The sequence below is a fragment of the Mustela nivalis genome (genome assembly GCF_964662115.1).
Source record: "Mustela nivalis genome assembly, chromosome: 8".
Classification (NCBI taxonomy): Eukaryota; Metazoa; Chordata; class Mammalia; order Carnivora; family Mustelidae; genus Mustela; species Mustela nivalis.
Window position 1 is genome coordinate 65108502 of NC_139027.1, and position 116152 is coordinate 65224653.

A 116152-nucleotide genomic window follows, 5' to 3' on the forward strand; every position below is an offset into this window, starting at 1 on the left:
GGTTAAAGGTACACAGATTGCTATTGGGACAACTGTATGGATGACCTTCAGCTTTTACTGTTCAATCTTCTTTTCTTTCATCAGAGCGAATAAGTATGATAGGACAGTGGAGATGACACCCCCATGCCTGAAATTCAGAATAGAGAGCCAAAGGCCTTTTCATGTTGCAAGCTAATGTCTGTTAGCATAATATACTCTTGGAATCAATTTGGAAAACCCAGTGCATAAAAGGTTTCCTAGCCCTTAAATCAAAAAAGCAAAACAACAACAACAAAACTTAGGACAGTAAATTGCAGCTGTTCACTGTTTTTTTTTTTTAATTTGATATTCATAATTTCCCAGGCTTTAGTCATTTTCCTAAGCATGGGCTCTATAAAGCTGAGAAGAAAATAGAAGCTTTCCTGGCTTCAGGAAGCAACTGGGGCTCTATTTTTCCCCCCTTCAAACACCAACTGTGGTCCTGTCCCTCTGAACTAAGAGTAAATCAGATTCAAATGAGCTTCCATTCTTCGTTTCTCTAGTCTCAAAGAAAGACAGCCTCTAAAGTAATTTGGGGGAGGGAGTCTTTTGAAACTGAATATTCAGAATGCTTTGCCCACTTCTTTGCAGAGCTACTTTGAGATTTCAGTTCCTTGCTTCCATCTGAAACTTTAAAGGAATGATTGTTATGGGCTCCTCCAAAAATAGAACCAGCTACCAGCCCGATGGCTGCATTTGTCATTGTTTCGCCATCAGACAGGGACTTTCAGCTCCCGGAACACCATGGCTTGGCTGATGGTTCATCTCAATAGAGATGCACAGAAGGGCGTCTGAGCCCCTTTGGAGGGGAGGAGCTAAGAGCATCTATCTGAAAGAGCCTCTCATCCAGTTCTGCAGCCTTAGCCAGGGATAACTGTCAGCTGGTTGACAACAGTGTCCCCCACCGGTCAAAGAAGTTGTCCTTTCCTCAATTATAGACCAAAGCCAGAAGAACCAACTGCATTCTCTGGTCAGGGCTCCCTCGCCAAGGGCACTCCATGAAAGCCGGTCTTCCAACTCCTAACACTGACTCTAGGCTGGTTAGGTGGGGCTTGAAGAAGTGTCAGGGAGAGTGAAAGGTTCTCACCAGGCAAACCTTAGGAAAGGTTTTCTTTTCCTTTCTCCATAATTTCTTTCCTTCATTATTCCCTCTCCATCACATGCCCAGATATCTCAGCTCCTCAGAGTCCTATCTCAAATGGGCTTTCATGTCAATAGGGCCTATTTCCCCCAGATCTGTGAGAAGGATTCCTGGATTTGGAATACATAAGCACCGAATCTGGAATGACAGCATTTCAGGCAATTTGGGTATTCATGAAGGAGGTGTTTAGAAGTAAGTGTCACTCTCCTAGACCCTGCCAGATCACGCTTTGAGTGCTCTCTGGGCCAGTGAAAAACTGAAAGGAAAGTGCCCAGGATGTGTTCGGTCAAAGCTTCCTGCAGCACAACAGGTCACATGCTTTCATTCATCCCAAAGTGGACACAAACATTGGTCCTCACTAGGCAAGTGATTCAAGCACTTGCCCTTAACTATTTCTTAAAGCTCGTGGATTTGCTCTTGAAATCCACGGCCCCTGGGTTTTGTGTTCTACAGGAGACTTCTCTGTTTCCCATTTTGAAGAGAAAATGTTACCCAAAGGTTTAACATAGAAGAATTTTCACATTCACAATCGATTCTTCCTCGTGTGCCAGAGAAAGACGTGACTTGGCATCTCTTGGAATTGGTGTCTTCAGAGATGGGATGTAAGGCTATCCCCTACAGAACCCGCAACGGAAACTTCTCTAGTGGTTGTTGAGTTTTTATGGAGACTGAGAGGAAGTGTCGTGGTCCAGAGCATCAGGCCTGGGTGACAAATGAGTGATGAGTGCTCAGGGTTCCAGCGCTGACAGTTGGGTGCTGTAGTGTCCTAAAGCTTGGAGCCCTTTCAAGAGTAACACAGAATATTAGCCATTCCAACGCTAACCCAAAATGGGACCTGGGAAGAAGACAGCAGCACGGTGCTCCTCACGTTTTCACGTGCATAAGAAAGAGATCTCTCTTCTCTGCATTTCACACTTCTACTTCTAAAATGTACTGCCACCTTTCCATTGGTCAAAGGCTTTTTCACCTGTTCAGAAATGCTAATGCTAGTGGTCTCAGACACCACTCTGTTACTTTCCCGCTCCAGTTTTCACTTCATTTTGCCATAGCCCTATCGTTCATATGGATTATATGGCTCCTTAAGAATAGTGCTGTTTTTTCCTGTTTCTATTCAACTTCAAGGCAACTCCAGTTTTCTGCTATTAAGGCAGAAAAAATACTCTTGCCTTCCACCAATCCTCTGTATCCACAGAACCCCCTTTAAGAAATTCCAAATGCTCACATCTCCACCAAGCCTTAGGTGATCCTTTCTCTTCTCCACCTTAATTGAGCTAAGAGATTGCCAAGACACACAAGGTGACATAATCCCTTTCTCAGGAAGCTTCTACTGGGGGATGGCAGCTTAGTACTGTGGGGAAGGGCATGGGCCTTTGGGCCAGCTAGGTTGGGTTCCAGTCTTTTATTAGCTGTGACCCCCTGACAAATAACTAAGCCTTTCTTAGCCTTGATTTACTTTTCTGTAAAGTGGGAATAATAATGCACGCATACATACCTCAAGAGTTATGAGAATATTTGAATAATATAATGCATAAAAAGAGCTCAGGCATAGTGGCTAGAATGCAGTAAGACCGGGGTAAGTGGCAGCTATTAGTTATAAAGCCCACATTATGAACAAATGGCTCAGTCTCTAACATTCCAGCCCAGTTGCTTCCTTGTCAGATAATTTTAGACAAAATAACATATCTCTGAGTCTCCGTTTTTTCACTATTAAATGAGGATAATTCACCCACCTTTCAAGACTGTGATAGGCTTAAAATAAAGATACATAAACTTCCCAGCACTCTTTCAGAAGATAATCAGCCAATGACTACTACAAATAGTATTAAGTATACTGCCCTTTATGCGGCTGGGGTCAGAGCACAAGTCCCGCCTTTGACTTTGAACTCCAGACTCTGAACAGCTCCTTCAGAGAGACTCCCCCAGCTTTCAGCCTTCATGCAAAGTAGCACCACTATTTAACTTCTGTGTTCGTGGAAGCCTAAACAAGTTGTTCCCATAGGTGGTACCCAGATTTTGGGATTTCACACACCAGGAAACATATGTATATACATAATAGATATAAATATTTATTATATATTTATTAATTATACATTCCTCCATGGGGCTCAAAAATCAGGCACCAGCTTTTTCTCAATAAGGAGATTCTGTTCTGTTTTTTTTTTTTTTTTTTTTTTATCTACCATCTCTCAATACTGACGTTTCATGAAAGAAAAGACATTTTATCTTTGAGCCGCACATCAGTCAGGAAAATAAAAGTATGCCTGTTCCACGCACACACACACACACATACACATACACACACACACTGCCTTGTCTTCACATTTTATTGCTAATGGGGAAAATATTACCATGGAATGCCAAATGGTACACAAATGTGAGCGGGGGCCCCCGGCTAACATCACCTTGGAACTGGCATCCTCCTCACTCTAGATGGCTTTCCTACTGTTTTTGGCCAGGTGAACATGGTAGGAATAGACCTCTTCCAGGTCCTGGATCCCACGGCCACCTACACTTTCAGAGCCCGTGAGGAATGGAAAGGTCAAAGTTCCCAGCCACTTGATCTGTGTGTGTGCAGTGCCTGCCCTTCCTGACCGAGGCTGACCTCCCGGCCCAAGTGGGCTCCCGGGTGCTGGCTGCTAGGTGATGCTTCCCAGCACCCCCCATGCCTCCCGGCGTCTTTCACCTCAGCTGGGTCAGCATTTTGCAGGCAGATGCTCATTGATCTGCAGGAGTCTGTGCATATTATTATTACCCTGTCATGGATACGTGGATTGAGGTCCCAAGGGTCAAGAGGCTCTCCCCAGAGAGGCAAGAAAGAGCCCTCTCTATAGCCTATTTGAGTCCCAGGACAGGATAGGAACAATAGAAAATGGATGTCTCTCCCAGGCAACAATGAGACTGCATGCACAGAACTCCCCAGGGTCACAAGCTGAGCATGACTTTGTTCCACGTCAATCCAGGGGGCATTTACTGAGTCCCTTTTAGACGCTGTGCTGGGGCCCTGCCTAAAAGCATGAAGAAATGTAGACTCTTCTCTCAGGGCAACAGTGTATAGTTTATTTCTTCCTCTAGCCCAGGGAGAGCCTTGTATAATTCTCACTCATTATGCCAGAAACCCAGACCAGCAGGTGTGATATTTGGGCCACAGGCAGGCAAGAAAAGGCAACACAACCAGCAGACTCAGGGGGAAGGGCTTTCTGGGGATTTATGCAGTGGGAGGACATGATTTTACAGTTCCTTGGGAGAGGCTCCTCCTTCCCTGGAAAGACAGGTGATTTTTTCTCCTTTGAAGATTCCTGAACAATTTTGGCAGATTTTTCTTTATTTCAAAATGTTCTTGAGAAGCAAGTTTTGCTGACTGAAGTGTAAACAGAGGGCAACGGGAAGCAGTAGAAGAACGCTGACCTGGAAGTCATGTAGACGTATTCTAGTCCCTGCCTAGACGCCGAACAAAGAAATGTCTTGAGCAAGTCACTTTGCCTCTCCAGACCTCAGCTTCCTTATCTGAAAAACGTTAGCCATAACAGTGTACGCGGTTCTCGCTCTGTGCAGACTCTCGGGGGCTCTGCCTAGACTGACTCACTTCATCCTCACAGTCAGCCTGTGAGACAGAAAGCAGTCTTCAGACCTGCTTCCCAGGTGGAGGACACTGAAGCAGAGAGAAACAAAAATTGTCTTGCTCAGAGTCATGCAGCTAGTAAGAGGCAGAGATGAGATTTGGATGTGGTCTATTTCCGGCATCTACTCTCTTGAGCGCTATGATGAGTTGCCTTTCGGCAGGTAAGACTAGGAGGTACTAATGTCCCTCTCAGTGCTTACATTCTATTGATCTATGGGTTCCAGATGAACCCTAAAGCCTTGGTTTCTATATTTTAGACTACTGGAGCAAAGAGTTTATGGAAAAGTATTTGTAATTTATGAATCAAAACTACCAGCTCATGCTAGCATAAAAATAAAAAGTTTTGAGTTGCTCTCAGAGATGTGATCACTCGAGAGCCTCACTGGATCTTGCCTCTATTGGGAAGACCAGAGCATCAGTTACCACGCCAGAAAAAGGAAGCTCAGAGAGGTCAGGACTTGATGTTGTCACCCAATAAAACCAGCATCTAAGCCATTGGTTGAGTCTTACTTCTCCAGCAAGACCAGAAGCCTCCTGGCTGGTGTCCTATAGCCTATCCTGCTTGAGTCACACATTTCCTTGAGAACAGCCTCTTGGATTCAGAGAGACACACTGAATTCTGAATAGTGGCAGAGAAAGGAGCCTTTCTCTCTGAGGCTCTCCTCCATGCTTCTCCAGCACTGGGTCTTTCACATCCAGATACCTGGTCCGGCAACCAAGGGCGTCAGCTCACACACCCTCCATAATTCAGATGCATATGGCGGTCCTTGCAGAATGAGCCACTTTGGCCTTGAATTCCATCTTGGGCCTTTTAAAGGGCCATCTAACCTTGCAGCTTCTGCCAACTCGACTCCTCCTCCTTCCTCCACATTTGCAAGGTAGCTTTTGCCCTCCACTCGGGGAAACTGCACTCTCAAACATCACCTGTAACTTCCCAGTCCAAAGAGCAGGTGTTCATTCCCTTAACACACCTGCTGCTTTCCCAGCAGTGACTTCTGCTCACATCCTCCCCTCCCCCTGCAGTATGCGGAACACCATCCCCCCCTTCAAATCCTACCCTTGTCCACAGGCCTAATTTACAAGCATCTCTTCCAGGAGGCCATAAGTAAATAGAATAAAAGTCTTTCCAACCAGATATGCTCTATGTTTCTTGGATTACCCACAGCCCTTTTCTTGTGCCTGTCTTTGGACACACTTGACTTCTGCTTTTCTTTTCTTTCTTTTTTTTTTTTTTTTTTTTTACAATCGCCATTGGCCTTATACTTTCTTCTTTCCTTCACATCATATGGCTTTTTACCTCTTGGTAATGCCAGGAGCAGTGGCTGGCACTGTGAAACACCTGCTTGACCTTAAATTAATCTTCTCCCAAGCCACAGAAGGATTTACTCTGAGAAACTATATGGCAAAGAAAAGGGATCATTGTACTCTAACTCTCTAATGTCTTTCCTGAAATTTCATGAAATGTTTTCTTTTTTTCCTTCATCAACTCCTGACTGACAGAGCTCAGCCCCAGAGGTGAGAACATCCTTTCAGTAAGTGCCATGTGGCCTGTCTCCTAAGAGGAGTCTGAGTATGAACACATTAGGCCAAGACTCTGTTCATTGGACCTTAGATTGTTCAAGGTCCACAACACACATCTGCTGTTTTACCAGAGCAAACAGAGTTGGGAGGACTGAAGGCAAAGGAGACAGAATCAGGAGAATGACCTCACTCTTGTAGAGCCCTTGGTTTTCACTGAAACTGGTTGTCCTCACAGAGGGAGAAGGTGGGACCCAGGAAATCTACTGAGGAAGTGACGTGTTTATTCTTCCTCTTTCCCCTCCCATAGTAATATATTAGAGAAGGGGACTGTAACTTGGAATTTTCACAATTAAAAAAACTTAAATTCTTCTAGTGGAAAGGAAAATCCCAATCCTTTCCTCCAAGGACAGCAAAACAGGTCAGCATAACAATGCTCCCAGGATTTCCAGGTCTCCTAGAGTCTCGCCTTACAAATAGCTCCAAACACCATAACTAGCATTTGACTGGCTTCTTGGCCTACCAGCACATGGCTGTGGAGAACCATGACCTGAGGATACTGTGAGTGGCACAGCACTTTGGGGGATCAGGTCTGGTGGAGACGAGAGGCACTCAGGCTTCTTCCCACCTCCACCTCAAGGCAAACACAGGGCATGTCTGAGATGTTGACACAATTCACCAGCAAACAGGTTGCCATCATTCATCTGATCAAATGGGTGCTTTGGGAAGGCTGCACAGAAAGGTGAAAAGGGCCTCCTCTTCCTCACAGGCAGTACTTCTCAACCTTCATCATCCTACTAAGGATTCTTTTTAGACTTTTTTTTCCAAATTGCCCCTCCCCTTGACATTTTAATGCCACAGATGCAGTGTGTATCTGTTTGTGTTCTGGGACCCTTGGGAGGCCACAAATCATTGTAATGCCTCAGATTTTTTGGTTCCTCAACAGTGACACCCCCTGTCCCCAGGGGCAATACCCTTCCCCTTAAGAACGCAAGTCGCAGACCTATCCTGTGGGTTGAGAAGCAACAGGACACTTCCTGGGTACTGCCTCTGAGTTCCTTTTTCATTCTTTTTTCTCACTCTCCTTTAGAGCCTTGCAGGCACAGGGCCAGGAGGCCCAACATGACTGGGCGACCACTCCATGAAATGCCATGGTGACATAGGGTGTTGGGGCCGAGAGGCTGACGAGTCCAGAGAATGGGTGGTTTCATTCGGTGAATGCTCAGGCTCCACAGTTGTGAGTGTTGAACTAAAAATTATGATACAGGGCTTCAGGGGTAATATTTTCTGCAGTAAACTGCTCGAAAGTCTGGCAGTATGGAGTTCAGAATTGGTTCTCCTATCACCCTTTTCATCAGCAAAAGGGTCTGAAATTGGATATTCCCTTCTGTCCAATCCTGTTTTCCAATATTATAATTAAGTGGAGAAACAGACCTCCATTCCTGCGCTTTTCACTTGCCCACTTTACGGACACAACATAATGATTCTATTTACTAGCTCACTCTAGGCCAAAAATAAGAGGGCTAATAATACATTAACATTTCCATTATCAGTCAGAAAATTGCAGGTCAGCTCTTGAAGGATATGTTGCTCAGCACATTAAATCCTTGAACTCAGCAAAAATGTATAAATACTTTCACTCCTGAAATTACGGTTTGAGAGAGACATGTGGCAGGGCAAATGGGAGAGGAGGACGATAATCAATTTAGATTGGTCTAAATGGAAGAGCAATGGATTGCTATTTTCCCCCTTTACCTAATATAGCGTGCGAGTGCCCACCGTCCCTCTTTTGATATTCATTAGATACCCATTTTCGTATCAAAGTGGTGGCAATGAGTAACCCATCAGAACTCAACTCTCAGCCTTCGGCTTGGTGCTGGTACTTGGCCATCTGCTCTGGATTCAGCACCCGGGGAGAGCACCAATGGACACCTGCCAGCTGCTATCACTAAAATGGGGTTAAGAACAAAATTATCATCCTCTCATCTAGGCACCAGAGGACCTAATTTTTCTGTCTGAAGCTAGTGCCAATTTGGTGTGCCACTCCTGCAAAGCCACAGGTTTATTATTAATCTCTTCCTAAACATTCATTACTGCCAGTGTTGTGAGAGCTCCATAGTGCTTCCAAGTGAATCTCCTCTATGACACCTGTTTGTTCCACCAAATAAGAAAAAAAGAAAAAATATATATATATATACACACATATATATGTATATATATAGACATTCTTTTAACAATGTCTATAATAGGGGTAAGCAAACTAAAGCCTTTGGGCTAAAATCAGCCACACCCTTTGTTTCTTTCCATATTGTCTGTGGATGTTTTCCCTATAAGAGAAGCCCTGAGTCTTTGAACCAGAAACTGATTATTTGGCTTGCAAAAGCCAAAAGTAATTACTGTCTTGTCCCTTTATGGAAAAAGTCTGAACTTTGCTTTGTGATATAGATTTTTTTGTTTTTAACTAAAAATAGAAAACGAAAGTTAAAATCTTTTTCTTCTCTAATTTTAGAATTCAGAATTTAGGATTCTCTTTAGAGCAGAACAGTATACAGTTGTTTTTCTATACCCGGGAATGAAAGTTGGGGATATAAACTCAGAAATGTAGTTTAAAAATTATTGATAATGATAGGTGTTGTTTATCCGTCACTTATGTTGAAAAACAATGTTAAGCTTTCTCTTTGAGCAATAATTGTGGATACCCATTACAGAACACACTGGCATTTACCCAAAGGACAAATGTTTTCTTCATAAGCAAGGAAGCATGTTTGAAAAATGAACATACAGGATTTTTTTCATGTGTACATAAATTTAACATTAACATCCCAAACGATCTTTTAGGCAATGTCAAAGCAAAACATACAATGCAATATGCTGTATCGTTGCTAAATGTGATCTCAGTTCAGGTGACTCAGAGATCTAAGAACCTGAATATAGCAACCAATGACCTCACCTGTACTATTACATGTTTGCTTCTAAACTTTGAGGATATCAATATACTCATTAATCTACTAATCTTTATTAAATATCTACTATCAATTATATTAAGAATATTGAATATAAGTATATTAAAAATCATAAATAGTACTAAGACACAAAGCTATTTAAAAGACATAACATCTGCTCACAGAGAAGTTAAACTCTAGTAGAGATGCTAAGAGGTGTTAAGAGGATCCAAATTCTATTGTATACGTATGTGTGTATGTGTGTATATATATATATATATATAATTATATATATATTTATATATATATATATTTATATATATATATAAATTTTAACATATTGAACATTCAGAGGTAAGAAAAACTTCCTTTTATAGACAATAGCTTGATTACCATAACAAAGAGTATGAAAAGAGCTAACTGCCTGCACCCCTAAAAAATTCTCTTTCCTTCCCAGGTGTCATAGTGACTGTCATATTTTAGAAATTCATTTATTAACATTAAACCCTGTTCTGATTTCCTTCCAAAGCCAAGGGTCATTATTTAGATCTTCCTAGGCACATTTAATTGCTGGCATTTAAAAAAAAAACATTTTTTTAAAGATTTTATTTATTTATTTGACAGACAGAGATCACAAGTAGGGAGAGAGGCAGCCAGAGAGAGAGGAGGAGGCAGGCTCCCCACAGAGCAGAGAGCCCGATGTAGGGCTCAATCCCAGGACCCCAGGATCATGACCTGAGCCAAAGGCAGAGGCTTTAACCCACCAAGCCACCCAGGTGCCGCTAATTGCTGGCATTTTAAATATAAGAATCAGTTAAATAAATTACTATAATAGATTCCTTTTTCTGATCATCTCACTTAAGATGCATGATTGTACATGCATGATTTAACATATTGTCGTGTTATTTACTTATCAGGTCACTTTCCACTATGAGAAATAGGAACCCTGCCTCATGAAGGCTCAGGGAATTTTGTGCAAAAGAAGAATCATTAAAAGGGAGACAATATACACAAAAGGCAGGGGAAAGAATCCTTTAAAATAAGCTTAAACTCCTCTCAGTCTATTGACTAGTTGTGTATAAGGAGTTAATGTTACCAAGAAAATCAAGAGTCAGAAACAAAAAGAAAAGGTAGGGTCTTCTCAGTTACCCCACACCCCTAAAAATCAATCAGAATCAATAGTCATATCGAAGTGGGATGATGGTGATAAAGGGAAAGAGAAAAAAGAGATATTTCCCATAAATTCTACGTTATTGATGACTGACCATACAGAGGCTGATGTCCACAACAGGAATGAGCATTTATAAACTCATCCATTAAATGCCTGCTCTATTCTAATGCAAAAAAAAAAAAAAAAAAACCTTTGTTAACTTAAGGTCCTTGTGCCTCAGTCACAGAGCCACGTGTAAATAGTAACAAAACCCAAAGCAAAATTCAAGGTACTAAAATTGTGACATCCTTGTAGGGAATTCAAATGCATCATTATTCCTTAGTAGGCACTAAAAGGTACAATAAAGCAGAAGACTTCAGTGAGCCCACTTCAGCTGGCATTGAGTGTAAACAGGATTTGAATAAATGTGGTCATTTGCCTGTCCAGCTACAACTAGCAAGTCCTCCCCAAATCTTAGGAATGTGTGTTGTTCTCTACTTTATTGGTGGTAGTTATGTATATTCGACTTAATGCATGGCATATCATATAATCATCTTGCTGGGATCGATTTTCTTTTTTTATTTGTGTGAGTGTGTGAAATTTTATCACGTGTAAAGATCTCTGTAACTACCACCACAATCATGATACAGAATTGATCCATACCATGGAGAATTCTCTGTCCATCCTTTTATAGCCACATCCTGTCCCTAACACTTGGCGACCATGAGCTCGTCTCTCTCTCTCTATAATGGTGTCATTTTTAGAGTGTGATAGAAGTGAAATCATATGGGATATGTCTTCTTTTTGAAGATTCACCTATTTTTTAAAGTACATATATGGCATATATATATATATAATTTTGTATTTTTTACATTTATATATATAAAATCACATTCATATATTTACATGGTATAATTTTGCCTCAAATTTTATAAAAGTTGTTTCTAAGTTCAGTTTGACTCAATCTACAACAAGACATTAGAGACAGCCCCGGGGAGAAAATTGCCAGAGTGTGGTCTGCAGGGTGACTCACCCCGCGACAGACAGCAGGGCTCTGTGCTTTTAAAATGGCCCAATAGCTCTAAGACCTGGAGTCTATGATAAAGCTGAAAGGCAACTAATATGAGAGTATTTGGAGCAAATCTCCACAGCCTAGATCACGGCCTTTGGAAGGCACCACTGGGAAGAAACGCACTACAGGAAGAAAGGCAGCTTTGCTTCCCAAATGTGATGTTCATCTTGCCCTCCCTGAGGTTTTCTAGCAACTGAGAAGGCTCATGAGTGCTTTTGCTGAACAGGGTGAAGATAAAGAGTTAATGACTTCTAACCAGGCCATAAATTAACCTGTTTTTTTTACAAATCTGAAGGAAGAGGTGCTCCAGAGGACTAATGAACACTCGCATCTAAAAATAACTCCTTACTTAATTAACAGCACACTCCACGGTCATTCTAATTAAGCTGGCCAGGCTGAGGACCCTCAGTTCCATGGTTGTTCACCTTAAAAAGTTTCCCCCAAACACTGAAATCGTTTGAACTTCAGGGGGAAATAGCAGAGAGGCAACTGAGGAGAAGGGTGTCAGAGGGAGGGAACTAATTTCATTTTCAGCAAGGAAGAGCCAGTATACTGGAAGTCAAGCTGTGCAGAAGGTCAGGGTGAGGAAGGGAGGGACCAAAGATGGAATCAGACTGGCATAAGCCACCAGTTCCAAGCAGTTTGTACAGATGGCCTGAGGAGGGGGGAGGGGGGCCACCCGACACAAGAAATACCCACCTCTACCTTTGGGAAACTAAGCCCAAACCAGCCTGGAGGAAGAGCAGGCAGCTGTCCAAAGTGGAAGGATTTCAAGAGTCTAAATTTAAACAGCAATAACCAACATTTGCTGAGCTCTTATTTTGTGCCAGCAATTGCACTAACTGTGCTAACATGTATTACCTCACAAATGCTCCCAACAGCCCATTTTACAGATCATAAAACTGAGGCTTAGAAAAGTTAAGTTACTTGCTCAAGTTTCCTGAGCTAGTCAGGAGAGGAACCGGGAAATGGACCCACACAGATTGAGACACTGTGCTGTCTTATTAAATGGGAACAATACCAACTGCCAGGACTCCTATGACAAGAGAGCCTTACAGCTACTAGGTGCTCAATAAATATACCCCCCAAATCTTTCAAAATGATCTATGTCAGACCCAAGAAAATCAACCAATGAAATTTGTTCCCTTGGGGTAAAGCCTGTGTCTCTAGCAGTACCCTAAAAATAAACCACCACAACAACAAATACAAATAGTATATATTATACCCAATGCTCCCGAAAACTTCCACCAGCTCTGAAAAATGGACAACTGGAACAACATGATTTGTATGCTCTAAGAGTAGTTTCATTCTCAGAGAGCTAAACTGTTAGAAAACATTTCTCTTCTTATAGACCTGGGTTTCGATGATATCCTTTTCTAGGTTTAACACATCCTCTCAAAGTTTCCAGCTGAAACTGCAATGAGGGGCTGAATGAGCCTAGCAAGGATTGCACTGAATGATTTCAAACTTTCTAACATTGGCATTAGCACTTTTATTGTCTCCGTTAATTTTTATTATATTTTATAAGTATGTATGCATATATTTATTTATTTTAGGGAGACAGAGAGAGAGAGCATGAACGTGGGGTGGGCGCTGAAGGAGAAGGACAAGTAGACTCCCTACTGAGTGTGGAGCCTAGAGCTGAGCTCAGACTCACAACCCTGAGATCATGGCTTGAGCTGAAATCAAGAGTCAGATGACTGAGTGATTGAAACACCCAGGTGCTACAATTTTTATAACATTTGAAATAGAAAAAGTAAGAGTCACACAAAGATTCACATATCACCCAAATACTGATGTAGGTAGAGACAGCAACATTCCCAAGTCTAAACTGACAGGTAGTACCCCCGCACATCCGCTTGAAGTGCTTACTCATCATCCTAATTCAGTATGAAAAAGGCAGTTCATATATACTGATATTGAATATATGGGGAACATTGGAAAGTCATGTATTTCATTAAACCAGCCCACCAGTAACTATCTTTATAGGATTTCAATTTGATAGGTTACAAAAGCAAATAACTCTTGCATCAAAGGAAGGCAAATCAAAGGAAGGCAAATCATAAGGCAGACTAGGTTTAATGCTCTAAGGAAGGGGGTAGAGACTATGGCGAACTTACACTACATCAAGTTATCTAAAGAGGACAGTGGCTACACAGCTGCTGATCACCTCTAGGAAGGATAGGTCCCAAGACACATACCATTTCTTGCCTTTTATATGAAATCTCCCACTGTTAAAACTTAGTAATGAATACTTTAAAAAAAAAAATAAATAAGAAGTAAACTGTGCTGGCCAAAGAAAGTAAGTCTGAGGCTAGAGCCAACTTACAGACCAGGAACTATATCCTCTAGGTAAAAGGCATCTAAGGATAATTTTTGCTTGGGTGAAAAGGAAGAAGGAGAGACCAGGGGGTTTAAATCGGCAAAGGGGGTGTTGCCAGAGACCCAGTAGTGAGCATGAGCACCACACCAGATTGCTCCACACCAGAGCATCTCTAAAGGACAGGGAAGGCAAAAGCAGTATAAGGTACAAAAAAGACAAAGCAAAGCAGCTTTGTTTTCTTTACGCTGTGTATAATGTTAGCAACAGCCGACACTGTGGGGGAAAAAAAACAAAACTAGGCAAAAATGGCTGGAGACGTCTGTGAGTTGGTTCAACATCATGAGGCCCAAATCAGACACGTGAGGCATGAAGCACTTCCTCTCCCCACTCCGGAATGGTAAGAGGATGACAAGTGTGGGAGCCAACATTTATAGGCATTGGCGTGCCCAGCTCTGTGCTGTGTGCTTTGTAGAGATTCTCACATATTTAACCTGGATACCGAAATCAAGCAGATACGATTCTCCCCACTTTATAGATAAGGAAACTGAGGACTGGGGACAGGATTGCCCAAGGTCCTAAAACTGGTGGTGGCAGAGCAGGCATAACCCAGAGCTATCTGACTCCAGTGGCCAAGTTCTTCATCCATGCCCACAGTTGTCTCTCTGGCAGGGCTTAAAATGGAGCCCGAAGAATAAAGTCCTAAAATACTGCCGGAGCACGACCCTTTAGGAGCTTCAATAGCCGGAGAGAGTGAAGGAAGCACACGTTCTCCTTTTCTCCACCGTGGTATTTTCTGGGTAGCAGAATGAGGTGTTGATGCGAGCCATTATCAGCCTGCCAGTTTTCCTTTCTCCCTCCTCTGCTACTTCTGTACAGGGTGACACTGGCCAGGTCCCCAGAGCCCCCTGTGAAGGATTCAGTTCTCCATCTGTACAAGGAGAACATTATAACTTCAGCTGCCAAAGAAAGGAAAGCCCAAGAGAATTTCCCAAAGTCTGGGCACCTGGGTGGCTCAGTGGGTTAAAGCTTCTACTTTTGGCTCAGGTCATGATCCCAGGGTCCTGGGATCCACCCGCATCTGGCTCTCTGCTCAGCAGGGAGCCTGCTTCCTCCTCTCTCTCTGCCTGCCTTATGCCTACTTGTGATCTCTGTCAGGTAAATAAATAAAATCTTTAAAAAAAAAAAAAAGAGAGAGAGAGAGAGAGAGAATTTCCCAAAGTCTGCATATTTTCAAAAAAGACTTTTCATACAATGGCAACACTGCCAAATTCCTTCAGCTTCCTTCTGCTAGTCTGTAATGTCCAGGAGAATTCATGCCAGTGTGCTGATTCCCAGGCTCCTTGGGCTTTGAAGAGCCCATGATCCAGTCAGTAATCACCTCTGACTCTCTAGGGTTTCATTTTTCTTCTTTTTAACCAAAGAAATGGGAGAAAGTCTTACAAGGTATAAAAGCCCAAGTTCATCCCCCTAACCTAAAGACGAGGACACAATTGATAAAAACACAAACATAAAGTGGCTTAAAAAGTTATTCTTAAAAATACAGTTGGGCTTCTGGGTGGCTCAGTGGGTTAAACATCTGCCTTCGGCTCAGGTTATGATCCCAGGGTCCTGGAATCAAGTCCCACATCAGGCTCTCTGCTCAGCAGGGAGTCACCTTCTTCCTCCACAACCTCCGCCCTGCCATGCCCTGGCTTTCACGCTCTCAAAAAATAAATTAAAAAATCTTCCTGTCTCCAGTCCACCTACACTACTTCACACATGGAAAACCTCCCCGTCTGTGGGCATCTCTCTACTGCCGCATGACTGTCACACACAGTCCCATGCTGGGCTTAGGAATGGATTTCCTAAACGTTCATTCTTTGAAATTCTGAGACACTGGCTTATCCGAAAGCAGCAGATTTGAGAACTTAATGTACTCAATGTACTTAATGTGCTCAAATTTATAAATGGACTACTTCCTGATTTTTTTCAACAAATATATTGGAAGGAACAAAGGAGCGAGAGAGAAGAAAACCCATACATTAAAAGGAACTTTGAGACATAGCAACAGATCACGATGTATGAACTTTATTTCATGCTAATTTTAATAAATCATAATTTTTAAAAATTATGAGATAAGGAAATTTAAACACTCCTGGATATTACATAATATCAAGGAATTAGTGTTAATTATATTGTGCTTGTTCTTTTAAATATGTTTTTATCTTTGAGAGATAACAGGATATAATGTGTAAAGATTCAGTAGTACATACAATGTCTGAGATTTGCTTCAAAATAATCCTGGGAAAGAAAAGAAGTGGGTAGAGTGGTTCGGGCCTAACACATTTGGGCATGAGTTGAAAATTGGTAAAGCAAGGTCATGGTTAAGTGGGGGTTCTTTACACTATTTTCTCTCTTTCATATATGTTTGAAATTTGCCATGATAAAAGAGGAAAAGAGGTTGGGGCCATCAGTTTCTATCAGTTAGAAGACACATCTGAGAGGGACCTCTTACGAAAAAGGATGCCCATGTGTTCCATGCAATCCACGGCTGATTTCATGTAAATAAACAATATGTTCATTTTTAAAAACAAAGAAACTTTCAGGCACAGATAATCGCTTTGAGCAATGGTCCTCTAATGCCTTGCTAATCCTAAGATCTTCTTTCTAATGGCCTCTTGCTGCATCTCCATCCAAAGGATGATCTGAACACAGAGCAAACTCATACACAAAATTGAATTTATCATTTTTCAACCAACCTATGTCCTGTTTTTTATCTTAATATTACTGCAAGCCCCAATGACTCAATAGCCCAATCTATAAGCCTGAGTTATTTTCAACCCCTCTCGCTCATCCTTACATCCATCTACTTGTCATATCCAATCAATTCTAGATCAGAAAGTGTCTATCAGCAATGAACTGGCATAGATTCTGAGAGTCAAAGAACAGAAAAAGGGAACAAAGGACTTGGTGGTCACCAGGTCACATGTGCATAACCCAACCCAGGGGAGTCGGCAACAGATGTACACCCACAAGGGAGAGCAGTAGCAATGAGAAAACTGCCACCTTAGGTGATGGTACCTCTAACTTCTCTGAGGGACTGATATAGTCAGAAGTTGGGCATAACCTTATACCCCACCTGCCAGGGAGCTCAAGCACATGATGAAAGTGTGAATCACTTTAGAGAGAAAGGAAAAACAAACAAACAAAAACAATAAACAAAACCCAAAACCAAACAAACAAAAACCTATTCTAGAAGAGGACCACACCACAATCTACAGACTACCAAAATGGGAGAATGAGAAATGCTGAGCTGTTCAAATGGCAAAAGGAGACATTAACAAAATACAAAAATAGCAGGGAGAGTAATAGTCAGAACTTAATTGCTGTCTACGAATAGCATCTGAAATCTATTGTAACAAGGCTACCATGATTCATTCCCACAAGTCAAACCTGGAGCCAAATGAACAAAAGAAAAAAAAAAAAAAGGCATTTGACAAGAAAGATGCTTGCAACACATTTAATTTTGCAAAAGGAATGTAAACTTCCCAAGGATTTGACCTAAAGCATTAAGCTGGCCCATATATTGTTCTAATCAATTAGGCCTTCCTGCATCAGCACTTTTGCCCTGCAAACAACCAAAGCCATCATGCTTTCTAATCAGAAGAAAAAATTCATACAGACTGGTTTATTTCCATTTGATTCCTGTTAAGTGCCTACGACAAAAGGAATAACTTCTAAATCAGATCTGAGGATCTCTGCATTTGGAAAGGATAAATCATCTTTAAATGACACCCATCTGAAAGAGAGAAATGGCTATATGCGACTTGGTGTTTGTCTTGGGGCTTTTCAACATTCTGAGATTTAAAACTACGGACTTTCATATTGAGAGATGCCATTTAAAATTACCCAAATTCAAAAAATGGAGCCTTCAATGTTATTCTGGTGATTATGATCTTAGATCTATCAAAATTGGAAGAGGGTGTATTTTGCACTAAAACGAGCTTAAAGGTAATCTGTTCCATCCTTTTCAACCGCTGTATGGAAATGCAGCAACCGCTGCAGTAGGCTCTTTATTAATGTTAGTAATAATATCAATCAAATATGTATTAAACACTTACTATGTGGCAGGTGGTCTGCAAAGCTCTCTCTATACTTTATTTCATTCAATCCTCACCAAATCCCACGAGGTTGTTATAATTACAAACCCCATTTCATAGATGGTTAAGACTATGGCTACCAGTCAATGAACATTCCATTGACTCTTCTGTAAATAAAAGAATATAAGAACAATGAATAAATGCCCCAACAAAAAATCTTCAGAAAACTGCTTTAGTTCTATACCTCAGTGTAATGACAACTTGCTTTTTTTTTTTAAAACCTCTTAAGCCCTCAGAAAATATCTTTCTAAGGAGCAAAAGTTCATATCCAAGTATTTTCCCACAAAACTTCAATGATATCACCCTGAGACTTTATTCAGTATCTTCAGCATTTTGGTTACTTTGTTGCTCATTGGGCTTTCCACAATATAAAAATACAAATTAGACCAATAATTTAATGGTCTACTGTGTGCTAGATAGTATACTTGTGAATTATTTTATTTTCACAATGTAACTATGAGACAGTATCTTTCAGTTTTCACAGTGTACAGGCATAAACCCAGAGCAAAGAGACACCCAACTGATAAAGGCTGAGAATGGAATATAGTTCCAGGTCTTCAAGTTCCAAAAGGAGGATAAGAAACTAGGACTCTGGCTAACTGACTTGCAGTGGGGCAGGGGCGGGAGTGTGAATAGATTATTGAAGAGTTTTAATTATTTATTCAATTCCTGGACCTGGATGGCAATAGAGACTATGTCATCCCGGTCCCAAGTTTCTTTTGAAAATTTCGACATGGACTATGTGAGTAGTGAAATGTCAAGGCTGACAGTGCAGTGCTCTTGCTTTCTACAACAGCGAATTGTTTGTTCCTCATGTTTCTATCCAGAGCTGTGTTAAGGAGACATAAAAAGTGCCTCAAATTTAAGCAAAGAAAAAGGGGGAAATGGAGAGTCACACCAACGGAAACACTTATGATTCCAATGATTGTTTTTTGATCTCTGGCTGTGCTTGGTGCCGTTCTCATGAAGTTAAATTTCAACCAGTGAAGTCAATAATGCTAGATGACCTACACTGTTGACAGTTTGTGGCAAATGAACTCAGCATTCTGCCACCCTAACAGGAGTAGCAGCAAATACTCGTGAGTATGGCACGAATGTATGTGCTAGTGTATTCTTGTTCTGAATCCCCCGAATTGATCTTCCAGTTTCAAACATTTCCCTGAACCCCAAATACCAGGTGAACCATACAATATAGATCAATGGATTTTTCAAGTACAATAACTGTCTCTCTCTCTGGGAGATCCCCATTAGCCCCAGTAGGAAGAATACTTTGACCTCAAGGAACACAGCAGATGTGAATAACACTGCGTGTGCTGCTGACCTTATCAGGAAAGAGCCAGACCTTGAAAATCACAGGGGAACACCCTGGGCCTGTGCATGTGGGCGGTGGGAAACCAAACAGCTGGTCAAGTGTGTGCTTTCTTTAAAAAGACAACCAAACCCCAAACTGCATCCATGCGAGGAGAAAGAAATATTTGAATTAAGAATATCTCTGTATGTTTAAAAACACTGTCAGGAAAGAATAATATGACTGGAAACAAGAGGAGGTATGTTGTAAGCCTCTAGGAATCTTGAGCCCACTGGTAAAAAGATTTTCTACAGAAAATCCTGCTTAAGCTTCTAGGGACAGAGGAGAAGTTTACTATATTACCTTCGAATGCCACTTTTCCTGCTTTGTTTAGGGGCTCTATAGCCAAATAAGATGGGAGGAAGAGGGTGGAGAATAAGCAAAATTGATTTCTCATATAGTTTCAGCCCAAAGGAACAGGTTAGAATTTTGAGAGGGAGGAGGGGAAAAAAGAGGGAGGGAGGGAAGGAAGGAGAGAAAAAAAAAAAGCAAGAATTAAGAAAGTAGGAAGGAAGGGGAATCTAGAAGATGCTCTGGAAAGTCTTGACTTTGGAGTGGGAGGAGTTTTTATCTCCACTGAAGTCACTACCCAACACCAAAAGGGCTGATTTGTCTGGAACAGAGGTAACACCTACCCCCCTGCCATGTGCAGCAGCAAGAAACAGAGCACATCGCTAGGAGACAAGAATCACGAGCCACTGAATCCTCACACATCTGAGAAAGCAGAATGTGATCCTGGCCAAAGCACAGCCATGAGAGCTCAGGAGATGAGATTTTGTGCAGCAAAACCAGTGCATTCCCAAACAGAACAGACACAGGGACGTGAAAATAAACCCTTAACCGTGTGCCAGGAGAGGACTTATAGGAAACCCAAACATGCCTCCTAAGGACTCAGCAGAGGTGGACTAAGGGGAAATTTAAAATATCAATGTCCCTCATAAATTTGGAAATTGGTTGAAGGCCTAGAATAATTTTCATTCATTCATTCATTCATTCATTTCATCCATCCATCTTTCCATCCACCCATCTTTCCATCCACCCACCCAACTACTATTTAAGACAGCCTATCAGGAGCCAAGTGCTACATCAGATGCTCGAGATATAGGGCCAAAATAAGACAGGAGCCCTCACAGAGCTCACAGCTCAGAAATGAAAAACAAAACAAAACAAAACAAAAAACAAAAAAAAAAGAAGTAAAAAACAACACGAATTCACCATATATGTCACAGTGTAATGGAAAACCCTGGGTAAATGGTCAGGGTGACAGAAGAGGGGGCAGATGGAACAGCCAAGGCTGGAGATGAGAGGGGTGAGGTGGACACACTGAGAAACTGTGCAGAATTACCATCTATTAAACTTCCATGTGGAACACCTCCAGGCAAACCATGCACATTTCTCCAGCAATTACCTGATACCCCGACTCCCCATTGCCTTACGTGGGGCCAGATGAACACATTCATTTTACCTTAGCCTCGGGCACCACTGGCATTTGTGTGAAAGAATCCTGAGCCAGGTCATGGCCAAAGGACATGCTGCCAATCCCCACAGGTCTTTCGCAAGGTGTGAGGGGGCTTGGGGTGTCACAGTAACTGGCAGGTGCTACTGGAAGTTGTGACCTGGACCAGGAATGCTCGCCATCCTGCAATGCCTGGGAAAGCTGCTCCTGCAGAAGACTTGTTGATCCCTGAGTGCCTGTGGCACGTTACTGGAGAAACTCTGGGCCAGGCTGGGTCCTGGGCCACACTTGCAATTTCACCTTAATATTTTTCTGATTTAGAATACTGGCTCTATTTGAATTATTACCCTTTCACAGTTACTAACCAGAGAACATACACAGAAAAGAATTCCACAGAGAATCTTTATTTGTAATTGATGCTGAGAAAGAGACAACGTGTTTTGTTATAGTTGAAAGGACAGCAGTGTTTTCTTCCCTGAAATAATAGCAGGATCTGGCTTCATAATAGGGTCCTCATAAAAATAAAATGTCCCTCCCCACTGCGGTTTCATGATTTCATACCAGTGCCTCATTAGAGACCAGAAGGACTGCTGCCCAAAACCACCTTTAAAGGGGTTAGCGTTCACATGTGACACTTCTGGCACTGTCCTCCTTTTGATGGAAGGAAGTGCTGTCGGGGAGATGTGGGACTACTTACTGCACACATGAGGAACCAGGACAATGGAATGGAGACATTTCTAAGTGGCCATGCAGGACACAGACCAAAGTGGGAATGGTTTGGAGCCACTCATATCAGCACTCGCTATTCCTATGGTCTCCCTCCTGGGGTAAAATCAAGGGAAAGAAATAATTGTAATGCTCTTGGTGACCTCAGGGTGTATAGCACAGGAGGAATGGCGTGTTTGCCGGGATTCAAAGTCCCATTGCGGGCATCTTCTAGACTTCCTGAGTGCACAGAGAGAGACAAGGGAAGGTCTGCTACCCCAGGGATGATCCCAGGAAGTGACTGCCCAGGAGTCCACTTGTGGTGAAACACAGGAAGATGGACAGAAACTCTGTGGTCAAACCATGATTTCAGTTTTTCAGCAGGTCATATTGTTGGGAAAATGAGACAGAGACTGGTCTCCATGTTTCATTAAAGAGCAGTGAGGGGATATTCTTCAGTTGCAAGGGTGGAAGGCTCCTATTTTCTGACAAAAGCATAAAACAACTACTGCCATGTAACATCCCCCGCCCCTTACTGCCAACCTTCTTGAAAACTGAGCCTACTCTTAACACACCCACTCAATTATACCTGCTCTCACCAGTCTGGCTTCTGCTCCTGGGAGAATCCTCTTGCGCATTCACTAGGGAGTCAACCCCCAGCCTCCTCCATTCTCACTGTCCAGCTGCCTCTCCTCGGATTCATTCATTTGCTCATGCAGTATTTACTGAGAAACAACTAGATTCATGCATTATTCTAGACCTGGTGAAAACAGCAGTAAGCGAGAGAGCTAAGGTCCCAGTTTCCCTGGAATGCAGAGTCTAAATGGGGAGATAATATTTATAGATAATAAATAAGCAAAAAAAAATGAACAGGATCATTTCAACTATCAAATAAACATGCCTCATAGGGCTGTTCTGAGGGTTAAAGGAATTAATAAACATGGTAAGTGTGTATTACAATGGAGTGGCCATTAATTAAGAGCTCAGTATTAACTACTGCTTCACTACTTCTATTACTTACATCAGACTTACATTAGGTGGTAAAGAAAGGCTTAACTGAAGAGGAGGCATTTCAGCTGAAACCTAAATGACGATTAGAAACCAGCTGGGGAAAGATTTGGAGGACGATCATTCCAGACTGAAGAAAAAAAGCCAAGGTGGGGAAGAACATGAGAGGGTCCTGGGAACAGAAGAAAGGGTAGTGTGCTTGGGGCATCGTGGATGATGAGGAGAGGGGTAAGAAATGATGGCAAAGTGGACCAAATCAGGGAGAGCTTTATAAGAATAGAGAATGCCTCCCCATATTGTAAGTAACTAAAAAAATTGGCCCATCCACATGGACTTCAAGCAACCTGTTGTCTCCATGAAGACAACCCAAGCCAGAACAATTACCAACATCTGTGTAGAGCTTTGCATCGTATGGACAGTGATAAAACACTAGATTGGGGGTCAATAACCTTTGAAGTGGTCCTCACTGGCTAAGGGACAGAAGCCAAGTGCCTTAACTTCTTTATGCAAGCTGCAAAATGAAATGAATTTAATTAGATGATCTTTAAGGTCCTTTCTAGCCTGTGCTTTTATATTTCTATTCCTGCATTTCCACTAGGTATGAAAACAGATGTAGGCCAGCAAAGCTATTGCATATTTTATATGAAGCCATATCTTTACTCATGCTATTAATAGGTCTGCTAATTAGAAAAACAGTAATTTTTTCAAGCAATATTGCTATGTAAAAGGAAAAACAACCACCCAAATCTGCCTCCTCTAAGACTGATTTTGCAAGAAAACCTAATCTTCTGGTAAATACAAAATCTAACCGGGAGACTTTTCATTCTTTCCTGTGTGCAATTAACAGCAAACACCTTGTCATAAACATTTTTGAAAGGTCAGAGATGGCAACAATTTTGCTAAAGAGATAAACAGTCGAATAAAACACTGCCCTGGTAATTCCCAGGCTTCAAAAAACAGCATATGTCTGATCAATAATGAGACACACAAAAGGGATTGTGGGATAAAAGGCGGGTCCAATTTAAGGTATTAAAAACTTGCCTAAGTCATTTTTTTCCCCCAACACATCTTGTGTTGCCGCAGATAGCAGAGCCGTTAATGGGCAATGTTAGAAAAGTAAGATTCTGGCTATGAAACAAAAGACTGTTTTAGCTTGGAGGAGTAAACAATAGTAAGAATAAGGATTTTTGCAAAAGCCAAGGTAAGAACATTTTCCCTCTGTAATAAATCAACTATTGAGCTCAAATTTCAAATGCTATTTTGAATTTATTATTGCCTTTTACCTTTGTCCTAGCACAAACTATCAGAGCTCAAAAGATGCTAGTTTATTCTTAAAAGTATGTTTATACTTTAAATGTGCCTTAGAAATAGTATGTTTTATGTATATTTTCCTTTCTAGTACTGTTGTCTTAAAAGTAAATTTGACTTTTTGTACATTGAAGAGATAGGTTTACTTTCTAAAATGTTCATTGTAAATTTTAATTTTTTAAATAAGGCGTTTCCAGTCCTTATGGCAGGTTTCAGATTCCTGGCAAAAGTATTTTATCACTTAAACTGCATTACGCATTGATTATCTATTATCTATTCATATTAAGGAGGCTCTATCATCAGTTAATGTTTACTAAACAATCAATAAAATCGAAGTGAAACCAGAATAAACTTAAACAAATATTAGTGGGATAAAATTCAGGGAAAATTGAGACCATGTCCACTTACAAGGGTAGGCTTTGTGAGAACTCATTTCTACCTTAAAGATCTAATTTATCTTTTTTAATGCCATCGAAGTTAATAATGGACGACATGTCTTACAGCTTCAGTGATGCAGCAACTTGTCGATAACACGGAGAATTTAGAAACCAATTCATCAATTCACAATTTTTTTTATTGGACCATGGATGGTTAATTATAAATCATTAGACCCTCCAATAATAAAACCCTAGAAAGAGAGAGTTAATTAATACAGAAGTGAGTACCTTAACTAACTCAATGAATAAGTGTTCCTCTTGTGCCCCAATAACAGGTGTTCCTTTTCCCTTTGAGCATTTTTAGGGTAGGGTGAGAATAAGGTATATAGAATGGGAGAAAATGAAGTAGAAAAAAAAAGATGACCCTATATATAAATAAATAAATAAATATATATATATATATATTCATATACACACACATACATACACATACATATATGTAATTATAGGCCTTTGTCTAATTGTATACATATAATTGCATATATTTGTGAGGTATTTATATATTTACATTTGTTTTTACGTATATTTATATTTTTTATGTATTTATTTACATACAAGTATATCTGTGTTTATATGTGTTTTGTTACAGGTGTATTTACTTCACAAATACCTCTCTCCCAGACACCCACAATGAGTCTATTATGTTCTGGGTAAATAAGGAGGAGTGCAGCTTTCCCGTATGTCCTTATTCAGAGGGGAGGCAGGGTGGTTGAAGGATTTCTCCACATCTCAGTTTTGCACTTACTGGTAAAGTTGCACTGCTCCTCACGTATTTGCGTACTGATATTCCATTACCTCTTAAATGTCCACGCTGGAGAGGACGTTAGTGATTATCTTACCCCCTCCCCCCCTTCACCATTGCAGAACCAGCTCAGGGACATTAAGAGACCTGTCCATGTGCTGGGAATTGTGTAAGACTGAGGATTCAGAGACCTGTACTCCCCTGAAGCAAATGATACATTATATGTTAATACATTATATGTTAATAAAAAACATTATATGTTAATAAAGAAAAAGAGTCCAAGGTCACTGGTCCAAGCCAGTTAGAGACAGTCCCACCCCCCCAGCCCCCCAACCCAGCAATCACTGCACCAAGCTTCTCTGCTCTCCCCTGCCCAAGAGCACATCTTCCCACACTCAACGACGGAGAAATTAATGAGTCTGCAAGTTAAAGATTTGCCTTAAACAAATGGGTTCGTTACTATTTAATTGAGGAGGCTTCAGAGCAATAAAGGCCTTGCTTACCAAAATGAGATAAGCAGCTCATGAAATGTTGAGCTCGAGAAATTCAAAAACTGTCACAAGTCAGTAAGTGCTGCCTTTCTGTTTGATGAATGCCACCCAGTAGCTGCAGAAGTATCAGAAACTAATGGTGTCCCGGCACTCCGTAGGCATACATTAATGGGATCGGGAACATAAAATATAAACAATAATGTACATATTGATCGTTCCGGACACTTGAAGCCCAACAAACATTTGAAAGGTCAGTCTTTGTACTTGCATCACATTACAGATAAGTCATTTGCTTAAAGCTGGAGACTTGCCTCTCCATGTAAATTTATCTGGTGACCTCTATCAGTTTCATCATGCCGGGCCTCTGTTGCTTCCTTAGGTTCTGGCATGAAAAATATACCAGAAGTGCTTAACCCCACAAGACGTATTCAAATAAATGACAATACACATTGCTAGGAAGGATACTCTGCGGGAGCAATCTGTTCTACAGGCTGAATAAGCCACAAAACAGGATTTTACCGATAGAACATATTCAAGAGTTTCTATAAGTCTCTTACCACATGAGCTCACCAATGAATATGAGTGCTTTCAAGGTGTTTCAAAAATATACACGTTTTAGGCAGTACAATGCCAAAATTATTTTTACTGTCACCAAAAAACTAAATTTGGTTTAGGTAGTTCACACTAGAGTATAGGCACTTTTTCCTACAATGAAAGATTTCTTTCTTTTCAGAGCTCCTCCAAAACAATCTAAAAAATGTGAAGGTTCCATGGCTGCCCATATAGACAAGACGTCCTTTTACTGGGGCATTCCCTTCTGAAGGCACCTTTCCTCCAGAATCAGGCTTCCATCCAGCAGGATTTCTGGTGCTCCCACCTCTGGACAAAAGGATAGTAGATACAGATGATTCGAGATCCACCAGCTCCAGTTCCTTCCCCAAAATGGTAAGTCCCATTTGGAGTCAATCTCCCACTGCTGGCTTACACAAAGAGCAAGAGGAACTTGGAGAGGCTGAAAGAAAGACTTGCAGTTTATGCCCTCTTTTCAAGAACAAGCAAGAGTTGGAAGTATTTCAGGTCTCCTTTGACAAGGGATCAGATTACCCTAAATTTGGAGAGTTCCCCCATTTGCTATCAGTTAAGAGCCAAGCTTTTAGCCATGACTCCCACCCCCAAAGGATGGTGAGAGGGAGCTGAAACAGAGCAATGTCCTCTGGAAGAGCCTTGCAAAAACACTTTTTAGAATCTCCTCTGGCAGAAGACATTCCTGTATCTGTAGAAGACTGAAAATACACAGGCTTTTAGGTGGACAGTTTTAATCTTAAGTATTTCAACAGTTGCCTGTGAGGAAGGCAACCAGATTTTCTGAATTTTCATTATATGGATCTTTCACATGGACTTCTGTGAAATTCTACAATAGCTAAAATCAGACATTTTGAAAACCAGATTGCCTTATTCCTGAATACCAGTTGCAAAAACACTTTAAAAAATATTTTATTTATTTGACAAAGAGAGACAGCAAGAGAGGGAACACAAGGAGGGGAAGTGGGGAGGGAGAAGCAGGCTCTCCACTGAGCAGAGAGCCGACACAGGACTGGATTCCAGGATCCATCCAAGGATCATGACCTGAGCCCAAGGCAGATGCTTAATGACTGAGCCACCCAGGCACCCCTCAAAAACACTTTTCAAATTTATATTACATTCATTAGCAATTTAGCAATCCTAAAATCATGTATTTATAATTTATATTAAAATATCGGCATGCTAATAATACAGAATTTTAAAACCCTAAAGGAAAACAGTGATTTCTTTAGTAGCCAAGTGACCTGATTTTGATGTAAAAGACATCATTTCACAGTTATCTAATGAAATAATTACCTATTGATAATTCTACTTTACTTACTTTTTAAGATTTTATTTATTTATTTGTCAGAGAGAGAAAGCTTGTGCAATTAGGGGTGGGGGAGTGGGTGGCGCACTGGCACGGCTGCAGAAGCAGCAGGTAGGGGAGAAACAGGCTCCCCTCTGCGCAGGGAGCCCGCGCCTCCTGCCCATGCAGGACTCGATCCCAGGACCCTGGGATCAGGACCTGAGCTGAAAGTAGGCACTTAAGGGATTGAGCCACCCAGGCACCAAGGTTATTCTATTTTAAAATGTATGTAAAACCTCAAGTGGACCAGAGGATTTAATAAATATCAGTTTAACCAAAACTCGGTGATTATACTTGGACAAAAGAGAAGAACATTTCAAAGCAGAGCTTTTGTTTCTTGCTTAAAACAGATTTACTCTGAATATAGTTCGTAAACGTAAACTGTATCCTGTTAAAGTAAATAAGCTTCCGTTACTATTGTCCTGATATTTAGGTTTTTAAAGGCCCCAAAAGCCTGCATAGCTCAAACAACTTTTATCTCAATCAAAACTTAACTAAGACAATCATATTAATATTGAGTGAAAAAAATTCAGGACCCTGATAGGGATTACATTTTTTAATAAATAAATTGTATTCTGAAATACAGGTTGTAACTTCATTTTGTCCTATATTGAGAGATGTTCATGCAAGGGAAAGGCAGCATTTTAAAGCTATAAACATTATCTTTTAGCATGCCAAAATGTATCTTTTATGGAGCTAATTTTTAATCATATAAAACCTGTTGGCTAAGAATCCCCCTGAAAGCTGCTTTCTGCATTTTCTGTGCTTTAAATTTTAAACTGAGACTCTGATGATTAATGAACAAGAAGAAAAACCTTTAATTTGAGACCAAGAATCCTACTTCACTACTGCTTACAATAAGATAAATACCAAAAGGGTCGCCTGGGTGGCTCATTTGGTTAAGCAGCTGCCTTCGGCTCCAGTCATGATTCCAGGGTCCTGGGATGGAGCCCCAAGACCTGGGGCTTGGCAGAGAGCCTGCTTCTCTCTCTCCCTCTGCCTGCTGCTCTGCTTACTTGTGCTCTCTGTCTGTCAAATAAATAAATAAAATCTTAAAAAAGATAAATACCAAAAAAATGACCAAAGTTGTGTCTTCATTATATCAAAAACTGTTCGCACATCCTAAGATGCAGACTTACAATGACATTCAAGGACAGAGCCACCTGCACTTGGACTGAAGGAACTGTGTGGTCCTCCCAAGGAGGTTTTTTCAGGCAAAAAATTCAAAATAAAAATACATTTATTATATCCTCCCTTTGAATGTTTCTTCAAAAGTTTCGTTACTCTTTCAAGGCTCAAGTCAAATTTGCAGGTGGACTATTTTTCCTGTGCGCCAACCTCGGGATCTTTTCTTCCTTCTTGAAAAGGTACTGGCCGGCTCTCTGGGCAGCAACTCCATGAGGCCGAAGGCTGTGTACCTCCAGGTCCTGCCCCTGGCGTCTCAGGTTTAGAAAAAATGGAACTAGGCTATCAATATCACCTTAGTTTCAAAGAAACAGTTCTCTGCTGCAGTACCTAAACTCAAAGGATTTCCCTTTGACAAGAGGCATGTGGTGATGTGAAAAGGGAAAAGAGGGTCCCTACTGGGACTGTGAACGTCCTCGCATTTGCGAGGCCAACTGCCACACTCCAGGCTTTTCTTATTCCCTGACAAGGCTCGTCCCAGCCCTCCCCTGGGAGGCTTTTGACAGCAACTGCAAACAACAGAAGCCAGCAGGAATGTGTAAGAACAGGTGCTGGAGCCTCCCAGGGCAGCCTGCTTGCAGAGAAAGGGCGGCCTCAGAGCAGCCTTGGGACATCCCACTTTGGAGATGCCCTCTTGCCCTCCACCAATGCAAGATCTTGCTTCTTTTCATGCAGCAGATGTTTGGAGAGATTTGTAACGATGCATTATGGCTTCTAAGCTGCTGTTGGCAAATTTTCTCGGTCAGCTCTTAAGGAGACTTTGGTGAGATTGCCACCAAGGTAAAACAAGGATGGAAAAATTCATTCTTGGGTTTGAATTCAGATAAGGGAAATAATAATAAAAGGCTAGGACCTTTCCATATTACTCCATTATTCCAGGTTACTGCTTTCCACTTCCTACCACATCTCAGGAAAGGGGACATGCCTAGGTTCAGGGAGTCTCCCTCATTGAAGAGGAAACAGATCAGAGAGTGCTGCCTCTACAAAGAGGTAAGGAATATCCACACACCACACGTTCCAGCATGTTAGACCCCACCTCGGGAGCATCTGGCCAACTACTATTGGATTATCGCTCTGTGGGCAGGGTGCTCTGCATGTGGACATAGTCACCTGTGCGAGTGAACCACCACTCAGCGTGGCTGTTTGGGCCAGCTTCTTCAAGTGTGGTCCATGGACCAGCAGAAGCAGCATGAGACACCCTAGGAGCTTGTTAGAAATGTAAAATCTCAGGCTGCCTCCGTGGCTCAGTCAGTTAAGCATCTGATTCTTAACATTAAGTCAGGCCTTTGATCTCAGGGTCTGAGTTCAGGGTCCTCTCTGGACTCCACATTGAGGGTGGAGCCTACTTAAAAAAAAAAAAAAAAGTTAAACCTCAACCCTACCCTAGTCCTTTGAAAACTATAGTTAACCAGATCCCCAGGGCGCCTGGGTGGCTCAGTGGGTTAAGCCACTGCCTTCGGCTCAGGTCATGATCTCAGGGTCCTGGGATTGAGCCCCGCATCGGGCTCTCTGCTCAGTGGGGGGCCTGCTTCCCTTCCTCTCTCTCTGCCTGCCTCTCTGCCTACTTGTGATCTCTCTCTGTCAAATAAATAAATAAAATCTTTAAAAAAAATCTCTCTCAAATAAATAAATAAATAAATAAATAAATCTTTAACCAGATCCCCAAATGACTGTTATGCGGATCCAAGTTTGAACTGCACTATGTTACAGCTTCTTAGAGCAACTCAGTGCTCAGGATTCAGAGAGCAAGGTCTGCCCTACACCAGTGTAGTGGCTTACCCTGCTCCAAGAGCGCTCTGGTGCAGTATGGAAGCCAATGCATCTATGATATAGTTGAGAAGACCAAAGTCAAACAGTAAATGACAGGGGGTAGAACTCAAAATTTCCAAATCTTGGATGTTTGTCTTTTCAGCTGCTTCGGCTAGTCCTAAGGAATAGCTCTTTCACATCTGGGCCATGAGAACTTCATTTTTTTTTCCTATTGGTATCATTGGTATAACGGAAAGAAGACTACAAGTACTGTTTCTACTGTTATTCACCCTCGTAACTTTGAACAAATCACTTCTTTAAAAAATAGGTTGGAAGCCAAACAAAACAAAGGACATTTATAAAATAAAGTTATTAAACTAAAAACAAAAGAGTAGGGCCATGATTTAGCAGTAAGTAGCAAATACTAAAAAAAAATATTCAAGTTCTAATTTATAAATTTCTGGAAATGTATCCCAGGAAAATATTCCCAAGGAAGAAAATTTTACATGTACTAAAATGATGATTACAGTATTATTTATAATAGAAAAAAACTGAAAGCAACCAAAATGCTCTCTGTTCAGGATATGTGGCTAATTAAATTATGGAACAGTTGCTCATTTAACATATTTGCCAAGACTTGGCAGCAGCATGAAAAATTCTGGTATACTGTCAAGAGGAAAAGCAGGTTATAAAACTGTGGCAACATTACAATTCCACTATGTCAAGACAGGTATACTTCTAGAAAACAATGGAAAACATTTGTGAAACCTCTCGTGTTTTATCAGGATAAATAGGATATAGGTGACTGTTTCCTAAACTTTCAGTAGTTATTCAATTACTTTATCTCTTTAGAATAATTATCATGGAAACAAATGTAGTAATGATGAGAACTAATACAGTTATTACAAAGTATCCTTAAATCTGGCCTGAACTCCATGGATGGTAACAAGAATGAACATGACAGAGCTGTCTGTTCTCGGGGCTTTGCTGAAAGCTTCATCAGCCTGGCTCATTCAGTCCTCTGAGAACATAATCACCCCCACTTTACAGATGAGGAAACCAGGACACACAATGCTTAGCCTCTTTGAAACTCCACTGCACATACGATCTATGTACCCTGAAGCTTTCTTGTAAGAATGAAAATAGGGTCTTATTAACCCATATGGTTCTATTTTTAAAAGGCCACACAGAGATAGAAACTATACTAGGGGCAGGGAGGGACTTTCCATTTTCCTGTCAAGATGGGGACAGACACAGCTCCCAATTGTGATGACCCTTACAGACTGCCACCACACTAGACTGTCTTGCAGAAAGGTGTGGACTCGCGTGGTATCCTCAAACACCCCTGAGGCAGCATCATTTTCAGTGGACAAACACCTAAACAACAGAAATCTGTGTTACGCTTCAAGGTGAGATAAAGGTGCCAGCAATATCTGTCCTAGAAATCAGGAGACATGGGCTCGGAGTTTGGTTGTATCATTTCTCAGCCCTCGGCTGCCCCATCTGTGCAGTGCGTACACATGTTTGGTACTGCTCACCCAGCAAGAAAGCCAGCCCCTCTCAGCCACGACTCCACTTTTGCCCAAACTTTCCCCATATTGTTGGCAAAGTGGCCATCTCAAAACCCAATCTAGTCAGGTCACCACACTTCTACCCTACTGCAAACCATTTGCTTCCAGTTGTCCCTAAGATAGACCCCCATCATCCCTAGCACAGTTCACACAATTCTGTGGGGTCTGGCCCTCCCCTGTCACTTTCCATTTTGAGTTCCAAGCTGCCCTCACACAGCTTTCTCGCAGGTCCTCGCACTGGCTCATGCATCCTCTGCCTGGGTATCTCTCTTCTTTCCGCGCTTCTCCAAGGTGCCTCAGTTCCATCAGGGAGGCTTGCAGACCTGTCCCACAGGAAAAACTTACCCTGTGGTACCTGCTCACCCCTTCATGTCCCTTTCCTTCATGCCACTCAGTGCACTGGTAGTTTCATAATATTTGTGTGAGTCTGTAATTCACGTTTCTGTATGTCCTGTCATTGTCACACTGCCTGCTATAATGTAGCCTCTATATAACCTGCTATAATGTAGAAATGCAGAGGCTTTTCTTAGTATCTCCAATTCTTCACCCATGGCAGGTCTTTGATAAATCTTTGTTGAATAAATATTATTCTGAAATTATTCCGAATTACTCAGAATTTATTCAAAATATTATTCTGAATGAAAATTATTCCCCAGACTGCCATGGAACTGTACAGCTAACACATGCTCAAATAAACCCAGGAGACTTGGACTACAGAAATAACAAACGACGTTTAAAGTCCGCTTTCCCACCCCGCCACAAAAAAGAAAAACTATTATGCCAGATCAACTAAGACAGTAACAAAGTCAAGGCAAAAAAGCCCTTCATAGGGGCGCCTGGGTGGCTCAGTGGGTTAAAGCCTCTGCCTTCGGCTCAGGTCATGATCCTGGGGTCCCGGGATCAAGCCCCACATCGGGCTCTCTGTTCTGTGGGGTGCCTGCTTCCTGCTTTCTCTCTCTCTGCCTGCCTCTCTGCCTACTTGTGATCTCTGTCAAATAAATAAATAAAATCTTTAAAAAAAAAAAAAAGCCCTTCATAAACTCCAAATTACAGCATAAACATGACTTGCCTCCACCCTTTTTAGAAACAGCTATGGTATAAATATATACATAAAATAGAAAATACAGGGTGTAATTGTTACTGACAGACTGGAAAGCAAATTATTAAGTTAAATTCTCTGGAAGGATTTAAACCCAGTCGAATCACACTGAAACAACTTTTTAGCCAAGATTCAGATAAACTATAGAGTAGGCTTACCTGTGTCCTAATTTCCTCATTTCTATAAATGCAGTTTCACTAAATGATCCTTGACATCCCTTGAACGCTCAGATTCTGATAATTTGACAATTAACATAACAGTGAGACTCAAGAAAACTTATGCATGTATTACGCCAAGCAAGGCGACTCTGTGGACACTTGAACTGGCCCTTAGGGGAATCCCTGAGGAAGACCCACTTTGTCTCTCTTCCTTTCCCCCTTCTCCATCTGGAGGGCCTCCCCTCCTGCTCTCTTCTGCTTCTTTTTGCTCCTAGAATAACTGTCAGCAAGATTAATTTAAATCCACGTGCTGTCTTTCCCTGGGGGCATTTGTCTTGAATTTTTCTCTCTCAGTGTGGTAAAAGTTGTTTCCTGCCCCCAGGAGAAAGGATTTCAGGCACTAAAAGACCTTTGGAAGACGTATTTATGTATTTATGGAGCAGGGGCCCTGTCTGTCTGCAAAGTCAGCTTCCTCTCTCAGCCCCTGAAAGCGCTCAGTCCCTCCAAGGAACAAGGGCTGGTGAGGGAAGCTCAGAAAAGGGACCAAGTCCCAACTCAAGTATTACATGTTCAGACTTTGTTCAAATGCATTTCTGCATGTATTCATGAAAGAATATAAGGCTTAAGTGTCTTGTGAAACTGATGCACAAAAATTCAATCTGGCAATAATTAGAAACAATTTGTTATTCATTAACTAGTTTTGACACTACAAAGTAAATCATTTCTTGGTCACTTCAAATTAAAAAATCATCCCCTGGGTGTGAAATTTATTAAAAATATTTTACATTAAGCGTTTTAAGCGTTTATGTGTAAGAGTCTCAAATCTCTGCACAACATACATATAGCACATGGGATAAAATATAAAATGTAAAAAGTACATACTTGTGTAATCAACTAAAATACTTAATTTCTAATGTCTTCTTTGCAAGGTAAATTACCCACTAAACAATGAATATACTTACTATAATATAATAAATCTAGTACATATAGTGTATATAGTATTATTATTACAATATACTATGTTAAATTTCTTTTTGTAGCATTTAGGAAAATTAGAAGAAAGACTAGATAAAACAAAGAATATGTCAGAATTAAGCATAAAATTTAATTGAAAATTTAAATTTGGAATAATACTTCTAAAAAAGATAAGTTTCTTCAACTTTTAAATTCAAAACTTCTATTTTATGATTCTGTGTTTATGGAAAGTTTCTAAATTTCTGAATGAACTGTGAATGCTAGAAAGAGTATTCTAAAGATTTCAAATAGACACCTAAAATTACCCATTAAATACACAAAAATTTTAATGCAAAATAAGTGTGTACTTCAAAAATTAGGTAGCATTTTGGTAGCACTTAAAAGCAATGCCACTTCTGACTCCTTTATTATCAGTTGAGACATCGTCTTTTATACAAGTGCAACATGATTTAATTGATTTTTATTATGACTAGGCCTGGTAATTTTTAAGAGTTGATTATGCCACACAGAGGGGGAGATTTTATTTATGTGTTCTAGGATTTTATTTATGAAGCAAGAGGTTAGCTCATTAAAGTCTACCTTTGGGAAAGAAGCAAATTTGTTGTTTTATACAGGTTTAATTAAACTACATTAAGAAAAAACCCCACAAATCCTTAGAACTGAGAACTTTCCAAGCCATCCATGATTTTAGCCACAGAGTTGGCAAAAACCGTAACTAGGTGCAATTTGCTAATTTTGTAGCATGATTGTTTGGAGTGCAGTTAAACGGTTTCTCAACCCATGGTTTTGTCAGAGGAGAGCCACTAAGAAAGGACACAGCATACCTAATTCAGTTCACCCAAATTTGGTAGACTGCAAAGGGAATTTCTTACCCCAACATTAGCATTACAAGACACTCAAGTTTAACTGTAGGTAGCGACTTTCCATTCAGTGCTCTTTTCAGCATCTTATAGTAAACGCGTGGATAAGAAGGAGGGGGAAATAAAGCTTTGACAGATGGTACTCAGCGCTTGACTCCTGCTGAGCTCAGCAGGACCTGTGGTTTCCAAGGTTAGGGCTGTCAAAATGGCTCTGTCTATCAAGTGAATAACAAAGTGTAGACTGCCTGTCCGTTTCCTATACAAAACTTAGATTTCATGTGCCATTATTGTCCGTCTTTCTGCTGATTTAATAACTTCCAAGGAGAAGAACTGAGAGTTCCAATATAGCGTCACTATTTGAGAAACTACCTGGAAAAGGAATTCTCAAGGGCTGAAAAGAGGTAGGCCGAGATCTAATCTCTTACACTTCAGTTTCTCTCTAAGGCTTCTTGACTTGAAAAGGATTGGAAAGCCACCAAAGGTTCGCTTTTGGTTAAAAGCTAAATGTGAACCTTTTTAAATGCACTTAATGTCTCGCTCTCTCAAAAGGGAAGAATGTTTCTGTTACAAATCCTTGCAGTGGTGGGGACTTATTCAACTAGTGATATTGAGAATGAAAAGGAAAATGTTTCTATTATGAAATACAGAAATGTGTTTAGTTGTGTTTGTCAAAGTCCGTTTCTCACCTTTCACAGCTTTTATTAAAACCACCCTCTTTTTCCCCCCAACTACGTCTAGAGCCTTCAGATGGTCGGAATAAGTAGTGGAGACTGAAAGACTGAATAATGTCATCAAATTGGCCTTTTGTCTGACGCTGTTACAGCTGTTTTTCTTGGTAAGTCTTATGGATTTTCTTCACACGTATTTTGTGATTTCCAGATTGTTACTGACCTCTTTGGATTCCAATAAAGGGCCAGTTAGTGGATTCATAAATCCAGGCTTTTTATTAAGAGGATGCTGAAATTAGGATTGTGGTAGTGTGCCTGAATAATCTAATAATTGTATGTCAGTGTACAACTTATAACACTTAAAGTAAAACTTCCCATTGTTATTTCATAAGAACAAAGTAAAATTAAAATGTGCCATTTTAAAAGTGACATAGCTGGACACACTTTAGTGATGGCCTATTACTAAGCATTTTCATTGCTCTTTTTGATGAGCTGTAAAAGTACCTATCTTGTCCATTTTTTGAGCTGGCTTGAGCGAACCCCATCCACTTGGGTGGTAACTTACTAGCATGTCCGAAAGAAGACAGTCTTGCTACAATATAGTTGAAGAATTTTCCTCTGCAAATATTTAGTTTATGTAAGTTCCATGATCATAATGGAAATGTAATTTGGAAAGAGAACTGTTATTATTTCCAGTAAATTCAATTACTTCAAACATTTTTTTTTTAAAAAAGGTTTCAGCTTTTATTTTTAAACTCCAACCAGAATTCTCCTAAGATACTATATAGTAAATTCAGTAAATGTTACTGAATTGAAATTAAAAGGGTATTAAAATTTAATAAAAGGAACTCATGAACTGAAATAAAAGGAATATATCTTTTATATCAGATTATGACAAGAAATTATCAAATGTCAATTTAGCATAAACTCATTTCTGGTCGTGCTTGCTTTTTATCCTTGAACTGTAGGATGCTTTTCATCATCTCTGTAGACAATAAGGATAAATAGGAATTTTGAAAAGAAATCCTAAACCCAGATGAAATTTTCTTCTTTTTCTCTACCTGCTTGCTTTGTTCAATAAAGTGATTTCTAAGCTTCTTTCTAACAGCCTATACCATCCCCTTCCCCATGACGTTTTTGTTAATGGTAAACTTGCTCAATCAAGTTTGCTTTTCATGTGTCTGCATTTTTTGAAAAGTCTCTGGGGTTTCTTCATATGTCTGGGGGGAGGGGCACAGTGTGCTTCTGTAATTTCATCTGAGTCCATAAATTATAAGGCCCTGGAAATTAAGATCATCCTTGCCAAGAAGTCAGCAATCCTAGAGGAAGAAAACAGAACTAAAATGCCTGTGACCTACTATCACACACTTAACCCCAAAACTTTCTCCATTTGAACCCAAAGCAATGACCCAGAATTCTGGGACCAAAAAGTTAGAATGTCCAGGGTCGACCAATGTAACTAATATGCTCTAATTGCTCTCTACCTTTCAATTGTGTTTATTTTTTAAAAGTTTTAAATTGCAATAATATACACAACATGAAATTTACCTTCTGAACCATTTTTAAATCTGAAGTTCCATAGTGTTAAGTACATTCCCATTGTGGTGCAATAAATCTCCAGAACTTTTTTCATCTTATAGAACTCAGACTGTCCTCTTTAAACAACTCTCCATTATGCCCACCTCCCCAGCTTCTGCCAACCTCTTTGAATTGGACTACTCCAGCTACCTCATGTATGGGGAATCATACAGTATTTGCCTTCTTATTTGGCTTATTTAACATAATATCCTCAAGATTCAACCATGTTATAGCATGTGTCCAAGTGTCCTTTCTTAAGGCTGAATAGTATTCTAGTATATGTATATATTACATTTTATTTATCCATTCATCCATGCATGAACACTTGTGTTGCTTCCACACTTACTATTGTAAATAATGTGCTATGAACATGGGGGTAAACAATCTTCAGTTGTTTTAGAAAGTGATTACTGCATGCTACAGAGTAAATGAAGACCACAGTACATACTAGATAAAGAATGGTAGAAAAATATAGCAATAAAAATAGCCAATATTTATCAAGGGCTTACTATATGCTCACACAGTGTCATGCCTATCACTGGTATTAATTCTATGAGCAATGCACTATTATTAGCCTCATTTCATAGAAGTGAAAACTGAAGCACAGAGAGGTTGGTTAACTAGTCCAAAGTCACTCAGCTATTAAGTCATTGCGATGCCAAACTGGGAAATGATAGGGGAGGAGAGTATGTGCACTGGGAGAAGGGAAGAAATCTCACAAGTCTTATCTGTAGAGCCACAGCCAAATAGTAAAGAACTCTCTGACCACTGCAGAGCGTGTGGTTTGGCTAAAAGAGCACTCAGATATGAACCAGAAAAAGACATCTATGTCAGCACCATATTCCAGGACCCTCAGCAAGGCAGCTACCCTTCCTGGGCTCAGTGCTGGGGAGGGGGAAGTTGAATTCAGTGTACTCATTTCTGACAGTCCCTCACTCCAAATGAGATTTACCATGTACTTCAGGACTTGGAGCATTATTTGAGAGATGAGGATGTAATTTTAAAAGTTTAAATGTATGCCTCAGTGTTCCAATATTGGTCATCGATTGTTTGCTGATTCTCATTCCACTATGCTCAAATCATTCCTTATACCCCTTGAATGAAACTAAGACAACAATGCCACGATACCAGTAGGCCTGTGTGAGGGAAAATGAGAGCTCTCACTCAGGTGTGTCTGTCCCAACAAAAGCAAAGAATTGTGAACAGTGTTCATTATATATATATACATATATATGTATATACATGTATGTATACATGTATGTATATACATATATATGTATATATATATATACGTATTTATACACACACACACACACACACACATACATATTTACATGATTAGGGTCATATAAAAACTTGCCACTGGAGGGAATGAGAAGGGTAAGTCTCAATGAATCTACATTTTCCTCTGCAGTGAAAATTTATCACTTTATCTCTAGAAACAAAAACAAATGTATGTAAATGCCCTCATCATCATAAATAGTTTCTTAGCTCTTTTGTTCTATGGCTACGAGTTTAGGTTGTTGATCTTTCTGTGTTCATTTTCAGAGCATAACCCTAACTCTTGCTTATAGTGATTAACCTGGACCCAAGGAAACAAAGATATTTTTTAAATACTTAAAGAAAAAAAAAAGCCTTTTAAACATTCTAAGGTCCTGGAGGAGAGCATTTGAATGTCACTGATGTAATTTACAAATAGGTGCAGGTTTGAAAACCCATGAATAACATTTCCAAGAAAAGGCGTTGTGAATTAGGCTCAAGAAAAGACTTGAGTTGGGGTATTGTTTGAATTCTTTGCAAATCAAGTGACAAATGCTTATCTGACCAAAGTCCAGGTATTTCAAATAGAGTTCAGACAAGCGATCAGTGAGGGCTTCCTTTTTTTTTTTCCAGGAATATCTGTTCAATATTAACTTAAAAGAATGTTTTCATTTACTTCCACCCAGCATTTACAGGGGTTAGGACTTTATTTTAAACCAAATAATTACAGTGGAACACCCTCCATACTCTAATCATGAATTTGCCATTCGACAGATAGTAACTACGTTTACCTTCAGTCAAGCTACTAATTCTGTGATACATAACACATCTTCCATCTGTGGTTTCAGAAGATGCGAATTCTAGAAACCAGACAGAAGGGGGAGCTATCTATCTGGAAATTAACTGATCATTTCAAAAATATGTCACATAAATATAGAAGGAAATTCTAACATGACCAAGTCTTACCTTATTTGGTCTTGTATTTTATAGCAACACTAGAAATTTTCTGGTGCATTAAAAGAAAAAAAAGTAAACTTCCAGGAAAGGCAAAAAAAAAAAAAAAAAAAAAAAAAAAAAAAAAAAAACATTGAGCTAAATTAATGAAGAGGCAAAATATATGAACCATTAGAAGTCCAGCTAAAAATACAGTCAGATTTTATGGTTGGGTTTCCCACTTTATAGCAAAATGTAGGAGCAGAATACACCCCCAAAAGACCTAAATAATATATTGCTGCCATACACATCACTAACATTGCCTTCCTATAGATCCTAATCATAAAAGGGAACTCTGACTTTAAAATTGGTAACATCTGGAAATAATGGCAAAATAGAAAAACTGTTGGGCTGCATCTGTCTTGAAAATACTATGTAATAAGATTTACTTAATATATTTGAAAGAGAAAAAAAATGTTTTGTTCCCCAATTTGTTGCAACATCTGAAAGTTCATGAGGTTATGACCCCTCTTTAAGAAAGCATCTCCCACCACCTGCAAATACCCCAGGAAAAGCAGTTGGAAACAATAAAACACGTGCTAGTTAACGGTTACCAGGGAAACCGTTCTGGTTCACCAATCTGAGCGCCTGCGCTTCCCAGTGGCTTTGTCAGAGGGAGACATGCGCCAGCTGTTAGTGAATAACCATTGTTATAGATCATCAGGAAATCACAGTCAGCCTGCAACCCAGCCCCACTGGAAGTTTATTTCTCATATTTGTTCATCACTAGGGCAATCCTCCACCTTTAAAACATCCCCTTAGGCTGGATTAACTAAATAATACCCTGCACCAGCAGGAACGTTTAAAGGGGGCACATTTCAAAAGGGTTTTTTGCCCAGCAAAGAGATTTCTAACTTCTATTCCAACTGTGTCACCTTCCTGTCCCTCCACTTCCCAGTAGCAATTTCAGGCCTGATACCTGAAGTCCATGCCCCTTTGGGTGCTGTCCTTCCTTGCCTTGGTAGGACACTCATGCACATACATATGCAACCATCTCCTAGAGCTTTCAGAGATAGTTTGCTTATTCCACGCTAGAGAGAGCATAAGGGTCAATGAAGGAAGGACTCTGCAAGGCATTTGGGACTGCCACCAGATGAGGGTCTGTCTGAGAGGACAAAACAATGGGTCCCTGCCTCACCAACACACACACTCCAAACAGAACAGCCTCCACTTTTACCAGTTTTATATTTAAGGTTGTTCTATAAATTTATAAATTCATAGGTTTTCTCAGAAACCAAATCATATTCCCTTTTTTAATGTTTAAAAGTCAAAGAGCCCCAAACCCAATTATCAGACTCAACTTGAAAAGTAGATTTCTAGACTTCCATGTTCCCATTTGGTATGCACACAACTTAGAAGTCACGGTTCCATCCTAACAATAAAATCTGAATAAACTGAAAAAAAATCCACAACTCTTCTCAGATTTGTCAGAGAAATGAATTTGTAGCACAAACGAATGCCCCTCAAACTGGAAAGGCTGGTGAGTACAGAAAATCACAACTTACTAGAGCAAAAACCTCCACCCGAACCAGGACCAAGGTAGGAAAACCTGAACTACTATTGAGAAATTGTTGGAGGCTTGGCATGGACAAGGCTGAGAGTTAAAAACTCCAGTAAAGGGACGCCTGGGTGGCTCAGTTGGTTAAGCAGCTGCCTTCGGCTCAGGTCATGGTCCCAGCGTCCTGGGATCGAGTCCCACATCGGGCTCCTTGCTCCGCAGGGAGCCTGCTTCTCCCTCTGACTCTGCCTTCCACTCTGTCTGCCTGTGCTCACTTTCGCTCGCGCTCTCTCTCTCTGACAAATAAATAAAATCTTAAAAAAAAAAAAACTTAAAAAAAAAAAAAACTCCAGTAAAACTCAGTCACAGAGGGACCCCTAAACTTTTCTGAAGTTTACCTGCAGTTGCTCGGCCAGGTCCTTTTGGTTTATATTGGAGAAAAAACCTTGTGCTTCTGATAGGGGTGGAGGAAAAGGAACCATTTTTAAATACACCAGACCATTCTGTTCTTAATAAGGCCTGCCCTCAGGTGAAACTATTCTACCAGAGACTAACCTCTACTGGGGTTTTACCAGACTTGAGATAAGCCCAACTCTAGCTCCTTCTAGCCATCGTGTACTACTAAGGTGGTGGAGTAGGGGTACTGACAAACACTGTTGAAGTTCATAGCCCAGGAGTACAGTACAAAAAACTGAGACCTAATCATAGGACTGTAGAATGCTTCTCCTCCTCTAACACCTTACCAGCATATTATTAAAGGCCTATCTATGACAGTTCCTTTTATCCAGTACACCATGCCTACCTTTCAACAACAACAACAAAAAAAGACAAGGTGGGGTGCCTGGGGGGGTTCAGTCATTAAATGTATGCCTTCGGGCCAGGTCATGATCTCAGGATCCTAGGCTCAAGCCCCATGTTAGGCTTCCTGCTCTGTGGGAAGCCTGCTTCTGCCTTTCCCACTCCCCCTGCTTGTGTTCCCTCTCACTGTCTCTCTGTTAAATAAATAAATAAAATCTTAAAAAAAAAAAAATGACAAGGAGTACTAGAAGGCAAAACACAATTTGACAACACTAAATGAACATAACCACCAGAGTCAGAAATGGCAAGAATGTTGGAATTATCAGGTCAGGATTTTTTTTTTAAACTATGATAAGGGATTTACTGGAAAAAATAGACAACATACATGGTTATTGTAAGCAGACAGATGATAGTGTTAATAAAGAATCTAGAAGATATGTTGGAGGCCAAAAACACTAACAAATGATGAATTTCTTTGGTAAGTTATTTGGCAGAGTGGACACAATAGAGGAAAGAATCTCTGGGTTTGAGGATATGACAATAGAAACTTTAAGATGGAAAAGCAAAGAGAATAAATTTAAAAAGTACAAACATCCAGTTATAAGTATGTCACAGGAATAAAAATTAATGTGGTCAATAATATTTTAATAACATTGTACAGTGACAGATGGTGACCACAGTTACCATGGCAAGCACTGCATAATGTATAGAACTGTCAAACCACTATGTTGTATACCTGAAACCCGTATAACATTGTACATCAAATACAATAATAAAAATATTTTAAAAAGAACAGAATATCTAAGAACTGTGGGGTAAATACAAAAAGTTTAACATAGGTCATGGGAATATCAAATATAGAGGAACCATGGGCACACAAGCAATGTTTGAGGCAATAATGATGGAGAATTTCCCCAAATTCATATTAGACATCAAGCCACAGATCCAGGATGCTTAGAGAGCACCAAGCAGGATAAACGCCAAAACAAAACAAAGCAAAAACAAACAAAAAACACTTACACCTAAGCATATCGTATTTAAAATTAGGAAAATCAATGATAAAAAAATATCAAAAAAGCTCAGAAGAAAAAAATCACCTTGCCTATAAATAAGTAAGGATAATAACTGAATTAGTTTTATCCTCAGAAACCATGTAAGCAAGAAGAGAGTGAAATAAAATGTGTTTAAGTACTAAAAACAAACAAACAACACAAAACAAAACCACCAGCCTAGAATTCTGTAACTTGTGAAATTATCTTTCAAAAGTTAAAAAAGAAATAAGACTTTATCAGAGAAACAAAAATTGAGGAAATTTGTTGCCAGAAAATCTGTCTTACAAAAGATGTAAAAGTCTTTAGAAAGATTGATATAGGCCAGAAACTTGGATTCAAATAAAGAAGAGCATTCAAAAATGGCTAAGTGGAGGTAAAATAAGAACTTTTATTTTTTCCATTCCTGAACTGATCTAACAGTTGTTCAAAATAGTAATAGCAACAACATATTAAATTATGTATGTTTATGTGTGATATATCTATACCTACATAAATATGTATAAATAAAATGAGTTATAATAATGATACAAGGCATAGTATGGAAGAATTAGGAATATTTTATTATTATAAAGTATTTACACTACCTAAGAAATGGTGTATTGTTATTTGAAAGTGGACTTGGGTTAATTGTAGATTGCAAATTCTAGGGAAACAAGGAAGACGAATTTTTGAAAAGTATAATTGATATGCTAAGAAAGGAGAGAAAATAGAATCATATAAAATGCCCTATTAAAGTAATGAAAGGCAGAAGTGTGGAAGAGAAAATAGGTCCAAAGAACTGGGGCAACAAATAAAAACAATAGCAAATATGGTAAACATTACTCCAACTACCTCAATAATCAATTAAAATGTTAATGGTCTACATACACAATTAAAGGCCAGAGATTGTCAGAGTATAGCAAAAAATAAGAACCAACTATATGGTGTGTACAAGAAACCTAGTTTAAATGTAAAGACAAATATTGAATAAAAATAAAGGGATAGAGAAAAATATACCATGCTAACACTAGTAGAAAGTAGGAGTGGCTATTTTAATTTCAGACACAGCAGTCTTCAGAGCAAGTAAGGTTATCATGGATAAGGAGGGAATTTATATAAGGAAAACGCATTAATTTTCCAAGAAAATTCAACAGTCCTTTAAGATGTGTGCACCTAACAAGAGCATTAAAATACATGATGCAAAAAGCAATAGAACTCCAAGGAGAAATAGATGAGTCCACTATTTTAGTTAGAGACATCAACATCCTTCTATCAGAAATGGACAGATCCAGCAGGCAGAAGATCAGTAAGGACATAGTTGAACTCAATAGCACCATCGATCAACTGGAAATAGTTGACATCTCTAAACAATAGCAAATTACACACTCTTCTCAAGCACATGGAACTTTCAGCGATATAGACCATGTTGTGGGCCATAAAACACAGCTTAACAAATTTAAAATAATAGAGATGTGCTTTGAGACCACAATGGAATTAAAGTAGAAATCAGTAACAGGAAGATAACTGGAAAATCACAAAATACATGGAAATTAATCAGTACACTTCCTAGTAAAACATGGATCAAAGAAGAAATCTCAACAGAAAATTTAAAATATTTTGAACTAAATTCAAATGAAAACTCAACTTATCAAAATCTGTGGGATGCAGTGAGAGCAGTGCTTGAAGGGAAATTTATAGCATTGAATACATATATTAGGAAAGAAGGGAGCTTTAAAATCAATCATCTAAGCTTGCACCATAGGCAACTAGACAAAGAAAAACAAATCCAAACTAATCAGAAGAAAAATAATAATAATTACAAGTCAAAGAAATTGAAAACAGGAAGTCAACAGAGAAAGATCAGCAAAAACAAAAACCGGTTCTTTGAGAATATCAGTAAGATCAGTAAGTCCCTAGCGAGGTCAATGAAGAAAAAGAGAAAATACAAATTAGTAATACAGAAATGAAAGGGGGGGGGGACCAGTACAAATCCTGTGAACATTAAAAGGATAAAAGAACATTATGAACAATTCTGTACCCACAAATTTAATAACCTAGATAAAATGGACCAACTCCTTAAAAGGTGCAATCTTCCAAAACTCAGAAAAGATGAAATTGATAATCTGAATAACCTCTGTGATTAAAGAAATTGCATCAATAATTAATAACCTTCCAAACAGAAAACACCAGGCCTAGGTAATTTTGATGCTAAATTCTACAAAACGTGTAAGGAAGAAATTACACCAATTTTTTACAATCTCTTCCAGAAACATAGAATACTTTCTGATTCATTCCATGAGGCCAACATTACCCTAATACCGAAATCAGACAAAGACTTAAAAGAAAATAAAACAATAGATACAAACAAACTTTCATGAACATGGGTATAAAAATCCTCATGAAAATATTAACAAATCAAATAAACAATGTAAAATTTTATGCCATGACCAAGTGGGATTTATCTCAGGAATAAAAGGCTGGTTGAACATTCAAAAAAGTCAATAAATGTCATCCTTTCTGTCAACAGACAATAGAAAAAAAATCATATGATCATATTAATTGGTACAAAAAAGCATTCGACAAAATCTAATACTTATTCATGATGAAAACTCTCAGAAAACTAGGAATAGAGGCATTTCCTCCACTCTTTTTAAAAATTCTACAGCAAATATCATAGTTAATGGAGAACAACTCGAAGCTTTCCTGCTAAGATCAGAAATACAGCTCTTCTCAACATAGTATTAGAATTACAATTACTGCTCTTCTCAACATAGTATTAGAAGTCCTAGCTAATACAATAAGGCCAAAAAAGAAAAAAAGTGTGTGTGGGGGCGGTATATATAGTGGGAAGGAAGAAATAAAATTGTCTTTGCAAATGACATGATTATCTACATAGAAAACCAAAAAGAATTGACAAAATAACTCCTAGAGCTAGTAAGTAATTAAAGCAAGGTTGAAGGATTTAAGGTTAACATGCCAAAGTCAATTACTTTCCTCAATACCAGCAATGAACAAGTGGAATTTGAAATTAAAAACACATTGACATTTACATTAGCACCTCAAGTGAGATATTTAGATATAAATTAATGCAAAATATGTACAAGAGCTGTATGAGGAAAATTACAAAGCTCTAATGAACGATTTCAAGAAAAAACTAAGTAGATGGTGAGATATCCCACGGTAATGGATGGAAAGACTCAATATTGTCAAGATGTTAGTTCTTGGGGGTGCCTGGGTGGCTCAGTCAGTTAAGCAGCTGCCTTCAGTTCAGGTCATGATCCCAGGATTGAGCCCCGCATCAGGCTCTTTTCTTGGGTGGGGGCCTGCTTCTCCCTCTCCCATTCCCCCTGCTTGTGTTCCCTCTCTCACTGTGTCTCTCTCTGTCAAATAAATAAAATAAAATCTTTTAAAAAAAAGATGTTAGTTCTTCAACTTGCTCTATGGATTCAAAACACTCCGAATCAAAATCCCAGCAAGCTATTTTGCGGATATCAATAGATTCTAATTTTTATATGAAGAGGCAAAAGTCCCAGAAAAGCCAAGTCAATATTGGAGGAGAAGAACAAAGTCATAGGACTGACCTTACCCAACTTAAAGACTTATTATAAAGCTATAATTATAATTATAAGCTATAATTATAAACTATAATTATAAACTATAATCAAAATCATGTGGTATTGGTGAAAGAATAGACAAATAGAAAACTGGAACAGAATAGAGAATCCAGAAGTACACCCACATAAATATAGTCAGCTGATCTTTGACAAAGAAGCAAAGGAAATATAATGAAGCAAAGATAGTGTTTTCCAATAATAGTGCTGGAGAAACCAGACATCTGCAATCAAAAACAACTACAAAATAACAACAAAAACACAGACCTGATATTATATGCTTCTCAAAAATTAACTCAAAATGGATCACACACCCTAAATGTAAAATGCACAACTGTAAAAGTCTTAGAAAGTAATATAGGGGAAAACCTAAGTGACCTTGGGTATGGTGTTGACTTTTGAGTTACAGGAACAAAAGCACAATCCATGAAAGAAATAATTGATAACTTGGGCTCCATTAAAATAAAAAAATTGCATTCTTCAAAAGATAATGTCAAGAGAATAAGCTGAAAAGCCACAGACTAGGAGAAAATATTTGCAGAAGACACATCTAGTATCCAAAATATGTAAGGAATTCTTAAAACTCAACAGGAATAAAACAAGTCAACTAAAAAATGTGTAAAACACCTAAAAAGACACCTCACCAAAGATGATACACAGATGGCAAGTAAACATAAGAAAAATATCTGTAATATCCTATGTCTTGAGAGAATTACAGATTAAAACAGCAATGAGAGACTACTACCTACTTATTAGAATGGGCAGGATCCAAAACAAAGATGTGTAGTATCAGGAACTCTCATTCATTGCTGGTACCATGCAAAATGGTACAACCACTTTGGAAGACAGTTTGGCAGTTTCTTGGAAAACCAAATGTACTCCTACCATATAATCCAGCAATCATGCGCCTTACTATTTACCCAAAAAAATAGAAAACTTCTGTTCAAGTAAAAATCTGCACATGGATATTTATAGCAGCTTTATTCATAACAGCAAAATTTTTGAAGCAACCACCAAGTACTTCAGTAGATGAATGGATAAATAAACTGTTGGGACATCCAGACAGTGGGATATTATTCAGTGACAGGAGTGAGTTATCAAGCCATGAGAAGACATGGAGGAAATGTAAATACATATTACTAAGTGACAGAAGCCAATTTGCAAAGGCTACACACTGTATGATTCCTACCTTATGACTTTCTAGAAAAGATAAAACTATGGAGGCAGTAAAAAGATCAGGGGTTGGAGGGACAGATGAATGAATAGGTAGAGCACAGAGAATTTTTAGGGCACTGAATCTATTCTGTAGGATGCTACAGTGGCAGATATATGTCCTCAGGTATTTGTCAAAACTCAGAGAACACAAAGAATAACTCATTTAAACTATGGATTTTGAGTGATAATGATGTGTTAATGCAAGTTCATTGGTTGCAATGGATGTATGTATCACTATGGTGCATCATGTCCATAATGGAGAGGGCAGTGCGTGTGTAAGGATAAGGGAGCATATGGGAACTCTCTGAACTTTCTCATTCAGTTTTTCTGTGAACATGAAAGTTCTCTAAAAAATAAAGTTTTTTTTTTGTTTTTTTTTTTTAATAGAAACTTCTCAAAATCACATCTGGGAAGTTCATGTTCAGGAGGTCTTGTGTGGGGCATAGGAATCTGTCTATTCCATAAATTCCAAGATGACGCTGATGTGCAGTCAAAGTTGAGAACTACTGGGTAGATCTTAGTCTCCTGATATTTCAAAACATAACTGTACTGCTTGATTTTTTTCAGACCTTTAGTCTCTGATAGGTATGGTAGTTTAAGTTCATCTGTAATATGTTGATGGCAGATAATGCTTATATGTCAAATATTTGCATTTATAAAGGCATCTCTCTGTGTAAGTGTCCCTGTGTTATAGTCGGGCTGTCTCTAAAGAGCCTAGTTATGGGGCTAAAATGATGATGCTCTTCCGAAGATCTGTTCCATCCACGCCTTCTCATGGAGCACAGAAACAAACAAGGTGTCAATAGTGAGGGACATGGCAACTATGATTCCATCATTCACAAGTTCAACTTCCCTTCAAAAGAACAAGTGATACTGTTAACCAGGCCCTGCAAACACATATAAAACAAAACAAACAAAAAAATGGCATAAGAAACCTTCCTTCCATAATCAAGTATACTAGTCCCACCCTTTGGAGCTTAGATGAACAGAATGAGGCTCATAGAGTTCCTAACACTGGCCCTTTCTTTCTACGTAACCCAGAATGATGTAGCTCTCTATTTAAAGAAGCAGTAAAACGGGTGGAAATGGACTTCTTTGAAACCAGATGTCTTCTATCTTAAAGCTCCAGTTACTTCAACATATTATTTAGCTCCACTCACATCAGATCAGGGCCACCTGTTACATCCTCTGCACACTTATGAGGGATTTAAGGTTATGTTTGTATTTATGGTTCATCTAGAAAACTCAGAATGCAATTGATAGGATGCTTTTAAAGTCATCCTGAGGTCAAAGCATGTGTATGTGGCAGATTAACAGATAATCAAGACACTGCGTTGTGCAGTGTAAACAAAATCAAACCTAATTTTTGTGAATCATTACATAAACCTGGATATAATCCAGGACTAAAAACTCATCATCTAAAATATAACTGCATGCCAGAAAGGCATAATGTAACATGGGTAGACTATAAGGCAAGAAGTTTTAAAGCTCCATTATAATTTATTTTATTATAGGAATATCCTTTAATACCAAGACAGATTTTTGATATTTAAATGTTCTGTTTTTGTCTTGTGTAAAGTTAAATATGTTCACTCTGATATCAATAAAACATGACTTGATGTATATATCTATTACCTTTCTAATGGTAATAAGCATTTCCAAGAAAAATACAGCCTATGTAAGATTAATGTCCATTCATTAAATAAATGTTTACCAAATACCTGTTACGTGCCAGGAACGGTTCTCCATGCTGGGATATAGCAGGGAACAAAATACACAAAGTCCCTGTTGTACTCAAATATTGAATAAATTTACAGCTAACATTGGGGAAAAAGTATGTTCTAACAAACTAACAGCAACCACCACAACAAAAGACCCCGACATTATCAACTTAATAATATTACAATATTCACAGATTAATGAGCTTCTGAAGTAAATATTGCCTTTTTTATGTTCTATTTTCTCACTTAAAAAATTAGCAGCAGATAATGTCATTTGTAAGATAGTTGTCCTAAGTAGAAGAGAAATGGAGAAATCAAGTGAGAAGCACACCTCACTCCCCGCCTCTCTCTTGTGATTAGTTAAGCATGTGTGTAAATTAAGAAGGAGAAACCCAATTGCGAGGTCTAGCTATTAGATAAAATTGCTTGAAACTCAACGATATTTACTTGGATTGACCATAAAGATTCCAGTGTGGCAAAAACACTGTTGCAAATGAGATTGGTTGTGGTTTGGGGACGGTTCACGTTTCCCATTTTCCTTCATTCTCCATGGAGCTGTGTGCCAGAATCAGAGTATCCATTCTCGTTTACTCTCTTATCTGAACCCCAACCATTCTGTTTTGATCTTGGATAAATTAGGTTTAAAATCTAGCCTTCCTGGAAAGATCACTGTAGAATGAAGACAGCTTTTTTCCTTCTTAAGTACAACTGCAAAAGTGACAGACTGGAAAATCTCTGCAGGCAAATGTGATGTCACTAAAGAAATCACACACTTACCCGTAGAGATTCTACAGTCTGACATCTTCATGCATCGAACCATTCATCGGCTGTGCTTTTCCAGATGCATCCTTTGACTTGAAGTAAATCTGGACTGGCCACGTAACCAAACGACGGATAACGTATTGAACTTCAGCTTCTTCTAAGCTAAGAGGGCATACAAGTCTCATGATGGTTAAATCCCGTCAAATTGATTTGTAAGATAAGAAGGTCAAATGGCTTAAAGCTGTTTAGAGAAAGGTGTGACCCCCACCTCCCCAGGCTCACAGCATCAGCATCACCTAGGGGCTTATTAGAAATGCATGTTTTCAGGGGCACCTGGGTGGCTCAGTGGGTCAAAGCCTCTGTCTTTGGCTCAAGTCATGATCCCAGGGTCCTGGATCAAGCCCTGAATCAGGCTCTCTGCTTAGCAGTGAGCCTGCTTCCTCCTCTCTCTCTCTGCCTGCCTCTCTGCCTGCTTGTGATCTCTGTCTGTCAAATAAATAAATAAAATCTTAAAAAAAAAAATGCACTTTTTCATGCCCAGCCCGGGCCTCCGGAGTCAGAAACTTTTGAGAATGAGCCCCAGTCATTTGTGTTTTAACAAGCCTTCCAGGTGATTCCGATTCACATTCAAGTTTGAGAACCACTGGCTTACAGAAAATAAAAGATTACTGCTGGAAGTCTGAACTCAGAGATCTTCTCATGTTATGTAATATATGAAAAAATCATACAAAAGAATATGTATGCACAAAATATTATTGTCAGGATACATTTCTTTCTTAAAGTGATTATTTTAATAATAAGTGAAGGATTAATAATAGAATGGAACATCTTCCTTTAACTCTTACTTTGCCAATGGAATTGCAGAGCTCGGCAATTTTCCTTAGAAATAAAGAGTTAAGAAATCTTATTTAGGAGGAGAAAACGTTTTCATGTTTGGGAGGATTAAAAGGGTACTGACATCATTCAAGTCATGAGCCATAATTCTTATTAGATTTTATTGCTACATTCTTCACACAGCTTTGGAAAGTTATTCCTAAGAGCACAAAATATGCACTTAGACTGCACACAGAGAAGGAAAATGCTCTCACAATGAAATTATTTTAGGCTGACCCAATAATATCGGAAAGACTCAAGACTTGTTCTCTATGTAATATATCTTTTCAAAATAAGAGATGAGTCTATATGAATTTGTCTTTTTCAATATCTTTGATAATTTCCCTTCTTAATAGTTAAGTTTGGCTATAAAAGATCTAATTTCTGCATGCTAAAAAAATTATTTTTCTTTCCTCTCTGATATTATAAAAATTGCATGGCTGAAGGGTAAAAAAATAAAATTAAAAATTATGATCGAACTTGGCCTTTAATGACAATGGATAAAATACACAAATTAGCTCTTATGTATCAGAATATAGTACGAAATGTCGGTATGCCTGTTAATCAGTAACTTCTGGTAGTGTGTTAAAAATTCATCTTCAGTTTCATTCATAATGAATTCATTTTTATTATTTCTGGACCACACCAATTTCCCATGATGTGATGGAAAAAATTGTAATATTCAAAACTTGAATTAGATCACACACAAAATGACAACTTGCTCAGATTATCATAATAAGGTTTGGTTTATTCATTGACAAGTGAGAGCCCAGCTATGTCCAGAATCTACAAAGTCTGTGCTGGAGAACAGCAAGATGTTTCAGACTCCAAACACCCCGAAAGAAGTACATTTACTTAGATGAGGATGAGAAGGTTCTCTAAATGCCAGGTTTCTTTGCTATTATTAGGATTAAATCAATTCCGTATTGATGGAATTGCTGATCAGTTTCTCCAACTGGCAGTCTTAAATGTCTTTGATAATAAAAGAAAATTATCAACCAGTATAAGCAATTTGATAGACAAAATCTTTCAAAACATGGGGTTCATTGGAGGAAAAAATAAAAAGCGATGCTAGGAATTTAGCATCCTCCTAGGCAGTAGGAGAGCTAAAACTGTCTGATACCAACAATGTGAAACACCCTATACACATTACCTAATTTAGTCCTCAATGCAAACTTGAAGAGGAAGGTATTACTAACAGTCCCATTTTGTGAGCAAAGAAACTGAAGTTGAGAAAGAGAAAGACATAAATGGAAAGAAAAGAACCTGTACAACTATACATCTGAGACAAAATAGTATGGAGAACAAGCAGGGAACTACAGGTCAGCAAACCTGGGTTTGGAATATTTGATGCCCTTATCTGTGCCTCTCTGCATCTAAATTTCCTCATCTTTAAAACAATATATCCTCTTTTTCTATTTATTTCCCATGGCTGGGCAAACACTTGCCAATGATAAAGAACTGAAAAGCTATAGGAGACTGTGATCTTGCTTAGGGTGAATGGGGCAAGCTTTGGGAATAGCTTGGTCCTTTGCTTCCCCCACCCCCAACCATAAACTGCATTTGGAGCTGTGCAAATTGCAAAAGAAAGGTTGTTGCTAGAAATAACTAATTTGCCTCCATCATCGGCCTCTAGCAAAACTCTGGCCTTCTGTCTTTGGTCAGTTTCCCTCCCAGGCCCAGCCATGTTTCTTTGTCCCACTCTGGTGATTCCGAGGCCACTCATCTTTAAGGCAAGCCAGCAGCCTCTCTTGAAGGGTTGTGCCAGACAAGTTCATGAGGTCTTTCTTCTTTTGACAGGGGAGCAGATTTCCTCTGTTTTGCTTTTAAGGGATGTCAGGATTTGCAATAAATGTATAACTGAAATAGACCAGTGCCCAAAAGCATATACAGAAGTGGAGCTTGGCTACAATGGACCACCCCCTCAGCAACCCGAAATTCCTAACAGATCCAATCCTGACAGACACTTTATAAGCTCTATCATTCATAGACTTGTGATATTTCAGATCCAAAAAGGAAAATAGTGACTACTTATTCCAACTCTATTATTTATTGAGCACTGATTGTATGCTGGGCATTTCACATGCACTGTCTCATTTAATCTTTATAACAATGTAGTATCAAATAAGATTATTAATGGCACAGTTTTGCAGATGAGAAAACTGAAGGTCCTTGAGGTTAAATAAGGGCCTAGAATCAGATCTATTTGTCTCCAAAGCCCATCATCTTAACCCCCCAGTTTTAAGGCCCAGAGGTTCAGTGGCCCCAGGTCACACAACTGGTTAGTGATAAGTCTGAAACTAGACTTCAGTTTTCTTTATACCATGTGACACTTGTTACTACTTGAACAATCTATCTTATTAGAAAGATGTCCAAAGAATTATTCAATCTGTCATATAAGCCTATTGGCTGTCTTGAAATCAAAGCTACTAACTTAAACTCTGCCAGCTACAGTGAGCACCAAGGAAGAAAACTTCATGTGAATTCTGTCTCTATTAATACTTGAAGCCAAATGGTAAGTGTTAAACCATGCCTTTCCACTCTTGAGAACATGAAAATTCATACTCATCATTATGAAACAGATGTGCTTCCCAATTTCTTCTGGCAACCTAAAAAATAAGGCAAAAGCAGTCATTAATACAGATGGTCCCTGATTTTCAGTGGTTCAACTTGTCGATTTTTCAACTTGAGAGTGGTATGAAATTGATACACACTCAGTAAAAAACATACTTTGAATTTTGATCTTTTCCCAGGTTAAGGATACATGGTACAATACTCTCCCATATTCAGTGGCATAGGATAAGTGAGGATAAACAACTAAAGTACTTAGAACCATTCTATACCCACTCCATTATTCTGTTTTTCACTTCAGTACAGTATTCATTAAATTACCAGATATATTCAACACTTAATTATAAAAAAGGCCTTGTGTTAGATGACTTTACCCAATTGTAGGCTAATAGAAGTATTCTGAGAACATTTAAAGTAGGCTTGGCTGAGATACAGTTTTCTGTAGGTTATGTGTACTAAATGTATTTTTGACTTACAGCATTTTCAACTTACAGTGACTTCATTGACATGTAACCCCATCATAAATCAAGAAAGATCTACACGTAGCACAGCAGGGATCATTTTGGGGTTTTGTAAGACCAGGCTTGAATTTGCACTTATAAACAGGTAAATATTACCACTTCATTACTCATCATCAAATTTTCATGTCATTTGTCAACTCTTGTCCTCTATAAAGTTTCAGCTGAAGGGCCCATTAAGGATTTTACAATATGCAAAAAATAGATAACCTTTCCATTTGACAAATGCCTTTTCATTTTCTGTCTTAGTGGTCACCCACGGCGGTGGCTGCCATGGAAAACTTCCTTCATACCACAAATGATTACTACCAAGATACGAGTAGCGCAAAATGAAATCTAATCTAATAAAAAATGTGGTTAATTGCTATGCCAAATTGCAACATTAATTCTTTGAAGCAAAACAAAGTACAAAGGGACCTTTCCTGAGTGGGTTTAATTTGGCTTTTGTTTTTCCCTCCTATCCATGCTCCTCACCATCTTGCTCCTTATTTTCTTTCCTTCCGACTGTCCTCTCTCACATCTCTGAAAAACTCAGAGCCGTGTTTTGTTGTGGGGCAGGATGGAGGTGAAGGGCAAAATCATTTCAACTGGTGTGTAAGATACATCACCACTAATTCATAGATTTTATCTTTTCCCCTGAGGCTCCAACCCAGAGATTCAGAAGGACTAAAAGGCATGCTTCTTTGCACAGGTGATTGCTTTAAGGAAACCAGGGATTGCCTTGTAGTTTATAAGAAAGGTAACTCACCACCATTGTCATTATGGACTCATTTTTGCTGAGCACAGTATGTGCTCAGAACAGTGCCAAATGCTGTGTGTTTTTGAAGGCTTTAGGCTAAGATGGGGTATTCCCTTTTCTAGTAGGGACTCATCTCTAAAACTTAATTTTCAATGCCCCACTGGTTTGGGAGGGTGCACAAAAGTATCCCTTGTTTCAGGATTCAATTACAGTTTATTCAGGCTTCAATATCTCACTCTTATGTAATTTTATGGATTTTACGTGGTTTCCCCAACTTGTTTTTAGAACAAGCTCTCTTTTCTCACTTTCTATATAAAACATCCTAACTGGCCCCATTTCTCTTTAAATAGCATGTTAGAAGGACACACATTCATTTAAGAAACTAAGCATTTGAAAACTATGTGTAGTAAATATTTATAAAGAAGGTAATGTTCCCTTTCTTGACCTGGGTGGTGATTACATGGGTGTGTTCACTTCGTGATAATTCATCAAGCTGTACACTTACAAACTGTACATTTTTCTATAAGTGTTTGCCTCAACAAAATAACTTAGAAATATGTATGTATGAAGAATCCTGACATCCCCTCCCTTACATGCAAATCCACAGACAGAATAACTGATTTTACATGAGAATATTTCTCTACCCTCTCCTAGAGCCCTCATTTCTTGTCTTGGAGACTTATAGCTCTTCAACCTCAATCCAAAAAGATTGTTTGTAGGATCTCTCTCTCGTCTGATATTCTCCTTTTATGCTCCCCCCCCCCCAAGGGATTTCTTCTGTCAACTAGGCACCTGTACTTTTATTTTCTTAATAGCTCAAAAACAGTGCAAAATTGGTTTCCTTCATCTTTTCCCACAGTATGCTCTCTGGCCACCCTTGCCACAAACCTTCAGATATCCTTTTGCAGGTGCTGGCTTGATGGCTTTCTCGGGTTCCTCTTCAGGATGGGCTCATAGGATTAAAAATTACTATGCCTCCTACACTCTTCATCTCTCTCTCTCTTTTTTTCATTATACCTCTGAAACTTGCATTTCCAGAAAATGAGCCCCATGTTTCTTTGCAACTCCACTGAAAAGTACCACTATTAGACACTCTCCCATTTTCCATTTAGTTTCTATAAGAACCTTCCTGGATTCTATTAGAATCCCTCCTAGGATTGCTGTCAAAATCAAACGAAATAATCTACATACAACACTTAGTTACACATACTAAGTAAAACAGACCCATAGTAATCACTCATTAAATAGCAGCGTTTGTTATTGTTAGTAATAGTATGATTAGCTAAGGATGTTTTTGTTTGCTTGTCACGACAGTTGGGTCAACTCAAATTCTTAGCCTGTGAAAACTTTTGTAATGCCGAGGGAATAACAAAGTAGCCGCCACCATAGTCTTATTTAAGCCCTTAATAATAGTACAAAATAGATTTGGGATCCTATTTTAAAATGAGAAAACTGAGTTTTGTAGGGGTTACACCATTTGTCTGGGGTACTTGCCAATTAAATTGACTATGGAGATGCATTTTCTTCTGAAATCACCACCTTCTTGTAGGATGTGTGTCCTGCCAGCTTAGGGCATCGCCCTCAACCCCTCAGTAAGAAGCCACTGGGTCCCAATTACGAAGAAACCTCAAACCTGGCCCCTGTTTCTAAGGAGCAGATGATGGGTAAGTCAACTCTGTCACCACCTCGCCCAGCATTTTGTCTTTGAGACCTAAAGCTTTGCAGACTTCAAGGACCTAATCGTCCTGTACTCTTTGTGTTAATTGCCTTTAGCATCTCCCCCATAGTCCCAAATCAAGTAATCGTCTTAGAAAACTGTAACAAACTTAGAGACTAAAGCTTCCTCTCTGCTGCAAGAATCTTTAGGGTCTGGAATTCTAGACACTCTCTCCTAAAAATTTCCAGAATAAACTTCCTTCCTTCTTTTACTGTAGATGTATTCTACAAAAGATTTAAGTTTAAGCTGATTCAGCCACTAAGACTACAACACCATGAGTCGTGATCGATGCTTTATGTCACTGAAGCCAGTTCTTGCTGTCTTTGGCCTTCAGAAAGAGGATCTTCAAAATACTTTCTTTTTTTAAGAAATGGAAAGTGGCATACACCCAGTCTTAAGAGTTACACCCAATTATACACAGGCAGTCCTTAATGAATGTTCTAAAAGCATCCAGTTTATTTATTTCTCTCCAGTTACTCATGTTGATATCATTATCCAACCTGCTAATGGCTTTCCTTGAAGAGGTTATTTAATCTTTTGCTTTGCTTCAGTTTTGAAAGATACATTGTGTTCCTTAAACCAGGGCTGGCTTCTAGCTAAGTCTTTCTAGAAGCTTAAACTACAGAAGTATAAAAAGACTTTTTTTTTTTTTTTTTTTGTGGGAACCATTCTTTATATCAATTACACTTCTGCTCTGTCATTAATTGTGACTACCTATTCAAGAATGTCTCCACCATTCAGAATGTGGAAAACGTGCCAATGGGAAGCTCAGCTCAATGGCAGTTCTGGCTTTGGCTTTGGGCTGGACACCCACTTATGCACAGTATGACTCAGACTCCTTTCTCGTAACGCCTTATCTCTAGACACCATTCTCCATGAATCCTTTTTTCTATTCGTAATCACTTCTAATCCTCATGCTCCTCTGTCTGACCTTCTCTTCCCACAAAAATCCAGAAAGTATGCACTTAATAAACAAACAAATCCATTGACAAAGATAGATGTATTCAGGGCAGCTTTACCAAAATTCAGCTTCAAACTGGTATTTAACAAAATTCCAGCCAAAATGCTCATTTGTAACTGCAGCCAACTATTTTATTGAAACCAATTCAAAGCCAAACATTTTTTGAATGCCTACAAAGCTACAAAAATAATAAATAATGTTTTGCTATCTTTCAAGCCTTGGGGGATTCAGAGTCCCAATCCCATAAAGAACAAGGAGGCAAGGTAAAAAGGAAGCAGACCTGAAAAAGGCTATTGTTTGGAGAGTGGCTCTCACCCAGAAATCAGAGAGAGGAAGTTTGTTTGGGGTAACTTCAGGTGGTCCCCATGACTGCTAGGAAATGGGGATATAGAAAAGAGTCAAATTGAATGTGTTCTTATAATTTCTCTCACCCATCAACACCTTTCCAGTTGGTTTTTATAGATTTTTCTGCCTTTGTTTGGAATTCATTTCCAAAAGAAGGTTTGCAAAAGATACTCAAATATAACAAAATTAGTTCTACTCCAGCACCAAAGTGAGTTTGAGGACCGAAGGACCTGAGATGTTTCAGAATTCTGACTTGAAGGCTAAGGTAGAACTCGATTTCTAAACATGTTTCAAATGATGGAGTGCTCATATCCATAAATAAGAGAAAATTGAAATATAAAATAGCTTATATCAACTCTGGATACCATGGAGTTCTGAGAAACCATAAACATCATGCTAACTCAGAAGCCCCTCAATATAGAAACAGAGATATCTCTTGACCTACACCCTAGAACATCCTGGTACAACAATAAATCAGTTAACTCGAGCAACGTACAGAAGTAGATTCGGAAAAAAAAAAAAAAAAAACTTCTAGGAAGGAATAAAATGACAAGAAAACATAAGCATAAAAAATGGTGGAATTTGGGCACCTTTTCTAAAATCTAAAGGTTGGAAATTTGAAAAAAAAAATAAAAAGTAGTTGAGTCCACCAAAGCACATCATAGTAAAAATAAAACCAGAATTTATTGAATATCGGTGTATCCGATTTTGTGCTAGGTAGAATTTTTCACAATAGCACCCCATTTAGTCATTAATAGTCTCATCCACAGTATTAACAGTGCAGAAACTTGAGTCTCAGGAAATGAAATGATACATCTTAAAGCACCCAGCTAGTAAGTGACAGTATCAAAAATCACAACCCAACCTACCCTGCTCCAAAGCTCCTATGCTTCCCAACAACTTGCGCTATGCCCCATTGTAAAACTTGCAGTAGGAGGAACAATCCTTCCAAGTTTTCAGAAGGTATCTAAATAACACCCAACTTTGAGTAAACAACATGGTCTTCAGAGAAATATTAAAATTGGCACTATCTGAGCAGATCCAATGACCTGACTAATGTGTTACATCTCAGTACAAATTTATAGAAAGTAAGGTCTAACAATTTACAGAAGATCACAAATGCATACATTGCAATGCCCCCAAAGATGCCTGTAGAAATACTTTACTATGGATTTAGAAGCTCTCTTCCTTTGGTAATATCCCTAATATCTTTGAATGGGATGAATAGTGTTAAAAATAGCTTGTTTCTTGATACTTTGCTACTATTTTTTCCATTTATCTGGCCTATGGACTATCTAGCCAAATTAGTAAAGCTTTGTTACCAAAGCCACTTTATAACATTTCCCTCCTTTTTCCTTTTATGTTCCTATCACAACAACCCAGTAAGGTAGGCATAGCAGTAGTGTGTCTGTCCTTTCCCTTCAGTCTTCCCCACTGTGATTGTCGGCATAACATGCCCTATGTCTTGGGTTCATTGAAGCTATTCATTTTCCTCATCAATGAGCAGTATTTTCATTTATGATCTTTTTCTAATGTTTTCCAGTAGAGGGAAGAAGAACTACATCTTTATTCTTGTTCTCTCTTTATAGTCACTTTTCAGTGTTAAGCCTTCTAGGGAGAAAGGAAAATCAAATCTAAGGTTAAGAAAAAAGAAAAAGTGAACCAGTATGCATGTTGCTTCAGGGTTTGAGCTGATTTATCCTAACCCCTATAGGAAAAAAAAAAAAAAAAAAAGACATGAGAAATGATAGGCCCTTGTTTTCTGCTTAGGATAAAATTTTCTATTTTTCTTTGATCCTGAGCAATGTGACTCCAGAAAATAGATTTAAGAAATATTTTAAATGCTAAATTTCAGTAAGAAGACATTTTTAGTTTTCAAAAAGTAGCCTTTTACTTAGGAGTTCATATGAAAAGCAACATTATATTCCCTTCTTCTTTCTTGTTTTATGACTTTATATCTATATTATCACTATCCTAATTCTGTCAAGTCTTCGTTATTTAGGGACAAGTTATGAGCTAGAATCTGTAATTATTTGCTTCAAAAGACATTTCATTTAGCTCAACAAATTTTTATTGTGTACCTTTTAAGTACAAGATACCATACTGAGAATGGTATGTCTGAGACTATAAAGATGAAGAAGGGTGGTCCTGACTTCCGGTAGTTCATAGTCTAATGAGGGAGGCAATAAGTAAGCAAGAAAACACCACTGTGCGTAACAGGTGACAAAATAGAGAGGATACAAGTTAAACAGGATCACAGAGAAAGAGAGAAGAGGGAAAGCAGTGTCTGATGTTGGTGTTAGAGTCTATGTGTGTGTCAGTCACATAGGTGTTCGTGTTGGGGAGGGGGGTGTCAAGAAAGGAGTGAGGAAGAGGAAACCATCCCAAGTATGTGTAAAGGCATACTACAGCTCCTTGGATTCTTGGAACTTCACATAGTTTGTTACGCCTGGAGTCCACAACGCAGGAGAAGAAATGGATTATAGTATGGTATGTCACGAAGGTGGAGAGAAAGGCAGGGCAAATCCACACCAAAGTGCAAATCCCAGCCCTGCACCAGATCTACGGAATCCAAATCTGGGCATGGATCCTGGGGATCTGTGCTTGGAACAAGGGCCTCCGGTGCTTCTTGTGCACCCTGAAGCTGAAGATCGCTGCCGCAGATAATGGAGCACCTCTGCAGGCTCTCCCTCCCTCCTTTCTTGATCATTATCCCTATGATTGATCAGCCCCACTCAGTGAATTGAAAGGGCTGAGGTGCATGGCCCAATCCCATTTAGCTGAACGAAGCAGCGTGGGCAAACCGACTACCATCTAAAAAAGACGAAGGCCTGGCCCCCCATTTCACATCTGCCCCTTTGGTGAGTAGATGGTCATTATTTTTTTCACTTACATAATTGCTGTTTGGGGAAGGGGTTGTTCTTTTTTGTTTTACCTGAAGAACTCTTTTAGGGTGTTGGCTTTGGTATTCACAAATTCTTTAGAAAGCTCACTTGTAAATGGGTTTTTGAGTGATTTGTTTACAACCACCTATACTCTTGTGTTTCTTATTATGTAAGGATTAAATAGAACAAATCCTCTCTAAATGCAAAGATTAGAACATTACACGCAATGCTGTACATACCAGAAATGTGTGAAAATCAGGTTTCTATTCACCAAGAAATGAAGCTTGATGATGTCTCATCAAGATAAAAGCAGGGAGACACAAGTCTTCAGTGACGGGCTCAGTGAACAGTGCTGTGCTTTTACCCAAGGCACCCATGTGCCTCTGCTCACATGATTCTCTTCTTCTTGCAGGTCTAACCTGGATGGCTGTGAGTTGGCTTAATCTCAGCTGGCAACTGTGAGATGTTCATACAATCCCCCACAGTGGTCTCTGGGATTATGCTAAACAGAGCAATTTCCTTGCCCTCATGGATCAATAGCCTTGTAGGCAACCAAAATTAGACTACAGAATTTCTATTTCATGACAAAGAAAAAGCAAAGCTGCTATGGTTACCATTTCATACTCAACCTCCTTTCGTCTTACTAAAGTCTTTCTGAAGTCCCACTATACTGGAAAGGCCACCAGCCTTGGGAATTAATTTCCCTTTACTGAATTCATGTTCCATTTATAGCACTCCTTCAAGGCTGGAGTACAAAAGCCAAACATATAAAAACAAAACCAAAAAACCAACCAAGAGAATTCAGGTGTTAGAAGCGGAACCTAAAAGGTTTCCTTCTGAAAATTCCTCCCACTTTTTTTGTGGATGCTGGTCTGTCAAATTACAAACAGTCCAAGAGAATATGATCTGCCAGGCCCTACTTAGACTTCAACAGCCCAGATTATCACACAGAATGGCTCTTCCTCATTCCTTCTGTAAACATTTTGCATTCAACATCCTAATTGATACTCAGATTTAGAATCAATTTGGCTCTGGCCTCCAAGACTTTTACAAGCTATACCTAACTCCTATTCTTGGTGATCCCTGGAAACAGGGGCAGAAGACAATATCTTGGAAAAAGATTGAGGACAAATGTCATTCCCCACGATAAAAAAAAAAAAATGAAGTCCATTTCTCTTTCTCATTCACCCAGCAGCACAAAACAAACTAGACAGAGCAAATTTATAATTAATGTAAGATTAATTTAAGAACAGAAATGATTAAAGATGCTATTTTGAAGGTCTTGGCTGATGCATAGGAACTATTCCTTGGGTATTTTCAGGAAGAAAAGAAGTATATATGCCTATCTCATTAAATTACACCTCTGCTATTGTGATATGTTGGGTTTTCTTGCCAGAAATTGATGTTGGGTAGTAGGAAGTCAATTTGAGAACTAGTTATTCCCAGACTAAGAGGACAAATCCTGAACTGTAAGCCAGAAAATAACCTACCTCTAATAGAAAGAGGGCTTCATATCAATCCTCAGGGCCGATTAGGGTCCATAAAGCTATGCAATTCTTCAAAGGTCATCTGTATCTTCCTGCTGGTTGAAATAACTATCACCCTCGCAAACATTAGAAAATTACCATTTCCAACTCTTGGTGACAATTTTTCAAAAAAGATAAATCCTTTTTTTCAAAAAGAAAGAAAATTACTGTAATTCAACAGGATAAGAGATCATTTTTAAATAGAAGAGCCCATACTGTCCCTCGGGAGCTGTGTTTGTGGTCATGCAGGCATACACAGTAATTTCTGTAGATGTTTGCTATACTGTCCACCCATTCAGGCACTGTAGGAGCTTTTAGAAATGCCCTTGGCAAGGGCTTCATCACAGTGGAGTCAAATCAGAATGACTGGGCCTGGGGCCTAGGCATCACTATTTAAGAGCTGCCCAGCAGATTCTAATGTGCCGTTGGAGGTGAGAATCAGGAGTCCAACAGGAAGGCTGTGGATGGAGTGACAGAGAAACTGGCCGGAGCTGGAGTCCGAGCAAGAGCTGGGTGGGCCATTGTAAGGATGTGGGGTTTTACTGTGAATGACTTGAAAAGCATGGGGAAAGTTTTAATTAGAGGGGTAACAGGACTTGTTTATTAGGTCACATAGATCAAAGAGGATTTTCTCAGAACTTCATAATTTATACACTCTAAGGAAAAATATTTGTTGTGGGTTCCAAATAACTTCCTCAAAATTAAACTTCAGGAACATAGACCATGGGATATGCAGGTTCCTATCAAGAGGAGAGCTGGGATAAAAACAAAACAAAACAAAAAACTGTTTCTGAATTAGAAGCCCCAAATCCTTTTGGTGCCTGATTAGCTCTGTTACTGTTTTAAGAAAAAAACTGATCACGTATTTTTTTTTAGCCACATATAACCTGACTTAAAACAAAACAAAACAAAACAAAAACTTAAAAATTCTACAACTGCACCCTGGGGTAATTAGCATCAAAATAAGGGAAGGCTTTGGCATCTGTGTCAGTGAGACATTCGGTATATTGTTGTTAGTTGGGGTTGGTGTATGACCTTCCAAATGAAAAGAGTACAACATGGTTCTCAGCCTTTTCGTGGGGAGGCTCTGTCTTGTTCATTATCAAAGACCTTGTTAGGGCTCCTGGGAGGGAAGTCCTTCCCTATGTCGCCAGCACCTACAGTGTGGCCCTTGTTACCCTTTCACTACCTATGCCTTGAAGACTACCTACATCAAAAAGTAGCCGACCCCTTTCCCAGAGGGAGAGAGCAAGCAGGCTGAGCTTATTGCTGGTCTGCTGTTCCACACCTTAGATATCTGCTCAATTTGGGATCCTGAGCTATTGCACTAAACCTGAACTCTATTCCTGCTCAGTGTAGTTGACCATGATATCTTCATCCTCCAGCCTGCGTATTCTTGTCTGAGCACAGATTCTAACTCACTGAGGCTCGAAGCATTGCTTAAGTCAGACCTCAGCTCCATGCCCAGATCTGGCTTTGCCCGTAGGAGCCACAGGGACCCTGTGCCTCCTACAGCCTTAGTTATTTGGGATACCATGCAAAGGACATCCCAAGACTCCTTCTTTAGATCTTGCCTGATTCTTCCCTGACCATATGTCCCAGTATGTACTGCCCACCAACCTGTGTTGCCCCAAACTTGTACTGAGTGTTCTTTAAGCATCTCTGGCTTCCTCACCAGGTACAGACTGCCAGCCCCAAGCTATCCCAACACCACCTGGCTATGGTGTCTACCAGAATGACAGCAGTCTGGAGGTCTTGTGATTTCCCCACCGATTTCCTGGCTTTCCATACTGCCAGGACTGTCCCCAGACGAGCAAAGCTCTCCTCCTGAGCTCATTGCCCTGAACAACTCTTGACTGAGCTTTCTTAGTGCTAGAAATCAACATTTCAGTCCCTGCTCAAAAAGCGAGGCAGTATCATTAGACTGTTAGCGATGTTGGCTCAGGAGGCTGACCGAACGTTTCAGTTGCTGCAGGAACTGTGAGGAAGCCCAACTTGACAGGAGGTTTTATTTATTCCATTACTGAGAACAAGTTAGCTAGATTAACCACCCTTCTACCTTCAAAGGGTTTTATTGTCCTCTGCATCTGAATGTATGTAGCAAGGAATGTGGGCAGACTCAAATCAGCTAGTAAAAGTTCCATCAGCCACCAAGAAGGCCCCTGAAGTCACAGACAAAGTCAGAGCAGCCAGAGGCATCCTAGCAGCACCCCCATACAACCTACAAAGTGGCCCTAGTCTCACAGTGTCTGTCCTCTATGTATATCCAGATTAGAACTTTCTGTGTCCCTCCCCAGGCTGGACTCCTGGAGGATAAACAGTTAATTGAATGCCCAGAAAGGCCATCTTTGTCTTCCTTTGCCAAATACTACTCTTAAGTAAATGATTAATTAATTTAAAAAATCAAAGCTGAAACAACAACAAAACAAAACAAAATGAAAAAGGCGAGGTCTCAGGAAGTCTACAGCTGCCCATCCTATCCAAGCCAGAGCTGTCTTCCATTAAGGTGGAGCAAGGTTAAAGAAATCTTTCCTGGTTACAGACTCAATCCGATATCATCTGGAGCCCCTCAAGATCAGTCGTCTTGCCAGGTTACTGTCTAGTCTATTCTTCCAAGTTATCTTTGAAGTCCAAACTTCTCCTTACACACACACTTTCTTTTGGGGGGTTATGGCATTATTTAATACACAGTCTCAAAAGCTGTCACACACACGTGCATCCCATACTCCACTAGAAGTGAACATGATGGTCTGGAAGGGGTAAGAATGGAGAAGGTTCCAAGCTCAGTCAACATACTTGACTAAGAAACCCTGGTTTCAAGTAATCCCCATAATATACAGCTACTTTTCATGTTTCATTCAACAAGTAGTTAAAACCAGTTGAGGTACCAGGTTTTGTATGGGAATGCAGTGGTAAACAAACCATCTCTATCCTGGTAGAATAGTTGGTTTTAAGCCAAACATGTAAATATCACCGTTGAAAATATAGACAATTAAATGCTATGAGCAAAAGATGGGGAGATCTCATCTAGACAGAAGGTGAGGTCATGATTTAAAGAATGGGTAGACGTTGTGGGAACAGCACGGTGAATCTTGGGAGAAGGGAAGGGTTTGACCAACTCTGGAAACAGATAACTTCTCCCATGTGTATGTCTGACATTCTTTTCAGTTGGTATTGACATACCAGGAGGATCTCTCCAGCAAAACCCTTGGGAGACACTAGAAAAAATGACCCTCTACTTTTTAGTTCTGTCATAGACTCTCTTTTACAGAGATGCCCTTAGCCTATACAATGCCCCAAAGATTACTGAGTTGTCTTTCCTTACTATCATTTTTCCCTGTCTACAGGCAAACTAACTCTATTTCCAAGCTCAAATAATCCAGAGAACTATAGAGTTTTTATTCTATGATTTTTCTGGGGTGAAAGGAAATGAAAACAGGAAATATGTCATCTAAAGAGCAACATTCCTGAACTCTAATAATTATTAGGACTTCAACTTCTGTAGGTGCTTCACTCTGGCCCTTTTCCCTTTTAAATCATCACACTCACTTTATCACAGTCCTGGTTAAGGTCATTTGGTTCCAATAGCCCATAAAGCCTTGGGCCAGGCTAGAACAGTTGTTCTCAAATTATAGTCTCTGAGCTATATCACCAGGGAACTTGTTAAAAATGCTAATTCTTGGGCCCCATCCCAAATCTATTAAATTAGAAACTCTGTGTATCCCAGCAGTCTTTTAACAAGTCTTTAGACAATTCTGCTGCATGCTCAAGTTTGATAACCACTGGCCTATTTTGGAACTTTTACCCACCTTCATGAATCCCTCTTTTCCCACCTAATTCCTTGTAGCAGTTTGCAATTAAAGATGATATTCCCATAGTCAACTATCCCAGCCACCATGTCCCAGTCCCAAGGGTTTACAAAGCTTGTTGCAATTCTATACTAGGTACTCCAAGTAGCCCATAGAAGGCTAGAATCATGATCTGTGGACAAACAGACTTCTGTTACTCTGAATAAATGACATTACATAAAGATCATACTGTGTATGTGCAACAATCAAATCTTGAGGGACCAAGTCCTGTTCTTCACTTATTTTTATCTCCTTATCACATTCCTTCTAGCTCACAAATGACACAGTACCAACTAATTTCTCAGTTTCTGCAGGAGGTGTTAACTTCCTTCCCTAATCTGTCAAATCTACCTGCAAAAACCAAACCTATACCCAAGAGGGAGCATGAGATCTACAAGGAAATATCATGATGGGCTGACTTTTCAGGTCCTTCTGGGGTTTCTTCTCCAACAGAGGTCTTCAGGTTCCCCAGGACTATTCTGTTTACAAGTCCTTTAGTTTTACTTAAATACTCTCTATGAAAAGCATATAAACCTTAAGGAAATACCTGTTAAACAATAGAGATGATATATTTGATCATAGGTAAGAACTCTAGAAAGAGAATAAATAATGAGCTGAATTATTTTAAAGTATTCCAAAATTTCGTCATTGGTAGAATTAAAATATGGTGAAACCTTAACTCTCAGGTCTACTTTGTATTCAGATAAATGAAGACAGACAGACAAAAATCAATGGACTTTCTAGTCTCCATTCCATGGTCTCTTCTTTTCCACTTTTTCGTTTCTTCTTTTCTACTTTCAAATCCCTTATCCAGTCATTTCCAACCCTTCTTGTCCAAGATAGCCCTGTAAACCAAAAATTCCATTAGGTAGAAGGGTAGATTTTCTAAGTAATACTAGAGCCCTTCATTCATTCTATATTTGGTGGAATTTTAGAGACTAATAGAATTTTCTGGTGAGATCATCAAAAACTGACCTGCAAAATGATCAATATGGTAGGAAGCCAGTGACATTCTTTGAGTTGTACATCTGACCACTATGTTCTTCTTGGTGTCCTATGCCTCTTATATCTACTAATTCTAATTCTAACCTTATCATTTCAGTGAGCTAGAATTCTAGAAAAACTTAAAAACATGATAAACTTATCTTGAGCATGTGCATACGATTTATCCTAATCAGTGAATCTCAAATTAAATGCTCACCGGGTTGTTTCATTGAAATCTACCTTAAGATTTTAACATTTTAAAAATTATCATTAAAAAATAGGGGAAATGGCTTAAGGAAAGCTATTTTTTAAATATCCTCTCTAAAACATACTTACCCACACTTGTTTGCTATGAAATATATGATTATACTACAGTAGTCTTATACACATCATGTTCACAATGTCTCTCAAAATATGGTGAAACCTTAATGTTCAGGTCTACATGGTATTCAGATAAATACAGACAGACACACAGTTAAATTTCCAGTCTCATTAGTGGGAAATAACTCATTAGTGTGATGTTGGATCGATTTTACCACATGACAGGATTACTTAGTTGCAAATTTTATATGTAGGAACAAAGTTGTTGCATTTGGAGATAAATACCTTATATAATTATTACAGAGTTTTTGATGTCGCAGATACTGCATCAGGAACTGATTGGATAAGAATGGGTCACCATCAGTTCCTAATGCATTGCCTTCAGCATCTAAACAAGCCTCAGTGAACACTTCATGTTAGATGTGCTAGGATGTGTTTATGGTTATACAGTAAAAGAAGCGCTCTTAATTTAACCATGAAGAGAATGTTTCTAGAAGATATGGTCCCCAAATGCTAAAACACCTATCATTAGCCTACACTTTTACAAATTTACCACTGAAACCAAAGAAGTCAATCTAGTCCTATGTTTGTGCCTATAACACACTGGTACTTTCCTTGCTAAATATAATACTAAACAAAGCAAACTAAAGTTGCTGATCATTTTTAGAACTTGGGAAAAATTAATAGACAATTTTTGGATTTTCCTTATCTTCATTTTTTTGTTTCTTTTTTAACTTAAGGGCTTACAGGGGTTAAATAGGTATTGCTATATGAATAGGGATTATTTCCCACCATTACTGCTAAAATAAATATTATAAGAAAAAAAGACTACAAAGTAATTACTATAAAAGACAACCTATTAGTTAAATTCTACTTTCAGCTAACCCAAAGTCATTTGTACTTCCAGCATTTTCTAGTTGAAGGGTCCAGGCATTTTGACAAGCTAGATCATTTTACTTCGCTTACTAATTGACTTATCAAACATTTGCTGAACACCTATTGTATGGAAGCTACTATCCTAGGCATTTGTGATATAGGAGTGATAGGACTGAGCAAAATCACTATCCTAATGTCACTTACATACTAGTGAAGTGAGTAGTCTAACAATTGATTTATGATATTCTGTGTGAAATCAAAAGTTTCCAGAAGAATAACAGTCTTAAAATACACAGGCTTTAACATGGATCGAACAATATTGTATACAAGCAACAATACAACTTCTGTGGATACATTCCTGTTAAATAAATTTCATAAGCAATCTAATGTTATTTACCATTTACTATAGGTTATATTATATATAAATATGTAATATAAATGTGTGTCAAATCTACCTGCAAAAACCAAACCTATACCCAAGAGGGAGCATGAGATCTACAAGGAAATATCATGATGGGCTGACTTTTCAGGTCCTTCTGGGGTTTCTTCTCCAACAGAGGTCTTCAGGTTCCCCAGGACTATTCTGTTTACAAGTCCTTTAGTTTTACTTAAATACTCTCTATGAAAAGCATATAAACCTTAAGGAAATACCTGTTAAACAATAGAGATGATATATTTGATCATAGGTAAGAACTCTAGAAAGAGAATAAATAATAAGCTGAATTATTTTAAAGTATTCCAAAATTTCGTCATTGGTAGAATTAAAATATGGTGAAACCTTAACTCTCAGGTCTACTTTGTATTCAGATAAATGAAGACAGACAGACAAAAATCAATGGACTTTCTAGTCTCCATTCCATGGTCTCTTCTTTTCCACTTTTTCGTTTCTTCTTTTCTACTTTCATAATAAATGACATTACATAAAGATCATACTTTTCTACTATAATATTTATATTATATATAAATATGTAATATAAATGTGTGTGTGTGTGTGTGTGTGTGTGTGTGTGTGTGTGTATAATATACTTCATACACTCAGCTGAATATGTTCCCCAAAGGGAGAAAAAGTTACTATGCAGGATCTCTGAATCATTCCTATAGGTAATGTGAGGCATAAATTTAATATTTATTAAATTTAAAAACAATCCAAATATGGCCATACAACCCAGTACCAGTGGAGTGGTACAATAAAAGGAACATAGACTAATGACCATAAGGAATTATAAAATAATCCCTAATTCTAGTCATATCTGACAAAGAACTTTAAAGGAAGAGAAATTCATAAGCTTCAGCAGTACTTCTAGGAATCGCCTCTCTTATTCTTAATGCTCCCACAAATTGCTCTGGAGCCTCTGAATCTCAATTCTCCAACAGTTGCCAATTGCAAGACCCCAGCCCTCCTGGCTTTTTGTATCTTCTTTCCCCTCCTTTCCTCCATCTCCTGGGTTCTCCCTCTGCCTCCCCTTTTCACCCTGCCATCTCCCACTTCCCTCTCACTCTCAAGACCCTACAGAGTCAGATCCCTGGATTCTCTTCCAGTTCCTTCCATTCCTCCTTGCTTGTCATACCCAGCTACTCCATTCCCTACTACTCACATAGTTAGCTCTCTCACTTCAAGTCTCTTCAAGAACACCTTCCCCAGCTACTGTATTTAAAAGAGCACCCTAGGGGCCTCTGGCTGGCTAAGCTGGAAGAACACGTGACTTTTGATCTCGGGGTTGTGAGTTTGAGCCCCACATTTAGTGTACAGATTACTTAAATAAATAAATAAATTTAAAAACAATAAGATAGCACCTCTCATTTCCAGCAGGCTCTATCCTCATACCCAGTTTGATTTTTCTTCATAGTATCTATCACTACTTGATATCTGGTGTACTTTGTTTGTTTGTTTGTTTGTTTGGATTTTTTTAATTCTCTGTTTTCCTTATCAGAATGTAGATAGCTTGAGGACTGGGCCTGTGTAGTATTCAGTGTGGTATCTCTAGAATCTAGATTTCCCAGCATATAGTGGACTTAGTAATTGTTTGAATAAATGAGGTTTTTGTACAGGAAATCATCATTTTAATTCTTCTTTACAGAATAATAATGTATACTTAAATATGAAATTTTAGAAAGACTCTTGATTAGGTCTTCAGGCTTTTCTCTATCCCCAGTCTCTCCTTGCGTAGGGGAGGCTGGGAGGTTTTAGAATTAAGTCTTATATCTTTAAATACTATCCATATGCTAATGAATCACATATTCATATCTCTAGTCCTAATAGTTCCCTGAGCTCCAGACCAATATATACAACTCTTGGACTGATTGGATAGAATGGGATCCTTGGAGTTGGAATAGGGACAGATGAGAAGTCCCTGATGAACCTGGGGATATTGAACTTCTAAATTCTGAGACATTTGCTAGTGAAAGTGGTCTCTCCACCTCCTCCCTCATCCTTCTGACTAGAGGGGATTAACCCTGCACTGCTTGAGAAAACTGCAATGATCTCTACTGTGGTAGTATCCATGCAAGACAATGCTGAGTCTCCTCAGGAGCTCCCCACACCCACCCTCTTTGATTCTAGAGCTGTAAGAAGACACAGTCCCAGCACTCAGCAGTCCCTTAAAGGTGAGGTACAATGTGTTCCATCAGGATGTATCTATACTCCAGAAGAACTACTTGAGTTCTCTAACTTCTATGGACAAATCCAGAGAATAGTTATGAGAATGGATTATAAGAGTGTAGAATAATGTTTTAAGGAACATAAAGTTGAATCAGGCCAACTTTATTGATATGAATTCACTAAATAGAGATTTCAATTTAATGTTACAGAATGGATAGTTAGAAAGGGCCCTAACAGTTTGGTTGGTTGGCTAAAACATGCACCAAAAAGTGGTCTACAATGGCTGAGTTAGAAATGACAGACTTATCTTGGTTTAATGTAAAGGAAGGGTTAAAAGACTTAGGGAGATTGGAATGTTAGAGTGGATTTGTCATTTAAGACCTACTCACCTACCCTGGGAGGGTACAGAAGACCTATAAATTCATGAGGGAACCCTAGATCCTTGAAGAGCTCTTCTCAATATATCAGATCTTATAGTGGGAACTGCTGTCACTGCACTGGGAGGACCTAAATATGAGGAGAATAATTGGATCCTGGGTGATGGCAGCTGCCAAAGGCAAGGTAGGCATAGTTCCCATAAGGGACAGCAGATTCAGAGGGGCAATCAGAATAGTCTAACTCATGTAGAGCATGGTATTGGCTAATCAATCATGGTGTCTCTATAAATAAAATACTTAGGAAGCCTACTAAATTCTTATCTGTATAAGCAGAAAAGTTCTAGGTCAAGGGAACAAAAGTCTAATCTGAACCATAAAAAAAGACTACTCTCAATCAATTCCCACATTTGAGCCAGTTTACAGACCCAGAACTGCTTAAGTGAAGGGAAGCTGGATCCGCTTGCGGAAGGACCCTAGTCCATTGTCAAAATTTAATACTTTTTATCTTTCTCCCAACCATTCCCAAAGAGGCCTACAGCCTTTTAGCAGGGTAACTATGCACTGGGGAAAGGAAATAATCAGACCTTTGAAGACTACAGATATTGGCTCTATACTAACACTAATTCCAAAAGAACCAAAATGTTACTGTGGTCCACAAATCAGAGTTGGGGTTTATAGAAGTCAGGTGTTCCAAGGAGTTTTTGCTCAGGTCTGTCTCACAGTGGGCCCGGATTGTACTTGGACCCACCCTGTGGTTAGTTCTCATTTTTCAGAATACAGAATTAGAGTAGATATACTCAGAAACAGGCAGAATTCTCACACTGGTTCCCTGATCATAACTGGCTACCATGGTAGGAAAAGTTAGTAGTAGCCATTAGAAATATATCTACCAAGGGGTTCCTGGGTGGCTCAGTTGGTTAGGCATCTGACTCTTGATTTCAGCCCAAGTCATGATCTCAGCATTGTGAGATGAGCCCTGCATCTGGCTCTATGCTTAAAATTCTCTCTCTTCCTCTCCTTCCACCACCCCCTTTAGAAAAAAAAAGAAAGAACCATATCTATCTAGGAAAAATAGTGAACCAAAAGCAACAGCTCACACCTTGAGGAATTAAAGTGATTAGTGCCTTCATGAAGGATCTAATAGAAGCCAAGGGTGGTGATTCCTACCACATCCCCATTCATCCTGCCAATGTGGCCTTTGCAAAAGATAAAAGGATCTAGAAGAATGATTGGATTGTTGTAAGCTTAATCAAGTTGTACCAGATGTGGTTTCATTGCTTGAGAAAATTAGCATATCCCTCAGTACCTAGTATGCAGATACTGATATGGCAAATGCTTTTTTCTCCATACCTGTCAATGAGAACCACCAGAAACACTTTTCTTTCAGTTTACTTCACTGTCCTACCTCAGAGGTATATCAACTGTCCAGTCCTATGACATATTTAGTTCACAGAAATTTAGATCCCCTTTACCTCCACAAGATATCAGACTGGTTCATTACATTGAAGATATTATGTTGATACCTACTAAATGAATGATTACCTAGTAAATGAAAAGTAGCAAGTGCTCTAGCCTATTTGGTAAGATATTAGCTAGTCAGAAGGTAGAAAATAAATCTGAAGAAAATTCAAGGGCCTTTTACCTCAGTGAAATTTCTAGGTATTCTCTGATATAGAGTACAACAAAAAAGTTCTTCTAAGGTGAAGGACTTGTATCTGGGCCCTCTTACAACCAATGCAGAGACACAATTCCTAGTGGGCCTCTTTGTATTTTGGAGTCAACACATCCTCTTTTGGATGTGGTACCCAAGCCCACATACCAAGTAATCGAATAAGCTGCTCATTTTGAGTAGGGACCAGAACAAGAGAAGGCTCTGTAATAGGACAAGCCCATTGTGCAAGCTCTTCTCCCACTTGGGCCATATGGTTCACAGATCCAATGGTGCCTGAAGTGTCAGTGGCAGATAAGTATGTTGTTTGGAGCCTTTGGCATATCCCTATAAGTGAGTCACAGTGCAGGCCTTTGGGACTTTGGTTCAAAGCCCTACCAAGCTCCCCAAATAACTATTCTCCTTCGAGTAATAGATCTTGGCCTGCGATTGGACCTTGGTAGAAACTGACGCTCTACCATGGATGACTAAGTTACCACGTGACCTGAGATAACTCATGAAAACTGAGTGTTAATCTGATCCAGCAAGCCATAAAGTTGGACATGCTCAATAGCACTCTGTTATCAAACATAAAAGATATATATATATGTGATCTGGCCTAAGCAGGCCCTAAAGACACAAGCAAATTATATGAAGTGGCCCAAATGCCCATGGTCCCCCTTCCTGCTACAGACTTTTCTCTCCTGCATAGCCTCATGGAGAGTTCCTATAACCAGTTAACAGGGGACAAAAAGACTCAGGTCCGGTTTGCAGATTATTATGTATGATATGCACGCATCACCCAAAAGTGGACCATTGTAACACTGCAGTCTGGGACATTTCGAAGGATAGCAAGGAAGGGAAATCTTCCCAGTGGTCAGAACCTGACTGTTCACTTTGCTTGGAAGAAGAAAAGGCCAGAAATATAAATATATTGGTTCATCATCTGTGGCCAATGATTTGGCTGGATGGTCAAGGATTTGGAAGGAATATTAGAAAATTGGTAGCCGAGAAATTTGGGGAAGAGGTATGAGAATAGACCTATCTGAATGGGCAAAAAACCATGAAACATTTGTGTCGCATATGAATATTCACCAAAGGGTGACCTCAGCAGAGGATTTTAATAATCAAGTGGATAAGATACCCATTCTGTAGATACCAGTCAACCTCTTTCTCCAGCCACTCTCATTATCACCCAACGGGCTCATGAACAAAGTAGCCATGGTGTAAAGGATGGAGGGTTTGCATGGGCTCGGCAATATGGATTTCTCTTTTTTTTTTTTTTTTTAAGATTTTATTTATTTATTTGAGAGAGAGAGAGAGAGGGAGAAGCAGGCTCCCCACTGAGCAGAGAGCCCGATGTGGGGCCTAGGTTCCAGGACCCTAGGATCATGACCTGAGCTGAAGGCAGAGGCTTTAACCCACTGAGCCACCCAGGCACCCCATGCGATATGGATTTCTATTGATCATGGCCAGCCTCGCTACTGCTGATTACCCAATCTGCCAGCAGTATAGTGCCACTGAGTTCTAAGTATGTCACTATTCCTTAGAGTGATCAACCAGCATCTGGTGACAGATTGATTATATTGGATTATTACCATTGTGAAAGGAGCAGCTTTCTCTTCCTGCTGGAATAGACATTTACTCTGGATATAGATTTGCCGTCCCCGCATGCATAGCGTCTGCCAAAACTACCATCTATGGGGGCTTAGAATGCTTTATTCACCATCATGTTACCCCACACAGTATTTTTTCTGAGCAAGGGACTCATTTCACAGAAAAAGAAGTATAGCAATGGACCCATGCTCATGGAATTAAGTGGTTTACTATGTTCCACACAATCCCAAAGCGGTTTTCCTGACAGAATGGTGCAATGACCTTTTGAAGATTCAGTTACCTCAGCTGGTAATACCATGTAGGACTGGAGCAAGGCTCTCCAGAAGGCTGTATGCACTCTAAAGCAGCATCCATATATGGTCTTGTTTCTCCCATAGCCAGGATTCTCCAGTCCAGGAATCAAGGGGTGGAAATGGGAGTGGTAGCACTCACTATCACCCCTAGCAACCCACTAGCAGATGTTTTGTTTCCTGTTCCCATGACCTTATGCTCTGCTGGCCTAGAGGTCTTTGTTCCAAAGGGAGGAATGCTTCCATCAAGAGACACAACAATGATTTCCATTGAATTGGAAGTGAAGACTGTTGCCCGGCCACTTGAACTTCTCTTGCCTCTGTATCAAGAGGAGAGGAAGAGAATTACGGGGCTGGCTGGGGTGATTGATCAAGGAGAAATTGGGTTGCTACTCCACAATGAAGGAAAGGAAGAATATATCTGGAATACAAGATATCCCTTCCTATGTCTTTTAGAATTACCGTACCCCAAGTTAATGGAAAACTACAACAATGATCTAGGCAAGACTATCAATGTCTCAGACCCTTTAGGTAAGAAGGTTTAGGTCATTCCACCAGGTAAAGAACCATGACCAGCTGAGGTGCTTCTTGAAGGCAGAAAAATACAGAATGGGTGGTAGAAGAAGGTAGTTATAAATATGAGCTTAACCACATAATCAGTTATAGAAATGAACATAGCAATTGTCATGAGAATTTCCTCCTTATTTTCTTATGAGTATGTTTGTGTATGTGTATTGACATATACATATATGCTTTCTATTTACAAAATACACATATATTTTTGTTTTCTCTTTTGTTCCTTTATCATGTAACATAAGAAGTATTGCTAATTTTACATCGTAACACCCAAGTTATAGGATATCAAGAAGAGTAAACTTTACTCAAAGGCCTACTTCTTCTGGGGAAGGAGTTTGTGCTTTTTGGGTTATATGCAGAATAGCTCTGTCACGTTAGATGAAATGATAACCTTGTTATTGTATTTATCTGGAGATTAAATATGGTTTAAGGAGATGCTCATGGGTGGCCACACTGACAAAGGGTGAACTGTGATAGTTTTCTGTGTCAACTTGACTGGGCTACAGAATGCCTACTTAATGGTTAAGAGAGAAGACTCTAGAGTCAGAATGCTCCACTACTTACTGAGTGTGATTTGGCAAGTGGCTTGACTTCTTGTGCCTCAGTTTTCCCATCTGCAAAATGTAAATGATAACCTCATGAAGAGGTTATGAAGATAAGAGAAGAATATGTATTTAAGCACTTAAGGCAGTGTGTGGGATAAAATAAGGACTCAAATGTTAGTCATTAGTATAATAATCATTCATTTATTACTATTGCTGTGTGTTTATGTGTTTCTCAAATACATTCTCTCCCTAGATAGCTGGAGTAATTGTTAAAAACACAGGGGGCTAAAATCTTTAAAAAAAAAAAAAAAAAAAAAAAAAGGGGGCGCCTGGGTGGCTCAGTGGGTTAAGCCGCTGCCTTCGGCTCAGGTCATGATCTCAGGGTCCTGGGATCAAGTCCCACATCGGGCTCTCTGCTCAACAGGGAGCCTGCTTCCTCCTCTCTCTCTCTCTATGCCTGCCTCTCTGCCTACTTGTGATCTCTCTGTCAAATAAATAAATAAAATCTTTAAAAAAAAAAAAACACAGGGGGCATGACTTGGACTTATTGTGGTAATAATTTTGCAATATATACAAATATTAAATCATTACATTTTACACTAATACATGTGTCAATTATACCTCAATTTTTAAAATGCGGAATATAATTCAAATATATGTAATGATGTCATTGCCCTGGGCTATCTAGAGATGAGGCTTGACTACAACTTAGAGAAGCTCCATACACATATGAACAATAGATACTCTGAAAACGAGGAAAGCACATGACTCCCTTGCCCGAAATCCTCAATTTCCCATTAAATTTGCGATATAATAAAAACTGTTTATTGCTGCCTTCTCCATTTTATGCCATACAATTTGCTCCCTATATTTAGGAGTCAAGGTTCCAGTAGGAACCTGATAGATACTCTGAAGGGTAATTGAAGGGACTTCACAAAGGCCTATAGAGGGTTAGAGAACCCAGAGACTTTGAAGGATCCAAGGACTTTTAACTAGCAATAGTGGAGAGCCCATACCATATCTAGTCCTGAAGGGACAAAAGTAGAGTGAGTGGTCACCAGAAACGGAACCCTAAGAAAAGAGCCACTAACAGGAAGGCGGGGGGGGGGGGTACCTTCAGGTAGAGAGAAAAAGCCACTATCAAATCCTAGATAGCATGGTTGGGTATGGGAGTGTAGTTAAAAATAATCTAACTTCTTTCTTCCTCCTGAATTTTGAGTTCCATCTAGTGTCTCCTGTTGGCTAAACTCACCTGGATGCCAAAAGGCAAAAGAACTCATAGAATCTGAGCGGTAAACCTACTGGCACACAGAAGAGTAGAAAGTATATATAGAAAGGTAAATGTTAAATTTCCAGTACAATTCATCACTTTTGTTCCTCAACATCATTTCCTGTCCTTTTTCTGGATGAAAAACTCAGGTACCTATCATAGTTGCCGCAAAACTTCCTGTAATCATTATATTGATGCTGAGTCTGATGTTAATTCAGTTTACACCTACCTCAAGCCTAAATTGTAAAGTTAGTCACCACCAGTACTCTTCAAAAGAGGTAGCAGAAAAAAGGAAGGAAAGGAAACAAGTTTTGTTCAAATATAGTTCTGTTAAGCTGAGCACTAAGTTTTCTTGGGGCTTTTTAAACCACTGCACCAACATGCACTTCTTTGTACTGTCCAAGGTTATTGGCCTCAATTACCAAGGGAAAATTGTGTGGCTGCTACACAATAGCGGCAAGGAAGACTATGTCTGGAACATAGGGGATTCGCTGTAACACACCACAGTACTCCCAAGCACAGAAACACTGGTCAGTAGAGATAGCAGTGATGCAATAAAGACAAGATCACCAAGGCCTTGTGTCCTGTAGGCACCAACATTTGATTCACACCACCTGATAAAAATTCCTGACCAGCCAAGGTTCTGGCAGAGGGTAAGGACTAGAACTGATGTTATGATTATCAACATAGGCCTATGACCAGTTATAGAAACCAGAACTGCAGCAACCTTCAATTTCACAGAATTATGACTTGGTTCTCTGGTGGAAGTGGATATGAAGAAGTGTATACTTTATTGGATCTTGGGATCTCTGATCCCACCCAGCCCAAGGCTTGAAGGAGAAGAAATAATTCCTTAAGCAGAATATTAAGTAAAATGGTAAGAGAGGCAACTCTCATCCCCATTCCTCAAACATGAAGAGTGCAGTGCCCAATGGATTAAACAACCTGTTCTAGAATGTTCTTTCTTCAATCTTTACACAGCCTGCTTCTTATTTCCAGACTCAGGTCAAATGTGAACTCTTCAAAGAGTTCTTCCATGACCTCCTGTTGTGTAACATAATGCATTCTTCCCACTTTTACACACACATTTGCTCTATGGTAGGTTTTATTTCCTTCTTAGCACTCTGAAATTATTTGTATCTCCTTGTTGATTCTATTTCTTCTTCACTCCAAGAAGCCTGTGACTTTATCTTATTTCTTCAATACCTAGAACAGTGCCTGGTACATAGAAGATATTCCAAAAATACTTTTGAATAACATAAGGACTGATAGCCTCTAAGAACGTAAGGCAAGAGGGAACCACATGCCAAAGTTCAAGTGTAAGCCAGAAGATTCCTGGAGAAGGAGTACTTTCACTACAAGGAGAAACTCAAAAGTATATTTCTAGAACTAATGTTCTAAGACATTATTTGTACTCTATCTTAAGTGATAATGATGGCATATGGAATCAGAAGAGAAATATTTAAGTAATGCTTGAATTTAATTATGGGGACAAAAAAATATGCATTTGGGGGAGAAAGAGCACCAGATGTGACCCATGTTGGCTCTAGTGTAGCCTCTCTTTAAAAGAAGGAAAATGCAGTTTAGAACATGTAGTGTGATAAGGACTTGCTTGCATTAGAAGAACTGTGAAGAAATTTGTGAGGTCCATGGGAAGGACTGTGTCCTACTCCTCTATATCGTGCCATCACTTAGCAAAGCTCCTGGCCATAAGAATGGAAGGTAGAAGAGTTTGAGAAACTTTGTGAAATGCTTTTGTATCCACATCACAGAAGTGAAGTCAGGCCACACCCAGCAACTAAGTGCACCCGTGGAAAATGCACCATCTGAGGTACCTCTCATTTCCTTAGGAGGAGAGTGACAAAGCACAATGCTGTAACTTCTCATTCATTTGACTAAACAGTCCCAATCTCATTCTGCTTATCGGGACCAGAGACATAGAGCAGACGTGTCTGTTCCCCATTATTAACTCACTGAACTGGACGTAGGAATAATTTGGGAATGGGGACCATGGCCCATATCACATCAATCACAGATTATAAAACAACAACACAGACACACGCAAGTACCTGAGTCTATAAATCATAGGCCCTCCGAGAACCCACATGACATCCCATGTGCTGGATGGTATTTCTGAAAGCTCTGAGAAAGCTGAAAATCATACACAGGCAATCACGTCCCTGCTGAATACACATCTGAGGAACTGTGCATGCATTGTTTACTCCATCAACTTTATGGAATAAATCACACAAAACAAATTAGTTTCAGATGGTAGGATATGAATAGCTGATGTACAGTATAAAGGAAAGTGAACTCCCACTTTTGACCCAACTACTTCCCATCTCAAGCATCTCAGAATCCAGATGAAATTCATTTTTGAAAACGTAATGGAGATCAGAAAGTTAATAATTGGTGAGGATTACAGATTTCAAAAAAATTTATGAGTCTTGTTAACTCATTATGTTGTCTCGTGATTTTTAGTTATTGTATGAGAAACCATAGGTAATACTGAACCCATCTTCTCTCCTTTCCTTCATTATGCATAATAATCAAAAATAAATCTCTTTATGGGGCATCTGGGTGGCTCAGTCAGTTAAGCATCCAACTCCTGATTTGGGCTCAGGTCATGGTCTCAGTGTTGTGAGATCGAGCCTCAAGTTGAGCTCCGTGTGGAGCCTGCTTAAGATTCTCTCTCCCTTTCCCTTGGCCCTTGCCCCTGCTCGCACTCACTCTTGCTCTCTCTCTCTCTCTCTCTAAAAACAAATAAACAAATTAATCTCTCTGTGACATTTCCTACCTGTACAGAAATTCCATAATAGATATGACTCAACACACACTTAAATACCTCACTGCATACCATACTGGGACAATTTTTTATATTCCTAGAAGAGGCATAATATCTTCCCACTCCCACCACCAGTCTTTTTTCTTTTTAACTAGCACTGTAAAATTAACTTATTTTAATGTATACTTCTATGAATTTTTCTACATATATAGAGACATGGAACCACCACTGGTGATCGGAACAATTCTATCACCCTCCAAATTCCCTGGTGCTACTAATTTATAAACTACTGGCAGTCCACTGATCTGTCCTCTGTCACTATGGTTTTATCTTTTCAAGAACGTCATATAATTTTTGTTATGTAACATGTCACTCATCAGAAATTCTTTTGATATTCATCCAAATTGTTCCTTTTCTTGATAATTTACTCCTTTTTGCTGCAGAGGAGCATTTTGTTGTATGACTGTATCACAGTTTGTTTATCCATTCGCTCACTGAAGGATACTTCAGTTACTCCCAGTTTGGGCAGTTATGAATACAACTTCTAGAAGCATCCAAGTACAAGATTTCTCTTGGGTAAATACCCAAGATTAGAATTACTGAGTCACATGGTACATATATGCTTGACTTAATAAGCAACTGCCCAACTTTTTCAATAATGGCTATACACAATGTCTTTTCTCATAAGTAAAATAATAAAAACTATTAAAGGTGACCCCCAACTAGCTTGTTCATTTATGTCTATGAATTTTACTACATATACAGGTGATTCCAACAGTATTATTCACCACGATAAAATATTGTCCTTAAAAAATCCGAAGCATCTGTCTTCTTTTCTTTTCACTTTTAAAACTTCAATCATATTTTCAATACTTTAACATGATGTTTTAATCAAAATTAGATGCTTGAAAACTGTAGCAATGTAAAGCCTGAGGAATCTACTTATAAATGAGGAAATTTTAATGAGAGAAGGAGAACTGAGGAAAGTTTTCATCACAGCTAAGTTTGAGCAATTTAACCCAATGTCATATGCATGAAGTCCAATTTTCAATTCACAAAGAAGACTCCCCCTCCCTTCCTCCAAAAACTTCCACCCTAGGCTAATTACAAAAGAAGAAAACGGAATATGAGCTCCAGCCAGAAAAGATTCACAGCTGCCACTCTTTAGTTGCTACTTTAATGGAAAACACATGTGCAAGATACCACCCAGGAGACAACTGCGCTCTGACAAAAGGACCGTCACCAGAAAATGAGCCACATGAGAGGACTTATTCTCTTGGATAAGTTGAACCCAGAAAGAAGGTTGATAGTCTTGTTATTCTTATATAAATATGTGCTGGTCCAAAGATAAAATGCTGGGATAGAATTTAATCTGTGGCAACAAAGTTGAAAGGCAATGATATGATTTAGTCTTTCACACTTCTCACCTCACCCACATACCCTGCAATCGGTTTATCATCAGATTTGAGGAGTTTTTGGTGAAGTTAACATGAAGAGAAATCCTGCAAAGGAATTCGAAGCAAGGGCATAATGATGAATGCAATTAATAAATAATACCATTTATACTCATTGGTTCCTCTTATTACAGGTAGACAGCACTGTTGCAAGTGCTGTACACATAGTAATACAGATATATATCTATATTACTGTGTGTAAATTAGAAAGATAGATACATATCTAATTAGGGAGATAGATATGGATCTATCTCCCTAATTTTTCAGGGTAGGGATTATGTCCACTGCATTAGGTTAGGTTGCCATAACAAAATACATTAAATGGCTTAAATAACAAGAATCTCTCACAGTTCTGAAAAAGAATGAGGTCAAGGTGCCAGCCATTAGATTCTTGATGAGGGCTCTCTTTCTGGTTTTCAGATGGCCACCTTCTTGCTATGTCCTCACAGGTGGAGAAAGAGAGAGAGAGAGGAAGCAAGCTCTCTGGTCTCATAAGACTAATCCCATCATGAGGTCCCCACCCTCATGACTTCTCCTAATTATCTTCTAAGCCCTATCTCTAAATATTATCACATTGGGGCTATGGCTTCAACATATGGATTTGGGGGGAATACAATTGAGACCATACCATCCACTTTACAAATAAATGACATTTTGAGAAGTTATGGAGTTTACAATGGATCATTCAGTGAGCAATCAGTCAACCCTTGAACTTGAATCCATGGCTGTCCAACTCCAGGGAATAATATCTACTATTTATTCACTGCCCAGTAAGTGCTGGCTTACTCTACACAATCTCTCTGATTTTCATAGAAAATCTTGAAAGTCATTACTCTTCCCATTTAGAGATATGGAAACTCTGGCCCAACTGAAACCTTCTGAACCTTATTTATTACACAAAACACATCCTAGCAGTTCTTAAAGTATAGTTCTCAGACCAGCATCATTGTCATATTTATGTGGAAACAAAATAGAAACGCAAATTCTTAAACCAAACAGAAAACCTACTCAATCAGAAATCCTGGGAGTGGTGTCCACAATGTGTGTTTTAACATCCCTTCTAGGTGATTCTGGGCCATACTGAAGTTGAAAACCATTTATTCCATAAATTTATTAGAAGAGTTAATACATTCAAAACTCAATTATAGGTGGTATATCTGAGATTCAAAGACAAGTCCCTTTGGTGCTAAAGCCTGTGGCCTTTTGCTAAACTATACTGCACCATCCCAACATTACCAAAGGAAGACCCTGAAGATAGAACATATTTTAAGTAAAGTGTGGCTATAGAGCATAATTCTGAATTCTGCTTTGCCACCATAATGCTAATCAGTTCTCCTACCTACAATAATGTGATATGGGGAAATGTCTAAAATATAGCCCCTGGGAATTGATAATGATGCATTCCACTGATCAAAAAACACCTTATGGTATGAACTAGGAAACAAAGCTTTGTGAAATTTTAATTTGAGCCTGTCAATTTTTTATCCCATCTAGTGAAAATGCAAAATAACCTAGTATAGAGAAAAAGTGTAGAACAAAGTTACTTGTTCAACAAAGCAAATTTCACCCCTTTGATTTATTTTTAAAAGTCATGTTTAATTCATCTAATCAACCACTGCTTTATCCCCATCGAATTACTATATAGTTACACCATTTTTCCCTGTAAGGAACAAGACCATTTTGAAAGTCTGGGTAATTTACAGTAAGATATAAAAGTCTGACTATACCAGACATGGCTAATTTTCAGAGAGTGGTGAATAAAGGTACTTGTTCTCACACCAAGGGCCTTTTAAAATCATTTGCAAAGTCAGAGCATTTTGAAACAAGTTATTTCTAATACAAATATGATCACCTACACCTATGATCAATATCAGCTCTAACAGATATTATTATATTAAAAATATTAATGAGCATTGCTAGTCACTGCTGTGTTTTACAGGTAGTAAAGCTCATTTGATCATCACAAACATGTAAAGCTAGTTCTCAACTTATTCCCATTTCACAGGTGAGGGAATTGGGAGGGAGAGAGGTTTAGTAACTTGCCAGATTAAGCCCATTAAAGAGCTTTTGAGGGACATTCATTCAGACATGGATGCTTCACTCAGGATGGAGGGGCTCCGTGTTGCTCTGCATCTGGATTAGCTCCAAAGGCCCATCTGTGAAGCCGCCTGACCCCTGGGGTGGGAAAGTGTGGCCTTCGTAGCCCTGGCACTCCATCTGGACAGAGTGAAGAAGAGCTGCCGTGTGACGGTGCAGGAGATCTGACAGTTCCTTCACTCTAGTGAGAGATTAAAGTGATCAAGGGACAGAATGGGAACCACAGTTCTATTGGCCTGCTTGTTTTCCATTTGATTCTTGAAAACAGACCTATTAATCATTTAGTTTGTGGTTTTTGTAATTTTACTGACTTCTAACTCATTTGAGTCAATGAGGCAAGGATTAGCATGGTCTGTGGATGTTCAAACCTCTCGTATGGAAGAGAAATTGAAATCCTTTAAAAACACATTACCAGCCAGCAGAAAGATGTTCGTGTTTTCCTGCTTCAGAGTTATAGATGGATGTGACTTAAGTCCTAATTGGGAAAGACTTCATGTGTTTTATAATAGCAGATATCCTTTTAAGTAAACTTCCCATACTTTTTTATTCCATCTACCAAAAACAAAAGCAGTTTTCAGCAGAGCGTGTGGAGGGCTTTCCGAAGATACTGTTGTGATTTTTTTTATTCTGTCCTGATTTGGGAAGTTCATGGAGCCCAAGTTCATTGTGTGCAGCTGACAGGAAGTTTGCTTGATGGCTTTTGCCTTTCACATCCCTGCTCTCTTTATCTAAACAGACAGATTTTCCACTTTCTTTTCTTCCTCCCTACTTCCTTCCCTTCACAACACTTCCACTCTGCCCTCCACTCTGATTTTATTCACTGACACCAGAAGGATCCCTGCTGGAAAGGGAGGTAAAAGTTCTTTAACATCCAGGGGCTTTTGGTGCAGTAATTAATTAATCATTTGTCACCACAGGTCGAGTTCAGACTCTTCAAAACTCCGTGGGTTGAGATCTTCCTATTTTGAGTCCCTCTTTCTTTCTTTGTACACCTTTGAGCTCATTGAATATACTGGCAGCTCCATAGAGAGGGAAGACCTAGTCCTTGCCCTTAAGGAGTTCATGCTTGCCTGGGGGAGAGGTGGGTGGGTTTATGGGTAACAACAGTCCCCCTAGTTCATCTGGACCCAAGCAGATTCATTTAGAAGGCAATTTCTCTTAGAACGCTTTATGAAGAATTTCAAGCCAGGCATCCGATTCACAAATCTCCTTGGGTCAAGAAGAATGGTAAGCTCTCTGATATAAAATGATGAGCTTTAGAATCAGATTCACTTAAATCCAAATCCCAGCTCTGCCTTGGACAAGCCACTGAATCTCACAGAGTTTCAGTTCTTGGTATTATAAAATGGGAATGAAATTCATCTCAAGAGTCTGCACGAAGATTAAATGAGAAAATGTCATACAAAGTACCTGGCATAACTCCGAGTACACAATAAAGGCTTGTTTCCCTTTTCATTTTTCCTCCTCTCTTCCCAGACCTCACAGGAAGAGGGGTGTGGCCTCTTTAATGAGAGGACATGAAAGAAGTACTAATAATATTAAACACTTCAATATCACCTGCTACATCCAAGGCATCATTCTAAGCACTTACACATTTTAACTCATTTGATTCTTCCCCCCAAACCCTCTGAGATATGCACTATCATCTCCATTTCATAGATAAGGAAACTCAGGCTCAGAGATGCTAAGTAACCTGCCAAGGTCACACACACTGTGATTCATGCCTGGTGTATCTAGCTCTTAACCATCATGCTGTCAGGAAGCAGATCATGAGAAAGGAGCTAAAGGCCTCTGCAATCTGAGTATACAACCTGGTAGTCCTCAGGTAATGGGCTCTGTATGGTTGGCAGTATTTTAACAGTCAGGATAGTCCACATTAGAGCCTACCCTTATGACTTCTCTCAAAAAGGTTTGGAAGATCTTGGGGTGCCTGGGTGGCTCAGTCAGTTGAACAGCCCACTCTTGATTCCAGTGCAGGTCGTGATCTCAGGATCATGGGATTAACCCCATGATGGGCTCTGTGCTCAGAGCAGAGTCTACTTGTCCCTCTCCCTCCCCCTGCTTTCTCTCTCTCTCTCTCAAATAAATAAACTCTTTTTTAAACAAAAATTGGAAAATTTGGCAATATGCAGCCCACGTCCTGGTAGCAATAAGCCACGGACTCATGACTGCTCTCTAGACTAAACATGTGTTCTCCTATTCGGCACAGTCACCAGTGTTCACACTGGTATTAGGTAGCCTCTGCTTCACTTCTGACCTGCACATGTATTTGAACTTGTGATCCAGAATGAGGCAGTGCTCTAAATAGAGCCTTGTCCATAAAGACACAGGAACTATGTTCAATATGTTTGAATGACATGAAGGAACAAATGAATGCAGGAAAGAAGTCTGAGTAAAAAACAATCAACAACTACATTAAAATCACAACCACTTATGTATGGTGGACCAGCTTTCAAGCCATATGTGCAAGATTTGTAAACCCCTGCCGTTCATCTCCACATTTCCACACCTAAACAAAAAGCAAAAAATGCAGGTTTCCTTTTAGGCCATGAGGTGAAGAACCATTTGCTTTCAATGTTAAAAACATAACTTGATAAGGTAGTTTAAATTTTTAGGTACTACTTAATTCAAGCAACAACTTCTAAACCATCTTTTTCTTCTTTTAGCTCTTAAGCTTTGGTGATTTGCATGATCTTGGAGAACTGACAGATATATAGCAAAACTCTCCTAGAAACCTGGAAAATATGGGAAGGGGAAGTCATGGAACCTTCTCTGTATAAGTCTGTGAGTGAAGAGGAATCACTTCAATTTACAAGGAAAAAAATGGAGACCAAAAAGTTATCTAAGACCACACAGCCAACTGACCCAGCATATTCTGAACACATAGTCTGTGTTCTGTCTAAGACTTCATATCACCTTCCTCAGAGCCTATCAACCTAAAAATCCTGTTTAAAGCAGTGCTCTACAAATGGCATCACCATTTGTACCAAAATGATATCACACACCCTGTATTTAACTTCCTTACAGATATATCTTTGCCCAAAAGGGAGTTCTAATATTACTCACCAATGACCCTGTCTTTGTAACATCTGAATTGGTTTTTTTCTTACCTTCTCAATTTTATTAGACCCAGTTTTATTAAACTGAGATCAGAATAAACTCAACTTTTTACCAGTTTATAATCATTTTATTTTATTATGAACCTGCAGTAATGCTTATTGTATTTACAGATCACTAAGTGAAATTTTAAAAACCATTTTCCTCCTCTAATCTCTCCTATCCTGCTTTCTTAGAAGTACACAAAGCATTTCAACCACTCCCAAATTCCCTCTTGATACCCTTAATGATTCTGAAATATTTTGTTATTCCCCAAACACCGCCCTAAAGACAAATCATTGGACTCCAGGATCTTTACACTGCCAAGTTGAGTAGAGTTCAAATGTTCTATCTAACCAGACTCTAACTTAACAAAGACACATATAGTAGATGATGTGTAAGATATTCCGAAAATACCAAGGCAACAGGAAAAAAAAAAAAAACCTCTGTCATGAAGAGTTCCTCTCAGAATGTCTTGTAGTCTGAAATAATTATCTCTATCAGGACACTGTAACCTGGTCATAGTACGTATGTGTATATCCTTACAAAAAATAACATAAGGCAACTTTGATTTTAGTAATGTGTAGCTTAAGATTTCTCACATCCAAAACAATTAGTATTTCAAAACTTATGGTAATTTCTCTAAACATCAGAGCATGCACAAGGACTTCAAGAGGGAAAAAAAAGTAAAGAAAATAATCTTACCCTGATAAAATAAAAATTTTAAATAAAATTATGAATCACTTAAAATACAATCTTGCTTTTTAACTAACCATTCCACAGTATGGCATAAATGTGAAACCAGGACACAGAAAAGACATTTTCCAGAAAGATACAGAACCTATTAGAAGTTCCTTCTATGTTAAAAAAAAAAAAAAAAAAAACAAAAAAAGGCCCATGAAAGAATAGTTTTCAGAATGACCAAAGCATAACCAAGCACCTCTTCCATTAGAAGCTTCACCAAAAGGCACATTTTTTTCCTTACCTTGAACTTTTTATTCCAGAACCAGTCCTTTCTCAAGTTTACTGGGAATTGTGGTAAGCTTTGAGCCCATCTCACTTAGTAGATCGATAGAAGCATTTAAAGTTTAAGGCAGGTCCTCTTATTATTTTCAGAGCCATATGAACATAAAAGGAAACTATATGAAAATACATTAAAATGATGGAATATATTTTTTTGCAAAGAAGAAGCTCCTTGAAGACAAGAATACTCCTATTTTCCATCACTGTTGTATTATTTCCACCTTGAATAAGGCACAGCACATAGAATATACTTAATAAATTCAGTACTTACATGAATAAACTGAAAAATTAACTCAGAAGACCAATGGGGCAGTTCTACAACCCTCTCTGAAACCCTGAAATTTTCAAAGGTTTCATCATGTAGTTTGCCCACTGCTCTTTGGTTCACTAACCATGAAGCCACTTAACCTGAAAGATATCCCAGGGACTAAAAAATACCTTGCCATGTTCATCAACTCACATTTTTACAGAGTTTTAGAGCTAATGAGGATATTGGAAGCTGCCTTTGAACTCTTCTGTTTTACATATGAGGACACAAGTCTAAGCTCTCAGGTTAAGGGACTTAGCCTTGATTATCCAGCTGACAGGTATCAAAGCCCTTCTCGTTAATATTACATCTATCTCTGCAATTCCCCCAAAAAGTATTGGTAGACTTGAGGAGTTCATCTTTAATAGCCTCCCAGGAATCACCCATGACTTCCCCTTGAGGAATGGTGGAGGGGCCACAATTTTAATATAATCTACCAATAACCAGGGGTTTTGCTTAATCTGAAAATATATGTTGACTGATTTGCAGGGTCTTGCTTTGGGGCAAAGATCTGTGGTGCCCATCTGAAAACCTGAAATCTTTTAATGCTCTTACATTATTTCATGAATAGCTCAACTGTTGGGGGATGGGGCAGATATTATTTCCTGCAAGTATTGAGACAGAGGCAAAAACCTCCAATTTGGCCACAAGAGGGCAGCTACAACATTTCCTCCTTGATCTTTGCAGTTCCAAACCAGGACAAACTGGACATTTCAGGGCCCAGCCAGCCATAGATCACTGATAGCACCTTTCAACCGAATCCTCAGTAGGTCACAGAACATTCTCTCATGGTGTTGTTTCTTGCGACTTTTGTTTTGTTTTGCTTTTAAACAAATTATTTTCTAACTTCTTTCCAGATCTAGAGAGCCCTCTTTTAGAACTTTGTGCCAAAATGACCGTCTACAAAGATCTTTGGAGACCAATAAATCGTTAGGCTAATTTGGAAACCCACAGAAGAGGTTTTATTTTAATTATGTTTGACCCCAGATAAAAATAAAAACAGTAATAATCATCTGAATTTTCTACACTTAATAAAGCTTGTCCTAAGTGCTTTACAGGATTTGCCAAATATTTGCCTCATCTCATAGCCTTCATTCGTCATTTTCATTTTTGTGATATCCTGAAATCTTTCAAGTCAAATTTATTGTGGAATTTTATCACTGAGCTAAACAGTGGGAGGTCTGCAAACAAAAAGCAGAGATTAGTGATAGCTAAATTCCGTATCCTTACAGTTCTATAAAAAAACATAAAGTCAAATTTATTTCACTTTTTTAGATGAATAGAGTTGGGAGTTAATTTGAGAAGTAAATGTTAGGTGGTTGTTGTGTGTGTGTCCTCACTAACAATTACTGATAGCTAGTTTGGATGTTTACTACTTTGAATTTGTACACAGATATGTATTTCTTTCAAGTTTTTTGTGGGACTTTCCCTAATCATCCTATTTTAAAATGCAACCCCTCCCAATTCCCACATAGCCTGTCTCCATTCCCTGCTCTATTTTTCTGTCTTGCATTTATCAACATCTGACATACTTTATATTTTACTTGGTTTCTATAAAGTTTCTCCTCAAACACCCTCTCCCCAACTAGGGCACAGCCCAATGACAAAGGAAATTATGTCTCTTTTGTCTATTGCCATGTTCTCAAAGTTTAAAATAATATTTAGACCATCATAAGATCTCTGCAATGCAGGGCACCTGGATGGCTCATGGGTTAAAGCCTTTGCCTTTGGCTTGGGTCATGATCCCAGAGTCCTGGGATTGAGCCCCACATCAGCCTCTCTGCTCAGCAGGGAGCCTGCTTCCTCCTCTCTCTCTCTCCCTCTCTCTGCCTGCCTCTCTGCCTACTTGAGATCTCTGTCAAATAAATAAAATCTTTAAAAAAAAAAAAAAAAGAAGAAGAAGAACTCAGCAATTCAAAAGCATGGTGAAATCACAAAAAAATGGGAACATTTTTAACATTTTTACCAGAAACTGATTTTTTTATTTTAAATCTCTGGTAGGGCCTAATTTGCTTCAGTACATTTAAGGAGACCTCCTTTAAATAACCCACTTAATCAAAATTAAAGCATGTTTCTTAAATCAAGTATTTTTTTTTTTAAGATTTTACTTATTTATTTGACAGAGAGATCTCTCTCTGCAGAGAGAGAGATCAGGCAGAGGGAGAGGGGGGAAGCAGGCTTGCTGCTGAGCAGAGAGCCCGATGCGATCCTGAGACCCTGGGATCATGACCTGAGCCGCAGGCAGAGGTTTAACCACTGAGCCACCGAAGTGCTTTAAATCAAGTATTTTAAACAATACTTGGGTCACCATTATCGCTGAGACTATCCTTTTGAAATGCTCGGACCCAGCTGGGTCCTATTTCCCAGAAACCAATTAAACCTGGACTGAATTCTCAGCGAACACGGTCCTTCAGGGGATGTCACGGCAAACCAGTGGTCTGCGGAAAAGAGCCGTGACTTAGCAATAAGGTGCTCATAGTTGCAGTTCTGCTCCTACCACTAGATAACCAGGAGTAAGAGGATTCGTTTAAACTGTTAATGCTTTCATGTACCCACCCCAGCCTATATCAAAGAATTTTAGAGTCTCATGAAATAGTGAAATGTGAAAGTACTTTGGTAAGTATGGAGTATTTTTCAGGGCAAGACGATATTAAAACCAGTGCTTCTTCCCCTCTGCTATGTGGTAGCCAGTCAACTATATTTAATGGTTTGATGGACAATTATAGGCTAGATGCAGTTCTAGTCAAAAGATGTTTATCAAGCCCTCCTTGGTAGCCAGCCCCAGACCACCCTCTTGCCACAGCTGGGTATACTCGGCCCTGGAAGCTTGGCCCTGGCCTGTCTCTAGGATATATTCTGATTAGAAACAGAAGGTATTTAAAGGAGCTCTAGCCCCATAACAAGGAATTCATATTTGTCACAGGAGTTAGTCCCACCCTGATCATGTGCTCTGATGCTGATAACCAGGCAACTTCCTTTTTTTTCTACAGACAACTAGATCAGGAATTTACCTCCTCTTGGAAGCATTTTCAAGACACATCTGTCTTAATCCATTCAGGCTGCTATAACAAAATATTTTAGACCAGGTGGCTTATAAACAAAAGAAATTCATTTCTCATAGTTATGAAGGCTGGGAAGTCCAAGATCAAAGCACTGGCAGATTTAGTGTCCCGTGACAATGTACTTCCTGATTCATAGATGGCTGTCTTTTCACTGTGTCCTCACATGGGGTCTCTTTTATAAGGCTGCTAATCCCATTCATGAGGACCACCCTCAGGACATAAGCACCTTCCAAAGGCTCCCCCTCCAAATACTGCCTCACTGGGTTTGAGGTTTCAATTAATTAGGGAGGACACAAATATTCAGCAAATATTGCTGAACCAGTGTTCCTCTACGTTCAGAGTTCTGCTGGGCTCTTGCCAGTATCCCCTTCATACATATATCTCTTACCTGCCGACAGATTCCCTGATGCTGGCTGACCAATTGGCACTGGATACTCCTGAGGTTCACCTTTTCCTCAACTTCTCCTATCACTTTATTTAACCATCTTTGGAATTTGTCACTGATTCCAACAGACTCTATAAAGCCAACTGCTTGCCTTATATGTTCTTGGTTGCCAGACCCAGGGAATACCATGTTCTACTAGTCACCCTGTGCTCCCTCAGGACAGCTATAGTGGTTCATATCACTGGGGCCTGCCTTGCTTTGCTTCTGATCCTGCTCATGGCTTATCCCAGACTGCATGACCCTCAACAGTTAACTGAAAGGATGCTGTTCAGTCATGTCCATGAGGGGCATAACCCTGAGAGTATACAAACAGAACAAGCAATACCCAACCTCAAAAACTGCTGTATTCTAAAAATTCCGTGGTAAATGGGTTCTCTAGCACTTGGGAATTCATTTCCCAACTCCTCACAAACAACTCATTTATTTTAATAGTCATTCCCTCAAAAATATTCATTATCTCACTACTTTGCACCAGTCACTGTGCTGGGCATAGGGAGACAAGGAGAAATGAGACTCGGTCCCCTTTTTTCCAGAAGTTCACAAAATAACAAAAGAGAGAGTTGTAGAAGCCAATAATATGAATATAGTACAGCAAGGACAAGAAAGAAAAGGTGATCCCTCTGCCTGGGCAGATTCAGAAGGTTCCACAAAGAGATATTCCTGATGCAGGCTGAAGAATGAGGAAGTGTGCACTAGACAGATGAGTGGAGAAGGGTGTTCCTGGTATGTGATTGTCAGGCTGCCAGACCAACACCCCAGTGTCAAAATTTAACCCCTAACATAGCTCTGCTAATGTGCAGCACTGATACAGAAAAGGAACAGTTTCTTGAGGATGGTCTGGGAAAACTCGTTTCTGTTGTAAGATTAGTTCTAAAACCTTCAATAAGACAAAGTTGACCCTGGGCTCATGCCAACAGACACACACACACACACCACCACCACCACCACCACCACCCCTACCACCGTTCATCATCTGGGGCAAGAAAGAAAAGCAACTCAGTTACAGAAGGAGTAATTCTTACACTTTCACTTTCTTGCAAAACACTAGCTGAATGCAGGTCATGAGTAAAGCTTGTTAGAGACTACACATAATACACAGGTCCATACCCCTGAGGAGTTTAACAACTAGCTGTATAGACAAGACTCGTGCATATAAAGTAACTAAGAGCCCAAGGCAGTAGCTGCCAAAAGAATGACGCATTCTAGGAGCACTATACTGTTAGCCATCACTGCTTTCTTCAGAGAATAATTCAGTTTAGTTCAACAAGTGTTTTATATTAAATGCCCACTACATGTCTGTTGATGGTGTAAGGCTGCATTCTGAATTTCACAAGGCAGCATCCACCGGGTTCTGTAAATGCAAATAAGTTTTCCTCCCAGAGGTATTAGGTTAAGTCAACTCTGGAAAGACTCTGGGGGACCTAATTAATAGGAATTCTGTTTTACTCAATACGGGAAACACATCAACACTGAATAGGTATGAGAAAGAATTTCCCACCAGTTGGAGCTGTCCGAATTAGAATGAACCGCCTTGGGAGGTAGTAAGTTTCCCGTCAAGCCAGATAATTAGTTGGCAGTGATTTGTAGAGGTGACTCAAGCATTCAATGACCAGTAGGCTCCCTTCCAATCCTGTGATTGTGTGAACTTCTGCAGCTCCCAATTGATAGCACAATAGACGAATCTGGGAACCCTTGCCAGGAAACAGTCACGGTGTTGCAGATTAGCCATGGGTTAGGCTCATTCAGGGTACCAGGGCCCAGACTGAATGGTGGTGAGGAAACAGAAAACATGGGAATATATAACTTCTACCAAGAGCCTGACCAAACTCCTAAGGTCAGAATGTCTGGGAGAACCTCAGAATGCCAAAATTCATCAGTACGTAAAGGAGATGGTGACTTTCAGTCAAGGAGCACCCCAAGACAGAGACTAACTCAAGAACGAAAACTGCAGCCCCTTGGATAAGACATATATAGGATTTTAGAGTACTTTGAAAGGCTCATCTGATGAAGACTCTCCTGGTCCCCACCCTAAGGGGACCTCCTGGACATTAAGGCATTAAAATCCTTGGGAATGTCCAAGCAAAGGTGTTGCCAATGATGTGTCCAGGAGGAGAGCATCTCCAAAGTGAAACAAGCGAAGGATGGGCAAAGAAAAGTTATGAAGTCCTCCTTGGGTGACAAAGGCAGTCATGGGATCGTGGGTGTCAAAGAGAGGAAATGGCAGGAGGGTCTAGAAACCAAGAAACAGCTGTTTAAAATCCTGGTGTCACTTGGCACCACGTCAGAACAAACTTCGAAGTGTGTGATAAACTGAGCTCTACGTTTCCCATATCTAAACAAGGTAATTACACTGATGTAGGCATGTTGGCGAAGGAGGTATCTAGTAAGAGAAAATGCCCACATTTGGATCCCTTTTTATCAATTTTATAACACCTCTGAGCTTCACAAACGAGGAGACTGAATGAGAAAACCTTCCTGAAGTCCCTTCCAACTATAAGGTCTATAATCCCAATGCACAAAGCACATCCTATAGCTGAAGAAAACAATTATCAAACAGGTCAGAACAAAACATGCAAGAAGAAACTAAATGAAGCAAAAACTTTATTCTTGGATTTTGATCTGTGACTTCTTCCCCCCTTCTTGGGATTAAATTGTGATTTAAATAGTTAAGTCAAATGAATGGAAGTGAAACCAACACACTACACACCAGGAGCATTCTTATTTTTGTGGGGAAAGAAAGCAAATGTGCTATTTGATTGTGTACGAAAGATCAATCTGCAAAGCTTCCAGAGACAAAGCCCCATTAAATCAATAGGGGTTCTGCCCAGTGCCCAAGGAAACCCACCAAGAGGAGCCAAATTATTTCTTTTTGTAAAAAGCCATCAACTCAATGTTACAAATCATTTGCTATTCTCAAGAGAATTGCCTAGTATTGCAAAACTTGATAATTACTGATTCATGACTGATTTAGGAAAAACATGGGCTTAAGTAATCAGGCCAGAGCACTGCTGCTGACCGCAAAGCTGGCAGGAAACCTATCCTTTCTTTCATCATTTCTTTCATGAATGTTTAACATTCTACAAAATTTAGCTTTCAACATATTAGTAGTGGCTGGATTTTTCCAAAAGTTGGGAAGACAGAACATACCAGTTGCATGGTATTGAGCACTTATATTTTCTCTTTTATTCAAGTGTCACAAACCAGAAACCATGAAAAAGTGATTTCAGAAATCAGACTTGGTAAGACCTGGATTGCTTTATGTGATGTATCAAATCTCAGACTCTTTGAAAGAACTCTGCAAACACATAAACCTCTCTTCCATGAACTGACACTATGATCTGTATAAACTGGCAAGAAGAATTTAATAAATATTTTGAGCTGACCCTACGTATAAGCTACACACACCTACATTTGGATAATACATGCTTCTCTCATAAAAGTTTGCTAAACAGTCACTTTATTGGGCTAGCAGATGACAAGCACATCAGAAATATTCATCTGTACATGCGTCTGGGAAGACGTTGTCTATAAGGAGATGTGGACCCCATATCTGTAGAGAGAAAGCTACTCCCTCTCTGCTGGAATCACTTTTCTGCTTAAAATTAAGAAATTAAGAATATTTTCTTTTCTGCAGAGGAATTACAGAGAAATTCAAGCCAAAATACTGTCCCACAGATTCAAAGAGACTGCCTCTAAAACCATATCAAATTCTCTTCTCAGATCTTTCTTTTTCTGAGATTCTGCTTTCCAAGTAAACATGCTTTTGTTAGTGAAAGGCAAAGCCTTGTCATCAACTTAGTTTCTACTATCAGTCCTTATATGCATGTACCACAAAAAACATAAGAATTGTAGGTCTATTCACTGAGACACACCATCAGTGTTCTTGGAGGAAAAGAGTAAATTATTTAAAGAGCAAAAATGTTAAGTAAACATTTTCACAGGGCTGTGGTAAAGAGGTACTCGTAAATTGCTGGTGTGCAAGTTGGTGAAACCCTCTCACAAGCAAGTCGACAATGTATATTAAGTTCTAAATATTTATGCATTGGGTCAAAAAGTCCATTTTGGGGAACTTATCATTTTAAAAAAATCTAGACTAATGTAAAGCTTTGTGCAGGAAGATTTTTTACTACAGCATTATTTATAATAGAAAAACAGAGAAAAAACTTGTATGTTGAACTTAAGAAAATGGTTAAGGAAAAACAGATGAACATAGGGCAAAGGAAGGAAAAATAAAACAAAATAAAAACAGAGAGGGAGTCAAACCATAAGAGACTCTTGACCATAAGGACACAAACTGAGGGTTGCTGGAGGGGTAGAGGCTGGGGCGGATGGGATAACTGGGTGATGGACATTAAGGAGGGCACTTAGTGGAATGAGCACTGGGTGTCGTATGCAACTGATGAATCACTAAATTCTACCCCTAAAACTAATATTACATTATAGGTTTATTAAATTGAATTTAAACAAAAAATTTTTTAAAAGAAGAAAACACTTCTGGGTGCCTGGGTGTCTCAGTGGGTTAAGCCGCTGCCTTCGGCTCAGGTCATGATCGCGGGGTCCTGGGATCGAGTCCCGCACCATGTTCTCTGCTCAGCAGGGAGCCTGCTTCCCTCTCTCTCTCTCTGCCTGCCTCTGCCTGCTTGTGATCTCTGCCTGTCAAATAAATAAATAAATAAAATCTTAAAAAAAAAAAAAAGAAGAAGAAAACACTCTATCTTCAGGAAAGAAAAAAAAGGAAATGATTAAGGAAAATACAGTATAACCTCTTAACAGAATACTATGCAGGCAGCCACAAGAAATATTTGTGAACATCAGTAATGACATGAAAATGCTTATATTATAATATTAAATTTAAAGCAGAAGACAAACATATATTGCAGATATACACATATACATAAAAGACTTTTAAAAATGCTTATAAAAATAATAAATGTCGACATGTCAAAAAAATGAAAGGATTGGGTAATTTTTTTCTCCCTTTTACCTTCTCGATATTTTCCAAATTTTCTTCAACGAGCTCCTTAAGGAAACATTTTAAGTAAAATAAGAGGAACTCTAAACAGACATAGATTAGGGTTAATGCTCAATATTCCTGACCAAAATTAGATTAGGCCTGAGGGAGATCAGATGTGGAGAAGGGATTTTGGTGGCATTAATATGTATTGAATTAACTCATAATTAATTCATTCAATGAATAGTTATATAAATTGACCGTGGGAGGGAGAGAGGGAATCACAGATTCCCTAAACCAAAGAATCATCTAGCCCACATTTTGCAGCAGCAGGAAGAATGAACCCTGGGGAGACCGAGATGTAATTTAAGAACTGGAATAATATAGCAGCAGAGGATTCATAGGAGGAGAAACTTTCAACAAGGCAGAGAAGATCAGAAATGTTAACACTGCAGAGATGCAGGGAAGTCAAGGAAAATGAGGAGGGGGGAAGGCCCTGGATTTAACAAGTTAAAAGCAATCGGGAAACTAAAGAGAGAATCCAATCCCCGAGGGTCAGTAAGTGAGAAAATGGAAGCAGTGAGTGAAAAGAGAGGTGAGAAGGGGTGACCGATTTGACCCAGGGTTATTTATTGTGTCCTTTACAAAAAAGGGGAGACGATTGTGAATTTGGAGGCAAGAGGGAGAAAGGCCGGCCCTGAGAGCCAGAAGATTATAGATGTGGGAATAGCCCGGAATAGTTCCACTCCCTGCCCACCCACAATGGTCACAGGTTGACCATATGACTGCATCTGGCACAGATGTCCCCACAGACTGGCTCTACATGCCTTCAGGACCCTATCTCTAAACTATCCCTTGTCACAAGCTATCTCTTCTGATCAAACCATGCTTGTGCTCATCCACACCTGCACTCATGTGGCTCTTCCTCCTCTGGGACTGTTTCTTCTCTGCCTCTTTCATGGGTCCTCCTCCTCAGCTACCCTCAAATGTCAGGTTCCAGGGTCCATCCCTAGTCTTTGTATTAGTCTCTTAGGACTACCATAACAAAGCACCACAAACTGAGTAGCTTAAAACAACAGAAATAAGCTCTCTTACAATTCTGGAGCCTGGAAGTTGGAAAGCAAGGTGTCATTAGGGCCATGTCCTCTCTGCAGGCTCTAGGAGAGGATCCTTCCTTACTTCTTCCTAGCTTCTGGTAGTTCCTGGCAATCCTTGGCATTCCTTGGTTTACACAGCGTGACTCCAGTCTCTGCTTCTGTCTTCACGTGGCCTTCTCCACAGTATCTGTTTCTGGTTTTCTTCTTGAAATGACACCAATCATTAATTAATTAATCCAGTATAACTTCATCTTCACAAGTTACATCAAAACAAAACAAAACTAAAAAACCCTGGGGTGCCTGGGTGGTTCAGTCAGTTAAGCACTGACTCTTGATTTCAGCTCAGGTCATGATCTCAGGGTCGTGGGATCCAACCCCATGTCGGCTTTGTACTCAACGTGGCGTCCAGTTGAGATTCTCCTTCTTCCTCTCCCTCTGCCCATCCCCCCACTCACATAATCTTTTTAAAAAAGATAAGACCCTACTTCCAAATAAGGTTATATTCTGAAATTCCAGGTTGACATGCATTTTCGGGGTACACTACTCAACTTAAGACAATCCTGAACATTTCCTCAGACAGTGCCATTCCCGTGTGATCTCATCTACTTCCAACCCATCTAATCTATATTCATGAAGCTGTATCCCCAGCTTCAATCTCAACCCCATTTCCCAAGCCTGTATTTCCTATTGCCCACTGGATATGGTTGAGTGAGAAATACACAAGCCCTTTCAACAGAACCTGTCCACTTCCAAAAGAGAACCTGTGCTGTCTCCTGTGGTTTATGTTTTAATTTATGATAAATCTATCTGGTCTCCCTAATGAAAAGCCTTGCATTATCCTTAACTTTCTTTTCCTCCTAATCACCTCCCACCACATCTGATCAGACAATAGACCCTACAGATTCCATCTCACAAACATTACTCAAATTTGACTTCTTCATTAAATATATATATATATATATATATATATATATATATATATATATTCGTTTGAGAGAGAGAGAGAGCACAAGCAGGGGGAGAGGCAAAGGGAGAGGGAGAAGGAGATTCCCCTCTGAGTTGGCAGCCCAACATGGGGCTCAGTCCCAGGACCCCGGGATCATGACCTGAGCTGAAGGTGGATACTTAATCATCAGAGCCACCCAGGTGCTCCTCAAATTTGACCTCTTCTTTCCACCTCTACTGCTAAGGCCTGAATCTGGGCTCTCAAACTTTCCTTAGACTATTCAAGCTACCAAAAACTTTACCTCAGTGAAATATTCTAGAACACCATACCATGATAGTGCTGGGCATACCAAAGAGATAAACACAACCTTGCCTTTGTATAGCTTTCAATCTCAGCTGGTCTCCTTGCCACAGGCTTAAATGCATTTTCTTATAGGAAACAAAATCAGATAATGTCACGTTGTGACTCACAACTCTCTTTTGACTCCTTATATCCTTCCAGATGAAACCCAAGTCCTCCCCTTGTCATAAAAGATGTTTCATAATCTGCTTCCCCAGATTGTCACAACACTGACCCACAGCCTTTCGTCACTGCCAGGGTGATTTCTTTTCCTTTCTAGAATCATGCCCAGAAGGAGTGCTCTCTTTGATCTAATGTGCCTCTCTTCCTTCTGTACCAGGGGAAGACCCTACCTTCCTTTAAAGTGTAATTCAAATGACTCCTCTTTTCCTACTTCTCATCAGAATCTAGCAGAGTCCCTGTGGCCTCACAGGACTTTGTTCCAGTCCCTATCTGAGCACATTTACCACATTGTATTGAAATTTATTTTTTACCTGTCTGTCTCCATCACTAGACCATGAGCTCACAGAGGACTAGTACCAGGTAGCACTCATATATCTTGGTCTAAAAGATTGTGGCTATGAATGCACCTTGCCTTCTATCCTACTAAAGGTTCCAGGCTTGATTCAATCTCAGCCTTTTCAAGGACTTTTTTATTCCAGGCAGTGAGTGTCTCCCTCCTCCGAATGGTCACACCACTTATTTTCTGTATCACTGGCATGGCATTTACAACATGGTGCTTTGAGCCATTAAATGTCTCTGTTTTCCTTCCTGCTGCAATTTAAAATGTGTTTTCCAAACTTTAGTCCAATCCTTACACTGTAGAAGGCATTCCTTAATATTTGCTGATTGGTAAATCTTTTAAGGGATGGAATTCTAAAGGAAATGAATGGGACACAGGTTGGGTAGTGTTTTTAGCATATGGAAAGATAAGGTATATTTCCTTCCATGAAACTAAAAGGTTGAGAAGGAAGAGAGAAAAGAATGATAAAGGAGAATACAAAAGTCCTGAATCAGAGAGCCTTGATCTTGTAAAAATAACCATGAAAAAATAAAATTCAAGGCTAGGTATACCACACAGATATTAAATGCAGCCAAATAAAAACATATCAGAACTTAATAGATATGAGTAGATAGAGGAAGAGTTGGCAAGAGTATGTGTAACTTATACACAGTAGAACGTATCATATACACATTCAACTTATGTAAAGTAACCCCTAGAGGCTTGATAGGAAGGAGAGAGTGAGAGAGAAAGAGCCGTAAAGGGTGGACAATTCTGCCAGCTATTCCAATAAAGGACCCAGAGATGCACGTCAGCCCAATGTATCTCCCAAGCACCCCACACAGTATAAGCTGATACTGAGGGTGGTTTTTGGGTTTGAATATAAACTCAAGCCAGGTTCTTCAGTGATCTGTTCGCACCGCAAATGAAACACTAACTGCACAGAACTTGCTAAGAGAGAGCATGTGTCAGGATCCAATGTGGCACCTATTTGTGACTATATATCTTGAAATTTATGGGCGATTTGAGGGACTTTCAGAAATATGGACTTCACATAGTTTTTGTATTGTGTATTGACTTTAGCACCAAACCCCCAAGTAAGATGTGACTCCACTGGCTGAGTCCTATGTCCTCTACTGACACTTATCTTCCGTAAGAAGCACTTACAGTACTTGTTGTTTGTACTGCTTATTTTCACATGTAGTCATGCATGGTCTTGTGCCCTTATTTAATCGCTCAGATGTAAATACAACCCACTTCATCCAGACTATAAGTTGTTGACAGTAATGCTGCTTAAGGCTTTATATCCCACAATGCATGTGGCACAGTACCAATGACAAAAGTGTTTCTTGTGGGCACCTGGGTGGCTCAATGGGTTAAGCCTCTGCCTTCGGCTCAGGTCATGATCCCAGCGTCCTGGGATCGAGCCCCACATTGGGCTCTCTGCTTAGCAGGGAGCCTGCTTCCCTTCCTCTATCTCTGCCTGCCTCTCTGCCTACTTGTGATCTCTCTTTCTGTCAAATAAATAAATAAAATCTTTGGGGTGGGGGGAAGTGTTTAATTGTTGAAAGGTCATTTTATCCATGTCACTTTTGCTATTATCAAACTCAGAGTTTAGAAGAAATAACGAAATGTGTGATTTTCACGTTTTTTACTGTGCCTTCTAGGTTATACTGACAGCTCTGAAATGACAGGCAGGAAGGGAAAAGCCCTTGTTTGACCCCAAATTATTCATTAAATGTTAAGTAATTGACTCTTCTATTGAAATGAGGAAGCATGAAGAGGCCCAGTATAAAGGGTAATAAAAAAGATACTGTCAGCAGCATTTTTCTAGAGAGATAGTTAAAAAAAAAAAAAAAAAAAAAAAAAAAAAAAAGGAAAGAAAAAAATCATTTGGGGAAAAAGTCCTGCCTTTATTAGTGGCCTGGGAGGGAACATCAAATCAAGCTAAGATCCACCCACTCCGAGCGAGAAAAGAGAAAACAACAGAGCAAAATCTCCGAGGATTAATCAGCAAGATATAAATGTATGAAAAGATTAATCAGGATTTCTTCAGGTTTAACTCAATTATTATGTATCAATTCTAATTTAAAAACAACATTTTTGTTGTAAATGAGTCTTTCGCTGCTGATTCCTGACATACTGTTTCCTTAAATCCTTTCATTTTATTAATATAACTCTTTCCACAAGGCAGCAGGGATCCGAGGAAGATTGAGCAATTACTGAGTGTCATGGGATTATGAAGATAAGCTATTTGGATAATTTAAACTAAAAAAACAACTGTTCTTTATCTCTAGGGTGGGTTTGTCGACCTGGGTTATTCAGATAATTTGACCGACCTATACTTCCTATTACCAGAGTAGATACTCTAAATGTGCCTCAAACACTAGAAAATTATTTCAAACTGTTTTCAGCATGTTCTGTGATAAAGAGATGTGAGGTTAAATTATCATCCCAGTTAAAAAGTAAGTTTGTAGCTATTTTTACTGTATTGGTCAGCTAGCTCTTTTTAACTCTTGGGTCAAAGTTTTTGGACATTAAAACAAATAAATTCACTCTGTTTTTTCAAGCATAAATGATATGCAATAAGCCTCAGAGAACAGAGGTTACTCATTCTGGTTATGTTTTACTTTCTTGCAAACACATACTCATGCTCAATTGAAATGCCGCCAAGTGATTTTTAAGTATTAAAGGTGAACACAGCCCTCCTTTTTCAAGGATATTTTGGGCAACTGTTGTGAAACAAAATGCAAATCATTAAAAAAAATGATGTTAAAAAAGAAAGCACTAGTCAAGAAATCACTCAAAGTTTAAGCTCACATAAAAATGAACTAAAATTAATGATGGGTAAGCACCTCATAACATGGAACAGGAAAAACATTCAGAACTCTTGACAACGGGTTCAAATTTCCTGACCTGCTAGACAAACCTTCTCTTTCTACATCTTTCCTAGATTCCACCAGGTCCTGTTTTTCTCTCTACAATAAACTGCCATTTATCTAGAACGCAATCAATAAGAATGTTAAAATAAACAGGCTGATGTGTTCCTATGTTCCTTTCCGATTAATTTACAGGTGTTTATTGGATGCCTATTATGTTTTTAACACTGATGTATATGTCACAAATATTACTTAGAATTGTATAACTTCCCCCTTTATGAGGAAAAAAACCAAGTAAATAAGTAAACAAACAACTTCTAATACATCAAAAAGTAATGTAGTCCATAAAAAAATTTCTAACGCATCAAAAAGTAATCCTGATTCAATTCCAAACTGCCTTGTTCATCTCTAACCACAGGCCAATAACAGCCAGTTCTCTGGCGATAAGTGAAAATCACTGTAAAATTTGGAAGTACCAAGTTTCTTCCATATACTTTTAGTTTCAAAGGTACTCCCATTATTTGACCTCATGGAAAAATGTGACAAACTCTAATGTTCTAGTAATAAAACTAGCCTATTCTCCAACATTTTAAATAAATGAGGGATGAAATCTCTTTGTACCCTACACAAAACCCAGCATGAGATTTTGAAGGGTTGACAAATAATTGCTGAATGACTGAGCTTATGTTCATAATGTGAGGTCACACAGAACAGTGAATTTTTAGTTTGCATGGAAATGAGTCTATAGATAGAGGGAAGCACTAGAAAGCATAATTTAATCTATGAAAAAGAGCCTAATATTCTTCTATAGAAGTAAGCCACACACCCTTCTCAAGTTCCAATTTTGCCTTCCAAGTTAATGTGTGTCTGTTTCTAATTCTCTACTAGACCACCAATAATTGTGTCACAATAGGGAAATTCAATACACGCAAGATTCTGATTTCAGAAAAACAGAATATATACATGAGGTCAGCAAAAATCTTTAGTTCCCCAGGGTTTCTATTTTAATGCCCCATTTTATAGTATCCTGGGAATTTCTGTTGAAAAAAAAAAAGAGAGAGAGAAAGAGAGAAAGCTCTTCCACAGTAGGCACTGGTAACTAAAACCAAGGAAGTAGTCCAATGGAAATTAAGATAGTTAAGTAAAAATACAAAAGTATTCATTTTCATAATTGACTTTCCATATTATGTAGCTAATAAGTATGCTTATGACTTCTATTCAACACAACCCTTTTGATTGGTGATAACTACTTCAGCCTTATTTCATATTTTTATGTTTTGACAAATTACATAGATTTTGGGAAAAGTTAACTGAGAAAAAAAATAAAATTAGATTTCTAGGGATGCCTGGGTAGCTCAGTTGGTTAAGCAGCTGCCTTCGGCTCAGGTCATGATCCCAGCATCCTGGGATCGAGTCCCACATCGGGCTCCTTGCTCAGCAGGGAGCCTGCTTCTCCCTCTGCCTCTGCCTGCCATTCTGTCTGCCTGTGCTCGCTCTCTCCCCGCCCCCCCCGATAAATAAATAAAATCTTTTTAAAAAAAATTAGATTTCTACTTCTTGTGTTTCACCAAGACAAATTCTAAATAAATTAAATATTTAAACATTTAAAACATGAAACCATGAGATTACAAAAAGAAAATATATGTGCATATTTGAATATTCTTGAAGTGGAGCAGGACTTCTTATGTTTAACACCAAAACCAAAACCCTTTAAAGAAAATGTTCATATATTTGACTACATCATATATTTAAATTTCCCGATTTATAATTCCAGCAATATGGTGCACACCAAGGAATGCTTCTGTACAGGGTACCAAAAAATTCAGACTAAAACACTTTTAAAACCTTTTAGAAGCATAGCTTAAGTGGAAGCGAATAAGGGAATTCTTCAGAGGCAAAAAATACTTAATAGTTAGAATCCAAAAAGATAATCAAGCACTAAAGTGGCCGCTCGCTGATATTTTCTGATTCCTGGCAGTTGGAAGATTTCAATTTTAATGAGAAGTGGGAAACAGAGTCAATTCAAGGCAGAAATTAAGATTAAGATACTTCCACAGAACTCATTAAAGGAGACATTTTCAGTGAAAAAGATAAACTGAAAAAACAAACAAAATAAGGCAAATGTAAAATAAATAAATAAATAAAGCAAATGTAAAATAAATAAATAAATGAAATATGAAATAAAACAAAATAAAAACATCATCCTCTGTTTCCTCTGTCCCACAGAGGAAGGGCTCTCGATTCTGGATTCTGGAAAACAAATTGAGAATGCCTGAAAACTAACAGCCTCAAGTTATCTTTCATTTTGGTTTGGTATCAGACCTCACATTGTCTATGGGACTGAAAAGAAAATTAAAGTAGACCAAAGCAGTTCTCGGTTTTGTAGCACCTAATTGGCTTAGAGAACCAAATGAAAATTTTCTCTACAGAAGATACTAACCCCAGCCTCACAGAGTTCCAATAATTGTGAGTTTACAAATAAAAATCACAAAATACATAAGGAAAAAGTCACCATAAACAAGAGTCAGCAGAAAAACCAAGCCACTCAATCAGACTACAGAAATTGGCAGTGTTGGAATTATAATATATTTTCTAAAAAAATGTGAGTTTAATGTGTTTTTAAAAATACTGAAAATTATGAAGAAATAAGAGACTATAAAAATGGACAGGCTTTTAAAAATAAAATGAAAACTGTAACAATTAAGGTTAGAAACTTAATTGTCAGAGTAATCATCAGATTAGACAAAGCTGAAGAAAGAACCAGTAAACCAGAACATAGATCTGAGTACCCATATGCAGCAATGAGAATCAAAGATCGACCTTATTAAAGAGAGGTCAAGAGACTTGGAAAACAGAAAAGATAGAAATATGTTTAAAAGGACAGCCAAAAGAAGTTGATAAAGAAGATGAGGAGATGCCAGCAAATTGCTAGACTTGTGGAAAGATATAAATCCTCAGTAACAAGAATTTCAAGAATAGCAGTTGTAAATAAGTCCTTATCTAGACACATCACAGAAACTGCCACATACCTGAATTAAAGAGGTCTTAGAAGAAGTTAGAAAGAAAAGAAAGATTATGTACAAACAATTAAAATGAGTGCTAACATCTTGAGAGTAATCATGGAAGCCAGAAGATTATGAAAATAATACCTTCAACATGCTAAATGATAATAACTCTCCACCTAGAATTATATACACAGCAGAAGTATCTTTCAAGATGAGCATAATTTTCTAACAAACGGAGAAAGTCACATTTTCTAACAAACGGAGAAAGTTTATTACTGGCAGACACTTACAAAAGGAACTTTTAAAGAAACTACTCTAAGACAAAGCCCTGAAGAAAAGTCTGAAATACAGGAGGAAATACGGAGAGAAAATATAGTAAACATGTTGTCAAATTAAATAGACATTGAATGCAATGACAACAATGTCTAATATGTGGCATTTTTAAAAGAGCAAAAGTAAAAGTAAATAATAGTATAGAATATGGATATCAAAGTTAAAGTGTTCTAAAGCCCATATAATATCCAAGAAGATGAAGACAGTGATTATCTTTGAACATTTTTAAGTTAAATATGCATGCTAAAAATTTTAAGATAACACAAAACTAATAGAAATGGTATATATAATTAAAAACTAGAAGAAAAAGTAGAATTAAAAAAAAAAAGAATAACAAACCAGTTCCAAAGAAAGCAAAAGGGAGAAAAAAGAACAGAGAAAAAGTAAGACAAAGAGAAAATGAAATTTAAGATGGTAGAGATGAATTCAAAATCAGAATAATAACAGGTTGATGGGTATTAAGGAGGCCACAAGCTGTAACGATCACTGTGTGTTATATATAACTAATGAATCATTCAACACTACATCAAAACCTAATGATGTACTATACAGTGGCTAAATGAACATAATTTTAAAAAAACACAATAATCACTATAAATAAAATGACAATGTTTTCTCCTTCAAAGAACAAAATTGTTAGACTAGAATTAAAAAAATAAATAAATAGATAGATAGATATTTAACCCATAAGGGGAAAAGATGGGGGAAAAAAGAAATAATAGGAAAACACTAACCAGAAGAAAACCAAGACTAGAGACATCACTATATATAATGAAAAGAGAGACAGTTGATTTTCATCCAGAAAAAAAAAATAAAATAAAATTGAATCAGCACTTGTATCAGTTAACTAGTGTTACAGAACTAACCAGCTTAAATCCAGTGGCTTACAGCAGTATGGTTTATTATTACTGACTAGTTTCAGTTATTTAGAATTCTACTGAAATCAGCTGGGCTCAGCTCAGGACGCTTGGTTGGGATAGCTCTCTAGTAGACAGGCCTAGACCTGTTTTTCTCATAGCAATAGAAGAAGCAAAAACACACAAGGCCTCTTAAGGCCGAGGCCTGAAACTAATGTCTCTTCTGCTCATTCTGTTGGCCAAAACAAGCCAGGTGACGCAACCCAACTAAAGCACTGGGAAAATAACTTCTAACTTTGTGGGAGGAACTTGAAGCTGCATGTCAAAGAGGATATGAGGGGGGTGAAGAACTGAGACCAATAAAACAACCTACCACAGCACATGAAACCATTCACGAAAATCAATTTCAGATGTGTAAAGGAATATAATCATGAAAAAACAAACCTGTTTATCTTTCAGGAAAAAAAATAGATGAATATCTTTATGTCCTCAAAATAGAAAAAAATTTTAAACACAAAATTACAAAGCACAAATCATGAAAACAAAGCTTGATGAATTAAATTATGACACCAAAAGATATACTAAAAGTAAGTGGAAAAAATAAGTCACAAACAGAACGAAGGCATTTTTTTCACAAATAAAGCTGACTTAAGACTAGTATCCAGAATATATAAAGAACACGGAAAGAAAGAAAGAGAAGTGAAATGAAGTGAAGGGTAGGGAAGGGAAGGGAAAGAGAGGGTAGGGGAAGGGAGGGGAGGGAAAAGGAGGGGAGGAAGGAAGGAAGGGAAGAAAAAGAGGAAGAAAGGAAGAAAGAGGAAAGGAGGAAGAAAGGGAAAAAAAGGAAGCAAAAACAGCTCAACAGAAAAATGTGAAAAGACATAAGAAAGTTTTCCTCAGAAGAGCATCTACAAGTGACCAATAAAAATGAAAAAGATGCTCGCTTCATCAGTAATTGGAGAAATGCAAAAATCATGATGAGAAACCATTTTAAAGCCACTAGTCATTTTGAAGTCTGATACTATCAAGTGTTAAGAACAATGTAGAACAATAGTAAGTTAAACACTGCTGGTGAGAGTACAAAATGGTCCACACCCTTTGGAAAACCATTTGGTTTTTTTTTTTTTTTAAACAGAAAATGCACCTACCCTACAACCCAACAATTCCAATACTAAGAATAAAATTTTTGCATGTAAGCACCAGGAGATATGTACAAAAGGTTCAGGGTAGCATTTTTATTTTATAATAACAAAAAAAAATCCAGAAATAATGGAATGAATCAATAAATTGTGATATGGCCACATAATGGAACACTTTACATGCACTAAAAAGGATGCCTCCATGTGGGTGATTGTCAATGGGTTATGTTTAGTCAAAACAATAAATAACGGGTATCACAAAAGAATTCATCAAGTATGATTCTTATTGTATCTATTCAAAAATATACAAAATTAAATAATACATTATTTAGGAATTATCCATATTAGGAATTTAAGAATTATCCATATGTGGCAAAACTACAAAGAAAGGAAGTCAAAATTAAGAAATTTGGTTGCCTCTAGAAGAAGGGGAAATGGGATATGATAGGTGTTTTGGAAATATACTATCCTTAAACTGGGATATGAGTACATGGTTACTATTTTATTATTGTTGTTGTTCAAACACTGTATGTATGGTATTTACATGTTCTGCTATACAAATATTTAATCTTTAAAATAAACTTAAAGGTTTAAACTGTAAACTTAAAATATCACAAACATTAAAAGGCAAATGACAAAGTATTTTAAATCTTGTATCATATCTAATAAAGAGTCATTGCCTTTTAAAAATCCTGCAAATAGGGGTTCCTGAGTGAGTCAGTGGGTTAAGCCTCTGCCTTCGGCTTAGGTCATGATCTCAGGGTCCTGGGATGAGCCCCACATTGGGCTCCCTGCTCAGCATGGAGCCTGCTTCTCCCTCTCTCTCTGCCTGCCGCCTGCCTACTTGTGATCTCTCTTTCTGTCAAATAAATGAAGAAAATCTTTACAAATAAATAAATAAATAAATATAAAATCCTGCAAATAGATTTAATAGAAAAATAGGCTAAACAGTGAAATAGACAATCCTCCTGAAAAAATCATAGCTGTGCAAGTAAATACATAAAACAGTATTCAACCTCACTAGGAATCAATGAAATAGAAATCAGAACAATTACGTGATGTCACTTTCGATGGTAAGAATGTCAAAGATTAAGAATAAAGGGATTTATAGGATAAAAGATCACTCATATTCAACAGGAGGGACAACATACATATTGATGTAATATTTCTGGGAAACAATTTTTTTTAAGATTTTATTTATTTATTTGACAGCAAGAGTCACAGCGAGAGAGGGAACACAAGCAGGGGGAGTGGGAGAGGGAGAAGCAGGCTTCCCGAGGATCAGGGAGCCCAATGCGGGGCTGGATCCCAGGATCCTGGGATCATGACCTGAGCTGAAGGCAGATGCTTAATGATTGAGCCACCCAGGCATCCCTCTGAGAAACAATTTGGCAAAGAAATCAAAAGCTTTAAAATGTACTTACTCTGTCACCCAGGAATGATGCTTTTAAAAATTCATCCTGGGAAAATGATCAATCAAATAGCAAGATTTATGTATAAGGATACTGGCTGTAGAACTCTTTATGGCAGTAGAAAGTTGGAAACAATTTAAATGTACAATGATTAGGCATTAGTTCAATAAACTACAGCAATGTACAATACATTAAACAACCACTAGATGATAGCATAGATATCTAATCGTAGACAGGAAAAATGTGTCTATATTAATATTAGATTGGAAAAACCAGTCGTGCTGTATGTAGGCATAGTATGACCTCATTATATATATTTATCTATGTCTGTGTATACATGGAAAGATATTGAAGGGTATAAAGCACACCCAAAAAAGTATATTAATACCTGTTACCTCAGAGTGGTAGGATTTGAGGTGATTGAAATTTATGTCTCTTTGCCTGTCATTATTTTCTTATTTGTACAAAAGTCATGTATAATGAAAACTTCAAAAGAAAAATATTTTAAATGTAGTATTTAGAAAAATAATACAGTGTGTAAATAACACCAGAGATAATACCACTGCCACTTTTTAAAACTTCACCTTTTCCATTATGGTAAACCCAACACTTTCCAAAGGGAACATGAGGAGGTTCAGAAAGGACTGTGGAGTCCAATACAAGACTATACAACTAGGGAACGTAGTGGAAGTCACAGGTGAAATTGTTTTTTAAAAAGTGGCATATTTGATGTGGCCACAAATTTAATATACATAAGTGTAAAGAAGTCAAAATTAAAATCCAATATCTGGAAGAAAATGAAAAAATCTGCAGAAACTTAACAAAGAAAAAGTTATTTAGAGCTCAATAATGGTGTGTATACATTAAATATGAGACTCCTATATCTAAAATGAAGAATTTCCTAAGTTATAAATTGTTTGTACTTTAGGCATCCATTATGGACATTTGATGTATCCCCTGACATTATATAGTTAATAACATAAGGAGAAGAAAAACGAAAGGAACCTAAGAGGCCATGGGGATTCGTAATAGGACCTAGGGACTTTCACCTCTAGTTCATTGTTTGGAATTAGGCCTACATCAACAAATAACTAAGAATTACAACCTACACTTCATTCCCAGAGGTTACATGGTCCCCCTTGCCTGGAGAAAATGTATTCAATCCAAAAAGCTACCCGCTGAGGTGGCATTTCTACTAGGACCCTGCAAACACTTTAGAAATTAAAGACCAATCCTGATTTTACTCATTCTTTAAATAACTGTGTATGTATGAAAGAGGAAATGAAAGAGTAAAAAATTCAGGGAAACAGGTGGCTTAAATTCCACCTAAAATCATCCAGCTTCAACTTTTACACAAGTGTTGGCAGCTTTTTGTTTAACAGAGTAAACCATGCTATAATTAGAAGACAAATTTGATCAATACTAAAATATCTTAAATTTCATTTCGAATTTGCTTCCCTAGCATCAAAATTCTAAGATTTCTGTTACATTTAAAGCATGATTTAAACCTTCCAGTGATTACCTCCCCAAAAGTAACCCCAATTCATATATTTTCTATTTTCATAACAAAACATCTCACCAATAAAGAGTTTTCTAACAGATAGTGAACAATTATGCCACAACTTTCTAAGAAATGTTCTTTATAGTGAAGACCCAATTAGTTGAGTCTGTTTAACTCATGCTGGCTTTCATTCAGAGACTAAATTTATGTGGTGAGACCTGCTCTTTCCTAGAGATATGACTCTGGTGATTGAATAATGCTAAGTATACATGGCTAAGATCCCAAAATCTGACAAATCAGATTATTGCTTGTAGAAATTTAAATTCCAGTTGAGAGCATCTCACAGTTCCCAAGAGCCATCACATACTGTAATCATAAATGTTATTTATTCATGACTAAATAAGACAAAATTAGTAGGTAGGGGGTTAGAAGGGCAGGAGTGGGAGGTTATTGAAAGGATAAATCTGTCAGCTATTCAGATTAAATGTAACATTCAGAAGCACTTTCAGCTATAAAATGATCTGGTAAATTTCTAACAGGGTTTTTTTTTTTTAATTTAATAAATACAGAGACCCTAAAAATGTTGCTAAAACTAGTAGATTCTGCCTGATCTCAGCTCTTTATTTGTTTTTTCTAAAAACTAGATTTCAGATTTGAAACATAAAAATAAACTATGCTTAGAGTACCAGGTGCTCTTTAAAAATAAAATATTGCTGGACTGGGAGGAAAGTAAGGGAGGCCTTAATAGTCTGGGGAAAGCCTGTAATAAACAATGAAACCCTTTCCAGGCTTCTAGAAAGAATTCTGGAGACCAGGGATCGGTCTGAAAACACAGTTACCACAGGAGGATTCAATTAAACATCCATTTGGTTCTATGGAATAACATGACTCCATTTTGGTAATATAAATGCTTTGACAGCTGGGTACAAAAATGGGATGACCTGTTCTTCAGTTACTCATGGATGGCTTTAGCATAGATGAGATTCCTAACTCTGGCTATGTCTACCACAAGCCCCATGCACACTGAAGTGTTTTTGCTTTTTGTTTTTAAGATTTATTTATTTATTTGAGAGAGAGTGAGAGAGAGAACAAACATGGGCATGTGTGAGTCAGGGAGGGACAGAAAGAGAATCCTAAGCAGACTCCCTGCTGAGTGCAGAACCTGATATGGGGCTCAATCTCACAACCCTGAGATTTTGACCTAAGCAGAAACCAAGAGTCATTTGCTTAACCAACTGAGCCACTCAGACACCCCAACACTGAAGTATTTTAGTGACAAAATAAATCTGAGGCTGTTTGTGTGACAACAGGTATCTGTGTCATATACAAATTATTCATGTTTTTTTAAAGATCTTAATTATTTATTTGACAGGCAGAGATCACAAGTAGGCAGAGAGACATACAGAGAGAAAGGAGGAAGCAGGCTCCCCACAGAGCAGAGAGCTCGATGTGGGGCTCAATCCCAGAGCCCTAAGATCATGACCTGAGCCAAAGGCAGAGGCTTACCCCACTGTGCCACCCAGGCGTCCCAATTCATGGGTATTTTTATTGAATATTTTTATGAATTTTTCTTTTTACCGTGGTTATAGTTAATTTAGGCCTATCTCTTTCATTTTATTCTGTCAGAAGATGATAGCTTTATGGCTCCTTTCTTCAGAAGTTATTTTCCTGATAGTCATTTCAATGTTCTAACAAGATTCCGATTATGGACAACCAGTGGTTTTTGAGTGGTTTAATGCTCTCCTGGGGTGGGAAATTAATAAAATACCTTGGGTAAAACAGCTATCTAAAATATACAAAAGCAATAAGCAGTCATTTATGTATGCTAATGACACCATAGACAGAGTCACTCTTGACAAGACATATGCTTGAAGTCCCTTTTCCTGTGTGGTCATGAATATGCCCTAAGCCAGCCATAGCTCTTAATAGTTCCTTTATGAACAGGGCATTTGTCTTTAGATATTTTTTTTCTGTGAAGAGTTAACTGTTCAGGTATGAAACAGAAAAACCTCACCATTTGAACCACTTGAACATAATAAGCATTTGAACAATACACAACTAAGTTTACACTTTCCTTCTCTTTTTTAAGATTTTATTTATTTATTTGAGAGAGAGCAAGAGAGGGAACAGAAGCAGGGAGAGTGGGAGAGGTAGAAGCAGGGTTCCCGCTGAGTAGGGAACCCAATGTGGAGCTCGATCCCAGGACTCTTGGATCATTACCTCTGCCTAAGGCAGATGCTTAATGATTGAGCCACCCACGCACCCCAGTTATATGCTTTCTTAATGGGCAGACCCAGATCAGTCTTAGCTCTGTAGGCCTCAGTCTCCTCATCTTTGTGCAATGCAAAGCAGAAATAGATCCTACCCAGTCTTGCTGTGTAGATTAAGACTAGTTCACAGCAACCCCTAAAATTGTGGTCTTACTAGATAACAATGCCCCACAAAAATAACAATAAATGACTTCATTATAGAAATGTTTTGCTTTGTTAGTTTTCAAGAATATCTCTACTCATTGACACTTGTGTAGAATTTAGGCATGTGTGCTTCTCCCTTCAATAGCCTCTTCTCCCAGTTTGTTGATAAAGTTCAAAGAAGAAGCTTTAAATACTTACAGAGATTCTTTTTCTAGAGATTATCTGTTACAGAGATATTAAGGAAGACCTAGATTTTTGTTGGTTTGAACCTTATATAATTTGGGGGCCCTCTTTAAGAAAAGGAGTCTGAAATTATGAATACCAAATTAGGTACAAGACCTTAGGAATTAGAAATCCAGAATTAGGTACAAGGCTATGCAAGTGAGGGGGTTCTGAAGTTTCATTAACTTCATGGTAAATCCAACACTGATTAGAGTTTTAACAACGGAAGTATCATCTATTAGCTTAATTTTTAATGCTATAGTCTGAAAAAAAGTTTTTATTGAAATAGGCAGCATGGCACTTAACAGTACAGGTGCACTATTTTGTATAGTATTATGAATGAGGAATTCTTATAAATCAAATAATTTTACATGTATAAAAGAGCCAAAGAAATTCTACAACCAGTATCTTTTATAATGTCAAGAATTCTTATATAAAATGAATAATTTATCTTCAAAAATTAAATTCCTGTTTACTGCTTTATTTATAGCTGTAACTATTTAAAAATTGACTGAGTTCAGTAAGCATCCTACTCTTAATCTCAGATCATGACGTTCTTGGTGAGTTCAAGCCCCTTGTTGGGTCCCATGTAGGGCATGGAGACTACTTAAAAAGTTTTTTTGAGATTATCTTAATTTTAGATGTGCAGCATAATAGCTCAATATCGTATATATTGCTAAAGGGTAACCACAATAAGTCTAGTTAACCTCCATCACCATTTTAAAGTTACAAAATTTTTTTCTTGTAGTGACAATTTTTAAGATCTACTCTCTTAGCCACTTCAAAATATGCAATATAGTATTATTAACTACAATCACCTTGCTATATATTATATCCCCATATCTAATTTATTTTATAACTGTAAGTTTGAACCTTTTGAATGCCTTCACTCATTTCACCCACCCGCCCCCCGCCCTTGCTTCTGACAACCACCAGTCTGTTCTCTTTATCTATGAGCTCAGGTTTTTTTTTAAATTTCTAAATTAGGTTCCATGTACAATATAATCTATTTTAAGTTGTCTCAACTAGTCACTATAAGACAAAACCTTGTAGAAACTTCTCAGATCTCTTATGCACCATAATTCTTAAATATGAGGCATTTACCTTGATCATGAAGACTTTTTGGAAGAAACATTTTTATCACCTAACATTATTTTCCTCATAGTACTCTGGGAAAAATAAAATTAGCATACATCAAGGGAGATATATTACAGTAATCCTACCCTCTCTTATTGTAACCAAACTAAAATTCCATACTAATTCTATACATTTAAGGGCATACAAACATTAACTGTTTCATAAATTAACTTCTCGACAGCAATCACTGTCTCTATACCATCATTTTTTATCCATTCTTCAATTTGATGCATTCTGGTTTCCACTCCCACCCCTCCCATTAACTGTCCTCTTCAAGGTCAAATATAACCTCTGTTTCTAAATCCATCAACACTTACCAGTTCAAGACAAATATACTTAAAATCCATTTACATAGTACTGAATAGTCCTGATTGCCTAAAAAATTGCTGGCAAAAAAAAAAAAAAAAAGTCCTCATAATCTAACCCCAGTTTATCTCTCCAACCTCAACTCCCCTCTTTGTTCTTTCTACCCCAGTCAGATGAACTGTTTACAGCTCCTCTGGAGGCTTTATGAGCCTTTGTGAAGGGCTCTTTCCTCCCTTGCCCTGGATAACTCAATTGATTCTTCAGGACTCCCCTTAGATGTCTCTCCTTCCAAAGCAACCCTTCCATGGCCTCCCCAGGTGGAATTAGTTGCCTCTTCCTTTACCTCTCTGTACTGCCCCATCACATTGTGCTATATTGCCTGCTTAGGTGTTTAACATTCCTCCAGACTATAATATCCTTAGAGGCATGGTAGTAAAGCCAGTGCTTAGGACCTAGTATTGCATACTTAGTACACAGTCTGTTACTGTACAGTCTGTTAGTACACAGACTGGGAGCTTCCTCACATAAACATTATTTTCGTAGACTGGAAGCTAGTCAAACTTAATGTATTACCATTTGCAAATAACGGAAATACACATTCACTTTCATTTGGAAAGGAGTTTTGAATTTGGGTATGTCTTAAACATCCTATGTGCTTTAAAATCTCACTGTTGTCCAAAGTAGAAATCAAAGAAAAAGACATAAACTCTCACTTTACAAATCTGCATCTAAAGAAATCTAGTTGGGAAGACTAGAACATACTCAAATTAACTCTTTCTAAGACTAGAACATACTCAAATGAACTCTTTCTGAGGTCTCTTAAACAAGAAGTTTCTTGGGCTTTTCAATATTAAAAAAATAGTAGCAAAAAAGAGTTGCAAAAGGAAGACAATAAACATTTGTTGAAGCCAATCATCTTTAGCAGAAGATGGAAGAAAAGAAGCCATATTCTTGATAATACCCTCATGGTGTTCTGTGAGAGCCTTCAAATAGTTTTTCCAAGGAAAAACTAACCATTCAATAATTCATTCAACACATTTTTGTTGAGAACCTATTACATGGCAAGAAGAGACACGGAAGTGGTCAGACAGAAACAGCCCTTGCCCCTAGAGAGCTTAGATAGTTGTAATGTATGTTTGAGAGTAGCTTATCACTGAAGAAAAAAAAAAATCTGAATCTCTTAACTCTTACCCCCAAATTATGCATTTGTAAGTTTACTCTGTTATTATAAACTATTTCTCAGACCCGGATAACCACCTTACAAATGTATATTATGTGTCTCCAAAAATACCTTTGACCCCTCTGGAAAGGATTACACATTATCTGTCTTGTCTCCCAAATTAGGATGGGCTCCAGACTGAGCTTTCTTCTTTGTATCCTTGATATCCAACCCAGGGCCTGGAACATAGCAGGTATTCAAAAAGTCCTAAGGAATGAATGAAAGGATGGATATTATATAGGATAAGAATCAAGAAAACAGAATCCCAGACCTGGCTCTGCTATTCACTGTGTGTGTATGTCTCTTTACAGGTAAATTTCTTCTTCTATAGAATAGAATAGGATTAAACCTCTAGCTCTGAAGTACAGTCACAAAAGAACAAAAACGGCCTAGGAAGTCAAAGAATTAAAGATCTAGTGCTTGTTTAATGTTGCAGGATTTTGATAAATATGAGAATAT

The 116152-nt window shown here is 38.7% G+C and overlaps 1 long non-coding RNA gene across 4 annotated transcripts; it reads left to right on the forward strand.

Moving 5' to 3' along the window:
• The first annotated feature begins 23496 nt into the window (after positions 1-23496).
• On the forward strand, positions 23497-87394 carry LOC309870965. Of its 4 annotated transcripts, XR_014314898.1 has the most exons (5): positions 23497-23640; positions 26151-26362; positions 35683-35779; positions 40866-40923; positions 86168-87394. It is a non-coding gene; the product is annotated as an uncharacterized lncRNA (long non-coding RNA). The 4 variants fall into 4 exon arrangements; XR_014314899.1 differs by lacking the exon at positions 40866-40923; XR_014314900.1 differs by lacking the exons at positions 40866-40923; positions 86168-87394 and adding an exon at positions 54002-55120.
• The last annotated feature ends 28758 nt before the right edge of the window (positions 87395-116152 follow it).